The 143,854-nt window shown below is 43.6% G+C and overlaps 7 protein-coding genes across 7 annotated transcripts; 2 read left to right on the top strand and 5 right to left on the bottom strand.

Moving 5' to 3' along the window:
• The first annotated feature begins 9,532 nt into the window (after positions 1-9,532).
• LOC116575963 (olfactory receptor 10R2-like) lies at positions 9,533-12,225 on the top strand. The gene is made up of 3 exons (XM_032317580.1): positions 9,533-9,584; positions 9,791-9,876; positions 11,260-12,225. The coding sequence occupies exons 1-3, from the start codon at positions 9,533-9,535 to the stop codon at positions 12,223-12,225; spliced, it is 1,104 nt and encodes a 367-aa protein (XP_032173471.1).
• A 6,514-nt stretch (positions 12,226-18,739) lies between these two features.
• Positions 18,740-19,717, bottom strand: LOC116575803 (olfactory receptor 6Y1). The gene has a single exon (XM_032317352.1). The coding sequence runs from the start codon at positions 19,715-19,717 to the stop codon at positions 18,740-18,742; it is 978 nt and encodes a 325-aa protein (XP_032173243.1).
• A 9,186-nt stretch (positions 19,718-28,903) lies between these two features.
• LOC116575738 (olfactory receptor 6P1) lies at positions 28,904-29,857 on the bottom strand. Its single transcript, XM_032317170.1, has one exon. It carries the CDS (start codon positions 29,855-29,857, stop codon positions 28,904-28,906), a length of 954 nt encoding a protein of 317 aa, XP_032173061.1.
• Positions 29,858-46,808: 16,951 nt separating this feature from the next.
• LOC116575962 (olfactory receptor 10X1) lies at positions 46,809-47,816 on the bottom strand. The gene is given in 1 exon segment (XM_032317579.1): positions 46,809-47,816. A coding segment is annotated over 1 exon segment (1,008 nt).
• Positions 47,817-61,126: 13,310 nt separating this feature from the next.
• On the top strand, positions 61,127-62,068 carry LOC116576106 (olfactory receptor 10Z1). The gene has a single exon (XM_032317922.1). The coding sequence runs from the start codon at positions 61,127-61,129 to the stop codon at positions 62,066-62,068; it is 942 nt and encodes a 313-aa protein (XP_032173813.1).
• A 3,607-nt stretch (positions 62,069-65,675) lies between these two features.
• SPTA1 (spectrin alpha, erythrocytic 1) lies at positions 65,676-130,688 on the bottom strand. Its single transcript, XM_032318843.1, has 52 exons — positions 130,540-130,688; positions 129,154-129,514; positions 128,035-128,160; positions 126,241-126,381; positions 125,374-125,520; positions 123,312-123,445; positions 122,620-122,764; positions 120,196-120,350; positions 119,105-119,240; positions 118,897-118,998; positions 118,570-118,707; positions 117,826-117,936; positions 116,255-116,332; positions 115,953-116,108; positions 113,713-113,917; positions 111,693-111,874; positions 110,054-110,297; positions 108,695-108,817; positions 105,003-105,220; positions 104,075-104,167; positions 102,263-102,400; positions 101,164-101,315; positions 100,387-100,573; positions 98,768-98,869; positions 97,713-97,804; positions 96,818-96,962; positions 95,845-96,026; positions 92,745-92,844; positions 92,435-92,632; positions 91,529-91,672; positions 90,820-90,923; positions 90,171-90,333; positions 89,787-89,918; positions 89,141-89,278; positions 88,859-88,963; positions 87,586-87,794; positions 85,966-86,086; positions 85,312-85,433; positions 84,383-84,515; positions 80,465-80,563; positions 79,605-79,767; positions 78,946-79,022; positions 75,067-75,276; positions 73,096-73,392; positions 72,094-72,206; positions 70,970-70,987; positions 70,461-70,512; positions 68,708-68,895; positions 67,744-67,797; positions 67,216-67,362; positions 66,432-66,576; positions 65,676-65,916 (listed from the first exon to the last, which is right to left on the bottom strand). The coding sequence occupies exons 2-52, from the start codon at positions 129,388-129,390 to the stop codon at positions 65,767-65,769; spliced, it is 7,251 nt and encodes a 2,416-aa protein (XP_032174734.1). The 5' UTR covers positions 129,391-129,514; positions 130,540-130,688; the 3' UTR covers positions 65,676-65,766.
• Positions 130,689-140,213: 9,525 nt separating this feature from the next.
• LOC116576783 (olfactory receptor 6K2) lies at positions 140,214-141,179 on the bottom strand. Its single transcript, XM_032319331.1, has one exon. The coding sequence runs from the start codon at positions 141,177-141,179 to the stop codon at positions 140,214-140,216; it is 966 nt and encodes a 321-aa protein (XP_032175222.1).
• Positions 141,180-143,854: the final 2,675 nt, after the last annotated feature.

Raw genomic sequence — 143,854 nt, 5'->3', positions numbered from 1 at the left:
CACCCTACTTTGATCTATTTGTCCACATTTATACTAATTCCAAACTGTCTTTTCAGAGGTAGTTTTGGAATCAATGCAATTCCCTCTGGATTCCTTCCTGTAGGTTTCTCAGGGAAGCCATCTGTAGGAGCAGCTATACCTCAGAACTTGCTGGGAAGCCACCCTCTGAGGCACTGGAGATGCCATCCATGGGAAGTGCATCAGTATGGAAATTTGGAGGAGAATTGCCAATGGGGACAGTGTAGCCACTGGTTGTTCCTTGCACTGAGGCCCGCAGGTGGAGGAGAGTATAGATGAACCAGGAACAGGGGTCCCTTTCTAGCTCTGTTGTCCCTTCAGAATCTTCTATTGGCAAAGCTTTCTGTCATATCAGCTGGCAAGGGAGAAGTATTTCAGTATCACAAGAAGAACAATTATAAGAAGGTTTGGAACTGAAATAAAATTCCATGTATAGTTTTTACAATCTATGTAGGGTTAATGTTATGACTATACTTAAAAAGTAGAAGGCTTGGAATTGCATAGATCCATTTATCCCACTATCATTTATGCTAAAGTACATTACATCTTTGTGCATTAAAAATCCATAGGTCCTCTGCCCCACCCCTATCAATAAAAAAGAAAGAAATTTTAAAAAGGGGCACCTGGGTGGCTCAGTTGGTTAACAGGCAACTCCTGGTTTTGACTCAGGTCATGATCTCAGGGCCATGAGATCAAGCCATGTTAGGCTCTGTGCTGGGCATGGAATCTGCTTGAGATTCTCTCTCTCTCTAATTAATTAATTAATTAAAACCCCATAGGAAAATGTAGTTGTTTTTTTTTTTTTGCTTTATTCAAAGTATTCTATTTTTAACTTTTTGAGGAACCTCCATACTGTTTTCCAAAGTGGCTGTCTTATGACCCAGCAAAGGCACTACTGGGTATTTATACCAAAGATATGGATGAAGTAAAAAGAAGGGTCACATGCACCCCAGAGTTCATAGCAGCAATGTCCACAATAGCCAAGTTGTGGAAGAAGCTGAGATGCCCTTCAACAGATGAATGAATAAAGAAGATGTGGTCCATATATACACTGGAATATTGCTCAGCCATCAGAAAGGATGAATCTCCACCATTTGCATTGATATGGATGGGATTGGAGGGAATTATGCTAAGTGAAATAAGTCAAGCAGAGAAAGACAATTATCATATATTTCACTTATTTGTGGAACATAAGGAATAACATGGAGGACATTAGGAAAAGAAAGGGAAAAATGAAGGGGGGGAAATCAGAGAGGGAGATGAACCATAAGAGAATATGTTCTCTGGTTTCAGGGGGATGGGGAGTGGGGGTGGGTGGCTTAGCCAGGAGATGGGTATTAAGGAGGACACGTGTTGCAATAAGCACTGGGTGTTATATGCAAACAATGAATCATGGAACACTACATCAAAAACTAATGAAGTACTGTATGGTGACTAACATAACATAATTTTAAAAGTGGAGAAAAAAAGTAAGTATTCTAAAAAAAATAAGAAAAATAATTTTTATGTTTACTCAATATTTATAATTTTAATGCTCCTTTCATCTTGATGATAGCTTTTTTAATATCTGTATTTGTTCATATGATCATGAAAGTAAACATGAGGTTTTTGGAGGATGAGTCATTTTTTATTACTTACAGCAATGATTGATTAGGTTCCTAATGACCTAATTCTTCTGGGTTATTTGATGAGAGACAAATGTCACCATATACGCATGGAGGTCTGTACTGCATATGAACAACCTTGAAATTAGTAATCTGGGATCTTATATAGGAGAGAAATAGTTACCCTCCACTCCTGAGAGAGAGAGGGAAATGTGCTCTCTTGTTATTTGCAGTTCTTTCAAGATAAACACCCAGTTCCAAGGTCCTATGTTTCCTCCCCTTTGAATGGAAGCACATACTTCTGAGAAAGTCAATCTGCCACTAATTATTTAACATATTTTATGTTTCAAGCCTTGTCCTTCAAGCTAGGTTACATGTTTATTTACTCAGAAAGCCCTCATTATGAAGGAAAATGAAAACATGTACTTTCTGACACCTATCTACTTGACATCCCATCTGTTATAATTTTTCCTTAGCTTGAAAACCTTCCTCCAGTATTTAAGGTAGTTCAAGTCAATTAAGACAAACTTTCTTAGTTTCCTGTTACAAAACATGTCTTTTTTTTTTTTTTTTTACCTTCAATCATAAGGAGTATTTTCAGTAGAAATAGAATCCCAATTCAGTAGTTTTATTAATTTATTTTCTTTTCTCATTTTTAGGTTTCTGTTCACTGCTTTCTGGTACTGATTTTTTTTTCTTTTTCTTTTTTCCTTTCTTTCTTTTCTTTTTTTTGGGGGGGGTCTGCTTTCAAGATCTTTAATTCAATAAGCCAATATATAGTGCATTATTAGTTTCAGATGTAGAGTTCAGTAGTTCATCAATCGAACATAACACCCATTGCTCATCACATCAAGTTCTCTCTTGAATGCCAGTCACCCAGTTACCCCATCCCCCACCCAAATCCCCTCCAGCAACCTTAGTTTCTTTCCTATGGTTAGGAGCCTCTAATGGTTTGTCTTCCTCTCTGATTTCTTTCCATCTAGTTTTATCTTCCTTCCCCTATGATCCTCTGTGCTATTTCTTATATTCCACATATGAGTGAAACCATATGTTAATTGCCTTTCTTTGATTAACTTATTTCATTCAGGCTCCAGTTCCAGCTACACCTTTTTTGATGGCTGAGTAATATTCCATTATACATAGTATAAATAAATATTTTATATGTACACATATATCCATATATATATTTATCCATTCATCTGTCAATGGACCTCTACAATTTGACTATTGTGGATATTGCCGTGGTAAACATTGGGGTGCAGTTGCTCATTTGGATCTCTCCATTTGTATCTTTGGGGTAAATACCTCATAGTGCAATTGCTGTGTCGTAGGATAGCCCTATTTTTAACTTCATGAGGAACCACCATACTGATTTCCAGAGTGGCTATACCAGCTTGCATTCCTACCAACAGTGTAAGAGGGTTCCAGCAATAGACAACAAAAAAGAAATGAAAGGCATCCTAATAGGCAAAGAAGAAGTTAAACTCTCAGTTTTTACAGATAACATCATACTTTATGTGGAAAACCCAAAAAAACTACTCCCCAAATTGCTAGATCTCATACAGGAATTCAGCAACATGGTAGGATATAAAATAAATGCAAAGAAATCAGTTGCATTTCTATACACTATACACTAACAAGGAGGCAGATGAAAGAGAAATTAAGGAATCAATTCCATTTTCAATTGCACCAAAAACCACAAGATATCTATGAATAAACCTAACCAAAGATGTAAAGGATCTGTACTGTGAAAACTGTAGAACACTCCTGAAAGAAATTGAAGAGGACACAATGAAATGCAGAAACATTCCATGCTCATGGATTGGAAGAACAAATATTGTTAAAATACCTAAGCTACCTAGAGCAATCTACACATTCAATGCAATCCCTATCAAAATATAATTAACATTTTTCACAAGATGTTCTTTTTTTTTCTTCTTCAGTTTGGCTCTGAGGCACCAAGGTATGGATTTCTTCTTATTTATCCTGCTTGACATATGCTAGGATTCTTGAATTTGCAAATTCATGTCTTGAAGAACATTCATGAAGTTTCTGGCCATTATTTTTTCCAATAATGTTTCTGCCTTATTTTTTAGTTCATTCCTGTCTAGAGTTCTGATTACACATGTGTCCAGCTGATCAGTGTGTGGTTCCTCATGTGCTTAAGGTTCTGTGCATTGTTTTTCATCATTTTCCTGTCTTGTTCACACTGAATCATTTCTATCACTCTGTCTTCATGTTCACAGCTTCCTTCCTCTGTTACCTCCATTCTGATGCCTATCTCATCCATTGAAGTTTTGTGGTTTGTTTGTTTATTTGTTTGTTTTTCCAGATAATGTATTTCCCATTCTTTTTTTTTTTTTCTCTTTCTGTAGCTTCTATTTCTCATCTGAGACTTGTTATATGTTCACTCACTGCAAACACATTCTACTTTTTATCTTTGGACACAGTTGTCATAGCTGTTTTAAAATCTTGGCCTACTAATTTCAACACTGAATTACATCTCATTAGTTCTAAACTGACTGCCTGCTTTCCTGAGAATGGCCATATTCTTCTGGTTCTGTTTACATAAAATAATTTTGGATTCAAAGTGTGACTTGGTAAATATTTTGTTGTAAAGACTGTTATAATAATTTGACAATTGTTGGTGTTTTTAGTTTTAGTAGGCAAGTAACTTGGTTGGACTAAAACTGAAAATTTGTTCTCTTGTGTGGTGGTTCAAATGTCTGTTTAAGTCTGTCATACTCTGGGCTGCTTTGAGTCTTGCCCACACAGATGTGCTTCGGGGATCAGCAGACATTTGGACAGAACGTATGTGTAGAATGAATCTCTCTCTCTGGCCTTCCCATTTCCAGGATTCTATCCTTACCTCTCAGCATTCTGATTACCTTTTTGAGTTTTAATCTTTTTACAAACAATGCTGACTCTGGCCTTCATTAAAACTAAAAGCTATGTCAAAGAGAAGTTTATCCCTGTGTACTTACCTTCTTCCTGGTGTTGACTACATGGTGGATCTGCCTGCTGTAATCCTGTCTTAAGCACCTTCATGGAGTTGTGCTTTGTGGGTTTTTTCTCCCAGATTTTGTAGTAGGTATCTTCAGGAGGGTTGATCCAGTAGACACTTACTCCATGAGACCAGAAGCAGAATTTCTACTTCCCTTTACTTTTATAAAAGTTTTAACCCCTTGATTTAAATAGAATATTTTTATTTAATATTTTCCCTAATTCACTACTTAATCATTGATTCACTTGAAAATTAATGCAAGAAACAGGAAATTATGTAAGTTTTCTTCAAAGAAAATTTAATTCAAGTAACTATAAATTATTGGAAAGTTTGAAAGGATCAAGAAACTGTCACTGGAATTATTGATTAAAGAACACAGGACAATAGCTGAAATCTCTAACCAAGGAAATGCTGCTGCTGTCAAAATTTTACTGCTTTCTCTCAATACAACACTTAGGAGAAGAAACTAAGTCTAATTCTTCCAAAATACTCAAATTCTTACTATTTTGTTTCTCTGTACAAGCAATATTAAAAAAAAAAAAAAGATGACTTTAGTTTTGCTTCCCATTTTCAGTACCAAGAAGGAAACTGCAGGTAGAGGGTGAAACTGAAAGAAAGAAGAGAGGAGAGCTAGAGAAACAGACTGAGCTCTGATGATATGGTCCAATGACATCATGGTCTCATGACTTCACGGTCCAATGACATCATAGTCTGTGACTCACACTTTGCCAGCAGCTAATCTCTTGATGTGCTGATATATGTTCAGAGAAAGGGGCAATGGATTCCTCTTTTTATGTACTGAATCCAGTATAGGTAGGAATTTTATCACTTTTTGCAGTACAATAAGACATAATTTATCTAGGAATCATTTGGTGTTTCGGTTGAGATACAAACCCTACTCCCTCCATCCCTCAGTATAGGGTTGGGTAAAAAGGTTTGTGAAGTCAACCGCTCAGTGTTCCACCTTCTATTCTATCTAGGAGGAATTTTGATTAAATTCCATATATAGCTGTGTAGACTGACAGCTGTAGCCTTTTGAATTGTATCACTAAGAATGAAGTTTTAAGACTTTCATCTACATTTTTATCCTGTTATTCAGACAAAGCCAGCTTGTGGAGAAAGAAATCTAGCACAAAGAATGAACCTAGGTAGAGTAAAAGAGAGAAAGAGGAAAAGACTTATTCAATAAACACCCATTCACTCAACAAATAGTTATTGAATATCTGTTATGCATCGGGCAATATCCTAGAGATGGGGTTTATACATTTAGCAAAACAGAGAGGAAGATCCCCATGGAGTGGAAAACAGATATGTAGAGGAAAAAATAATCCTAACTGTACATAAAGTTGTGAGACATGTTAGAGAGAAGTAAATCATGGATGAAGACACTTCTCAGAGGTTAACCTCTGAGTCAAGACTCAGCATAATGATGTAATACACGTTCTTGAATTGAGCCGTATCTGGTCAGATTTGACCTGGACTTCCCAGTCGTTTAAGCTAAAAGTCCCTTTCTTATGCTAATTTGCACCATACTTCTTTCACTTGAAAACCAAAGGTGCTAACATAACACAGTCGTCTTTTACAATGTAACTTTAACCAGTAGAATATCTATTTATCTTATATAGGTAGGCTATACAGATGCATCAGGTAGATAGACACATGAAAGACAGATGATAGATGATAGATAGATAGATAGATAGATGATAGATAGATGATAGATAGATAATAGATAATTATAAGGATTTGGCTCAAGCAAGTATAGAGGCTGACAAGCCTCAAGATATTCAGCTGGCAGATTGGAAATCCAAGAGAACCAGTGGTATAATTCCAGTGCAAGACTGAACTCCTGAGAACCAGTGGTGTAAGTTGAAGTCCATTTGCAGATGCTAGGGCAGGAGAAGACAGATGCCCTAGCTCCAAGACAAACCTGTCCTACTCGGCCTTTTTGTTCTATTCAGATCCACATAGAGGAGTGCAATCTGCTTTTCTCAGTCTATTAATTCAAATATTAATCTCATCCAGAAAACCCTCACAGACACACCCAGAATAATATACAACCAAATACTTGGGCACCACATGGCCCAGTCAAGTTTATATGAAAAGAAAAATAACCATTATATCTTGTTAGTTTTTATACTAAACAGTAGTCTTAAAGTTTAATTATCCTCTAACAGCCATTTTCATTATATCAAATATAGAACTTTCTTTTTCACGTCAAAATTGTTTATATGTTATGTATTAAAAATTTTTGTTTTCATTTTTCTTCTCAGAGTTTCAATATTTTTAAAAGATTTTAAATTGTTCCTTTGATATATACTACCTTCTTTTTCTTCACCTAATATATCTTTCTTTTACTTTAATGCAAGGCAATATTGTTTATTTTTTCTTCTCTCTCTCCCTCTCTGGGGCAGAGAGAGGAGCAATGGAAATGAACATTCTTGAAAGCTTTTATTCATCTGATAGAATCCTAAAAATGTGTAAATATAGAAATTAGAATTCGTTTTCTATAGCAGTTGCTAGAAAATATAACTAGAACCTATGGTTCATGTGTTCGCATTGTCCATACGTGGGAGTGGTGCCTGATTACAATGTTTCCTGGGCAAGTCAGCCACTCACAGCTGTGTGGACTTGCCGTTTTGGGGGCCACACGTAGTATTTACAAACAAAACTTTACCAAGGTGAAGGGTCTCAATTTCAGTTTTGTTTACATACGTTTCTCTGAATGTGGAATTAAGGACATCCTGGGCTATTTCTTCACTTGCATGCATTAGCTACATTGAAATCTTTGAGATGGAATTAGATTTCATCTAAGTTTACTGGAAGCCTGAGTTTAACAAAAGAGAATGGTTATTTTTAACTTCCTAGAAAGCCGGTGCCTGAGAAGGAAATAAGAGGCAGGTCCTAAATCTGTAACTGTGTCAAAATGTGCTTCCAGAAATGTGACTAAGGGCAGTGTTTTTCAGATTTCTTCTTGCTCAGAAACCTTAGGGGTCTTTGAATGGGTGGTGGGCAGCAGCGAGGCTGAGGACAGGTCAGCCGCGCCCTGGGTGGAAATGTGAATTCAGGAAGATGCACTGAGGAGACCAGATGTCCCAGAAACCCCAGAATTCATGGCTTTTTGGAAGGACTCACGTGCACATATGACAATTGCTGGAAGCAGCAGTAGCTGTTGTCAGATCTCTGCTGGTCACCTCGGAAAGTGATATAATGGCAAAGAAAAAGACCTAGAGTCAGGATGAGCTCATCTGGGAGTTTCTTCTGCTCTGCTGGCATCTGCTAGGGATTGCAAGTAGGAACATCTCTGCCTGGAGCCCCTCCAGGACCTGCAGCAAACAGCCCTGTGGGGGTAGACCTTGCTGCCAAGTGCCTTCAGTCTTCTCTCACATCCTCGTGTGAGTCACTCATGATTCATGAGGGAAGGTACAGACGGTGGGATTTTTGTATTTTCCAGGGAACTTGCAGTTCTGGAAATTGTGTTGGCTGAATCCAGCAATAGAGGAGTGTGACTTTTACCCTCCTTTCCAGTGCAGGATAGGGAAGCGAGGCACACAAATGCAGAATGAGCACTTCAGTGATTTTTCTCCAGTGCCACGTTTTTCGTCTCTCTTGGGTCAGGCTGTCTGAGAATCGCTGGGATGAATGAGGATCACTGGGGGGCCCAGGGCCATGCCCTGGAGGGTGCTACCTACAGGTTTTAGTCCTAATCCCTTCTCTTGAGGCAGACATTGATTGGAGATTTGTCATCTCTAGGAAGCTAGCGAAAAGCAGAGAGTCAGGTCTGTGACCTGCATGCAAACTCTCCACCCTTCCCGTCAGCCCTCAAATCTGCTCTTTGCTGCTGTTCTTCCAGGTTTCAGTTCTGCCAGCTAAGACCTCACACTTTTCCCCTTCCCTCATAGCAGGCTCCCACGCCCTCTCCTCTGTGCAAAATTTGTGGGGTTCAGATGAACCCAGACTAACAGGGGGAACTCTGTTTCTTCTTTTGCATGATGGAACAAGACTGGATTTGTCCTGCAGGAGTCCAAGGAAAGAAAGGGCTTCTTCCTCACATGAAAGAGCTTGGAAGAAAGAGCCCCGTGTCACCCTACATTATGGGTTCTGACATTCATGTTTCTTTCCTTAATCTGCAACAGATTTCAGCTCCTAATGAGCTACCAAGCAACTTGGGACTAATTGCCAAATAATTGCCAACGCCAGTTTTTCTCCTGTTCCCTTTATATCCAGTTTGACCGAGGAGATTTGAGGTCCATGGTGTTTCCTGCATCCTCCTCATTGAAAGCACTGGAACTGCGCCAAAAATAATATTCCAACAATGGCTCCCTGGAGATTTGGGAAGTATAAATATAAACCAGCATATTGGCACCAGAGCTAATAAGAGACCAAAGAAAAGTTTCCAATGATGCGTTAGGGGATGTTGCTCAGAATTCTCAGCAGAGGAGGTAGGAATACACAGTTTTGGGCATTGGAGTGTCAGTCATGGAGAGGAATAGAATATATCCATTTCAAGATAGAAAGGGTTGTAGTAAAACTAATGTTTTAGTCTCATCTGGTTAGAATCTCTGGGTGTCACGGAATTCTAATAGCCATGTGCTAAGGGCACAAAGAGAAATAGGCCCTGTTGGGTTATTTTATCTGGAAAACTAAGTGAAGTCCACTGATAGACAAGTGCCAGTCACGAATGATAATTTTGGGAATGTTCTTATAATCCCATAAGCGTTAGTCTCGTTAGTGATGGTTACAAAGAGCATGTGAGGAGAGCAAGGCACACACGTGCATGGCAGCTTAAAAACATGGAGGATTGTATAGGGTTAGGGGAAGATAAAATAAAATAAGACATCACCAACTGAGCTGCAGAGGCGCAGAGAAGGCTTCAAACCAATTCCATAAACTGTATTTCCCAGAGCTCATGGCATGGACCCCTCCTCTCTCCACCATCCCTGAGAGCCTGGCTCCTCTGGGTAATTGAGTCCCCTGGATAATTGAAAAAGAAAGGGTAAATACGTATGACTCCTTGTCAAGAGTGAGTTTCCACATTTAGTTCGTTCAACCTCCACTGTTGACTGTCACATGAAACTATTCCCTGGTGACAGTGGTGTACCAGTAAAGTGTAACAGGGGACAAAAGGGTAAAAAGACTGTCTAACTGAGATGTTTTCCCCTTGCAGACCTTCCGCTGGCGTTAGACCTCACTACCAAATACTGTGTGGACAACAAATCCACAGCATCAGCTTCAGGGATGGAAGCTGCGGAGGTAAATGAATACATTGCTCAGGGAAGATCCTGGTGCTCTGCTACTGTAAGCCATCAAGAGAGGCAGAGAGGACTGTGAAGAGCCAGAGTCATAGTTAGAAAAATAGAACCAATATCCTGCTTCCAGCCTTCTCTTAAAAGCAAGGGAACCTACAGCGAAAGCACTCAGAGCTGGCGTGGATGAAAGTCTGTATGTCAAAGGTGTGGGGTCAGTAGTCAGTTGGTCTCTTGAACTGAGCCACCTTAGCTAAGGAATTTCATTGTGCAATCTACATGGTGTTTTTATTGTCTGCAATTATTTGGTTGTTTGGGATGTTCATTTATTACTTTATTAAACTCAAACTTGATTTTATTTGAGTTGAGGGGGAAGGATCTGCCCATCCTTTAGTGGGGAAAAATTGCAGGGGCTGGATCCCTCAAGATAAGGTGTGTCTAACACAGCAGCGAGCTCTGTTGGAAATCCAGGAAAAAGGTGCAGAGATATAACAGCTCATGCTCAGGAAAGGTCTGATGCATTGGACAGATTTCTGTCCTAGGTTTAAAACTACAATTATAGCAGAAATCTAAATCAGGTTTCTCTTCCTGGCAGAGGGGCATGCAAATGGTAAAAACCAATGACCAACCTGACCCTGAGAACCTGAACTCCTTCCAGAGCCACTTCAGGGCACTAAGGCTCCTTCCAACTCCCCTTTCTTCAGTGGGTCAAACAGGTTGTGGGATCGGATCAAAAGATAAACTGACATCAGCACATTATTATTATCATCACTGAAAATATGCAAAAATAAGAGTTGGGTCTGATGTCGGTTTTGTGATTTTGTAAAAATAAAATTATAGGGCCAAAAAGAAAATCTTAGGTGGAAATACACTTCAAGCACATCCAAAAGAAAACATCAGAAGAGCTAGCCACCAGTTCCTGAAGATTCAACAGCATCGGTAGCATGCTGACATCTACTAACAGTCTGCAGTGTGCATTTGCTGTGCTAAGTCCCCTAACTTCCATAAGGAACTGGGAAGAGAGGTGCTCTTAGCGTCTTTATGCTACAGATGGGAACACGGAGGCACAGAAGGCTACACAGATGAAAAACGGCAGAGCTGGGTTGTCACATGGGAACTCTTCAGATACTTACATCCCTAATTGCTATTTGAGATAGGCAGTGTGAAAATTTACTTTGACCTAAGCATTGTAAGAAAGGCAGAAATGTCGTGGAAACAGGTGTACTCTGAGTTTTGAAACAGCTCCATAAACTGACACGATGGACAGGCCATTTCCTGCCAGCATCTGCCTTTCCCCTTCTATCTGTTGTTCCTCCATCATAGTGGGATATGCTACCTGCATCTTTCAGGGTAAGTAAACAGTCTATTCCTTCATTCCTGTTCTTTGTAGGTCAATCTTGGGGACCGAGTCAACCAAGCTAACTTCTCCTCAGTCACAGAGTTTGTGTTGCTGGGGTTCTCCAACCTTGGAGAAATCCAGCTCATCCTCTTTGCTGTGTTTCTGTGCCTGTATCTGATTATTCTGAGTGGGAACCTCACCATTGTCACAGTCATACGCCTGGATCGCAGCCTCCATGTACCTATGTACTTCTTCCTGGGGATCCTCTCCATCTCTGAGACATGCTACACCTTCGTCATCCTGCCCAAGATGCTCCTAAATCTGTTGTCTCTGCTCAGAACAATCTCATTCATTAACTGTGCCATTCAGATGTTTTTCTTCCTTGGTTTTGCTGTCACTAATTGCATGTTGCTGGGGGTCATGGGCTATGACCGGTATGCTGCTATCTGCCATCCACTTCGGTACCCTATCCTAATGCGCTGGCAGGTATGTGGACAGCTGGCAGCCACCTGTGCTGTGATTGGCTTTTTGTTCTCACTGACAGGCTCATTCTTAGTCTTTGAACTCCCTTTTTGTGGTCCCAATAAAATCAACCACTACTTCTGTGACATTTCACCAGTTATCCAGCTTGCCTGTACAGAAACCTACATCAATGAGCTGGTCATCTTCGCTGGTGGAGTTCTAGCACTCATGGTCCCCCTGACTTTCATATGCATATCTTACGGTTTCATTGTCCGTACCATCCTGAAGATACCATCCATTGATGGCAAGCGGAAAGCCTTCTCAACCTGTGCGTCCCACCTCACTGTGGTCATTGTCCACTATGGCTGTGCCTCCTCTGTCTACCTTCGACCCTCAACCAAGTTCTCATCTAACAAAGATAGGCTTGTGACAGTGACCTACACAGTTGTGACTCCATTGTTGAACCCAATGGTGTATAGCCTCAGGAACAAAGATGTCCAGATGGCCATAAGAAAAGTGATTGCCAGAGGAAGGTTTTATCCTAAAGCTCTGTGATGAGAGTACTTGGCATCTATGAAAACCTCCTTTCTGAGGATGTAACAATAATTATACAGCTGATGATACTGTCACCTTTCATTTACATAGCATGGGATAGCCTCACAGTGCAAGCTTCCCCAGGATATTATTTTGATAAGCATTGTGGAGTGCAGCTGTGAAATTGAGTTGATTGTTAATCAGATACAAGTCTCAAATGCCTTTAAACTTGCACAAGTAAGTATTTTGATTTCCCAGAACTGGAAACAGGCGTCCTTGGATGCACAGACCAAGTTCATTCCATTTCAGGAAGGACAACACGTTGTGAAAGGTCATTCCGTCTAGAAGGTTCAACCATCACAAGTTCTCAGTGATTTAGAAAAATCTTCATAGGGTTTTTCACAAAAACCATGGGTAAAATGGAATACATCTAACTAAAAATTATTACTATAATCAGGAGCCATCCACACTGGAAAGGATCCAAAGCTATCACTTCCAATCACTCTCTCATCACGGAGTCCCACCTATAGTAGCCCAGCCTCTGACTGAAGGCTAACTAGGGGGCCAGACAATATTAAACGCCCCGAAGTGTTATCAAGTCCCACCTTTGTTTCTTCCTCCTTTTGGTCCTAGTTTTTAGCTCCGGATGTGCATATCTTCTATCTACTATTTCACTTATGTGGTGACAACTGAAACATTTTAACAGGAGGATGCACTGTCCTGTCTCAGCTGACGACTCCTTTGACCTTCATGACAACTCAGAGCCCACAGACCCCTCAAAATCCTGGTCATCCATCTCTTCATTATTTTCAAGAAATTTCCCATTTTGTTAAGAGTATTGTTCAAATGGGTCACCAGGAAATGGGGACGATATTCCAGGTGACAGGATAGTCATCTGCCTTGTGCTGGAAGTCAATTTTATATTAATACACCTTAGGGTTTTGTGTTTTGTTTTCTCTCCCATTTCCTGTTGATTCTGTCACAGGCATGCTCTTCCCTAACTCCTACGTCCCTTAGGCTACAGGATTTTATGTTGTATATCCCCAGTCCTATCTTTACGAAGCCTATTTTGGTTAGTTTAGTTTAGTTGTGTTATTCTCTAAGGCAATCTCATATCTGGTATTTTGCCCCTTAAATCTCTGCCTTTAGCTTGTGCCTAGAATATCCAGATCTTTTCACTTTACTTATAACCTCGAGGCTACTGGTCATCTCTCGTATAACTGCATTCTGTTCCTTCCAGAGCTGGAGGCTACACGGTACATGTATTGTACAGAAACACAATTAACAGTGGCTGCACGGAATCCCATGTTGATTATGCTCAGTGGCAAGGAGCCCTGTGCTAGATACACATGCCTGCCAAGCCCTCGTTCTGATGGTGCTCGTGCTCAGAGGCTTTGCACCCTCATCTTGGGTGCTCCACAAAACAGAGTCACTTTCTCTGTCTCCGGAAGGTTCCATTTAGGGTCACTTACACTTTGACTTCGGCTCCACATCACAGAATACGTGCTCTTCTCCAGCAACTGTGAGTTCTAAAAAGAAATAGTTCCTCCCTTTCACAAACTACACTCTGGGAAGGGATGTCAGATTGGTGGGCAAGAAGATGAGATGCTCTGTGGCACGGTAGGGACTCCCTGGGCCGCCCCGGGGCTCCGGCAGTCTTCCGGTAGTCTGATGACGGAAGCAGGAGCCTGAGGGAAACTGGGCATGGCTTTCTGAAGTACCATCAGAAAATCTTTTGAGGGGCTTGAAAAGTCCCCTCCATTGTCACAGAGACCAGTGCCACAGTCCTGCTTCCTGTCCAGTTCTCCACGTCCCCACCTCGTACCCCTTACAAGGCACGGTGGTGGCAACGATGCACCGTAACAATTATGCTATTTGTAACCCCTCTTAAAGCTCAAGTTCTACGCTTTATTACTGAGGGCTTCCCTTCTTTCTTCCTTCTTACAAAACCCCACTGCGATGAGGGTAAGTGGGCAGAAAAGGTGCAGAGCGTAAGGTTTCCGGATCCAGAGATGATCCTGAGAAGGCGGCCTCACCCCTGCAAGACTCATCACACTACTTTTCCTGACTCTCCAGTCAGAACCTCTAGCCAGCCCACCTGCTTACTGTCCTCCGTTTCACTTGTCCTTTTAAAATGTTTGTTTATGTAAGAAAAGAAGAGAGAAGTGTTGTATGGCAAGACCTCAACCTGAAACACCCAGAGATCTAATTTTTCCACCATTCCCTTTGACGTGAATGCGGCTGGAGAAAATTCTGTAATAAATCTGTTTATTACAATAAGCTGACAATCAACATCTAAAATGTACATTTTTTATATTTTTTTTTTCCTGAAAAATATCAGCCTATTCTTTGCTGAAGCTGCCGCACATAGGCTCCCTTCTACCTAAATCATTAACTCACGGCTCCCTTGCACAGCCCTCTCCCTCAGTCCTTCCAAACACAGTGCCACTCCAGGACCCCGCATCATTCTTTAGGGGAAAACTCCAAGGAGTGGACTGAAATGCCCTGTTCCTCTTGTCTCGGACTTTGCAAATGTACCTGCCCCACAATCATTCCTGTATCTTCTTCCATCCCTGCTGGATGTAGCACAAGCGTCCCCTTCAGTGTTCTCGGTTACACTTCCTTCTCCATGCCCGCGTTCTGTCCTCTCCCTGCTGACTGATGCCCTGAACCCTAAGCAACCCGGCCTCCCCCATCCTGGACGGCAGGGTTGACACTGGGGCGCAGACACGGAGCAGGCGTGTGTCCAGGTGTTTTCAGACTGTGGGTTTACGCCAGATCACACACGCCCTCCCGAAGCGGGTGTGCGAGAAGCCGCAGCCCAGCTCGAAGGAACCAGGCAACCGACGCCAGAGGTCGACCCATGGCCCCATGGTGGTGACCTTTTCAGGCAGAAGCGCGGAGGCTGGACGCTGGGAAAGGAGGAGGGAGCGGCCGGCTGATGCCGGGGCGACCACGGAGTGCACCAGCTTCAAAGGCCAGCCCTGACTTGCTCCTTCCGCGCACATTGACCGAGCACCTGCCCTGAGGGGAGATGCTGCTGCGAAGGGACCCGGGCTCCGGTTTCCAGCTCACCCCCGCGCTCCCTCCCGCAGGGTCCTCCGAGGAAGCCTCGTGGTTCTAGCTCATGACCTAAGGATGCTCAGAGCGACGTCCTCCACGTTGAAGGCGATGCTCCCCTCCCTTCCTACACTTTTAAAAATATTTTATTTACTCATTTGAGAGAGAGAGAGACAGAGCCCAAGCCGGGGCAGGTGCAGAGGCCGAGGGAGAAGCAGGCTCCCCGCTGAGCAGGGAGCCGGATGTGGGGCTCGATCCCAGACCCTGGGGTCATCACCTGAGCTGAAGGCAGACGCTTAATGGACTGAGCCACTCAGGCCTCCTTTTCTACACATTTTTAAATTAAAAAAATATATGTATATGTATATATATATATATATATATATATATATATATATATATAAAAATATATACACCAACATCCTCAAATTTTATTTATAGTAAGCACTGGGTGAGGTGCGTAAACAATGAATCTTGGAACACTGAAAAAATAAAATAAAAATTTAAAAAATCATTGCTGGGTCGCCTGGGTGGCTCAGTGGGTTAAAGCCTCTGCCTTCAGCTCAGGTCATGATCCCAGGGTCCTGGGATCGAGCCCGGCATCCGGCTCTCTGCTCAGCAGGGAGCCTGCTTCCCCCCTCTGCCTGCCTCTCTGCCTACTTGTGATCTCTGTCAAATAGATAAATAAAATCTTAAAAAAAAAATAAAAAAATAATAAAAAATAAAAAATCATTGCCAAGAGAAAATAAAATAAAAATGTATATACCAATGTCCTCAAATTTTATTATTTATTTATAATATTAAATAATATATTTATAATGTGTTAATCATATAAATGTATTAATAATTAATATTTATTGCATTAAATAATATATAACATGTTACATTATGCATGGTATATGTGTATATATAATGTATGTATATCACACATGTAATATATATTATGTATAATAATAAAGGTATAAAATATGTTATATATGTAGATTATACATATATTATTTAATAATAAATATGTGTTATGTTTATTATGTATTTACATTATATTTATTATAAAAATATGTATATATTTATATTCTTATATTATAATAATTAGTATATATTATATAATATTTACAAATATACAAATAATAAATATATATTTATTGAGTTAAGTTATAAATTTTTTAAGTTGCCTTGAGAACTTAATGAATATTAAAAAGGTAAGTAATGACTCTTGCTCTTACCAAGATGGGTTAATAGAAATTGGAGTTGAACTCCCATCTTAAAAAATTAAATTCTGGGAAAAATGAACATTTTCTGGACATTGTACAACAGGCAGCATAAGGCCCCCAAGAGAAGAGAAGGCACAGACCCGTAACACTTCCATCGTCACAGAGAGTTCCCCTAAAACAAACACCTATAAGGCAAAGGTGACATAAAATGGAGTTGCTCAAAACGGAATCTACTCAATTAATTTCAAAAGGCAGTAAAAAATGAGATTAAAATTTAACACCAGAGATTACTCAGTTGAATAAAAAAAAAAATCTACTTATATACAATCTCTAAGATGTCTACTTTAATTATGAACCACAGGTCACTTAAAGATTCAAAAATGGGAAAAATACATGCCATGACCCCCAAATTGAATCCAAGCTGTAGTGACTGTATTAATATCAGCTAATGTTAATTTTAGAACCAGGGACATTCTTTGAGATAAAGGGTGTAATTTCAGAATAGTAAAGTGTTCAATTTATCAAAAGAACATAAAAACCCCAAATATATATGTATACAATCATAAAAATTAAAAATTCATTAAAGAAAACACTGATAACTGACAAACCTGCCGTTATAATTGACTCAGTAACTGAAAGAACAAGGATACCTCAAATAAGGATATAAAAGGGCAAAGAGGGGCGCCTGGGTGGCTCAGTGGGTTGGGCCTCTGTCTTCCTCTTGGGCCATGATCTCAGAGTCCTGGAATCAAGCCCCGCATTGGGCTCTCTGCTCAGCAGGGAGCTTGCTTCCCCCACTCTCTCTGCCTGCCTCTCTGCCTACTTGTGATCTCTGTCTGTCAAATAAATAAATAAAATCTTTTTTTTTAAAGATTTTATTTATTTATTTGACAGAGAACACAAGTAGGCAGAGAGGCAGGCAGAGAGAGAGGAGGAAGCAGGCTCCCTGCTGAGCAGAGAGCCCGATGCGGGACTCGATCCCAGGACCCTGAGATCATGACCTGAGCCGAAGGCAGCGGCTTAACCCACTGAGCCACCCAGGCGCTCAAATAAATAAAATCTTTAAAAAAATCACAAAACCTGTTGAATAATTATATTGTATACCTGAAACTGACGATACTGCATGTTAATTATACTTCAATTAAAAAAATTTAAGAACCCTAAAGGCATTATGACAAATGAGCCTGACACAGAAGATTATAGATTGTATGATTCCATGTATATGAATTTCTAGAAAAGGGAAAGCTAAAGGGACAAAAAGCATGTCAGTTGCCAGTGGTAGGTCTAGCGGTATGAGTAAAAGACTTAGTGAGAAAGGCACAAAGAAATTTTGGGGGATGATGGAAATGTTCTGTGTAGTGATTGTTGTTGTTTGACAACTATATACTTTTCCAAAACTTAATGGACTTTAAAAAAGGTGAAATTTATTGAATGGAATTATACTTTACAAATTTGATTTTAAAAAGGCTGACTGCAGTATAAGAAGTGAAAAGTAATTGCTAATAAAATCTACAGTAAGCAGACATAGAAAATCTTCTTTTTAATGTTAATATTTTGAAAACACATGGTATACATTCTAAAATTTACCGAGGTTTTCACAAAGCTTGGGCCACTCATTGGCTTTGAACTTTTGGAATCCACAAATGATAAGATGATGACTTTATTTGGATGAACACATACCAGTGTCTCTAGAAAAAGAGAAAGGTGGGAGGAAGTGGGGAGGGAAGGAGAGAGGCAGGGAGAGAGGGAGCAAATCTTCAAGTCTGTAAGAGGGAAGATGGGACAGAGTTAGAAGGGAAGAAGAAAAAGAGGGAGAACGGAAAGAAAGATGGGAGAAAGGGAGGAACAGGAAGAGCCAAAATGTCAAAATGTTTTTACAATTCCCATTTTCATCTTCTGTGTTCAAATGTCTATTTATTCAATTATCCCTTCTACAAATATGTATTAAACACCTCCTATGTGACAGAGCTGAATGCACAGATGACACATTAGTAGACAGACAAATCCATGCTCTTATGGACTCCGCATGTTAGTGGAAGAACAAAATATGTCCTCATTTCAAATAATTCTTGGAAAATGTTTAAAACTTGTCTGCTGAGCTAGAAGAGGCTACCTCTCGGGGATCTGGCTCTTCAGCCATGTTCATGCATGCACAGACACGCAAACACAGGGGATCAGTGTTGAAGTACTGGAGGCTGATGGACAAGGTGTGGGGTGTGGATTCATGTGCTCCTGACTCAGGCCTTAAGGGATTCTGTACATTTTTAATTACTCAAAGCCACATCTTCCGTGGGCCCACTTCCTTTGCAAAGTATGGTCTTCTTGAGGGCTGCCTTTACTTCACGATTCCTCAGACAGTAGATGATAGGGTTGAGGAGGGGGACAATGACAGTGTAGAGCACAGACACCGCTTTGTTGGAATCATAGGCATACATGAGCTTGGGGCGGGCGTAGGTGAAGAGGGTTGTGGAATAGAAGAGGATTACAACTGTCAGGTGAGAGGCGCAGGTGGAAAATGCCTTTTGGCGGCCCTGTGCAGAAGGGATCCTGAGGATGGTGCTGAGAATGGAGGCGTAAGATGCCACCACTACACAAAGGGGGACGGCAATGACCATGAGGGCCAAGAAGAAGTCTACTAGCTCAGCCTGTGAGGAGTCCTCACAGCAGACATTGAGGAGCGGAGAAATATCACAAAAGTAGTGATTGATGTGGGGTGTGCCACAGTAGTAGAGTCGGGCTATGAACACCATCTTAATCATGGCAGTCACGAGCCCACAGAGCCAGCATCCCCCAGCCAATGTACCACACAGCTGGTTGGTCATGATAACTGAGTAGCGTAGTGGATTACAAATGGCAACATGGCGGTCAAAGGCCATGACAGCAAGAAGGATGTACTCCGTGCAGACAAAGGTCACAAAGAAGTAAAGTTGAGTCATGCAGCCATTGAAGGAGATGGTCTTATCATGGCTGAGGAAGTCTACCAGCATCTTGGGGCTGATGACTGTGACATACCACATCTCCAGGAAGGAAAGATTGCTCAAGAAGAAGTACATGGGCTTGTGCAACTTCCCATCGCTGCGAATGGCCAGGATAATGAGAGCGTTCTCTAGCAAGGTCAGCAGGTATGCTGCCAGGAACATGAGGAAGAGCAACATCTGGAAGGCCGGCCGTGTTGGAAATCCCAGAAGAATGAAATGTATGGTCGCTGTACGGTTATCTACTTCCAGAACTTTGCTGATCATACCTGGCTGGGGGCACACACAAAATCAGTTTTTCCCGTGTCCTGAGCACCAGCCTATGGTTTCTGACATTGACAGAGCCCAGCAAACTCATGTCAATAGAAGTCCTCCTGCCGTTACAACTTTACTTCCTCCTACGGCATGATCAAAACCAAAATTTGGGCAAAAATGTACTTTACAGAGCTTATATTTTATTTTTTTCTCAAATTGAGCCAAGAGTGGTAACTCACCCAAGGTCCCATAGAAGTGAAATTGGAAACTTCTGACCCCACTTAGTTCTATACCTTCCTAATACATCTCCATTGAGCATTGGAGGATGGCCTTCATAGCACCCCTTCACTATAAGCAAGAAATCCAATTTACTGCATACGGGAAGGAGATCGTAGACTCAAGTGCTTATCCCCCAGGTGTAATCTGTATGACTCTGGAGAAGTCTTATGGCCCCACTTACCTATAAGAAAAGATTTCTACTGTTTTGTTTTGTTTCCTATTTAACAAGGTCATAGAGCTTAAATGAAGCAATATTTGAGCAAACACACAGGGTTAATAGCAAATTTGATATGAATATTCACCAGCTTCCTGGAGAACAAAATCAAATAGATATTTTAAAAGGTAATGTTTTCTTTCATCCAATTCATTGTATGGAGTACTTGATTAGGAGTTTGGAAAAAGTAAATCAAATCCCACTTTTGTCTCCCTCCAGCTAAGTGAGCACGTGACTTCATTTTCAGAATACTAATTCTTTTATTTTCAAGGTGGATATAATATAATTTCATCACATCTGTAAACATCTAATGAGATTTAAGGTTTAATTAAATTCCCATGGAAATTCTTGTGACCTTTCCAGGATGCTCTGCTAATTCTCCCTGCCAAAAACTCAACACAGATCGACACAGCCATTGTTAATGAAAAAGGAAGGGATTGTAAGACCTTTCCAGGGGTATCAGGAAAAATGGAGAACCTGATGCTTTCTGCCATCAGTGAGCCTTCTGTATGGTTCCCCACCACCACCACCACCATGGATGCAGTCTCCTTCCAGGGGGGCTGAGAATCACTCCGAACCTGAACCTCAAACCTCCCACCTCCCATGTTGAGTGCCTCACCCTTCCCAGGCTTTCTCTGGGATCTACAGCCTGATTCCTCCCTCCCACACTCGCCCAGAGTCAGTCTCTCTCCTTCTCTTCTCCTCAACAACTCTGCTTGTGTGCAGGACGTATGACGCACGGCTGGGTAAGGCTGTCTGTTTTTCCTGAGCTGGAAAATGGCCGCCCACCCCATCCACCTTCCTCTCGCTAGCCAGGCCTCGCTTTAGGATCCTAAAGGGAGGCAGAACAGCCACCTCTTAGGGACCCACGTTAGAGAGGAACACAGACACGGATAAACAAACCAATATCTGATAGTGCAAATTCAACAAACAAGTTTGTTTTCTGTTGGAACTCAGTCTTTTAATTCACACACACACACACACACACACACAGGGCACAAAATGGCCCCTGCTTGCCAAGGCCTAGGATTCACAAGGTAGTGTAGGGATGGTGGAGCTTACAAACAAGGGACGGTCCCTGAACCCCAAACTCCCTCAGCTTCTTTCTACTCTTCTCTGAGGGTGAGGATCCAGCGGCAGGAAACTTATTAGTGAATAACTTAGGCCCACCCTCCAGCCAGGCTTTCGTTCAGCACACCTCTGTCCTGGCAGACGGATGCATGAGATCAACCTGTTTCCAGCTACTGAGGACCCATGAGATCAACCTGTTTCCTCCCTCCCAAATGGGGGGAGCATGTCCATTTGGGAGGCACATCCTTGATGCCCGGTAATAAGACACCAGTCTCTTGAGCTGTGTCCTTGGACTCACTCCCTCTTGCATTTCTCTATTCCAACAATGGGCAGGGAGGGCATTACACCTGGAAGTCCTTTCTTGCAGGCAGCCCCTGCAACTAGAGATGAAGACCTAGCACATGCGGGGGGGCGGGGGGGATGTTCTCACAGGCATCATGCATTGTTTCCTGTACTTCCCCCAGGAATGTCAGGGTCAGAGGCAGCGCCGCTGAGGAAATGAGCATGAGAGGAGGCTAGGACAAAATAAAGGAGGAAGAAGAAGGTATACAGAATTCTGGCAAAAACATCTGACTGAGCAATCTTATCATTTAAGCATAGGATTAGCTTTGTTTTCCAGTAGTCCACTAAAAGAGGAAAAGTCACATAAGAGAGAAAAAAATTGGAATTACAGTATGAGCACATCTGAGCCTTGAAACTCTCCATATATATAACATGTACATATTACAGAGAGATAGACAGATGATAGATAATAGATGGATGATGGGTAGGTAGATGGATAGACAGACTTGTATCTATATATATAATATGCTTTGCCAATAGTCCCATGCTATGTAAATGCAGGACGGGGTCTAGGTCTCAGATCTCCAGGGCTGGTCATCTTAGTTCCCACCAGTGGCTTCCAAGGTCACTTATCAACTCTGTCTGGCAGACAGAGGAGGAAGAGAACAAGACTCCGAGAGTGACAGCCTTTGTTCCCACACAAGATCGGCAGCAAGCAGGTCCCTGAACAGAATGGGCTGCCCCCGTGGCAGACGAGGCCTCACGTTTGCAAGATCTGACGGCACAGTACTTCATGTGAGCCTCACCGTCGGCAGTTAGCCCGGACAAACATCATAGTGCCTCGTTGAATCTTACCGTCTTCCTCTTACGGTATATACCGCACAATGAACAGTGAAATCTTCTAAAGGGTTAGAAATCATCCGAACTGCAACCACCATCCCCTTTGCCAGACCCGCCCTCACTTAACGGAGAAACAACACGCTCACTCACGTCCCTGTGTTGCACCTTCCCCCTCCCCCATGACCTCATTCTCCTTCTCTCCTACGGTCATTCCACTTTCTCTGCCACTTTCTCTCTGTTTCCCAGGGCGGAGCACTCCTGGACTCTGTATTTTGCGAGGCATACAGGTGGGCCGATGCAGTAAACTGAGGGATCTTCAGGAGCACAGATCACTGGGCAATCAGATTACAGCAGAGTCTTAAAACGACGTGACAGCCTACATTACCAGCACTTCTTCATCTGGCTCAATATGCACCCGTGAGAGGGAAATACCACTGAAGCAAAATGTACTAACCTCATTCCCCAACTGTACGGTGTACCTGCACTTAAGCTCACCACACAATAAGCTCACGGAAGACAACTAGTTTTAAAATACCAATAAAATGAAAGCTCCTAAGAACCAGTGATTGAAATAAAAATGATTTTAAATCATCCCCTGGGAATACCTAAGAGCCTTTTCTCAACCCACCATTTTCCCAGTCATGTAATTTAGGACTCTTCTCCCAGTGTTGTCAGGCATGACCACTGTGAATGGAGAAAAGAGGTGAGATCATGTAGACCAGGAGGAGGAAGGCAATGTCCCCAGGCTCAAGAGGTGCTAGGCAAGCCCAGTTGTGTCTGTTCAGCTTGAAGCAGGCATAGAATGAGCTATTTATGCTCTGCCAGCTTCTGAGCTACTAGAGGAGCAGACAACTCCCTCCTGCCCACAGGGGACCTCCCAGTAGACACAACCCTCAGGAAAGTGTTTGGCCTTTCCAGGGCCCAAGAGGACTCGGGGGAAGTACTAGAGAAGAGCTCAGTTAAATATTACAATTTAAATGGCACAAGAGAGACCTTAGGCTTGAGGCACATCATCTTCCTCCCACCAGACTCTGGAGCAGAGGAAGGTGAGGGAAAAGGGCATGTGTGTGTCCTCTTCTCTTTCTGGAGAATGGTCTCAAAAATCATAAGATCCTCTGGGGGAATATAGTGCTATAACTGAAGTCATTCAGCAGAAAATCAGAATGGCATCTACTCACTCTTATTTGGGGACCCAAGTACATGTACACGCACATCTACAAGCTCCAAACACCCTTAGATGTCACACACACGAGTGTCAGTTCTATACACCTACACGATTCTCATGTGTCAGTGACTCAGTAGATGAGCACATCCATATGTATTTCAAAGAGATTTACATACCCCCATGCTCACCACAGCATTATTAGCAGTAGCCAAGATATGGAAACCACCTAAATGCCCATCAGTGCATGATTGGATAAAAAGATGTGCCATGAGACTCTGGCCATGAGAAAGGAGGGAATCCCACCATGTGAGACAACATGGATGAACCCTATGAGCACAAGTGCTAAGTGAGGTAAGTCAGATAGAGAAAGACAAGTACTGTATGACATCACTTATATGTGGAATCCTTAAAAAAAAAAAGTCATACTCATAAAAAATGGTTGGTAAAATGGTGTTTATTAGGGAATGGGAGTGAGGAGATGAGACTCACGGAGTTTAAGGGTACACATTCGCAATGAATAGCAAATAAGCCATAATTTTCAATGCATAGTATAATAGATATAGACAACAATATGGGACTATAATCATGTAACGTGACAAATATGGCTACAAAGACAATCATATTACAATATATAAATGTATCAAAGTACCATGTTGTACACCTTCAATTTACCCAGTGTTTTGTGTCAAATACATTCAACTAAAACAAACAAACATAAAAACAAACAAACAATAACAACAACAACAAAAAAAACATGAGTTTTCATTGCTCTCTGTTAGCTCTGTGGGCAAATCCATGTCTCAGTTCTCTCCAAGTACTATGTTCTACATTTTTAAAAGGCAATGGCAACATTAACCCAGAAGTTAATAAAACAAAATACCATCCCTTCTTGTTACAACTATTTACAACCATTCCTTGCTACAAAGAAAAAAGCTATGGTTAAAACTCTGAGTGCTTGAAGGAAAAAAGGAATTCTAAGTTCATTCTATTGTTTCTTGTCACAGAAGAAAAAAAGAACAGTTAATTAAGGGATAATATTGAAAGATAGGCAGAGCCTATAGCTTTGAATTGAGTGAGAAAAAGCACAGAGCTTTTGTACTGTAATATGTCTGACTCTGAACCGTATTCAAGATCATTATGTTTTAGTATAATTATGTGCTTAGCTTTAGTAAAAAGAAATAGAGTAATTTTTAAATGTAAAGGTTGAAGTTTACTGGAGAAATTCACATTTTTCCTTGTATTTTATAGTTGTTTCTGAAAATTGTGCTTTCTATTTCCTCTCAATATAAAAATTTTGAGGCAGATAACCACATTGTGTGCTTTTATGCACTGTTTTATGAATAAAAAATCACACAATTTATGTTTTCTTTTTAAATGCAAGAACATTCTGAGTTATTGTGATGAAGAGTGCCCCTGTTTTAAAATAAATGAAGTTTATTTAAAGAATCATAATGAACACAGGCTCTTCTCTTATTCCCTTTCTGCTATCTCTCTCTGGTGAAAAGTTGGCTCCACTGAGTGGATGTTCATAACCTAAAGAAGAGGAAATAAAACAAAACGAAATAAAATAAAGTGTGGCAACATAAAAGAACGTAGAACTTACTTGCAGTAGCTACTGGAATCCTAGGTATAGTGTCTGGGAATTAACCCACCACTCTCCGGCTAGCCTGTGAATTACAACTTTAAAGAGACAATAAATCTCACACTTCCTGGAAAGACAAAATAGGAGGTGTGGAGGGAGATGTCACCATCTTAATCTGGCAACTTAGTTAAATATATGTCATTTGAAAAAATTTTAAAAATCTAAAACTAAAAATCATTTGAAAACTTCTCAAAGAATGCAAGGCAAAAAGCAGATAAATCTATTACATCAGGCATATAAAGTTGAAAATGAAAGAAAGCACAAATTACAATGACTCCAACAAATGGGGATTGATTTTTTATCGTTTGATTTTAAAAAATAAACAGAACTCGGGAGATCCCTGGGTGGCTTAGTCAGTTAAGCAGCCCACTCTAAGATTTCATCTCAGGCCATGATCTCAGGGTCCTGGGATCAAGCCCCGTGTTGGGCTTCATGCTCCCTGGGGAGTCTGCTTGAGGGTTCCGTCTTCCTCTCCCTCAGCCTTTCCCCCCACTCACCTACTCTCCCTCCCTCTAAAATAAACAAAATAAACATTAAAAAAAAAAACCAACTAGGATACAGGAATTAGCTGGTGCTGGTTCTGCTTCTCCACCATGGTATCAAAGACCCATGATTTTCATGTGTTTCTGCATCTCCAGGCTCAGTGAGCTGACCACCCTTCCTTGTGTCTGTTACCTCGTGGACTACTGGGTTGTCATAGCAAAGAAAAATGAGCCATCCACCCCAGTGAGTACACCTTGGGCACCTCTCACACTAGATGAAGAGCAAACAAGAAGGGCTTCCACCTCCTGCTGGGAAGAGATGACCAGACGAGAACCATACATGAAGGCCATCTGACCTTCTCTAGCTCTTCCTTCCAAGAAGGTTGGTATCAAGCACAAAATCCAAGACCAAAATGGCTAGGAAGAGATTAACGTTCTATGCTAATATTCTAATAAAGTTATGATCCATTCCGATCATCTTTGAAGGGAGTGCAAACCTTACCGAGTCAACTCAATGACGAGCTGTGATATTGAGTTGTGATATTGAGTGATTTGGTATTGGAAATGCTGAGTTTTCTAATCAATTTATCACCCTTTCCACATAATTACAAAGGGTGCTCTGAGCTTAGCTTTCCACGTAATGGTCTCGAGGACCTGCTCAGTCCTCCAATCTCCATTCATGGTTAGTAAAACAGACACATCTTTTAGAAGTGCATAATCATATGATTTATGACAAAATGATAATAAAGATGGGGCTTAGCATTTATTAAATAGTTACTGCACATTAGCTATTACATGCCGGAAGATGAGTCTTCACCAAATAATCAAAGGCCACCCTTGGCTTCAGTGTCACTTAGAGAAATAGAGGACAGAGACACAACACGCAGGCAGGCAGCTTCAGGAATTTCTCTCCCGTGGAAGGAGTACTGAAAACAGATGGGGCTTTGTCTCCGGGCTTCAAGTTCATAGGGCAAGGGAGAGGCCATGAGATTCACACACAGGAGCACATGGTCCGCCTCGATTTGGAACTCTCAAGCCCCAGAAGAGCTATCGTCTCTTCTAAAAGCTCTGTGGGGTCCATGGTTTCCAGGGTTCCCAGCAAAAGGCACGCCAAGTTACGAAAGCAGCCTGGAGCTGTAACTTACACCCAGTTACCTATAATACTTTTCATCGTTCTCCCAATCCAAAGGACTTTTGCTCATTGGACCTCATTTGTACCATATGCAGTGTTGCTTAGCAACATTTACCAGGCTTCCAAGAGCCCTGAGCTAGAAAGTTCACAGAAGGTGAATTCTTTCCCGGTGTATATGAATATCAAGTTGTCACATTATACGCTTTCAATACCTTACAGTTTTATTTGTCAGTTGTAGTTCAGGAAAGCTGGGGGAAGGAAAAAAAAAAAAAAGTGATCCAAGGTGAAATTTACCTACGAAGAGAAAAGATGTTAACACTTCACTCCCAGGTACACTAGTTGATATTCACAGCAAGCATATGAGGTAGGTGATAATATTTTCATTGTAACAGGGACAACGTAGAGGTAAAACTAAGATCCAAGTGAGATTTCTTGGTTTTAGGAGCAAAATTCTTAGCATAAAACACCAGGTCTTCCATAGCTCTATGAATGGAAAAGAGAGCATAGTGAGGCAAAGCTCCATGGAGCCAATCTCAGCAATGTTTCTTTAAAAGGCTATTTAGAAATTCCATGAAAATAAAGTAACTTATATTTTTAAAAGGGTCAGATTTCTTTGTTGCTTTTATTATTTCATTTTAGAACCTGGAAAACCCAAAATGATTATTGACCAAGTAGTTTTCTTTAATAAACAATCATCTTTTTCCCTCACAAATTGTTTTAAACACAATTTGTATTTACGAGTATTTGTTCACTACAATTTTTTATCATTATTATTATTCTACATATCCCACAACTAAAGAAACATCCAACGTGGTTCACATGCGCAAAACGTAACCTTGAGTCAGGGTGTGAAAATCTCCCTAAGCAATTCAAGCAAGTTTCCAAAACTCAAAGAAACTCGAAAGAATGTATATAGTTCAGGCTTTGAATCTGAGGCATCTCACTCACTCTAAGGGAGATACCTGCATCCCATATCTCATTCCTTCATTCCCTCTCTTATTAAGACATTTTCTACTCTTAGGGCGCCTGGGTGACTCAGGTTGTTAAGCATTTGCCTTCAGCTCAGGTCATGATCCCATAGTCCTGGGATCGAGCCCTGCATCAGGCCCCCCTGCTCAGCAGGAAGCCTGCTTCTCCCTCTCCCACTCCCCGTGTTTGTCTTTCCTCTCTCACTCTCTCTCTCTCTCTGTCAAATAAATAAATAAAATCTTTAAAAAAGAGAGAGAGAGACATTTTCTGCTCTTGTGCTCATTTGCTTCAGGAGCAAAACTTAAAAAATATTTAGCAACGGGTATAACCCAGGTACCAACTAATTAAAGCAGAAACTGTCCCGAGCGCTGGAGAAGATTCTGAGAGCAACCTATATACAAGATTTCGACTGCATTTTGTTGACTCCGAAATCAATACTCATTATGTCAATCATAGAAGGGAGAGTCAAAGACGGGAGAGGCCGGTGAATATGGGGCCGTGTTCAGATTGGTGCACATATAGCTGAGCATCGACGTGACAGTTTCCTCCTCCTTGCCTTGCAGAGGGTGTAAGACTTGTAGAGGTGCAGAGTATTGATTAGGTGACATGAGTGTCAGTTCTTGGGGTGCAATAATGGGATTTGAGAATTTGGATCTTTGAAACTGCTGCGATAAAGCGTATATCACCTTGACATATCCATCTGTAAGTCCCCTTTCTTTTATTTTCTCATTTGTAATATAAGAGGGTTGATCTAAAGTAGGGAATCTCCAACTAGCTATGAACCAAGAGTTGCTATGAAGTTGAAAACTGTGCACAGCAGAGTTGTAACCTAGACATACTCTATCAGACCCTCTACAGACTTTTTTTTTTTTTTCTGGGAATTTGCATCTTAACCAACCCCCAGGAGATTCGTATGCAGCTAACTCAACTTTAGTTCAGAAAACCTGTTCAAGATCAATGACTCATAAACGTTTGTTTGTGTCAAGAGATTCCCAGAGGCTATTTAGCAGAACCACCTACTAATTGATACTTATGTTCCCTCTGAGCCTATTTTATGATTCCTTGACGTGGCACTACTAAGACGCTGTTCCTGCCTGCCTGCCTGCTAGGTTCTGCTGCACATCAATCTGGAACATCCCTAGAATAGTGGCATCTGCCCAGGACCGACTTTCTGAGAGCATCCTTCACCTCCTTGTTCCTCAGGCAGTAGATGGCTGGATTGAGGAATGGCACAATGACGGTGTAGAGCACAGAGATGATCTTGTTGTGGTTGAAGGTGTACATGGCCCGGGGCCGCGCATAGGTGAAGAGGGTGGAGGAATAGTAGATGACAACCACTGCCAGGTGAGAGGCACAGGTGGAGAAGGCCTTGCGACGGCCCTGGGCAGTAGGAATTCTCACGATGGCGGCGATGATGGCAGCGTATGATGAAACCACAGCCAACAGAGGGAGAAGGATCATCACCAGGGCCAAGAGGAAGTCTACCAGTTCTGCTTGCTCCTTGTCAGAGCAGGTGAGGTTGAGTAGGGGAGAGATATCACAGAAGAAGTGGTTGATGATGTTGGGTCCACAGTAGGACAGTCGGGAAATGAAAAGAAGCTTCATCATGGAGCTGAAGAAACCACTACCCCACGAGGAAGCTGCAAGGCGAATCGCCAGGCTGGAAGGCATGAGAGTGGGGTACCGGAGGGGCTCACAGATGGCCAGGTAGCGGTCATAGGCCATGACCGCGAGCAAGACACATTCAGTGCAGGCCAGGGCAATGAAGAAGTAGAGCTGGGTCATGCAGCCTACATAGGACACTCTTCGGTCCTGGGTGAGAAATGCTCCCAGAAGACGGGGAACCGTGACATTGATGTACCACAGCTCCAAGAAGGAGAGGTGGGCGAGGAAAAAGTACATCGGGCGGTGGAGGCTTGGAGTGAGCCAGATTGTAGAAACGATGAGCGCGTTCTCCAACAGTGTCAGCAGGTAAATTGCGAGGAAGAGGACAAAGAGGAGTAGTTGGAAGGGTGGCGAGGTAGGGAAGCCCACCAAGACAAACTCCGCGACGTGGCCTCCACTCAAATTTCCCATCGTCTCCGTCCACCTGCCTACCTGAAAAACAACAGGAAGAGCAAGATGTTGAGAGACAGGAGGACCAAACTGCTACCCTCCCGCGCAACCCCAGGTAACAACCTTGCGAAGGCGCTCGGTAGTACGCTATCAATTACCGCGACATCTTTTAGTGCCTTCACCTCGCTGTTTCATCTCCCAGCTCAAGGGAAGAGTTCTCAGACTTGAGGATTGTACTTGATAATTCAGCAATCTAACGGCAGTGGATATTTGATAAATGCTTGTCATACCGGTCTTACTATTTCCATTTTTGTTTTCTTATCCATGACATGCTCTTCCTTCACTCCCTGCAAAACTGTAAGCCCCAGAGCATCTGGACTCAGTATTTGTTGAGTGAATGAATAAAAAAAAAGGAGGGATAGCTAGCTGGAGACTGAGGGCTTCTCTCTCCGGGGAAAGAGGAAGTGGTAGGTCGAGGACATCACTGAGCTGTAGGCTAGGCAGCCTGGATATTTCCCAAATATCCATGCACAGTTAGAGAAATAATTCAGTAGAGATGAGCTAAAAGAGTTCTTTTTTTAAAAAAAAAATTATTATTATTTTTTACAGAGAGAGAGTGCCAGTGGTGGAGGAGTGGGACAGAGGGAGAGAGAGAGAGAATCCTGAGTGGCCTCCACATTTGGCATGTAGCCCCCCCCCAACCATGGACTTGATTTCACAACCCTGAGATCGTGACCTGAGCAGAAATCAAGAGTCAGATGTTCCATCAACTGAGCTACCCAGGTGCCTCATTCTTTTAAAATTAATTAAATAACTAGTTAATTAATTAATCTGAGAGAGAGAGAGTGAGCCCAACAAAGAATTATTTTTCCATTCATTTTACAACTATTTTTGAGTACATTTTCTGTGCTAGAATTAGCTTGTCTCCTTGCAGGGCTGGTGTGGAGGTTGAAATATGGACCCCCCCAAAGTGCCCACACCCAAGCTCCGGAACCTGTACATATTACAGCCGCTGACAGTCTCTGCGGGTGTGACAACAGTAAGGGTATTGAGACGGTGGTCTATCCTGGACCATTCAGGTGCACCTTAAATGCAATGTCAAGGGTCCTTATGAGAGACAGGCAGAGAGAAACGTGAGCTGGACACACAGAGAAGGAACTGCGGAGGTGGAACGGAGCGAGATTTGGCGACGCTGGCCCGGAGGACTGGAAGCCCAGGGACTACGACCCGAGGCACGCCAGCGGCCACCAGAGGCAAGGGGTGGATTCTGCCCTGGAGCCCTCGGAGGGGGTGTGACTCGGCCGACACCTGGCACGTTGATTTCACACGGCTCACCAGCAAGGAGAGAAAGAATCAATCCCCATTATTTTGAGCCACCAAATGTGTGGAATTTGTTACAACAGTACAAAACGGATGCAGCCGTTGAAACCTCAGATTGGAAGAGACTATCATATGCCCCTGGCCTCCCCTCTGAGCCCGGCAGTGTCCTCTCCATACTGCCGGGGGAGGGCACCTGACAGACACAAACATCTGACCTGAGATTCCATCACGGGCTACATATCATCACGCTCTCTCATTTTTGGTGGGACTTCCCATTTTTTTCTGTAAGCAACATAAAAAACAATACATCATGGTCACAGCGCTGCTGAGCGGGGAGAGAAGGCAGCTGCAAGCAAGGGGAGCACAGAGGCACAGAGAAGCTGAATCCGGATGCTGTACTCCTCGACCCCTGTAACCCTCTGTGTCAACGAGACTCAAGTTAAAAAAAAAAAAAAAAAATTGAAAACAACAAAATCCCACTCCCAACCACAAAAGACAAACTAAAACAACAATACGTGGGCGTGCCAACTGTAAACTGGACATCACATTTTTTTTTATCAAACGTTTAAATAGTTGTGTGAAATCTAATGTCCACCGCATGTGAGCACTGACATTTTAAATGAGGTTATTATGTCACTCCTTATGTGCTCAGTGATACCTACATGTTGGTGAGGGGATATTGATGAATACCTCTTTCAAAAATTACGTGAGTGCATTTCAATTTTAAAAAATTGTAATTTTACGGGCGCCTGGGTGGCTCAGTGGGTTAAAGCCTCTGTCTCCGGCTCAGGTCATGATCCTAGGGTCCTGGGATCGAGCCCCACGTCAGGTTCTCTGCTCAGTGGGAAGCCTGCCTCCCCCTCTCTCTCTGCCTGCCTCTCTGCTACTTGTGATCTCTGTCAGTCCAATAAATAAATAAAATCTTTAAAAAAATTGAAATTTTACTTTAATTTTTCTCACTGAACTCATAATTCAAGGTATTATATTTTTATAATTACAAGTCTTTTATTGATTTCTCTATATCTGCATGTCTTTCTTGTCTCTTGTACTCTGGAGGCTATAAAAGTTTTGAAAAAATTTTCTATTAGATTTTATTCTGTAATCAGCATGCATTTCACCAAAACAATAAAAATACAGGACATATTTTAAAATATCTTATTTTTTATTGGCGTATCATTTTATAATAACGAGGACTGTGCTTCTTCTCAATTCTTGTGTGCATCCATGAAAACCACTTATCATCAGAATGAGAGCAGTTTCAGAATCCATTCCTTTCTTACTCTTCATTTTGGAGATATAAATACCGAGGAAACTAGTTCATGGAAATAAATGACATTGATACACCACAGTTCGGGGGATGAAAGTCGTTCGGTTATAGTAATAACACTAAATTATTTGAACTTTCTATTAGTTATATGCCAGAAATTACACAGTCATCTGTCATCAAAATGGTTTTTATTGATCTATTAACTGACAACTCAATCAGCTTCCATTCAGTTGTGTTGAAAGAAATAAATTGGAAAAGGCAGACTTGTAAAAGGACGTGCTGCCCAGAACGGTTCCTTCCCTCTCCCAGCACAGACGCTGCCCCCACACTACCTTCCCTCTGCCCGACGTGGTGGGTCAGTTATGCCCTCCTTTGTACCGAGGGAGAACGGGTTTTGAAACGCAGAGAGAGAAAGGTGAAGACGTTCTAGGAAAAGCTGATAAGATCTTTGAAGATCAGGGAATGTTTCCCTTGGAAGGAGTCATACCTGGATCTTCGAAAGCCTTTCTGCACCCTCCTGAGTGCATAAACCTGGGTTTGGAAAACTGATTTAATGCATCAGATACTTTTCTGAGAGCACGTTTGGAGAGGAGGACTGGGCAGCAAGTCGGGGGGCGGGAGGGCAACAAGGGGAGCAGGACAGGAAGGAGGCACAGCGCGCCCTGGGGTGAAATACAGTAGAGGATTGAAACGGCTCTAAAAGGCCGGCTGGAAATGCCAAAGCCAAGTTCAGGGCATTAGCTGGTGCCCTAGAGTGAGCAATGTCCCCACATCTGAAAAGGGACCTCACCTCACCTTTCCTCGGTGTACAGATCCGTGCCTAGAACATGGCAGGCAACGAACACATGAGCGGGGCTGAGTTTCAGCCTTGATTTGTATAATCGTGAATCATTTACTTCATTTGGTTACACATTTTGGAACGTACACACACGGAACACAAGCTAGAGTTCTTTCCAGCTGCGACACCGCATGAAAGTTGCTTGAAAGTCCTGAGGGTCGGGGTGTTAGAAAGCAGGTGGAGGGTGGAAAGAACAGACTGGAAAGTACACACCGTCTGGTTTCAGGTGTGTCTGGGGCCAGTCTTGCTCCGCAGCCCCTGGTGCCTTCAGTTGTCTGCTGGTTGCATTGCAAGCCAGCAGACGAGGTCCCCAAGACCCTAGCTCCCGCCCACTCTGCAGTGTCACTTCCCATCACCATCACCCTTGGTTTCCAGCTAAGTCATTGAAACCAAAATGGCTGACATTTGCTGCTCAGGCTGGCCTGCTGTTGCCAAGGTCTTTCTCCTCCAGCCGGAGCAATGCTGGCCCCTCGCCCCTGTGGCCCCATCTCTCCAGGCTCTAGACCTGCCCTTCCTTTCCGAGGAGGTCCTCCTAGACAGAGTGCTTCTGACTCACAGCCGTCAGATGCCTCAGGCTGCTCTGAGTTACCCATGCGCTGTGCACACTGATCTCTTGTGTTGTTCGTTCCTTGTTTTCCCTTGTTTAACCTCTGAGCCACGTCTGGTCCTCACGGTCGGGCTTAGCCCAACAGCCCTCCTCTCTGCCACCTCGACAGGAGGTCAGGGCAGCATTCTGCCATGAGGCCAACACGGGACAGACGAGCCTGAATCTCAACACTCTCAGTAATAAGCTCCTCTAAAACATCCTTCCCGTTTGACAACTCAGGTTCCAGAGAATAATTAACAAGGAAGGTCTCATTTAACGAGGAATAATCCATAGCGTTTGCCCTGAGACCCCGGAGCAGCTCGTTACCTGCACTCAGGACCGGATGACGCTGCAGGAGGCACCTTGCCTTCGCTCTCCTGCTCCCCTCCACGTCCCCTCCCCCATCCATTACCTGCCACCCCTGCAGGGGAGCCGCGGCTCTTTAAGACACCTCCATGCTATAGCTCGGGTCGTCTGCAGATGAACAGACACCATGAACATCAGTTCTGGGAAGACTTTGTCCAGGAGTCCCTCGCATCTGTACTGGGACGAGGACTCTATTAACAGATCTGCTAGCAGATCGGGAGTAGTTATGCATTGACCTGGATTTTCCCTCCTCCAGAGCAGAAACTCTCACTCATTTCTTGAGCCTCATTAATTCAGTGCTTTGCAAATAATAGATACAAATAAATGTCTCTTGAGTGAGGTAGTAGGTAAATAATGTCATAATTTAGAAGCTTCGCAAATCGATGCCCCTTCTCTATTTCAGAGGTGGAAGGCTGAACCCATTTCTTATCTTAGCAAACGGGCTGCTGCTCCTGCTGGTGACATGGGCCATTCTTCCTTGGTTAGGCCGTGTGACAAAGACAGGATCTATGTGAGCATGATCTGCCCACAGCGTGGAACGTACTCATGATTGCAAAACGCGTGAGACCATGTGGACATCCCTGGGGACACCCTGTGTCCTGACAGCAGCACGAGTGCCTGGCCTGCTGGCTGTTTCCCTCCCAGTGTGCCCCTCTTCCACGTCATAGAAATGGAGCCTGACCGGCACCTGCCTGGCCCCAGGGCCCCAGAAGAAGTCACATAAACTTTCCTCCAGAGACACCCTGTACCCAGCCGCCCCCCAAGCTCAGGGAAAACGCTTTGTTTTGTTTCCCTTGAATTCTTCACTGGATTATCACAAATTGAGTAATTGTAACTCAGTAAGCCACGTCACGAATCAAAAGCTGAGATCTGTCTGAAACGTAATTATCATCCCGGTCTGTGTCCACATGGCATATATGATGTGGGAAACAGAGGCCAAAGAAAAATTATTAAATTTCCTTACCCACTGACAAGCCCTTAAAAAAGGCAGAGTGACATTCCCTAGGGACTCAACTGCCTGTACCTTAACACTTTGCTAAGGGCAAGGGGCAATCCTAGCCTGACTGGCCCCTACACCCAGCAGGGATCCTGTAAGTGTACTTGAACAATTGTGTCCTTTGGGAACTTTATCTCCAAGCCCTCCAAGAGAGTGTTGACAGTCATTACCAGGCATATGGCCCACTGATGCACATCTAAAGGATCTCATGACTATGGTTTTATTAGACAGCGATAAATGACCTTTTCCCAACAACAGCTAGCCCCTCAAGGTCCTGGAAACCTTGCTTCCAAAATTCCTTACAGACTTACGCTATCCCTGCCCCCTCCCAACCTGCAAGTATATAATGGACCACTCCTCACAGCCTCGGGGCAGCAGCTCTTTCTGTCCACGGGTCCTGTCCCCGTGCTTTAATAAACCACCATTTTGCACCAAAGATGTCTCAAGAACTCTTTCTTGGTCACTGGCTCTGGACATTACCCCACCGAACCTCACTTACATTCTAAGACTTCATCACCAAGAGAAGACGTAACACAATTGATACGATGTGCAAGGTACGATGAGACCTTTTCCTGTGCTGGCTTAATCCCCCCAGCGGCCCTATGAGCCCAGCACGTGGTCCCTTTTTAGAGAGAATAAAGATAGGGAAGTGATTTTTTTTCACATGTAGGAAATTGTGGACTTGGGATATACCCAGAAAACTCTGGCCGTGGAGACCTGGCAGCAAACTGAGTCACCATCCTCTATGTGTTTCCGGACACAAGCAGCGGCTCACTGGTGCAGCTAGATGGACTCAGTCAGATAAAAACAGTTGTGTGTTGTTGGCTCATCTGTGTTCAGCGGTCAAATTCAATCAACCGTTTTCTAACGTTCTCATTTGAATTTGGGCTATGAAGCTCAGGACCAAATATGGTAGATATGGCTTTGGTCCTGCATTCAGGCGAAGACGGGGCTACTCTCCCAACATGGCAGGACGGGTCCCCGCCTGTCCTCCTATGAGCCTCTGCTCTCAGCAGTCCCCTCTCCCTACACAATGTCCTGTCCTCGGACACGGTCACAGACCCCGGCGCCCCGCTTCAGTGGAGCTGAGGATCACTCCTCATCCCCAGGGGCATTTCAGAGGCACCTCCCGGCATCAGCTCTGTAACTGCACACATTTGGATACTAGCAAAATAGCAGGGTTCTCAGTATGAGATATCTGCATGACTAAGCTTGTTCAGGTTTTAAGCCAATCAAATACCTGGAGAAATTCAAGAGATTTTCAAGATTTTGAGGGATTTGGAGGCCATAGGGAATGAATGAGGCAAAAGTTTCTCACAGGGGTTTGCCTAGTTCTGTGCTTGCCTGACCCCTGCATGTGCTCACATGCTCTGTCTTTGGAGGCTGGTCAGGAGGCTGGTTACCTGCTGCTTCTGGACAGCTGCCGTCGGCTCCAGCCGCTTGTCAGGAAAGCTGCTTTTTCCTGTTGGTCTCGGAATCGTCTGTGGCATGACAGGACAGAGGCTTGGCAGGTGAGCCCTGAAGCAGACAGGGGCAGCGGTAGCCAGGTCTTGTCACGTCATCCTTGGGGACAGAGTCCCTTAGGATGCATTGCCATGGTGACCTATTTCTCCCCAACAAGACTGGCGCCAAGACACCCAGAGGCCGTTCTGTCATGAAAGAGCAAACTCCGGTGGGACATAGCCCGTGAGGGAGCCAGGATAATGCTGTCGACTCCACCGCCTGAGCACTGGCCAGGTGGTGTCTGATGAAGTTCTAGAACCTAGGTGAGATTCGGTGGGGTGAGGTCCAAAGCTGATGACCAAGAAAGAATTCTTGAGACATCTTTGGTGCAGAATGGTGGTTTATTAAAGCATGGGGACAGGACCCGTGGGCAGGAGGAGCCGCTGCCCCGGGTTGTGAGGGATGGCAGGTTCTGTACCCTGCAGTTGGGGGAAGGTGAGGGGAAGAGTGGTTTCAACGGAGCTTTCATATGCTAAACAGGGCCTACAAGGAGCCTGGATACCAGAAGCCTTGCAGCTGGATCATGTTGTCCTTTGGCCAGCCATTCACATCAAGATAGTTGGGAGATTCCTGTCCTGCAGGATGGTGATCTCTGCAAGTTAACTATTTGTTTCTCGTTTACAGCGGTCAGGGGTCACACATATTACCGAGGGCAGCGGGTGGGGAGGGCGTGCAAGGTGCCAGCTTTTGCTTTGTCCTCAGTCGGCGTCCTGCTCCCTCATCAGCGTCCACATCCTTAGACAGACTTAACAACGATTCGAGTTAAAGTCCATCTGGCTTCCTCAAGACTGAGGAAGTAGAACAACGAAGTGAGAAAGTTCCAGATACATTGATTGACTGGTATTTTAGATCATTACTTCTTTTTTGAGAAAATATCTGTCAAACTCGGACTGCCTTCGTCAGTGTCGCCTGCCCATGAGTGAGGAGGAGATGCTTCCTCCCCACATCTGCGATGCAACGGGGTTAGCATCTTTCCCTGCTCTCCCCTATTCATGTCCCTTCATGGATAGCACAGGGCTAGGAGGGGGCCTGCACGGCACAGGGGCTGAGGCTGGCCAGGGGACTCATTTCAGGCACCGGATTCCTGGCTTAAATCTGAATCTGTTCCTCACCATGAGGGCTTTTCCTTGTCCCAAAACCCTGGGTCCCCGCCTGCTCCTCATGCCCAGGCAGCTTCAGTGTGTCTCTGTCTACCTGGGCTGTCAGGAAAGGGACAGTTACCTCCTGCGGTTTGTGCTGATCTCCCCATCACTGGAATTATTCAACCAGAGGTCGAATTGATGTGGGAAACAAAGGCAGAAGGAAATGTAGATACAATTAAATGCCCTTCTCAACCTGTGGCCCATTGACAAATACCTGAAGCCCACAGAGGACCGCCTTCCTCCAGGAACTCCAGCTGTCCTAATGTTAATGCTTTGCTAGAGGGGAAACAACCTTAGCCCCACAATAGCGAGGCCTGTGGGTCCTGTGAGTCTCCTTTCCTTTGGGAACCCATCCCCACTTTGTCTTTACTTCCTCCGTCTGGCAAGTACATCACCCGCCATTCCTCCCTGCCTCTCACCACCCCAGGGTGGCAGCTCTTTCTGCTCTTGGGTCCTGTTCCTATGCTTTAATAAAGCCACCATTTTTGCACTAAAGACGCCTCAAGAATTCTTTCTTGGCCACTGGCTCTGGACTCCAACTGCCCAAAACACATCAAAATGCCCTCCTGTTTAGGATGCAATATTGGGAGGAGAGAGAAGGGGAGAGAGTGCCCAGCTCTAGAATTCCCCACGCCTCTCTGCAAAACAATAGGCCTACAAACCATAGTACTTTGCAAAACATTAGATGATGCTATAAGGATTGGGAGAATTATAGTTATCTCCCTTTTCGGCTTGAGGGGTGAGGAGTGAGAACTCAGGGAGGAATTCGCTCTTGACCTATGAAGCCCAAAGAAAGGCAGCGATGTTAGAATTGTTGGCCTGGATCTTAGGTCTGTCTTCCTATTACAAGCCTGGAAATAATAAAAAGTAATCACGAATATGACAGAAATCGATGGGATAGATGTAAGCGGAGAAACAGACTCTAGAGAGAGACAGGAAGGTGAACAGACATGCTGGAGGAATGGCCTGTGGCCGACCAAAGAAGGAAAAAGACCAACAATGAGCCAAGAAAGGAATCACAGTACAGTCAGATAGTTTCGGGAAGCGGAGGGTGGTGACAATCAGGAGTGAAGTGAAGCAGAATGGGCTGTGCTTACGCTCCTTCCAAGGGAGCCCCAACAAAACAGCTGACATGTAGGGAGCACTTTGACATGGTGGACACGTTAGGAATTTTATAAATATTGCATCGAATTATATTAATACGGTGCAGCGACAATTTCAACCACCCAAACCCCCAAATTAAAGTGGCCTAAATAAAAGAACTCTATTTCTCTATCACAGGACAGTACAGCGACAAGCCGCTGTGATTGGCAAGGGGCGCTGGGCAGGTTTACAAGGATGCACGAGGCTCCGGTGGGTGGCCAGCTCTGCCATCCTCAAAAAACGCTTCTGGGTCCAAGATCCTCGGTTTTCTTCCTTTGTCTTTTCCTGACCATGCCCAGCGCTCTGGGCTGGAACGTAGGCTGCTCACAATAATAACAAATGCAGGCTCCTTCGAAAGGACAGCTCCCAGGGTCAGTATCCGAGATTTGTTCTGAACCCCCAAGCTTCTCCTGGTTGTCTCTTTCTTGTTTGTTCTGGGCTTCTTCAGGGAGGCTGATACTCTGGGGCAAAGCAGTCTTTTCTGGGGACCATGGCCCTCAGTATGGCTGAAACCATCTCGTCGTCTTATCTCATGTGGTCTGTGGCCCGAGTGTTGGGTCCCCCAGTAATGGGTCCATGGTCAAAGGAGCGAGACTGAAACAAAGCTAAGGTCAAGCAAAGCTCCAAGCATCAAAAATCAAACCGACCGTCAAACAGACCGGTCGGGGCCACCCCTTACAGAAAGGGTGACCTCTCTCTTCTTTATAGACTAGCTTTTAAGGTCAAAGGCCATGTGGTTGGGCCTGGCCACATACAGGTGACCAATGAGATTGTAATACAGGGAAAGCTGCACAGTCCTGCTAGGTCACACATAAGTGACCGACTGAATTACAGCTTACCCTATAGTAGAAATTTAAACTAGCCTATCACCTCGGTCAGAATTGGTGCCCAAAGGACACCCAAAGGGCAGGGCCCATACTCCTTAGTAGCTAGGGAGACAGTAAGCGCCCCCACTGGTAGGATACCTCCATCTGGCCTGATCCACCATTGTATTTGGGCTTTGTTACCTGGGACTGGTTTCCCAGACTTGTTTTTAAGTAAGTTCCCTGAAGCCGTGGGGGGAGGAGGGGGAGGAGGGCAGGGTCAGGATGGAGCTGCTCTGGCTAAATAGGCCCGTACACCGAGCACTCCCACAGATCTCTGTGAAAGCTCCAGTCCACCTTACACCACCACTTCCTGGCCTTTCCACAAGGAGAATGGGAGTCTCTTAGAAGAAAAACTTTCCTTTGTGGTTTTGTTTTTCCCCATAGCCAGTGCAGTGTCTTGAACAGGGTAAATTCTTAAAATATGTAGAAGAAACAAAATGACCACTTTGCACATTTACGTTGGGAACAGAAGTGACTTGATGTGCGAAAGACGTCAGAATTCGGAGCTGATGGCCAAGAAAGAATTCTTGAGATGTCTTTGATGCAAAAGGGTGGTTTTATTAGAGCGCGGGGACAGGACGTGGGGGCAGAAAGAACGGCACAGGGTTCGTAGCCCATTATATCCTTTCAAGTTGGGAGGGGGTCAGGGATCGTGTAAATCTAAGGAATTTGGCAGCAAGGCTTCCAGGGCTTTGAGGGGGCAAGCTGTTGTTAGGAAAACTTCATCCATCACTGTCTGATAAAACTTGAGTCACGAGACCCTTCAGATGTGTATCGGTGGGCCATGTGCTTGGGGGTTTAGAGATAAAGGAAGTTTCCAAAGGAATTTGTGTGTGTTAAAGTTGACTTACAGGATCTTAGAGGATTGGGATAATGCTAAGCTAAAATTGCCTTTTGCCCTCAGTGAAGTATGAACATCAAGACAGCTGGGCTCTTACAGGAATGTCACTTTGCTGTTTCAGGAGTCATCAATGGGCTGCAAGTAGGAAGGGAGTTTAATTTAATTTTGCTTCCGTTTCCCACATCGCATTGATCTCTGATTTTATTTCTTCGGATTTATTTTATTATTATTATTATATTTCTTATTGACAAGACAGAATATCTTACTGCTTTGTATCAGGGACATTTATAGAACAAACATTTAGCAAAATCTAATGAGAAAATAGACCAGAGGCAAAGGTCTTGGGTTACAGCTTGTGGTTTAGATTGTCTGAGAAAGTGACAGTGTAGAGGAGAAAGCGCTATGCGCACTTCGTGCGGGTGGGAGTCTGTAGCTGTGGTTAACGCTTCTGCGGACAGAACGCTCGCTGCCTGCTAATCCTCTGTGTGGACATGGACAAGTTATTGGTCTGTTCTGCTGTTGGGGAATAGTTGAGTAATTCCCATACCTAAGAGTAGAGAAGTAGATCCCCGGACCATAGGTTTCTCCAAGGTCAGTGTGTATTACAGGCTGCTCTCTGCAGTGACTGAGCCCATGAGCACTCTTGGGGGAACACCGGAGAGTCTGTGGCCCCCTCTTTACCCCACCCTGCCAATGCTCACCGCCCACGTGGGGGAGTGAATGTCCATGACCATGCTTACCAACAAGATGAAGCATCTTTCTGTATTTATTGGACATTTGGATCTTTTCTTTTAGGATGGATCTCTTCATGGCTCTAGAACATTTTTTCTATTGATTGGAATGTTCTATGTATGATATTTTTGTTTATTGTTTGGTTTTTGGTAGGGATTGTATATATACTGCGTAAGAGCCTTTTGCCAATTGTATCCGTTGTATATATTTTCTCTCTGTTGGGTCCCCCAAAATTGGGTATGCCAATAATGGGTCCGTGATTAAAGGAGCGGGACTGATACAAAGCGAAGGTCAAGCAAAGCTTTATTTCGCGCCAAGCATCAGGAATCATACTGACCGTCAAACAGACTGGTTGAAGCCACCCTTCCAGAGAGGACGACCCTGCCCTGCTTTTCAGACTAACTTTTATAGAGCAAAGGCCATGTGGTTGGGCCTGGCCACACAACAGGTGGCCAGTTAGATTATAACACACACAGGAAGCTCCACAGTGATTCTAGGTGACCAATTGAATTACAATTTACCGTAATAGACATTTGAACCAGCCTATCACATCTTGGTTAGGATTGGCGCCAAAAGGCTCCTTAAGGGCGGGGGCCCATACTCTTTGGTAACTAGGAGACAGTATGCATCCCCCCACTGATTGAATACCTCCACCTGGCCTGACTCACCCTTGTATTTGGACTTTGTTACGTGGAACTGGTTTCCAGGACTTGCTTTTAAATAAGTTGGGGGGGGTGGTGCGGCAAGGTCAATTTAAGCTTTACAACAAAATGGCAGTTCAGCTGGGGTGGGGCTGCTCTGACTGAATAGGCCCTTACACTCTCATTCTGTGGAATTCCTTGCTTAGCCTTTATATTTTAAATAAAATAAAATACTTTATATTTTAAAATAAAACACAGATTCAGAAAATCACCCAAACGAATAGAAAGCTTAGTGAAATTTTTATTATGCAAACACCTTTCTAATCACTGCCCAGATCAAGAAAAGAATTTTACCAGCTAAGAATCCCTCTGTGTGCCCCTCCCTCAGAAAGTAATCTCTATCCTAAATTTTACATTAATCTTTTCTTTAAATTTCATTTCAGTTTTATGTGGCTCGCCTATCCATCTGCTGAATAATGCTGTGTTTTAATGAACACAATTTCTCAATTTCAATTTAATCAATCTTTTCAGTTTTAGTTAATGCTTTAATGCCCACTTTAAACAATCTTCTCATGCCCTAAGAATATTGTAAAGGTAATTTTTTTATAACAGCAATAATTTTAATATATTTAAAAGTTTTCTTGTTTAGTCTTTCAAATTCAGGTTTTGATACTCAGAAATTGATTTTCTTGATGTAGTTATTTATGGAGACAGGTTTCCTCCATATAAATATGTGTATATAGAAATCCAATATTTCTAGCATGAGTTTTCGAAAAGTCTGTTGTTTTCTAAGCCATATTTATCATAAAGCCAACGCCTGTGTGTGCATGGGTCTTTGGGGGCTCTCTGCTCATCCTCTGTTGGCCTGTTTGTCACTTGGGCCAATTCCACATGGTAGCTGCATGAGTCTTGATGTTTGGTTAAAAAAATATATATATATGTGTATATATATATACATATATATATGTGTATATATATATGTGTGTATATATATATACATATATGTGTATATATATATATGTATATATACACACACACATATGTATTATACTATATATAATAAATATGAATTTATATAAGTAATATATAAATATACATTTTAAAATAGAACCTTTATGAATATATAAATTTACTTAAATATATTAAGTATGTTTATATATTATATTGGATATATTTATATTTGTAAATAAATATGAATATATAAATAAAATATAAATATGAATCATATAAATATATAATAAATATAAATAAAAATATATCATAATATATATATATGACATATATATGTTATTCTTTAAGAATGTCTTGGCTATTTGTAAATCAATTTTAGCCCCCCGTATAGCTTTCATACCCAGAAAAGGACACTATGAGGATTTTCCCTGGGATTTCTTTGAAGCATAGGTTAGCATGGGGAGACGGACATCTGTACCACACTGAGTCTTCTAATCCGTGACATAGTACATCTCACCATTACATAGGTCTTTTAGTTTTCTGTGCAGAGGCCTTGCATGTCTTTTGTTAAATTTATTCCAAGGGCTTTGATATTTTCAAAGCTTCAAAATGCGATATATTTTTTAAAGCCAGATTCTAAGTTTTGCTAATGATAGGGATGTAGCTGGTGCATATATGTACTGAGTCCTCAGCCCTGTAATAATTGATCTGCAGATTACTTCTGGATTTTTCTAACATACGAAATTTTGTAATTCATGAGAAATGACCATTTTTCTTCCTTTATAATCCTTCTGCCTTTTGCTTCTTTCTTACTGCACTGTCTGGAATGAGATCCCAGAGATGGGAGACGCCGTTCTTGCTTGTTCCTGATTCAGCACCGTGGTGTTTACCTGTGTCACCGCCCAGTGAGAAGCTGATTGCCGAGTCCCCATTCTGGACCCCTGAAACCAGTGTAACGTGTGGCGACTACACTCAGATACAAACGGAATTCGACAGCCTCATGAGTTTAAGGAACCTTCTTTTAATTCCTACAATGCTAACAGGTTTTATCCTTTCCCTGAGAGGATGTTAAATTTTGCCAAAAATTTTTTCTTCATCAGTTAATTACATATAATTACATAATTACATAATACATAATTAATTAATATCCTTTATGTTGATAACATGCTAAATTATATTGATTGATTTCAAATGTGCCAATCTTGCATTTCTGGACTAAATGAAGCTTGAGTTTTACCCAAGAGTTCTGTGTCTATGCTCCTGAGTGAGATTTCAAGATCTAGTTTCTACATTCTACTGGCCCAAAAGATGAGTTGGGGATTTTACTCTTTTCTCTCCCATGGGAGGTTTGGGGCAAGTTTGGCAAAACTTCCCCTTTAAAATTTTGGCAGAATCTACTAGTAAAGCTAACGAAGCAACCCAGAGGTGGGTGGGTGGGTGGGTGGCTTGGTTGGTTGGTTGGTTGGTTTTTTAATGTGGTACATATGAATTAAAATTCTATTTCTTGAGAATCAAATAACCGTTCTCCCTATATGAGCTTTAATATGTGTTCTACGGGAACTTTCCCACTTTACATAAGTTCTCAAATTTATGTCCATGAAGTCAGTCACAACATTCTCTGATCGTTTCTGTGGTGTGACCTGAGAAATGCTCCCCTTCCATTCCCATCAGAGTTGACTCGTACATCCTGTCTGCATTGTTCCATCAGCCTCGCCAGAAAAGAATAAGATTTATTGATATTTTCAATATTCCAACTTTTGACTTTTTGAGTCACTGTACTGGATACTTATTTAATTGATTTCTGCTCTCGTTTATTCATTTTTTTATTCATAATCTTTTTGTGTTCATTTATTCTTTTCCCAAATTCTTGAGATGAATGCTCAAGTTATTGCTCTCCAGCCTGTGAACTTTTTTAATATGCATTTTAAAGAGCCTCTGTTTCCATCTGAATACCAAAAAGCTATATCCCAAAAGCTTTGACTTGTAGTATTTCTATTTTCTCCAATTCAAATCATTTCTCTAGTATTCATAAATTTTTTAATTTGATTCATGATGCATTTAGAAATGTGTTTCTTGATTTTTAAACACGCAGATATTTTCCAGCTCCCGGTTACTTACTTATTTCTATGTCAACAATGAATATTAAATCGGTGACTAGTAGAGTCCACCCCAGTTACTGTATCAGGTATATGCAAGCTAATTGGTCCAAATTCAAGTTCAGAAACTTGTATCTAGGCTTCATCATGTTTTCTACACCCACCTTGAGTGAGTAAATTCTTAGCATCTATTCCCAAGATTTTATGGCTTCCCTCGATTGGATAATCCATTCTCGGGGTGGAACAGGAGTCGAGGAAACACTTGTCATTGAGGCAGTGACCATGACTGAAGTGGGTACAGGCTCTGCCTGCACACCCACCACAAGAATGGTCCCAAGGAAGAAAATAGAGTCGTGGCAAGAGGAAACTGTAATCAGTGTGTGCTCATAATATTTTTCACCCATTATCTCATTTATCTTTATAACATCCCTGTAAATAATGGAGTTCAGACCTTGCCCCTATACTTTTCATGTGTTCGATGTACATCAAGCCTTAATACAAAGGTTATGTCCATCATGAGAAGGCACAGACCTGGTTAACAGCAGAACTGAGCAACGTACTCGGAAAAGTCTCGAGGCTTGTGTGTTCAGCTAGTCCATAAGATCCCTTGTTAGTCCTGTGTGGTATAACCTCCACCATGTTTCTAATTCTAAGTCTTCTGGGTGATATCAAGGTGTAATGCTGTGTTCATGTGGTTTCCTTCATTACATGTTATATGTCTGCCAAAATAATTCCAGAATGCCTGCCACTGTGGGCCCCTTCAGTACCATGATGTGTGTGTGCGTGTGTGTGTGTGTAACATTCGCTTTTGAATATGGTCATCTTAAAGAAAATGGGGATTATTTCCAGCCCTCATCCATTTCACGGGACATGCAGGCTCTGCTGTCCTGTCTGTTTGACGGATCAATGTTCCAAGATATCCTGCATAGTCAGAAGTGAGCGTCTGTCAGTGGAAGGACACAGTCATGAACAGTGTTTTTAAAAACCTTCAGTAATCAAGGGTGCTTGGGTGGCTCAGTCGGTTAAGCATCCAACTCTTCATTCTACCTCAGGTCATGATCTCAGGGTCATGGGATCGAGCCCCGAGTCAGGCTCTGTGCTCAGTTTGGAGTCCGCTTGGGATGCCCTCTCCCTCTCTCTCTACCTCTCCTCCCCTTCATGCTCACTCTCTCTCTAATAAATAAATAAAATGTTAAAAAAAAATCCTTCAGTCATCAGTATGGCAGTGGACTTAACAAATGGAGGTATCAATCCAGATATGCACAAGGAGACAGTTGATGATTTCTACATAGTGTGTCACCTACTAGAAATGGCTTATCTCCTAGGAGGCACAGTCCAATGTCTCACAGTGTTTCCAAGAAAAATTCCTCATCTCTTGAATCTTTAGATATTTTTAAGCATCTCTTAGTGTTGTGGTCATAAAGGTTGTTTTTCCCTTCTACAATCTTGCTTTTCCCCTTCCATCAGTGGAAGGCTGACTGGCAGAAGCCAAGGGTCTTTACAAGAGCCAGTAGAAGTAGAAGTAGTTGAACAACTTTCTTAACAAACTAAGTAAAAATTTGTGATGCTTAAGTTCCCGCACTCAGTCTATGGATTCCTCCATGACAACTCGAAAAAGGCAAATGGCACAGGCTTCTCCTGATGTCACAGGATAAATGCGTACTGACATCAGGGGACAGTCACTCACGTAGCATTAATCCAAAATTGCTTTTTCAAGAATCTCCTCTTTCCAAGCACCTTTCTTAGGGCATTCTTCATGTCCTTATTCCTGAGGCTGAAAATTAGAGGACTGAGGAAAGGGGTAATGACCGTGTAAGGGACGGCCATGAGCGTGTCGTCCCCTCCTGAAGCTTCTGGCTTCAGATAGACAATGGCTGCAAACCCAAAGTGGACAAGGACCACTGTGAGATGCGAGGCACAGGTAGAGAAGGCCTTCTGCTTGCCCTCGGCTGACGGGATCCTGAAGACAGTGGAAAGAATGAACACGTAAGTGATAATGATGAGCAGGAACGTGCCCATCAGGCCAGACACGGAGATCACTGTCACAACGGACCCCGTGAGGTCGCTGTCTAGACAGGACAGCCTCACCACTGCTCGCATGTGGCAGAAGAAATGTCTGACAAGGTTGGGGCTGCAGAAGGAGCCCCTGAATATCAGCGCAGTCTCTATCAGAGAGATAAGGAAGCCTCCAGCCCAAGCTGAGGCCACAAGTCGTCCACACCCCACGTTGGTCATAAGCAGTGGATATCTGAGAGGGTTGCAGATGGCCAGAAAGCGATCATATCCCATCAAGGTCAGGATGATGCAATTGGTGCCACCAAGTCCCAAGAAGAAACACATCTGCAAGCCACACCCCGTGACGGAGATGCCTCTGTTCCCAGTCAGCAGATCTGCCAGCATCTTGGGGATGATGGTCAGAGTGTAGCAGGTCTCGGAGAAAGAGAGGGCACCAAGGAAGAGGTACATGGGGATGTGGAGAGATCTGTCCACCCAAGTGAGACCCATGATGGCCAGGTTACCTGTGAGGGTGAGAAGGTAGAGGCCAAGAAAGACCAGGAAGAGGAACATCTGCACATGTGGGTACACGGAGAAGCCAATAAGAATGAATTCTCCCACGACTGTCTGGTTGACCTTCATTGTTTCCGTGTCTGAAATCTAAAAGAAAGAACAAATAAATACTCCATTCTCCATGATTCTTTGAAAATTATGTTGTGAATAAGACAGATGATCAGCGTTATAATTACTAACTGATTTTTCATTTAGTTCAGCAAAATACCCTGTGTATATAGGTTATGTGTTTTCCTAATTTTTAACCCACTTGTTACATCTTTGTTCAGTGATCAATCCTTGATCACTTATTGGGTGACAGACACACCTTCAGGCTTATTTTTTAAAATGACTTTACTGACTGGTAATATAATGAGGGGAAAAATATTCTGATTGATATCCAGATAAAGGAAATTCAGGTGCATTAGGTAAGCCAGATTTGATCAGATTCTGAATAAAAAAAAAAAAAAAAAAAAGAAAACAAAACTCTACCAAGTAGTTAATACGCAGTCAGAGTCTGACAGAGCAACTTCCACAATATCTAATGAGTGAAGGTTGATAATTGTTTGTTAGGAAATTGGGGACCTGTTTTGGACAACAGCTTATAATTGTAAGGAGCCCAAAGTCATTATCTCTTCTTGGAGAAGAATTTAGGTCCTGAAAGTGAAGAACACGTTCCCTCCCCTTGCTCTGAGGAGAGGGAAGATAGTGATACTCCAGGACCCTTCAGATGAAAAGTGACCAATAGAGTACGTGGATGCTATTGATAAATAGACCCTTTACACAAGCACAGTGCAGGTAGCAGCTGAAAATTTGCCCACTTCTTCAATGTCAACCCTGGCATCTGAAAAAGATAAATTCTAGAGATTCTGTGAATTCGTCAATAATTCTGCATCTGATTTAATCTCAGATTAAACTTCTACAACATGCCGTCTTTCCTTATATTTAATGCTATACTGAGCTACTGATTTTCCTTTCCTACATGTCAACATATTTAATAACTAGCATCGGTAGGGTCTGCATTTTGTCAAATTCCTTGTAATGTTTATTGGTTTTATTCTTGACAATGAAAATGTGAAGCCCATGGCACGGCTGTGACGTGTGTATGGCAGCTGTGGTTTTTGTGTTTTAGAAAGAAGATAGTTGTGCCTATGAAGTGGCATGTTTGGAGCTGGAATCCACCTGTTTTGAGTTTAATTGTGTATTCTTTCCATTTATCAATGTCTCTTCCTTGAGGAAAGAGGCTATCAGTCACAGATTTCTGTATTTCTCACAGCACTAACAAAATGCATTAAGAAAGTAATGATTCCCAGTATGTGTTGTATGGATAGGCTAGTTATCCAAAAAAGTGTGGAATCTATAAACAGTTTCTCTTTTACTTTGTTATTCAGCACTGCGGAGCGTGAGGAGCACACAGCTAGACAGACTTCCCACTCTTAATTAGATTTTGTTCAGGCAAAGATTAAGTCTTCTGTCAGCAGCATCGAGCTTGGTCACTGACAGTCAAAACAGGCAATAAGGAAATGGTCTAAGTTATAATTATACACTTTAACAAGCACAAATAAATATAAATAGAATAAATACGTAATTATAAATTTTATCATCAAAGGCTATAAAAACAACTCGTGGCCCGATGGACTCTCCTCAGAGATCTGCTGCTTCTGGCTTCTTAGACCTGATGAGGCTTGACTTCGTTCTTGGCCACGCGAGAGTCATGGGTCTAATCTTTCTCACCACGCTTTCTCCTTTCCTGTTTCCCACTTTCTCTCACTGTATGCACACCTGCTGTCTATGGGCAATTATCTTCCAAAAGGAAACTAGAGCTTTTTTTTTTTTTTTTTGTCTTCCTGCCTTAGGCAATTATATTAGAAGGGGACAGTGTCTAAACGATCCGTGGGCTTCCTTCGCATGAGGTACGTTAAGCAAGACTTAGGCCTCCTTAGCATCCAAATTTAGGATCTCCACACCCACACTTGAAGCTCCTTGTTCTATTTTCCCCTGCAAACGGCCTTCTCACGCCCTTCGGACTGTCTCAGACGACTTTGTCCTCTCCCAGAAGTACTAGGTCCTCCTCACCCTTCTGCCCTCGGCTGAGACCTTGCGAACAATCCCTCCCTCAGGAGAGCACGGACGTCTCCCAGTTCTCTCGACTCTCCACGGGAATTCTGAAGAAGAGCGATCAGATTGTGGAATGAAAAGATGAATTACTAAGTGCCCCAAAGTGGCGTGAGGGGCAGAAGAGAAGAGCAAAACAAGTGGTTTTTCGTAGCTGGCATCCTCAGTGCAGACCTCACGGCTCTTTTTTCCTTTCTTTTCTTTTCTTTCTTTCTTTTTTCTGTCTTTCTTTCTCTCTCTCTCTTTCCTTCTTTTTTTTTAAAGATTGATTTATTTACTTGAAGAGAGAGAGAACAGGATGGGGGGGAGCAGTGCAGGGAGAGGCAGAGGGAGAGAGTCTTAAGCAGTCTCTGTGAGGAGCACGGAGCCTGATGTGGGGCTTGATCTCACAACCCCGAGATCGTGACCTTGAGATCATGACCTGAGCCCAAACCGAGAGTCAGATGCTTAATCGACTATGAGACCCAGGTGTCCTTCAAGCTCTTTCTAACATACCGATTGCAGAACAGCCTGATTCCCACGATATGCCACATCCCCTCCTCAACAGCCCAAAGGGCTTGGGTTCAAATCCATCATTAAATTTGGAAGCATTTTGAACATGCAAAGAATCAGCAATGCATGTCCCAAGACTGATGGTCCCTTACCTAGTTCTTACCTAATGGTGCGCTCAGTGCCTACGTGGTGAAGCTCCAGTGTTGGAGGGTGACTTCCGGAATCTCCACTACTCTGATGTATTCTGAATGCCTGTGTGTGTAGGGTGAGGGAGTCATACACCCCACCCTCACCTGTTTCTGAAGTTATCCCCAAATCGACTTGTGACAAATTTAGTTTGGAATATGGATCCACTGACAAAAGAAATTCACACCCTTTCCTAAGTCCCAGAGAAACGCAATTTGAAGAAAATGCAGGGACAATTAATTGTGGGGAAATCAGAGTCCAAGAGTCTCCTACCTCGTGTGCTTTATCAGGGCCCCAGGGCTAGCTCAGTGCTGGGCTTATCCTCCTCCACGATGGTCTTCACGTGGCTGGAAACCTGCTTTATTCTTTGCTCAGAAGAGACAGAGATCTGCTTCCTACACAATCATCGATTGAACAGGCTACATTTTTCACCTCGTCACTGTTAGTTTAGTGACCTTGGAAGTCCATGAAGCTTCTGGGTCTAAGGTTGGGGAGTGAGGAAAAGGCCCCGATTCTGTGCAAGCGTTGGTGTCCTGTGGCCCAGAGCCTCCGACATGAGTTGTGAGGCTGGGCGGCATGACCTCTGCTCTGTGTCTACCATTCGCCCAATCCCAGTGGTTAAGAACCTTCTCTTCCACCAGTTTAGGATGTTGCCTGATCATTACGAGGACCCGAGGCTCCTCCGCTCTGGAGGTTTGGCTCTGGTTAGGAGACCCTCGGGGATTCCTTTCTCCTTTCATCAGAGGAAGCAGGAGAACTTTCTCACTTGACTTTGTAATTTTCTCTCATTAGTTACAGGGCTTTGTGGAACACGTGCTAGTAAAACTCTGCTGGGAGTCTCTGGGGATTTAAAACTTGCAGAGTTCACGTTCTGTCCTTGTTAATTCGCAAGTTTTGTTTTGGCATAGAAGGGAGGGAGACCCATCACTGACGTCTCCCCGCCCGACGCTCTCACCCTCTCATCACCAGCCCCCGTCCAGGCAATTGGGAAGCGCTCCCAGTGTTTGAAGATGAGTCTGAGAAGGAATGGGCTCTTCTTACAAGGAATTTGCACCTTGAGGGAGGAAAGAAGATGGAGGCACACTGTGTGTACTGAGGGCTGAAAGTGCTCAGACAAGACGGGACATATTGGAGCCGAGTGGTCCCAGGAGGGAAAGACCACGAAATAAGAAGGCTGGTATCATGTATTGTCGTAGTCCAGCCCTTGCAACTATGTAACGACACAAAATTGACCAATAAATATATTTCAAAAGAAAAATTTGCATATATGTGTATTGTGTATATATATAATGGCAATGAGATTTATTTTAAAAAAAAAGCTTATTTATTTCAGGGCCCCTGGGTGGCTCAGTGGTTAAGCCTCTGCCTTCAGCTCAGGTCATGATCTCAGGGTCCCTGGATCTAGCCCCACATCAGGCTCTTTGCTCAGCGGGGAGCCTGCTTTCTCCTCTCTCTCTGCCTGCCTCTCTGCCTACTTGTGATCTCTGTCTGTCAAATAAATAAATAAATAAATAAATAAATATCTTAATTTATAAAAAAAAGAAGATTAGCCATGTTAGTGTTGGTGAGGATTGGAAGAAGTGTAACATGTATGCTATTGTTGCAAATGTAAAAGCTAGAAAATAGTTCACAATTTTGGAAAGTAGTTTACAGATTCCCTAAATGTTTGATCTATTTGAGTTCCAGGCAAACGGTCTACATTCATGTTTCTCAGCACTCCCCTCTAAATACACCTACAAAGCCTGGAAATAACAATCCTAAGCATGACTCGGAAAGGTGAGGCAGACTCGATGGACTGGCCCAGGCAAAGGCAAAATGAAAACATAAATAAATACATTAATAAATACATAAAAAATAAATAATAAACGCAAGCTAAGACTGTTCTCTCTGGCAAAGAACCAAGAAAGGGGAAGTCCAGCAGGGACGTAGTAGGGAGACCTATAACCAGTGACAGTGGGCGCCCTGATCTGCCTGGTCCTGCAGTGTCAGCCCCCTCCCCTCCCCCACACCATGCACCCACAGCAGCATTGCCAGCAGAGCCTGGGGGGCGACCTGCCGTCCGCCTCACACCAGGAAAAGCCATATCCTGAGCCACAAGACAAAGACAAACCACAAGAATTTTTTTAAGCGTTTCATTCCAGTTAGCTAGCATACGGTTTTCTTCGAGTTGCAGGTGTCGACTGCGGTAATTGTACGCTTGCAGACACTACCCCATGGTCCCCACAAGGGCACGCCTCCGTCCCCATCCCCTCTTCAACTGCCGGAAGTTTCAAGGGACGGGAACCCTACAGAGGACATGTGGTTCTCTTACCACCGTGGAATCAAGCTAGAAGTCAAGGACAGAAAGTCTATAAACACGTGGAAAGGAAACAATATTAACCAGTCCACCCGCGATTACAACATGCCCGTGTGTGGGATGCGGCCGAAGCGTCTGAGAGGAGGGCAGTCCCTAATAGGGAATTGAATTCCTGTCTTGAGAACCCAGAAAAACATAACAAAATTCATCCCCAAGTTCATCTATAGGCTTGACGCAGTCCTTTCCAAATCCCAGAAAGATATATATAAAGATAGAAAGATATATAGAGATAGATAGATCTACATAGATATGGATATACATATCTACATAGATATCTATCTATCTATAGATAAACCTCTAAATCTATAGATACACATCTGTAGATATACATCTATATCTATAGATAGATAGATAGATAGATCGATCTAGATATATCTATCTTCTCTACAAATACAAATCTTCTCTATATATCTAGATAGATCTATCTAGATCTAGATATCTATCTGGGATTTGGAAAGGACTGCATCAATAGATAGAGATAGAGATAGATATCTATCTATCTCTATCTATCTCTATTTTATTTTATTTATTTTTGTAGAGAAGGACAAACATTTTAATTTACACGGAAAATAACAAGTACAGGAACACCTGTAACTCTCTTCAAAAAGAAGAGTCGAGTGGAAATCACTCCATGCAGCGGTAACACCCACCGCAGACCGGCGTTAATCAAGACGCCGTGATACGGGCCGAAGCCACGGAGGAGCCCGTCTCCGCTTCGTGGTGTTCTGGCGGCCGTGAAACCTTTCCACTCCCACCTCCTGCCCTCATGGTACACAGCTGGGCAAGCTGATGGACAAGCCTGCCGCTCTGTCCTGGGGCGCCTGCGGGAGGTGCAAACCAGGCCCCTTCTGTGTGGGGTCCCACCCCGAGCACTCGCTCCCTAGCCCTCAGGGAGGGGACCGGCCAGGTTCCTTCCGCCCTTGCAGTCCGCCTGGTCAGTGCCCGTTGGGTGCAGAGCTGCGTCCCTGTTTCTTTACGGGGGGAGACAGACGGACACGTGTACCCACGTCTGTAAAATGTCCCTCTCCATAAAATCCCATATTGCATGTACTGGTGTTTTAATGCCGCTCCTATGGTTCATTTTAAAAAATGTAGTCAATGGAATTTAGATGCAAAAGTAATTTGCTCTCTTAGATCTTCCATTTTAAAATATATTTTGTATTTTTCTCTGTGAACTTCTCGGATATATGTGTCCCTAAATATTTGTTTATGAGTTTTTGATGGGTCACTTTACCATACTTTTTGGTAACAAAAATGTCTATAGGTTGATTCTTTTAAAGTGTTTTTATCGTCCATTCTGAATGACAGCCTTGCTGGATCAAGTGGGCTTGGCTGCATGTGCTTCTCACTGAATTCCTGAATACATCTTGCGAGACTGTGGACTCTGGGAAACAAACCGAGGCTTTCAGAGGGGAGGGGTGTGGGGGTTGGGTGAGCTCAGTGATGGGGATTCAGGAGGGCATGGACTGCTTGGAGCACTGGGTGTTATGCGCAATGAATCACGGAACCCTACGTCAAAAATAATGATGTGCTGAATGATGACTAAGACAATATAATAAAAAAAAATCTTATTAAATGTGAAAATTAGAATTTTAATGTAAAATTATCTCTGAGTAACAGTAGTGCTTTAAAAATTACCTTATATATCAATGAATAATATTTCTTTTTGCTAAAATGAGCTCAGGATCACCTTTACTCCAAAAAAAGTTTGCTTTTTTGTTTGTTTGTTTTTAAGCAAAGCAGAGCTACTCAAGCTTTTAAAATTCCTTTTAAGTTATAGTTCATTAGTAGCCGAATGGTCTATCATCAAAAGGTATTTTTAATAATTTAATGGAGAATGAATTTATCAGTTCTTTTTTTCTACTTTCTCAAAAACAGTGATACAGAATCTATTCCATGGAAAGGACTTGAAAAAATATTCTTTGTCTATCACGAGCATGCAATTTTTCAGTTTCTGAGAAGTTTATCGTAATAGGATTTTCTAGTTGTCACAAAATGATGGCCAACTATGATCATTTATCTGTTATTTATAAACACATTGCCTAAGTTTATCTATTCGGAAGTATGGGGGAAATAAAAACACTCTGGATTTCAGTCACCTGGTCAATAGATTTTCATTAAAATCCTCTTAGCCTCTCACATGCTTTGGCTGTCTATCTTTTTTTTTTTTAATTTTTTATTTTTTATAAACATATATTTTTATCCCCAGGGGTACAGGTCTGTGAATCGCCAGGTTTACACACTTCACAGCACTCACCAAAGCACATACCCTCCCCAATGTCCATAACACCACCCCCCTCCCCCCAGCAACCCTCAGTTTGTTTTGTGAGATTAAGAGTCACTTATGGGGGGCGCCTGGGTGGCTCAGTGGGTTAAAACCTCTGCCTTTGGCTCAGGTCATGATCCCAGGGTCCTGGGATCGAGCCCCGCGTCGGGCTCTCTGCTCGGCGGGGAGCCTGCTTCCTCCTCTCTCTCTGCCTGCCTCTCTGCCTACCGGTGATCTCTGTCTGTCAAATAAATGGATAAAATCTTAAAAAAAAAAAAAAGAGTCACTTATGGTTTGTATTCCTCCCAATCCCATCTTGTTTCATTGATTTTTCTCCTACCCACTTTTTTTATCCCTCAATTTACCTAACTTTGAAAAGGCGGGAGTTAAGATTTCATTCCTTGGATTTACTTATTTTATTTAAATTCAGTGAGTTAACTTATCATGCACCGTTGGTTTTAGAGGTAGAGCTCAATGGCGCGTCAGCTGCAAACAACACCCAGTATCAGACACCACTGCCCTCCTTAATGCCCATCCCGCAGTCACCCCATCCCCCCACGTCCCTTCCAGCCTCCCTCAGTGTGTCTCCTACAGTTGGGAGTCTCTCAGGGTTTGTCTCCCTCTCTGATTTCGTCATATTTTTTTTCATTCATTCGATTTAGGAAACTTTGTGATACAACCTAACTGACTATAGGACTTTCACTTCCAGATGCCAGAGTAGAAGGACCTTCCCGTGCCTCCTGCCTCCTGTAACTGAAAACGCTGGACCTTATGCATAAAGCACACCGAAGTATCCGAACGCTGGGAAGGACAAGAATAACTGTGACTTTGGGGCCCAAGGAACAGTACGGTGACCAGTTCTCTGGGTTTTCTTGTTGCCTTGTACTTCCCAGTCCTGGAGCTGCTGAAGTGGACAGCCTGGAAACACCAATCAGACCCCCCCCAACCCCCAAAAAAGAAACAAACAAGCAACCAACACCCGTACTGCTGATTTTGTTGACCTTTTCTATTGTTTTTCTAGTCTTTATTTGTTTCTGCTCCCATCTTTGTATTTCCTTCTCCCTGCTCTCTTTGGGTTTTGCGTGTTCTCCATCTTCTAGTTCTGTCGGGTGTGAAGTTAGGTCGTCTGTTCAAGATCTTTCTTTTCCCTTAGTGTGGGTTATTTACATTATCAACCTTCCTCTTAGAAGTGCTCTTGCTGCACCTCCTCAGTTTTGTCATGGCGTCTGTGGCAAGATAGGTTTTTATTTCTCTTTTGAGTTCCTTTCTGACCACTTGGTTGTTCAGGAGTGTGTTTTAAATTGGTATTTCCATAATTAGTCAAGTCTGAGTTCGAGACCTGAAACATCTCCATCACTTCAAGAAGTTCGTTCGTGCCCTTATCCAGTCAGGGCTGAGGGGACCACGAGCGAGGTGATTTCCTCAAACGTTATACAACGTCCCTGTTCTTTAAATTCACAAACGGAAACACATTCTAAGAGCTGTGTTGCTTGTGGCTTCTTTTACTCAAGGGAATGCTTTTGAGAATTTCCATGGGGTTACACGTTTATTCCTTTTTGTTTCAGGATATTGTTTAGTATTCCCATGGTCATGGTCATTGGGGCTGTTTCTAAGTTTTTCATAATAACAGATTAAACGGCTAAAACATTTATCCAAGTCTCCGTGTGGCCACATGCCGACTCTCTCTCTGTTCAGCTTTGTACAAATTGGCTTTTCTTTCAAAGTTGCTCTGCCATTTCGCTCTGCCATCTGCTCTTTGATAAGCACATGTTTAATTTTTATGGTTTGATTGATCAATTTTTTATGCCTATGCATTTTTGTCTCCTGCCTAAAAAAATATTTTGCCTTCCCCAAGGTAATGAAGATATTTTCTGTGTATTCTTTTAGTTGTTTTGTCCTTTCAGACATTCAGGTCTACACCTCATCTGGGATAATTTCTGTATACGGAATGCAGTGAGGACCACGTTTTTATTTTGGTTTTGCTCTTTTCTCTTACCCTGAAATTCAGTCATTCCCGTACCATCGGTTGGAAAGATTTTCCTTTCCTCAGTAATTTGCAAGGCAACCTTACAGAAATTGATGGTACTGGATACAGATGTGACTGTTTCTGGACTTTATATTTTTTATTGGTCTATATACCTACCATTTTGCTGGTAGCAGTTTTTTTCATTATTGTTATTTTATAGTAATTTTGAGTTCAGGTGTTTAATTCGTATGATTGTTTAGATCTTTTCATTTCCAAATGATGTCTAGAATTAGCTTCCCAATTTCTACACACATCCTATTGGAGTTTTTTTATAAAGGTATATTGAATCTATAGATAAATTTGGGAAATCAAAATTACAATATTGAATCGTTTTATCCATGAAATTTAATGTATTAAATTTACTTAGATTTATTTTAATCTTATCTCTTAATGTTTAGAATTTTAAAGTATAGGGTACTTCCTCATCTTTTTAAAAATTTAATTCTAAGTGTTGATTTTAAGCATCTGTGTTTTGATACTATTAAAATAAAATGTAATTTCTTATTTTTTGCAACTAATATGAAGAAAAACAGGGGCGCCTGTGTGGCTCAGTGGGTTAAAGCCTCGGGTCTTGATCTCAGGGTCCTGGGATCGAGCCCCACATAGGACTCTCTGCTCCGCGGGAAGCCTGCTTCCTCCTCTCTCTCTCTGCCTGCCTCTCTGCCTACTTGTGATCTCTGTCTGTCAAATAAATAAATAAAATCTTAAAAAAAGAAAAGAAAAACAATTAACTTGAGAACTTGCTAAATGTACTTATTAGGTTTGTAGACCTTCTGTAGATTTAGTAAGATTTTCTCAGTACACCGTCATGTCATTTCCAAATGAAGAATTTCATCATCCTTTTCAAATCATTAGATCTTTTATATATTTTTCTCACATTATTACACTGGTTTGGACCTCCAGTACAATGTTGTATAGAGTAGCCAGAGTGCTTATTCTAGGGAAAAGAGTTCAATATTTCACAAAGAGGTATGATAGTGGCTTTAATTTTAAATAGAAACAGAATTTTTTAAAAAAATCAATGGATATTGATTTTTACCAATAATTTTTACACAAATATTGAGATGAGTAGATTACATTTCTTCACTTATTTGACTGATTTGGTGAATTATGTTAACATTTTCAAACAGTAAATTAGTTCTGCATTCTTGGAATAAATCCCTTTTGTTATGAAATATTATTATTATTATTTACATACTGCTGGTATATAGATTTTTCATGAAATAGGCTCAAGAACATGTTGGAGATGATAGAAGAAAGGACTGATGATGGGAAATAAATCCATAGAAATAAGTTGATCTGAAGAAGAAAAAAAGTTAAAATGAATCAATTCTGTGAGATTTTCAAGACAATATCAAGTAGTGCAATGATTAGAATATCAGAAGGAAATGAAGAGATAAAGAGAAAAATAAAGAAGAAAATATTTTAAGAAATAATAGCTGGAAATTTCCCGTACATGGTGGAAGACAATAATGTACAAACTCAAGACGTTCAACAAATCACAAGGAGGAAACGTACAAAAGCATGTGCCAACCCACCGTCCTCCAACTGATGCCAGCCGCAGGCGACGCGAACGCATGGAAACAGGAGGAAGCCGACCCGGCACGTGGAGCAGCGCGACAGCATTAACGGCAGCTCGGGCATCAGAAAGTAGGAGGACAGAGACTCAGTAAGCGGCACGAGGGAAGATGAAGAGACGTACTTTTTATTCCGGAAAACTACATTCCGCCAATAAAGGCAAAGTGAAGGCATTTTCAGGTAAAGAAGCACGAAGATAGTGGCCGCAAGCACGTGCTTTGAGGCGCACTGAGGGAAGGCGCACGGGAAGCGCGACCCGCGGGGACCTGGACGCACAGGAGGGGACGAAGGGCATGGTGCGGGCACGGGAAGACTGCGCTGAGCGCGGCGAGCGTGAGGTCAGGTAGAGAAGAGCGTATGCTCCTACACTAGTGTCCTCTCAATTTCCCTAAAAAAGGCACATATGCTTGTTTGAAAATTATCACGACGTTGTTAGTGAACTCCAGGAAACGCAGCTCTGTCGCTGCAACTTTCCTGCGTTTTACAGGAAACCCTTCAGAATTACGTTGCAGGAGAGCGGGTGACGTTAACCAAGCGTGCTGTGACCCGAGACCAGCAGGTGAAACCGAGCGCCGGGGACACCTCGGAAGCCGGCGGCCGCGCTGCGGTGAGACCAGCTTCCCGGGCTCCGCTGCTCTTCGGACGGTCGCGGGTCCCCACGCGCGGCGCGGCAGTTCGGAGACGCGGTGCTGAGTCCCCGTCTTCTCTCCTTCTCCCCACCCCCGTGTTTGCTCTCTCTCTCCCCAAAATAAATAATCTTAAAAAAATAAAATACAAACATGCGTCTGAAAGAAGTGCAGTGCACAGACGAGGACGTGGGCAGGGGGCGAGGCTGAGGGAGGAGCGCGCAGGGGTGGGGCAGAGGGAGGAGCGCGCAGGGGCGAGGCTGAGGGAGGAGCGCGCAGGGGTGGGGCAGAGGGAGGAGCGCGCTCTCGGGTGTGGACGTGACCGCGTGGGCCTTCGAAACCGGGCGCGCCCTGGAAAGGGTCGTCTCCGCTCTTGGGAAGGCGAATCCCTGTGTTCCTACTGTACATCTCACCGGGAGACTTTAAAACCATGAATCTGAGCTCTGTGATCTGGGGAGGGTGTGTGTGTGTGGGGGGGGGGGTTCAGGTCGCTTAGACTCCATGAGCCTCGGTTTCCTCTTCCATAAAATGCAATGGTTCACCCTTTTTAACCAGGTTATTTGAAGTTCTCAAGGAGATTTAACATGTGAGAAGAGCGAATATAATACTTAGTACATAATGGGATTATTGTTTACATCAGATCGCAGCATCTCTTTCCCCGCAGGAGTTCTCACCCTAACGACATCGGAAGTGCGTCCTGAGACAGCGCCCCGGGGACTGGGGCCCCTCAGAGACAGAGGCTGCTCCACGGAAGCCGAGAGGACTCGCCCCGTGGGGCCACACGTGCAGAGGCTGTCTCGGGCTCACCTGGGAGCATCCCTTGAGCTCAGAGAAGCCTCTGAGACGGGTCTCGGGCTCTTCCCCTGCAGGCAGGGCGGCGGCGAGGCGTCTGGGGCCTGGCTGCTGAGAAGCAGGGCTCTGCTCTCCTCCCCGTGAGCCTCGTCGGGTGCTGGAGGCTCCCTGGCCGGGTCTCCCCTTGCCGCCGGGTCTCCCAGCCGCCGCAGGGCCTCGCCGCGGATCTGAGCGCCGAGCGGTCGGCCAGTTCCCCGAGTCTGACGCTTCCCTCCGCGCTCGGCCTGGACTCGCACAGAAGAGGCTCCGGGGAGGGCGGCAGATACGGGACTGTGACAGAGCTCCGTGTTCACGGGTACCGAGTCCCACGGTGTCAGAGGGTGGTCGTTGTTTGGGGGCTGGAATGTTGCATTAGGAGTCGGCACTTTCTCTCTGGTCCCGTCTCTGTCCCCTGACCCAGAAAATAATATCCCACAGGCTGCCCCGCGTCCTGTTCCAACAGGGTGCGTCCGTGCCCACGGGTGTATTCTTACGTGGGCGGCTGTAGGATGTCGGTATGAACGGGAGTCCGGCGCACCTTCTGCGTGTTGATGTGCTGTCTCGGAAGGCAGGTGTTGGTAACGCGCCTGATGGACTTGTGGATGATGGACACGGTCACTGGGAAAATACGGCTGCACAGGGTTTTGGACCTGTGAACTGGGCGTGGTTGGGGATGAGTGCTTTACCTGTGGCATGTGTGTCTCTCTGTGTAGTGTGTGTGCGTGGGCGTGTGTGTGCACACTGTGTGTCCTCGCACACGGACACGTACCTGCACGCAAGTGAGAGCGGTCCGTACATCTATCTGTCTGGTGCTGTCAATCCCTTCCTGACTGGTTGCTGTCCCAATGAGAGGTTCCTTTCTGAGTTACAACAGGCACAAAGAAAGGAGAACCCGCCTCATCCTGCCCTCTAAGGAAACGAGGCACCTGCGGGCCAGGCGGAAGGTGTCAGCACACAGTTGACCAGGGCCCCCTCAGGATGGGCCAGGCCAATGCAACCGCCTGGAAGGGTTTTGTGTTCCTGGGCTTCTCCAGCTTTGGGGAGCTGCAGTTCCTGCTCTTTGCCCTCTTCCTACTTCTGTATCTTGCTACCCTGACCGCCAATGTCTTCATTATCGTGGTCATCAGGCTGGACAGCCACCTGCACACCCCCATGTACCTCTTCCTCTCCTTCCTGTCTTTCTCCGAGACCTGCTACACGTTGGGCATCATTCCTCGGATGCTGTCCAGCCTGGTCATGGGGGGCCAGGCCATCTCCTATGTGGGCTGTGCCGCCCAGATGTTCTTCTCTGCTTCCTGGGCCTGCACCGACTGCTTCCTTCTGGCGGTCATGGGCTTCGACAGGTATGTGGCCATCTGTGTCCCGCTGCACTACGCCAGCCGCATGAGCCCTGCCTTCTGCTCCCAGCTGGTCGGCACCTCCTTCCTCAGCGGGTACCTCTTCGGGCTGGGAATGACACTAGTCATTTTCCGCCTCCCGTTCTGCGGCTCCCATGAGATCCAGCATTTTTTCTGTGACACGCCTCCGGTGCTGAGCCTGGCCTGCGGGGACACGGGCCCGAGTGAACTGGGCATCCTTATCCTCAGCCTGTTGGTCCTCCTCGTGTCTTTCTCCCTCATCACCGTCTCCTACGCCCACATTCTGACGGCCATCCTGCGGATCTCGTCGGCCGAGGGCCGGAAGAAGGCCTTCTCCACCTGCGTCTCACACCTCACGGTGGTCATCGTCCACTACGGCTGCGCCTCCTTCATGTACTTGAGGCCCAAAGCCAGCTACTCCCTGGAGCGGGACCAGCTCATCGCGGTCACCTACACCGTGGTGACCCCCCTCCTCAACCCGATCGTTTACAGTCTGAGGAATCGGGCCGTGCAGACGGCCCTGAGAAGCGCCTTCCGAGGGACACTGCTTCGTAGAGGATGAAGGCTCCCCCAGCGGCACCGTCTCTTCTGCGCAGGCTGGACTGAGACCAGGAACCCAGGAAAATGGGCCAGATGCTCAGGGTCTCCGATCAAAGCCGTCGTCCCCCTGCAACCCTCTGGGAGAGCCCTGTCCTGCTGCCTGCACTTGCCCAGGGCTGCTGGGGAATATGGAGCAGGGAACCCCCTCAGTTCACTGTGTTTAACTCCCACTGAGCTCGGAATCGGAACTCGCACTTTCTCACCATCACTGCGGAAGTCCAGCTCCTTAAGAATTTCCCAGCTCTGCTGAACGAGTGGAGAGCAGTTTGGCCTGCTCGAGTTCAGAGCCGCTCTGGCTGGGGTCCAATCCAGGGGTATGGTACAGAGTTTTAAATTACTGCATAATTAGACCAACCCACCTCTGATGCTCTTCCAAGATCTGAAACTCGGTGGGAATCCGTTTGAATGATTAGCTTGAATGCTCTGTTAAATGAAAAGGTGGGCTGTTTTCTCTCCCCGTGGGGTTCTTTCCCCTTTATTATTATTTTTGTATCACTGTCCTCTGACTCATTGTCACTTTGTGCTCTTCCTTGTCATTGGCTTTCCCAGTTGGTAGATTGTATCTCAGAGAAGACATAGATCTCCTGTTTTCTTTGATACTCGTCAATGCTCCGTGACGGCCTCATAATCTTGGGTGTTGAGGACCTCCTTGCTTGTCTCCCTCCCTAGCATGGATACCGTCCTGTGGGATCTGCTGTGGACGTGTTCACTTCCCACCTGCAATATACAGTGCTCAGCCCCAGTGTGCTTAGGGACCAATGAAAGGGTAATGAAGCCACACGGCTGTCAGGCCCCATAACTTATGGTGTGATGCTAGGTCTCTGCCCCCATGTCCTCGTCTGTAAAATGGCTGTAACCTTGCAGTTTTGCATTGATTACTGAACAGGACTATGCATGCAAAGAATTTAGCACCAGACCTGGATCATAATGATCTTCCAATAGATGTCAGCTGAGTTTACTGTGAATGTGCTAAGCAGAGTGATATTGGCTTTTAGTTTAGGGAGAGGTTAATTGCATGGAGAATCAGAGGCTTCATGTCTAAGGTAGTACTCGAATGTGTTCCTAACAGGTGGGTAAGTCTTGACTGCAAGTAAGTGGGAAGAGAGTATATTCCAAAAGAGGGAATAGAGTAACTGAAGCTTTGTGGCAAGAGGCAGTCTAGGCCTGCTTCAGAGTGTAGTGAGCTCTCCAGAGGGACTGAAACTGTGTCCCAAATGATGCGAAGTTAGTTTGGGTGAAGACTTCTTTGCAGACAGGAGGTTTAATACCTTGCCTCAGACTTGATCCCTTCATCAGGGAGAGTAAGCCTCTGAGCAGAGATTAGAGTGGCATCTGGGAACCGATTTCCGAAGATTAATCCAGCTGCAGAGAGGATGACAGAGCCCGGCAGAGAGGGAACAGAGGCAGGGATCAGTAAGGAATCCACTGCCGTCATCCTAAGCAAAGACCTGGGGACCAGAACATGGAGAGTGGGGCAGGAAGATGAAGAAAATGACAAACAGAAGAGATTTTGAAAATGCAGGATTCGCATAATTCAGCAATGGGGGAGCACTGGGGTACGATTTGAGAGAGAGAACTTACATTAAGGGGTATTTTTCTCAAGTAGGAATCCATCTTTTTTCCATGCCCTCAGGGAAGAATCATAGCCTCTAGTTAGAACTTCATGGAAACTGAATTTGGGAGGAAGGAAGCCAGAGCCCAGAGAAGAGAACAGGTTGAAAAGAGGTAGGAGAGTCAGTCAGATGGCAGAAAGGGCTTGGGTCTCAAGCAGTAGGGATCACGAAAAAACTCAGGGATGTAGCTCTAGGGCGGGGGCTTAAACACAGGTTCCAGTCTATAGATTGTAAAGGAAAAGAATTAGTAAGAATAAGTCAGGGGTTCCAGTTTAAAGTAAGTGAACAGAAGGTCAAGGGAAGGTGAGTACCGGGAGGAGCTTAATCACAAATCACAAGGAACATTTGATAAAAGTGCTAATTGTTAGAAGTTGAGTATTTATAGACCTAACCAAGTTACATGTGCTGCTTCTGCACTTCCATTTCTGCTTGCGTGCCTAGGTGGTCAGGATCTGACTTCAGAGGGAGCTGTATTTGACGCCAACAGTGTCATCTTCTTATGGCATTTCGTTGGTTCTTCAGACAAATATTATCTTCTCTGGACTTTATACTATTCAATCTCTTTCATAAGATGTTAACAGCCCTTAGCCATAAAGAGCATTTCTTCACCTATCACATGCTTAATAATCTGATTTAGGTCTTGCAGATACTTGGTGGGGGTTGGGAGGAGAACACAACCATATTCACCTTGCCTTGGTTATTACAAGTGCAAATTTGTTGGAGTCCCCATACTTCTTGGTAAGTGTGATATCAATGACACTGATTTTTGATGTGGTTTTTTTTTTTTTTTTTCAAATGCAACCATTCTTGGTAATTCATAACCAAGTTTAAAAAAAATACTTTCAATGGTCATGTTCGATAGGATCCAACTGTTCAAGCAAAAATCAGTAAAAGGCACTTATACATTATTAGCAACAGAGACAGCATTTTAGATTTAACCAAAATTCGTTTGAATGGTTCCTGAAAGAATTTGTCCCTGACTGAGGAAGGACTACCTTTTGTGCAAAGGATGAGATTGAGACAAAGTGGTAGTCAGGTGGCAGTATTTATGGGCTGGTGGTGAAGGCAGTGCAGGATACCAGTAGTCTCACACAAGGCAGAGATGTGATGGAAGGATTCTCACTGGCAAACAACACTGTCGACTTTTACAAATCCAGACAGAATGTTGGCATTGGCCTGAACACTCTTTGGAGACAGCATTCCCTTTTCTTGTTTGTTTTTTTCTTAATTCCTCATTTTGTAAATCTAACTCTTAGTCTAATAGGAGACAGAAGTCAATCAAAACCTTCTTTTCATCACATTAAAATGTAAGCATGAGTGTGGGGCCACGGAGGGCAAAGGAATCTGTGCCCAGCCACAGCCTCGTCGTTCTGAGATTAATGATGTCCTCTCTAATGCAGAAGTATGGAGAAAGGGCAGGTTGAGAAGAACACAAGCGTTGGTCTTCTTCCTCTTCCACAGATAAAATACTGGGGTTCTCCAGATCATCAGATATCTTTTCAAATGATATATTTTCAAATGTAAGAATTTATATGCATTCCAAACCTCAAGAGAAACCATTTGTGAGTTACAGATGTGAGTCCTAGACTTTATCCATTCCGCCATGACCCTTGTTTGTGGTGTGACTAGCTGTCTACCTCTAGAGAACAATTATTTCTCAGAAATACAGATGCTCACATGTGTCAGTAACATTTGATTTCACAGTACCCTATTAAAAAGAAATGCTTTAAAAAATGAACTTTTTTTTTAAAGGAAATGTTTTATTTCAAAATCAAAACAAAACAAAGGAATACAGATGTGTAGAATCCAACGAAGAAAAAATGGAGAGCTTGTCCCCAGAGTAGTGACAGGTTGCATACAAAATGAGCCTGTGATGCTTCCTCTCCCCCAGCTCTGGGAATGCCTTCTATCCCCCAAGCCTGATATGTGTCCAGGTGTTCTAATAAGTGTAATAAATACACACACCCACACACACAAGACGGTCTCCCTCCTCCCCCATACCTGCTGTCCCTTCCTCCCCCAGTACTTCCCACCACACCAAGATTTGCTATGATTCAGGAAAAGCTGCTTCTCCGTTTCCAAAGAAGGAATTGGTGAAACCCACATAGTCATAGCCGGCAAGATGGCTTTTGCCTCTTGGGTCCACATACTGCTGCATATGTGAGGCACAAAACTGCACTTGTTCTGGGGTTAGGGCCTGAAAAAAAGCAGAAAGAGATACAGCCATAGGGATTAAAAACAGCTGGCTCCTTGGAGCTGGCAACATACCCCGAACCTGGGACCCAGGGGACAGAGAGACAGGGGAGCAGCAGCCTGCCCTGTTCCCATCACAGACCTTCTCAGAAGTCTATAATTTCTATTATGTACATCCAGCTCGTCTTCTCAACTTAGCCCTTACCTGAGGAGTCCTATCTCACTTGGTCTACACACTTCACCCCATTCCCTAAATTTAGGTTATTCAAGAAGTGGGAAAAGAAATAGCCTTAAAAATTGAGTTTCAGAATTGGAATTGACCCTTACGGTCATTAGAGAATGACTTTAATTTTCAAGCTGGGACAAAGCAAAATGAAATGGTGAGAGAAGCAAATAAATGGTCACTTGTGCAGGACAATGTTCGAGCAACAACAAGATATGTGGGGGAGGGTAGTTGCCAACGGTGGGCCGCCAGGCCCAAGACAAGTTCAGTGACAGTGGACGCAACTGGGATCTGACCTGCTTCATGTCCTCTTTGGTGATATAGGCCTTGCCTTCTGCCAGGGCTTGGAAAGCATTCTCGATTTCATCACTGGACTTGATGTTCTCGGACTCCTTGTCGATCAGGAATGAGGTGTAGTCCTCCAGGGAGACATAGCCCTTCCTGTGGGAGAAATGGTCTCCCCACTCTGAGACTGTGGGCTGCCACTTCTACTTTGACCCCACTCCTCATGCCCTTGTAGGAAAGTAAATGCCGCTTCCCAAGCCCCAGCCTCCGTGCCCACAAGAGCCCTCTGACTGGACCCTCTACACAGTCTGGGGGTCTCCATCAGCACCCATTCCCAGGCACTTCAAGTTTTTCAAGATTCTGTCATCTTTGGCGTTAGAAAGAATTCATCCCTAACAGTGGTGCGATCTCTCCATGACTGTACTCCACCCCCACAGGCACACAACCCCACTCTTGTCAGTCGACCTCCAAACCATGCAGGTCTCCTTACAACCTTACACACATGGAAGGATTCTTCTCTCAAGGTCCATTCTCAGAACCAGGTAAGATTCATAAATTAAGCAGAAAACAGGGACTGAGGAAATGACAGAGGCTGTGCCTGAGTTGGAGTCAGTGCCATGAACTTCTGAGCTAATCCTGCAAGGCATCAAAACCTGCCCAACTCACATAGGATAGTCTGTGTCTTCCTATTCTCGTGATGAGTTGGTACGCTGTTTCTTGGATCATTTTACCCTCTGTACTTGTCCCTCCAAACCCCAACCCCTACGATGGTCTGGCTGTTGGTCTTCTTCTTACCTCCCAGGATCGACGACATCCAAGAACTTCTCAAACTTGGGCTCAGGTTCATCCTCCTCCACCATGGGCAGGTAGTAATTGAGCCCTCTCAAGCAGGACCGGAAATCTTTGTGGCTCAGGCGCCCGGTCAGATTCTCATCAAAATGTCTGAAGAACAAAAACATTTTATCAAGTTCAATAGAGAACCAGGTTAGAACAGAAAAGAACAGTTCTTATTGGGTCAGCTGAGGCTTTAACTCATCACAGGTCATCAGAGAATGGAGTGAGGAGCTTGCCCCTGTTTCTGAATTATTTTTAACCCAAGGAATGGAACAAAGACAGTGAAATGTTGAGCATGGGAGAAATGTATTTTCTGAAGTCCAGGAATCTCATAGACCTATTGAAAACCATGACTTGAAGGTAATTAAGACATCTAGGCTTTCATTTAAGATCCTACACCAGCACTGAGGGGAAAAATTTACTTATTTGGAGATTCACTTGGAATGGGTTGGAAAATAAAGAACTGACCAGCTATGAAGTTATACTCACTTATATGTTGTGCTAAACTCCTTTAGTGTCTCCTCACTCACGCCTATGGTGTCTCTGAAAGGAAAAACATGCATTAACCCAAGAAATAAAACAGAAAAGTAGCAAAAGACATGCCATGTGGAACAGAGAGGGATGCTAGTGGGTATTAGGCTACTCGGTCATCTAATTCAGGGGTTGGCAAACTATAGCCTATGGGCCAAATCTAGTCTGCCACTTGCTTTTGTACAGTTTAGTGAGTTATGAATGGGTTTTTACCTCTTTACATGGTTGGAAATGATCAAAAGAGGAAGTGTTCCATTAAACATAAAAATTGCATGAAATTCAAATTTCAGTGTCCATAAATAGAATTTTACTGAAACATGGACATGCTCATGAATTTGTGGGCTGTCAATAGCTTATTCTCTCTACGACAGTGAGTGAGTAGTCACAGCAGAGACCACAGGACTCACCACAGTTGACACACTTATGATCAGTCAGTCTCTCTACAGGAAAAGTTTGCCAATCTCCGATCTAGACAATAATGCTGCCATTATTACCAAGACCTAAAGCTGCTTTGATGTAATTAATTTATTTAGAAAACAAAACAAAACATGTGAATTCTGCTCTTCTGGCTCTACACCTTGGATATTTCTTGCATTCTAGGCATTTGAGAGGGACTTTACAAAATGGATGGTCTCCTGAAGGGACTACCTAAGATGGAGAAGGGACTCTAAGAACTGGATGATGAGTAGCTTCAGGGGGATAGGAACATGGTCTCCTGTTTCATAATAGACTCCCAAATAAAAAGAAATAGTCATTCTGTGGGACAGAAAAGAGAGAAAGAGAATTTTGATTCTGGAGATAGTTCGTGTCCTATCTCTGAAGCAGCTCTTTCATTCAGCACCCTGATCTCTAGATCCTGGGGCTAAGTTCCAACACCTAAGCCCACCCACACCCTGCAACCCCGGTCATGGGTCTGCAGTACTTGGCTTGGATCTGCTGTTCCAGGTTGTGCTGCATCCTCATCCCCAGCTGGTGGAGCTGGTCCCACTGTTGGGCCAGCCCGATGGTGCTGTACTTGATGTCCAGGACCAGTGCCTCCTCCAGGCTGTCTCCCAGATCCTCAATCTTGGTCAGCTGGCGCTTCATGGCCTGGATCTCCTTCTGCTTCCGCTAGAAAAGCCAAGAAGGAGAGACCAGTCATGCAGGGTACTGGCTTCAAACCAAGGGATGGTAGAGAAGAAGCCTATGAGCTTGAGTTTCCTCTAATTATTTTCTCTTTCTTTCTTTCTTTCTTTCTTTCTTTCTTTCTTTCTTTCTTTCTTTCTTTCTTTCTTTCTTTTTTTAATTATTCTCGGAACTCTTCCTGTCCTCTGTGAAAAATGAACCGCTCAGGAAATCCACTTCTTTGTTCCTTGCTTATGCAATGGGGGAAGGTTGGGAGATGTGACCTCAGTCATTCTGGTCATGTGTAATATATAAATCCAAGGGTTAGTAGCTACATCTTGCAGCAGAGAGGAGGTGTACTCGCAGGACACCTGCATGGCTGGCTCCTAGCAATCTGCACCTCAAGTTATCTGCACTGGGGACTGGCTAGCTCCAGCCGGCTCCCCTGCCACCACGTGGACAGACTTCCACAGGACGTACCTGTCCTCCAGGCACATCTGATGCCAACTGCCTGCATCCAGGCCATGCTTTCTCCTGAGCAGGGGAGGAGGGAAGGGTTCTGAGGATGAGGGAGGATGGAGATACTGAGTGTACTGATGAGGGAGCAGGAGGCTGGCTGAGGACAAAGCAAAAGCTGGCGCCTTGCACCCCCTCTTCACCCTTTCCCACACCCCACCAAAAAGTCTCCCAACTATCTTAATGTTAATGGCTGGTCTAAAGACAACATTGATCCAGCAGCAAGGGCAAGGCCTCCTGCAGGCCTGGAACATCCTGGCACCTTGTAGGCCCTCTTTAGCATATGAAAACTCCACTGAAACCTCCCTTCCCCGCACCTTCCCCCAACAGCAGGGTATATAACATGCCTACCCTCACAACCCAGGGCAGCCGCATCTCTGCCTGCCCACGGGTCCTGTCCCCGTGCTCTAATAAACCACCTTTTTGCACCAGAGACGTCTTAAGAATTCTTTCTTTAGCCGTCGGCTCCGAACCTCACCCCACCAAACCCCACCTAGGTTCAAGAACTTCATCAGTACTACATGGTGCAAAGGCTTGTGACCTTCCAGGGATCAGTCCTACCTGATGGCATCTTACTCTTCATTATCCAAGGCCTTTCATATGGGAGCAATTAGATTTAATTAATTAAATGTTCTCCTTGAGGTGGAGCAGAAATGAAAATACGGTTAAGAAACACTGTTCTAGCCCGTTGCTTCACTCAGCTGTTGAGAGACCATCTGGATTTAATTATATTATCAAGTGATTGTCAATGATGACAGCTTCTGCACCTGTTTTCTTTCTTAATTATCACAGTGACTGTGACGCCTGTATTATGAACTCCATTGTACAGACACAGAAGTCGAGGTTACTGAGGTAAACCAAAGGCCATGCCCATGGAGCGGCAGTGAGAGGCTAGAACACAAGCTACTGGCAGCGCTGGAACTAGACCCTGAGGCCCTTGACCTTCTGCCTGGGGAGTTTACCTAAAAAGTACTACGGGGGTTGCCTTTAAAGCGTTTCCCTTGCACTCCTCCTAATTCTGGCCATATCTCAGCTAATCAGCAAATGTTACTTACTTTATTTGCTTCCAGCTGGGATTCCAGAGTTCCTGTTTCTTGGAGCAAAGACCTAGTTATGAACCAGATATCAGAAGTCAGTATTTCACCCAGACAGACCTATTCCAACACCCGACGTTTCTCTACTCCTGTGTCTATTATACGGCTCCTCTGAACTGAATCGTCACACCAGATTTTCAGGAAACAACTGTTCTGCCGACCGGCAAGCTGCCCGATGGAGGAGAAGAGAAGGGAGGTCTGCTCTTGTTCTTCGGGTCTGCGAGGCTTCCGTCCCTTCCTCACGGCTCTTACTCGACACATGCCCCGAACCGAATGAGGTTCAGACGCCCCCGAGTCGGATGCAGACAGGCGGACACGCAGCGCTCTCTCTCCACCCCACCCTGTCAGTCAGGCACCCTCTGGGTCTGATGGTGACGGAGGTGATGACGGAGATGCCTGGGCGCTAAGTCCTCCTCATTATTAGTTTTACAGAATAGAACAAAACAGACATAATAACATAAGATACTGACCCGTCCAGAAAATAAGCCCTGGGCATGGAGGTCCGGACAGGAATCAAATGAGAGAAAAGAGAAATCACACATTAACACAAATTACTTCAATGATCTTCTTTCCCTAGATGAATGAAATATTCTAAATCTAATAGGAGCCTGTTTCGCACTGCTCCCGGAGTCTCTCCATCTTGGAGGAACTCAGAGCCTCTGTGCAGCTGCTGTGTTAGGATGAAGAGCTCTGGTTTCAGGTGATGTGCTCAGTGCTGGGCACATGCTGCCAGGGGATGGATGAGGGACCAAACCAGAGGGAGAGGAGGATGAGCTGTGCTTCCTCTGCTTCTGCCCCATGACTTTTAGCTGTGACACAGGTTTTCCTTTTGCTCACCATCTGGTTTTTCTTTGTTGGGTTTGTAGGAACAGGATATATCACGGATTGTCTAAACCACCCCTTCAACTCTCAGAAGTCCCCATTTCTGACCCAGCTACTGGATAGGGTCCACCAACTTTGACGTTTATTCTAATGTATTACAACCTTCCAAGTCTCCTCTTTTCCAGGTCATTTGCCCCGGAGCATGTGACAAATGCTATTTTCGTGTAGAAGACATTCTGCCTCTAATAAAAGCAATTAGCGTAGAGTATCTCACTGATTCTCACCAGGGCTCCGTGATCAGGCAGCATGATAGCTTCACTGCAGGTGCTCACAGTAGGCTCATGCCCATAAATACATATGTGACCTTGAGCGAGTCCATTTGTCTAGGGAACTTCTTACCACACTTGGAGGCAGAGGTAATCACATCTGCTCTATACAATTTTCAAGTTTGCATGGAGGCCATGGGTATAGAGGCACTTTGTAAAGTGCAGACATAAGGGCCTATGTTATTTCAGACTTAATCACAGGCAACAGGAATAAAAAATGAGAGTATCTAGGTGAGAATAGGGACATGTGGACAATGGGCAGTGACATGACATTCTCTTTTCTTGGTTTTGCAAGGATTGCTTTAGAAAACCATCAGTTCCAGACTTGAGAAGCACTCACAGGACATGGTGAATTTAGGACCACGTAAGTGCTGTAGGACCCCTTTCCGCCCGCTCCCTTCAGGCATGTATTCCATCCCCGCACTGATGCGGGGGTCACTGTGCACCTGGTGTCCAAGATCCACTGAAGGAAGGCGCTGGCGTTCTGCTCAAACTCCTGGCGCATCTCAAAGTTCTTGACCTGTCTTGCTTCTTCCCTTTGAAGCTCCTGCTCCCGTTCCTAAAACCCCGAATCACAAATAGTGGCGTGAACATTGAAGACCTTTCTTTGTAGTGAAATAGCTAGTTCCTACACGCGCCCCTCCCCCCCATCTAACACTTCTTCCGGAAGCATGTGCTACCTACGCGCTTGTATTTCCTCCTGCCCACCTCTCCTTGCAAAGGGGCGGGAAGCTCCCCTCACACCCCAAAGTGGTTGCAGGTGTCACTAAGACCAAGCCCAGCAACAAATAAGCTAGTAATAAAGGCAAATCTTCCTCTTCTCATTTTTTTTTTTCTAGGTGAAATCTTCATTTAAATGAACATAAACACAGCCCTAAAGGGAAAAGTAGCAACAAGCTGCTGCCCCCCACACCCCACCACTGTGGTCTCTCTCTGACAAATAAATAAATAAAATCTTTTAAAAACTAAAATAAAATTGGTGGTAGTTGGGTGACATTTTTCTTTGTGAAACTTTTTAAATGTTTTCCATAGTTTCTATGATCAATAATATTATACACATAAAATTATACATAAACACATTAAAAAGGCACTTTGGAGGTAGGTATAAAATAAGGTTGTAGGGAATCTATAGACTGTGAACTTATACACGAACCTCATGAACTTTCATACGCCGTGTTTAGAGCCACCTCCTGGAGCTCGTGTTTGCTTCCTTGAATCACTGCTCAACAGCCAGAGGCATGAGAGTGTCTGAATGCTGGGGCGTAGGGTTGTACCCACCATGAGCACATTTCTGACATTTCCTTAGACAGTTCCTATTCGTGACTGCTGACCCAGCATACTTATTAACTGTGTCCTTTCTTTCTCAAAAGATCCCCCCACAACTTGTATAATACATTGGGTTGTCATGCTCACCACCGTGAAAGAAAGCCTCTGTTGTGTGCCGTTACCTTGATGATGTCAGACAGGTTCTTCCAGAACTTCTCTAGCACCTCCATCGTTAACCACGTGTAAGGGCTGGAGGGCACATTTAAGGCCTTAATCTGCTGGTCCAGCTCCAGCAGATTGTTGAAGTCAGATTGGGCCCCGGCCAAGGAGGCCAAAAAGGCCTCATGATCCTTCTGCAGCTGCCGGACCGCGTTCAGGGAGACACAGTGCACAGGCTCCGACAGGTCCTCCTCAGCATTCTCACACCAGTGGTTGAAAGCGGAAGCCTTGTGTGCAAATTCCATGAACAGCTCCTCAGCCTGCAGAGAAAAAAGTCATCTCCATCTTTCCTGATAAAGGCCGTCAGCAAGAGAAAAGACTGAGGATTAAAAAGACCATATTCAAGTATTTTCAGGGTCAGCTCTCCAAGAGGGCAGAACTGAAACTACAGAGGACATGAAATCAGTGGGTGCACGGGTGCATCTGGGGCACCACCCAGGTCCTGGTCCCCTGATGTGAAACTAGTCAAGTCTTCAACATCTACAAATAAAGAGGCTGAAGGACTCCTAGAGTTGTTTTAGCGCCAAGAGTCCAAACGAAGCAAGGTCCATTTCCAGTGATGAGATTTCACGGTTTCTTATTCTGAAGTGTGTGCCCTCCTTCTTCCTGGCACATGGCAAACATGCAGAAGTAGGCATTAAATGAATGAATGGGTGAATCATTCAATCTGAGATCACTGATGGGCTAGGCCAGTCTCTCCCACTCTGCTGGCTTCTTCTTTCTCTCTTCTGAAGACAACGCCTCTCTGGTGTCTTTTTGTCTGTACCAAGTCCTTTTCTTGCTTTCTTTCCAAAATTTATTCAGGGCTCAACCCAGTTCCTACCCTCTAAACTGTATCCTTATCCCTCTGTTACGGTCTGGAGTTATCCAGATGCTCTGAATGACTGAACTGTCTGAATTTCTGAACAAAAGAAATAGTATGGATTGTTCCAAACATTAGGTGACCAAAAATGGTTTTAGATTAAAATATGCCATAGACTTAGGGTCAGCAGTTTGTATTTCCCAAGAGATTTATCTAAGGTAAATGTGAAAATGAGTTTTCATTCCCAAATATGGAGGTTAAGGAGGAGAAAATTGGTCCAAATGGAAGAGGGAGGTCAAAGGTGTTAGACCATTACGTCTTACCCTGTACTCCCTTCGGCACTCTCTTTGTAAAATGGGCCCATACAGAAAAAGAGTCTTTCCCTACACGGGAAAGACGCAAAAACCTATAAGGTACCTAGTATCACTTCCTTAATATTATGCATTGTCTCTGTATTTTACAAAGATTCTATAAGCAGGAAATCAAATGACAAACCTCTTTGCAGAGGTTGAAAGTTAAGCAAAATAGAATGAATATGTAAAACATCCTTCTATGTAGAACGCATATATGTGTGTAAAGTTGCCCATAAATTTATTTAGTTTTTCACTTAGGACTTATTTCTGTAAGTACCAAGCCCTTCGATAATTAGTTAGGGGTCCAGACTGACTGATTTTTATCTGTGTGCTTGTTTCTTAATTCCCTTTCCGGCCTACCCAGACTTGCTGCCTGGTACAAGACTTCTTATGGTCTAGGAATGCTCGGTAATTTCACCGAGTATCTTGACTTTCTTTTATTATTGATTATTTTTTTATGATCAGCATTGAACCTTAGCAACCACCAGTAGACAGAACATTGTCATCACATAAGCCTATAGAGAGCTTAGTGCCTTGCACTGCATTCTCAGGTCCATGATCTCTCTCAATGGTTGTAACACAGACCAGCAGGAGACAGTGGTAATATAGTCATATTTCACAAATGGAGGAATCAAGGCTCAGATATGTGAAGTGACATATACAAGGTGTCCCAGCTCAGGGCAACACAAGATAAGAACTCAGGTTTCCCTTGCTGAGTGCTCCTTTCATTTGGTTAGAGGACAATGTAAGGAAAGCCCTTTTTTTTTTTTTTTTTTTACCTGCTGTAGGGGCAGCTGCTTCTCTAGCAACTTCTCTTTGTGGGCTGCTGAGGCTTCCAGCAGCTGTTCCCAGCGCCTCAGCAGAGCGTCATGGCGCTGCTCAATAGCTTTGGTCTGACTGTGCTGAGCAGCCACCAGTTGGTCCTTTAGGTCAGTTATCTCTGACAGTCTGTCTCGTTGGAAACTCTGCAGGCTGGCATCCAGAGTGTCCTGGGAAAGACCCAAAGAGGAGCTGTGAACAGAGAAACAATGTAGGTTCCCAGGGACCATTCAAACCTGGGTTCCACCAGATGTTCATCATGGACCAGAGAAGGTCTAGGAAAGAATTAGAGAGAGGGCCAAGCAAAAGGAAACATAACTTTGAGACCTACATGAACATTTGTGGCTGGAGTTATGGCTAAGTTCTGGTGGATGCATGTTTTATAATCAGAGCTTAGGTTAGCTATATAATCAATAATAAAGGAATGTTGCAGCATGATATGATCTTCATTTTTGGAATCCAAACTAAATGCTCCCCATAGCTCACATCCTTCCTCAGTCTCTTACAACCCCTGTTAGATTTTGTGTTCTGAGAAGTAGCGGTGCACTGCTAGAGATCTTGGAAGTATGCACACTAACAACAGATTCCCTAGAGAGGCCAGTTACACATTTAGTGTGGTGTTGATATCAAAATCACAAAATTCTAGACACTATACTTCCAGCTTTTACACGGTGGCTTGTATTTAAATAATTCTTCCTTTGAGAACAACTTTAATTGTTGGATAAAAGTACAACACATCAGCTGTTTGAACGAGATTGGTACACAGCTAAGGTCACTAGACTTCCAGGAATCAAAACTCTAGAAAGGCAAAATAGTAGTAAAATCAGAGTAATAGTCTCTGTCACCCTTCCCTGTGACACGTGAGCTACATAGGTCAAGAGACTGAGGGAAAGCAGCTGCTCAGAGTTCTTGATAATCTCATGGGACTAAACAGACAGTTTCTGGGGAACCAGGCAGCCAGGACTGGAGCAGTGGTGGAAAAAATTTGGTTCAATATTCTGCCTGTTTTCCCCTCGAGGCATCCATGGGTTCCTAAACTCTATAGGATAGGAGTCCCAGAAGCCAAGCAGAAAACAGTCGCAAAGAGTCAAAGATGCTAAGTAGAGTCTTCAATGGCATCACAGCACTGAACTGAGGACACAGAGGAGCAGCACCAATAAAAGGGATTTAGTTGAACCTTTAAGAGGCCCTAGAAGTAAGAGCTACCTGAAAAGGTCAAGTCCTAAGGGAAAAAAAAAAGTCTCTCTCTCTACCTCTCTCTCTATATATGTATATATAGGTATATATATATATATACATATATATATGTGTATATATATATGTATATATATATATATATATCTCTTGAATCATTTCAGTCCCTGACCAAAACGTAGGGGGGGAGGAACAGGGGAGGGGGAGGGTACAAATGCTTTAAATCAAAATTCACAAGTTACATGACTTTGAATGTAAATGAACTCACTATTCCAATAAAATGATCAAAGTAGACAAACAACACTCAACCCTGAAATTTTAGGAAGCACATGTAAAATATGAAGGCACTCCATGTTTTCGTGTTTATTGCAACATCATTCATATTAGCCGTGATATGGAAACAATCTGTGTGTCCATCAACAAATAAACAGAAGAAGATGTGTTGTGTGTGTGTTTGTGTATGTGTGAAATGGAATACTATTCTGCCATGAAATGGAAGGAAATCCTGCCATTTGTGACAATTTGCATGAAACTTGAGAGCATATGTTAAATGAAACAAGTCAGAGAAGCACAATTGCTGTTGATATCACTCACCAGTGGAATCTAGAAAGGTCAAATGTAGAGAAACAGTAGGCTGGTGGTTGCCAAGGGTTGGAAAGAGGGGGAAATGAGGAGATATTGGTCAAAGAATACAAACTTTCAACTAAAAGAATCACTAATTCTGGGAATCTAATGTATAACATGATTACAGCTCAGAGTCCTGTATGATATACTTGAAACTTGGTAAGAGAGTAGATCTGAAATGTTCTCAAAACAAAAAAGAAGTGGTAATTACATAGTGGAATAGACGTGTCAGCTAATGCTACAATGGCAATCATTTAACAGTGTATAAATGTATCAAACCAACAACAAAAATATAGGATATAAAGACATAAATGTAAAGAAATAAAAGAAAACAACCAAAGGATGGAAATTGATATATACTTCAGAAACAAAATAAAATAAAACAAACAAACAAACAAAAAAAACCCCTGGTACTCTAGTATGTGAAGAAGAAAACTTTAAATCAAGAAATGTTATTAGAGGGGCACCTGGGTGGCTCAGTAGGTTAAACCCTCTGTCTTTGGCTCAGGTCATGATCCCAGGGTCCTGGGATAGAGACTCGCATTGGCCTCTCTGCTCAGCAGGGAGCCTGCTTCCCACCCCCCCCACCTGCCTCTCTGCCTACTTGTGATTTATGTCTGTCAAATAAATAAAGAAAATCTTTTAAAAATATTAAAGACTTCACAGCAGTGCTGTGAAGTGTGTAAACCTGGTGATTCACAGACCTGTACCCCTGGGGATAGAGTATTATGCCTCCATCAGAAAGGATGAATACCCAACTTTTGTAGCAACATGGACGGGACTGGAAGAGATTATGCTGAGTGAAATAAGTCAAGCAGAGAGAGTTAATTATCATATGGTTTCACTTATTTGTGGAGCATAACAAATAGCATGGAGGACATGGGGACTTAGAGTGGAGAAGGGAGTTGGGGGAAATTGGAAGGGGAGGTGAACCATGAGAGAATATGGACTCTGAAAAACAATCTGAGGGTTTTGAAGGGACGGGGGGTGGGAGGTTGGGGTACCAGGTGGTGGGTATTATAGAGGGCACGGATTGCATGGAGCACGGGGTGTGGTGCAAAAATAATGAATACTGTTATGCTGGAAAAAAAAAATAAAGTAACTGCTATAGGACCAGTAAAAAAAAAAAAAAAAATATTAAAGAAATGTTATTAGAAAGAACATTTCATAATTAAAAGTATCAATTCATTAAGATGCTTTATAATTTGAAATGTCAACACAACTGCGAAACTAGCTTCAAAATATATAAAAATAACAAAGTATTTAAACAACATGATTGGCCACCAAAATCTGACAGGTAATATAAACCACTGTAAAACACACACATTATTTTCAACTATACATAGACTATTCACAAACAGGCCATTTGCTGGATGTAACTCAAGCTTCCAGAACAATATAGAATGTGTTTTTAAAATAAAGGGGAATTAAGCTAGCCATATATGTCAAAAAAGAGAAAATTCCCAAATGTTTGGAATTTCAGTGAAATAAACTGTGGAATAGCCAACGACTTAAATAATTAATTAGAAACAACAAAAATATCTAATCTGAGTGATTATAACGGAAATAACATATGAAATTGTGAGGTGCAGCCAAAGCAATGTTAGAGGGAAATTTATAACCTTACATCAAAATGCTAAAAAAGGAGAATGCCTACATATTTGATGTTCTAAATGTTTACCTCAACAGATTTTTTTTAAAATAAGTTAATCTTAAAGAAAGTAAAATAAAATGATAAAAATGTAAAAAGATATTAATGGAAAATAATAAAAAAAGAAAAATTTTTAAACTTGGTTATTTAATAAAAATCATCTACTCTTAGCAACAGCAAGACTGGTAGGAGGGAGAGGGAGGAAAAACCGCAAGTGACCAACATTGGGAAAGGAAAAGGTAACAATATCTCATATCCTACAGATAAGAAAACCACAGACTTGGGGAACAAGATAATCCTAGTGTTTAACTTCCATGTATGTGGGCCATGGACGTGCCTGGCACCTGCCCCGGTGCTGCCCTTTCCTCACCTGCTTTGCCAGGAGAGTGAGGGAGGCAGCGAGGTCTGTCCCATTGCCATTGGTCTTCAGACTTGCTTCCTTCTCAGCTAGAGAGCAAAGATGATTGATTAGAGGGGAAAGGTAGCTGCTCTTGAATCAGCCTTGGTAAGGAGAGAAGAAATATTTACTCTAGGTCACAAGACCCCTAACTTGGGAGTAGATCATTTACTGGAAGATGGGAGTAGTAGAGGCTGATGGATGGGTTGTTCGGACATGTGCAACATAGAACTGACTGAACAGAGCTAGAGCTAAGGGAACTTCTGAGTATCTTGAGAAAAAAAAAGAAAAGAAAAGAAAAGAAAATTGCAGATTAAACATAAGTTGGGAGTAATCAAACACACTGCTTTTTAAAGAATGTTTTGCCACAGCTCTATCATTTTGAATATCACAGATAAAATCACCAACTTCCCAAAAACGTGTTTTCTGGAATTCTGGTCTGCAGTCAGCCATCAGCATGTTTTCTGAGGTGTGTGTGTGCACACACAAGCACACAAATGTGAGTGTAATTATGTCCAGAAAGCGTAGGAGTCGGTGAGGAGGGAGGATCTCTCTTCCCATGGGAAGTGAAAACATCCCAGGACCTATCAGTGGAACCCACCAGCACTTCTTCTGTCCCTCTCACGTCATACCTATCCAGGCCTCCACCACGTCAGCCTTCCAGTTAAACTGCTGAAAGGCGTGATCGTCTTCCAGTTGCAACTTCCAAGCTTTTATTGCCATGGACAGAGAAGGGATCTTTTCTTTGAGAGACTCGATCTTGGCAGAAATCTTCTCCTTTTGCTGACTTTTCTCCTGGGACACCAAGGTGGAAGGGAGAAGAAGAGACAGATACATGGGTGGATGTCCGGAGATAAAAGTTGGAATTCTTTACTATGATAAAAAAGGTGTCATTTCCCCCACTCCAAATATGCAACTACTCTCTTCTGGGTCTAATGCATTTATTTTATTTTTCATCCATGCCTGGGATGGTTATTTCCACTCTAGCATTTGGGAGAGCTTCGCATGTTTGTCTACCCGAGTGTGGCCTTCTTAGCTGGAATGCCCTCTGTCTAAGGTTCTTTATGTAGCACTTAATCAGTGAGGATTTGTAAAAACAAGCATTTAAACAAAAGAATGATTTTCAAGTCACAAGGAGGTTTCAGTCTGGTCCTCCTCCCTAGTGGCGTACAAAGAAACCTCTTTATATTTTTACAATACTCTATAACCAAATCCTGCCATGAGATCTTTATAAATGCCATGTTCTGCACACAGTGAGTAAAAGGGTCAGCCAAGGACTGAAGGGCATCTGCAGGATATACTTGAAAACTTGAAAAAAGAATTTATTAAAAGCAGCAACCAAAGAGATAACTATTTGCTCAGAACAAAAACAAGGTAGCTAGGCAGAGAGTATTAAAATTTGATGTGTGAGTTTTAGCGCTGCTCAGGATACTATATTCGAAGCAATCCCTTTTGGAAAATGAGCTTGGCCTGGAACCCCCGAGTTGCTCACCTTATTCAAGATGTCTTCTCCTTGAGCACATATATCTTGCACTCGGGTCTCATGGACCGCAAAGTCACTTTCCAGGGTTTCGTGCTTCTTTAGCAAGCTCTACATAAATGAGTCCGTGAGAATCAATACTTCCAAGCCTGGACAATCTAACCCACCCCCATTCTGACTCCCACTGACGCTCCCCACAGGGACGACTGAGCTACATGGACAGAACAGGGGCGTGTCCACTTCTCCCTTCATGCCGGTGAATGCTTCTCCTGAAGCTCTTCACTTGCCAAAAGGGGTAATCTTACCAGAAAAGAAAGAGAGAAAGGACTACAGTGATATTCTTTCTAACTTACTGTGTGAACTTCAGCTTTTTTTTCTGAACTTCGGAATGAAAGTGTGGGTCAAGGTAAAATGTAAGAATTCCACCATCTTGAAATTTATATAATTCCATGAAAAGTTGTATCTAACATATAGATAATAAGTATCATCTTATACCTAGAACAGACCTAGGAGTACCTGGGTGGCTCAGTGGGTTAGGCATCTGCCTCTGGCTCAGGTTATGATCCCAGGGTCCCGGGATGGAGCGCCGCACCAGGCTCCCTGTCCGGTGGGGAGTCTGAGTTTCCCTCTTCCCACTGCTCACGCTCTCTCCTGCTCTCCTGCTCACTCACTCTCTCCCTCTCTCTCTCAAATAAATAAATAAAATTTAAAAAATTTGAAAAAGAAAAACTGACCTAAAGGTAGCTAAAGGAACTCTGAGCTGTTTTGAACCTCAGCATTAAACTTCTCTATGTCTACCTGCTGCTGCAAGGATGGAGAATGGAGTTAGGACAAAGCCCAGGAACACTGTGTCTCCTCCTTCTCAGTGTTCTTCTGCGTGTTACCCAGTCCAGCCTGCTCTGCCCACTGCTAATCCCATCCTGAAAGGCCTGGGCTGCCTCTGCTGCCTTTGCCTCATCTTGTCACAAAGACACCTGTCCACTTTTCCTTCTACATTGCATACTAACCTGGGCCAAAGGAAGAAACAGATTTCGTGTGACTCTCATACTTTTAACTACCACATTTTGAAAATAAAAGGATTTCTGTTGTATGGTGTTTTTAGGCATAAAATAAGATGGTTATTTCTTTAAGTACAAGATGGGCTAATGATCTTGTATGATTGTATTATATGTCAACTTGATGCAGAAACCATATATGGAGATTGGACACATGATCCACTGTATAAAATAGACTGATTCAGCTAAGTTTTCATATACACATAATGCATGAAATAAAGTCTCTTCAATACCACCACCTTCTGTTTCCAGTGTCTTTTCTGTGCTTACCCTTGGACACCTCAGAAGCTCAGGTACCCCACATCAAACATAAATTTCCTTTAATTAAAATTGGATAGGTGTCCCTCTTTCAAATATATTCCTAGGTAGCCTCCTTAATATTGTGTTAAAAGTTGATAAAGCCAAAGCTTAAAACATATTTTAAATATATCTATTATGTGTCTCATGATTGCAAGAAGTAGATCAGAAACCTATTCTCTTCTCCTGACATGTTAAACAAAAGGAGAAGATGAGATCCCTGGAAAGAAATTGAAATTCAACAGCAGGTAAACAACTCTCTTTTCTCTTATTAGCCAGTGCATATGAGCTCAGGAAACCAAACACTCAGAAGGTCAGTGTTTTCTTCATGAAAGATGACATAGAAGGGCTAGGTAGACAGATAGCTTAAGGTAATAGAGGGATTAGCAAAAAAGCTTCATAAAATCTTTTCCTGGAATTCATACATTAGTGCAAAACCTTTTCATTAAAATGAGTTTCTGAATGTGATGGTATAGAAATTCCTATTGAAAGATCAGGATTGGCAGAATGGGTTCAAACATCTGATCCAACCCTACATTGTCTACAAAACCACGCATCATCTACAGTGGTGTGGGCAGTTGTGAAAGTGGCACGCTGGCCGTAGGGGATGCTGTGGAACAAAGCCCTGGAGCCACTGGACGTTCCTGCGCAAACAGATGAAGCGTGCCTTAGCTCTCATCTCAGACAACAGTGAGCTCTACATGGATTACTAAAATTAAAATTCAACGCTCTAAACTTTTGGAAGAAGACATAGGAAAAGATCTTCAAGATCTTTCAAGGACTAGGCAATTTTTTTTTTTTTTTAGATTTGACACAAAGCACAGAAGGTCAACAGTTAGAGCAAACAATCATTTGGACCAGAAAATGGGCAACAGAGAAGAGGAGACATATCGCTGAAGAAAATATAGAGATGGCAAATAAGCACATAAAAAGTCTGCCATAAAGGAAATTCACATTCAAACCACAATGAGCTACCCTGCGCTCCTAGCAGACTGCCCAAGATAAAGATGATGACGGCCTCAGATCCTGCAAGGGTAGGAAGGAAGCCAGGGTCACGCACACCCAGCCAGCCAGTGTACAACATGGTACAGCCTCTCCAGAAAGATTTTTTATGTATTTTTTAAATTTTTTATATTTATTATGTATTTTTATGTATGTATGTTTTTTTCTGTATCTATTAACTGCTTTTACAAAACCAAACACGCTGCTAATCTATGACCCAGCTGTTGGACTCCTGGACATTTATTCCCGAGAAATGAAATCCATGTTTATGAGGAATCTTCTGCATGAATATTAAAGGCAGCTCTACTCCTAACAGCTCAAACGGGGAAACCGATACCCTTCAACAGATGAGCAGATTGAACTGGTAGGTCCATCCCATGAAATACCACCCAGCAGTCACGACAAAGGCACTGAGGCTGCACACAACTGAATCAATTCAATCAGCAGATGATTATGCTGCATGAGAAGCCGACCCTCCAAAGGGACATATCATGTGAGCTTATTTACACCACGTTCTCGAGATGTCAAAAATTGTGGAGGCGTAGAACAGAATGGTGGTTGCCCAGGGCTAAGGATGGGGTGGGGGCTGGAGGGAAGGCATGCTCTGTAAACGGGGAGAGGATGATGTGCTGCGTCCTGACTGCATCGGGGTCAGGGTCCCAGCAGATGCTGCCATTGGAGGAACCTGGGTAGATGGTAGCATGGGGCCTCCCTTTATTCTTACAACTGCAATGTCTGTCCCCAATTCTCAAGACCAAAGGTTTCATTTAGAAAGGGGAAGCCTTTGGGAATATTTGAGGTGAAACCTTAAACCATTTAAATGTGTCCCATGGGTGCACATGTCCCAAAAGTCTTTTCAGAAGAAAGGGGTCGGTAGTGTGACTTGTACGCTATGCAGGTTTTAACCTTTCTCTTGCCAGTGTGAGCCTTTCCTTATGTCATCACATAAAAGCGAATTAATTCTCACAGAGAATTCTTGGTAAATCCCTAAGTTGTAAGGCCAGTAGACACAGAAGTCAAGGTCCTAAAAACATTATTTTCTTATGACCACTCTCAGAAGCTTTAAAAATCCATATTAACTTGAGATCATGTGGACCATTTGTTCTTGTCTTTATTGGAAACTCTACACTGTATTTACAAGGATGTCTCTAAATTGTGGAACTGGTGCACCTGCCAGGTAGCTCTGCTAAAACTGTATTTTCTAGAAACCACCACCAATGTCCCGGCATAAGAATCTCTCCTATTCGGTGTAATATTAGTAATAAAGGGAATCTTTAGAGAACCTACCCCTAGGAGGGAAGGTCTGTAACAATGATGACTTGAAGTCACAGAAAGACCCTAAGTCATGGGACTGAGCTTTGAGTCCCGCCTTCACACCTGACTGATTCCACGATCTTGGGCACGTTACTTAGATCACTGCACCTTGATTTTTCATATTTAAAGCTGGCAGGAGTATCCATATTTCCATCGTCTTTTTCTCCCACCAGAGAGTGATTCTTTTCATAGATGAAGTGTTGACTACTTAAGAAAAGATTCAAACAAAAGGAAAATACTGGCCGCTCAGCCTCCGGCTCACCTGGGTCATGGCCAGTGTGTCTCCAGAGCCCCCTCGGGTAACCATAGCTTCCTTCTCACTGATCCAAGCTTCCTCCTCCTCCGCATTCTGCAGGAATTCCAAGTACTCCAGAGATTCCTCCAGCCGACGCCCTCTGCAACAGGGCAGGGAGCCTCAGTGAGGACGAGAAGACAGCAGGACTCGGGGAAGTACCGCGAGTAGAATGGCTACACGAGGCAGCTGCAGTGGGCCTGAGCCTCAGAACAGTCTGGCCTGAGCTCCTGTGAATGGGGGAGGCTCTGGCCCCAAGAGTTCTGTTTTCTGGCATCATCTGCTCTCTGGGAATCTTTTTTAGGGGAAGGAAGACTTATCCAAACACGAGGGCCCCGTATCAGAGTTAGAGGACAGCATCAGTGAAGTAGTGTCTCTTTCCACTCAGAGCACTGTGGTTCCTCTTACACGGTGAAGGCAGCTCACAGTGCTAGAAGATTCCTTGTATTTCCCAGAAAGACATGTCTTCCTGCCACCAGTAGGTATGGAATCCTAGACAGAAACTGTTCTCTTTGGCTTTGTGGCTTCAGGGTTCTCAATGGCTATGTGGCTCTCCAGAAGAAAATATATCCCCTTGGTCTTTAGTTCCGAGGGGCACACAGTGCTAAACTTGGGACGGGGGGGGGGGGTGTACAAAGTAAGACAGACCCAAGGGTGTGACCTGGTGTGAAGGATTGGCACGTGAGGCCCATAATGATAAAGGACAAAAGCAAGTATGCGTGGGAGCAGACGTGTGTTCGGACCATGGACACCAGGGTCCTCCATGCCTCTCCCTGGGGTTGTGGGGGCAAGCTTCTTGACAGACTGGCATCTGAGCAGGGTCTTTGATGATAAACAGAGAAGGGGAGCTGGGGACCAGCAACCCAGGAACACAGCTTGACCCCCTAACCCCCACTCACCGAGCAGCAGCCAACTCTTTGAGCTCCTCCCAGTGTTGAAAAAGTTGAGTCAGCCGCTCCTGGATCTCCTCTTGCCCCACAGCAGCCTTATCTCCCAGTCTGTCTGCTGCATCCAGCACACTCTGAAGGACACACACACCCACGTCACCTTACCCCGAAGACCTTCCCCATTTAGTTAGAGTGCCCTGGCAAGGCAGTCCGCCCCTCCTGGCCTCTATGTTATTTATAAACTCTATGGTACTTGGGGTGGTCATGAAAATCTTGGGAGAATGAAGTCACCTGCCATCAGGTTCACCATGCTAAACAGCCCCTCGTGCAACTTCAGTGTCCGTGCTAGGCTACATTCCGTGACCTGCTTTCTGCATTGTTCATGGTCACAGGGCACTGCAGAGCTGTCTTCTTCCCCTGGGGCTCGGCTCAAGTACAACTTTCCCAGATGTCCCAGCCTGCACCAGAGTCAACTGTGCCTGCAGTGTTGAAAGTGTCCCTTCCAGGGAAAAGCACAGAACCTGGGCAGAATCCTGCTCACAGGAGACAAGGTGCAGAGGTGGGGAGAACGGCTGTGAGCTCGATGCCGAGCTCCCGTGGCCCTGCATGCCTCCACCCCCTCGTGCAGCATCACCCTACGGATCCACAGGCCTCGACCCTTCCTACCTGGATGGTGGGCTCGTGGACAACCAGCTCCCCCTCAAGGCGCTTCTGCTTCTTCAGCAAGTTCTGAACCCCCTGAAGGTCCCTCCCGTAGTCCTGGGAGCTCACACGTAACAACTTCTCCCTGGGACCAAGGAAGGCAATGGATAGCGCTTTAGACACGCGAGGTCATGCTAGAACACGGGTTTTCTAAGAGTGGGTGTGTGGCTAGGGGTGGGAAGGTAGTAAATTCTGGAACACTCAGGTGTCCATAACCACAAAGATAATTAGCACCAGAGGTCTTCTGCGAAACTTCTGACAACACAAATGAAAATGATATGCTGGTCCCCACGTCCCGTCCGTTCCCTCGCCTGTCTACCTGTGTGTCTTGTCTTCTTTGCTCAAGAACACACATTTCTCTTTGGAAAGAGAAATGATTCTCTTTCCAAACGTGTGAAAATCATACACACACACATATAAACGACCCTATGTGCATACGTGGTCTTCATGGCCTTCATTATTTTGCCTATGAATATCAATAATGAATTTAGGTAGAATGGATATAAAGATCTGATATGGTAGGAGCCACGGCTGTTGAGTAGTTTCCGAGTGTAAAGCGTTTGACCACCGCCACAAAGCACGACAAGATTCTGTCATCTCACTGTTTCTGAGGTTCCTGAGATGTTCTCCTTGCTGCCCTAAGCACAAGGCTCCACTAATTCATTGGTTACCAGAAAGAATCATCAGGCTTATAGAAGGGGAACACAATGAGGCAGGTTAAATGGGAAGTCGGGAAAATAATAGGATCTACTAAGATTTTCCCAATCACACGTTTGACCACAAGAGCGAAATTAGTAATGAAACCATGGCAGGTACTGGGTGATGTCCTGTGTGCAGTCTGGTGGCCTCTCAGATCCCCAGGATGGAGCTAGATGGTCTTGTGCTGAGCAAAATAAGTCAGAGAAAGGCAAACACCCTATGATTTCGCTCAGATGTGGAATCCAAGAAACAAAACAGATCAACATGGCAGAAGGGGGAAAAAAGAGAAAGAGGGAGGCAGACTCTTAAAGACAGAAAACTCACTGAGGATTGATGGAGGGAGGTGTGCGGGAGCTGGGCTAGGTGGGTGATGGAGGCTAAGGAGGGTACCTGTTGTGATGAGCGCTGGGTATTATGTGGAAGGCAAGAATCACTGAATTCTGGAAACCAGTGTTGCACAGTTTGTTTGGTTGGTTTTTTTTTTTTTTTTTGCATGTTAACCAACTACTGTTTCAATATTTTTTTTTAAATGACAAGGATCTCATCAGTTGAGTACGTTATAAAGGCCCAGCTGTCTCATTCAGACATTACACATTCTATGAACTGTTTAGAACAAGGGAGCATACACGGTTACTTAATTTTGTTCCCAGAGTGTACGTGAATTGCTCTCCACTTCTCTAAGCCTGTCTCCTTCTGCCTGCATACAGCAAGGTAATTTGAGAAGAATAAAACCCATGTTAACTTTAGGCTAAGGCAAGCGTGGTTAGAGGTAATACCAACTGTAAGAAACAATTACATATTTCAATTCAGCACCAAATGGGAATGTGTTTGGCAGATCATCTGTTCTCTTTGGTTATTGGTGCAGTGTGGGTCAGCCGTACATACTCTATCCATGATTCCTCATCATCTAGGTCCTGGAAGAACTGGAACAAGGCATAGGCCTCCTTGAGTTTCTCATGGTGTGCAGCTGCCAAATCCTGGACATTCAGGAAGCGCTCATTGACATTATCCCTTTCCTCCACGATCTGGTCAACATTGAAAGTCCCGCTGGAGAGCAGTTCAGCAGCCAACTCATTCAGATCCTTGAGTGCATCCTAGAAATTCCAGGTATGCTCAGTGAACAGAACAATGCAGGTATGAAAAACAGCCCTGGACTTTAACCACACTGGTGCAGGTTCAAAGACTATGTCAAATAGACTCTTTTTGAAGATAGTCAATTGGATGATATGCTCTTTTATCTCAGCTCGGATGGGGACAAGATCAGAGAGCACGACGCGTAACGTGACTGTAATCCTCAACCTGTCCATTCACCTCCTGACATTCTCCCTTGCTTTTTCCTCCTCTTCCCAGCTAGAAAATGAGTGTAAGTGCGTGTCTCCAAACAGGACTCTGTTCCTCACAGTACTGAGTCTGGCACAGATTGATGGATAGAAGTATTCAAGAAGACCTATTCTACCATAACATTTCTAGGGTGGCCACGTCCAGAGCACACCCAGGCTCTTCTGTCTGTTTTTATTCTAAGTCTGCCCTTCTAGTGTTGTCTTGGGAAATGTCATCAAGTCCTAAAGCTCTGGAACTTAGAAAGCCTTTGACTTCTTGTCCTTTCTGTGTCTACCTCTGCCACCAAGTAAAACTGATAATATAAAATTCTCCAGGATGAAATCAATACCTGCCAACATGTTTATCACTGCTCCCAAGACACACTTTTGCTTGATGTTGGAAGGCAAATGGAATTCTCCAGCGAATTTCCAGAGTGTATGTATAGTTCAACATCATTGTACATGACATCACACTCCAATTATTTTTTTTTTGCTCTCTATAATTATGTAAAATAAACGTTCTTTCAAAGGCCAGATCAAATATGAGCTTTGGAGGATAGTGAGTTTATGCGAATGCATCACTAAGAGGTAGACAAGATAGCTTTAGGATCCCCTTCCTGGATCCTCTTCCTTAGAACTGTAGTTTCACGGTAAGTGGCTAACAGTGAAATGTCACAGCTCTGCAGCTCACAGATTTGATCTGGTTATAATGACTGCTGGCTAAGAATGCTAAGGTCAGTTTTGCAAGAAAATATTTTCAAATGGCCTCCTAAGATGAGAGAGGGCAGTCGGAACCATTTCCATCCTGCCCAGAGGAGTGAGATTCCAACACCGCTTACCTTTCGGGCCAACATCTCTGTTTCCAACAGCTGATGTTTCTTGAGCAAGTTTCCTGCTGAAGCTAAGTCCCTGGCCTGGTCTTTCATGGCCAGCAGTGTCTCTGCCTGCAAATAAAGGAAAATGCAATGAAGCTTCCAGATGAAAACTGCCTTTAAGGAGAACATTAGCAATCATGTCCCCCAACTTTTCCCAAGAAAGTCAAGGAAATTGTTCATGCATAATCCATTTACTGGCACGTATTTATTAAGCTCACATGCCCCCATCATTCTGAGTATAATTACCTCTGAGAGCCAGAACTTAAAGTCTTGGATGCCCGTGTTGAACCTCTGTTGGCGACTTGCCTCTTCGAGCTTCTGTCCTTTGTCAATTGTCTTCTCAAGCAGGTGGTTCCAGTGGTCTTCCAGGTCTTTCAGTTGATCCTAACCCAAAGAAATTGGGGGATCACTATGGTCTTTAGGATCCTGAGTCCTGTGACAACTTCAAAGGATACTGGAGGGGGCTAGGAGCTAGGGACTAGCCAAAACCCGCCAACCGTTGAATGACATACATTTTTAACCAGTTAGTTAGTTAGTCTGGGAAACAATAGGAGGTGTTGGAAGGAAGTTTGAGGAAAGGGTCCTGGGCTGCATAGAGAGACTGGTGCCGGCCTAAGTGCCAAAACTCTTGGCAGTAGGGATAGAAAACATCAAACAAGCATGATAACACTTAGGATTTAGGTCTAAAACGTTCTCAGAGTTCTAGGTACTGAGTTTGACAGAAGTGATAAGCTCTGAGCATCATGGTTTCCTGCCTTCTTTATGTGGCAGCCAGAGGGAAGATCGCTAACCAAAGAACACACTCCACATGCCCACCCACGGAAACGTTAAAGGAAGAAGAGGATTCTCCTCACGTGCCTTTAGCCCAAACCACCCTGAACAGAATCCCTACCTTCATGGTCTCTTCACTGATGTCACATGCCTTCTGGTCAATCAGAGATTCCCCCAGTCTGAGGACTCCCTCTACCTCATCAGCTCGGCCCAGGACCTCTTTTTCAAAAGCCTGGTGCTTCACGAATTTTCTCTGAAGGGAAAGCAGAAACTAAATTAGCCTGTAATCTAGGGAAGCAAGATAGATAAATTCTGTTTCAAAGAAAAATTAATGTTCTGCCATAACAGTGGCTTCCGAAGGACCCACCCCTTCACGTTAGACTCAGAAGCCCCTGAGGGCTGGCAGTGGTCTCAACAGTGAGCAAGAGTTTTGTGTAGGGAGGCAACCCTTCATCCAACAATCTGGATATGCTGGAGTTTTCCAAGATTTCTATTTCGAACTTGCCTGAATGTTGGTGGGATCTTTGTAGGATTCATCGCAGGCTACGGGTAGCATCTCACTGATCCATTCCTCCAGGTCCTCAAGGTCATGGTGGAATTTTTTGAGGTCAGCATAGGCACCAAGTCTTTTCAGCTCAGCAGTTAGCAGTTCTTTGAGAGCATTCCATCTGGAGGAAGAGACTAGATCGCTCTCTGCCCTCGACCCTTCCAGCAAGCTTTGATGCCATATCTGCAGTCTTCTCATTTGCCAACCTGTCCCTTCTCTCATTCTTTACAGATTTGCATGCTATATATAACGTAGCTATATATTATTTAGTTATATACTATATATTATAATATCATGTAGAGTGTACATAAACATATTATATAACATATATATTGCATCTAATATTACATATTATGCACATAGGTTTAGTTGTTGCATAGTCTTATTATTTTCAAATACAAAAAACACTGGTTAAGTCAGTAATTTTTAAGTTGTATTCCATGCCTTTCATTCTGTGAGTCTAGATCAGGAATGTTTCCAAGTGTCAAGAGAGTTTTAGGCATTTAGAAATGAAAAGAACTGAGAACGTGACCTCCATCCTCCATGCTAGCAAAGAGCCACTCTGCTACATCTTCCTTAGCTCACAGAACACCTGCTCAGGCCTGACCTGTCTTGCACCCGTTGGAACCGAGCAGCAATCTCCTCCTTGGCATAGTGGTCATCTGCTATGAGCCGCTCTACAACATGGTCTAGCTCAGTGATCTTTTTTTCCTAGATAGAGGAAAAGAAAAAAGCCCAGATGTCTGGAGGTTAGGCCTTCAGCGGAATCCCAGACTCTCTCCTAGAAAAGGACAAAGACACCCTTTGTGGCTTCACAAAGGGGAACAAAACAAGGGCCTGAGAATAAATGCCATGAAACTGGCTTTTAACTCAACAGGAGTAGAAACATTAGTAGTGACACTAAGATGGGCTCCTATGGTATGTACTCTTCTGTTAGGGACTCCTACGATACTGAGCTCCTGTGGTACTGAGTTCCTATGGTACTGACCTCCCTAAAGAACAGACTCCTCCCATGACCATGGCAAAGGGTGACTCCTGTATTGGGTGGGATGTTAGCATAAGCAGTATATAAAGTCACTTCCAATTCTAAAAGTTAACTTGTAAAAGGCTGGGATGGCGGTAAGTTGGTCCGAGACCATGAGTGACTTGAGTTAAGACTAAGCCACCATGTGAACTGCCCTGTCTACCTCAGAGTTTTCTCTAAGAAGCAAATAGGAATTAAGATACTTGTAAATCACAAAACCACATACACGTATAGAATCTTTGTTATCATCACTAATATTTGTTATTGGAACGCTTGCATTGGTCGTTATTACCTGGGAAGCGATTGCTTCGTCCAAATCATCCCGTTTCTTCTGCAAGGCCGCTAGAGTGTCTAAGGAACTATGGCCTTCTGACCTCAGGAAATTCTCGCGCGCCAGCATCCAGCTCTCAGCCTGATCACAGTTCCCGTGGAACAACTATGGGAAATGAAGGTAGAAGTTATATCCAATCCAGGGGACAGAGGAAAGGATCTATTTTTCTCCTACAACACGAATATAAGAGATCCTATATGGGTTGCTTATGTTCTTCCAAGAAACATTCATACGGTTGATCTTAGCTATTCTGTACCTTTTACTCTTCCCTGAAAACACATTGCTTCTGTTTAAGATACACTCCATTCCCCTAGTGCATTTCCCATATGCTGCACCTAGTGGATGCTGGCTGGTTATTGCTTTAGGACCATCATAACCACTACCCTCAGGGCCACCAGTAATCTGCTCATCTCTTCCATCACTGGCACTAATCACTCAGACTTCTTTAGCCTCAAAATGTTCATCATTTTGTTTTATTAATAATCACTTTCTGTTCCTGAATGGTCTGTCTACACATCTAATTTCACTACTTCAGAAAAAGGATGTTATGTTACTAATCTTTGTGTTTCCAGAACTCCACACCCAGCTGGTTCTCAACAAGAATCAATCAACCAAACTCTCAATCAATAAATACATTTGAATCACCCTCTCTTGTGCCAAAAGCAGATCCCTACTTTGGTCCTTCTAACAGGGATACGAGCAGAGAACACCACGATGTTGAGAGCAGAATGGCAGAGAGCCAAGAAACGCCCTTGTGCCTCCAGGACGGCAAGCCCGGTGACACGAGCACCTGTAGGAACTGTGCAAACTTGCCTAGAAGGAAAAGACTGAGCTTTATCCTTCTTAACGGGGTCAAGTGTGCTTCACCTGCAACTCCAGACACTGATCCAATATCCTCTTGCGTTGATTCCAGGCTTTCTCCAAGTTGTCCTTCTTCAGCCTGACCTCCTCAAGCTTTTCTTCTATTTCAGGACTGGAACGGTGCCCACTGCTTATAAGTTCTGCACCGAAGTCTTCTAAGGCCTGAAAGGTGGGCGCTTCAGCCTCCATGTCAGCACGACGCTCCTGTGTTGGAAAAAGGAAGAGGCTGGTGGCACCAGGGACATCTCAACAATGTTGCAAAGTGAGGGAAGGGTGGGGGTCATGTGATCAGTGGCTGTGGATTTTGTAGCCAGACCTGGTGTCGCTCCAGCAGGATCTCCGTGCCAATTAAATCTTCAGCCAGCTCCTCTGAGGACACCAAGCCACCAATGTTACTGATCCAGTTCTCCAGGTCCCTAGAGAAATAGATGTACTTGGATTGACAAAAATCCGTGCAGCTTGCAACAAGGCTATCTGTCCTTGGCATTTTCCTCCCTAGAGAATATTTCTGGATTCACACCTTCCATCTGGCTTTATATGCTTCACGGACCTTAGGTTTGTTGTTCACACTGGCTTTTGTTTGCTTGTTTTAAAAAGCGAATTTACTATTGTAAATTCATTGCACATGAATCTTCTTGTGTATAAGGAATGAAAATAATCTTTAAAATGAAATAGATAAAAATATAAAATTATAGAGATGAAGACAGACAGACACTTTCTCGAATTTGATAATGATGCCTAAGAAAAATTCCAAGTAAAAGGAAAATCAGGAAGAAGACAAGTGTGATAAAGATGATTTACTAGAAACCAATTGGAAATGTTTGCTTTTTTTTTATTTTGACAAGCTGTTATTTTTTCTTTCAAAGCTTTACATAAATTCTAGTTATGTGGAGCATAACAAATAGCATGGAGGACATGGGGAGTTAGAGAGAAGGGGGTTGGGGTAAATTGAAAGGGGAAGTGAATCATGAGAGACTATGGACTCTGAAAAACAATCTGAGGGGTTTGAAGTGGCGGGGGGGGGTGGGAGGTCGGGGTACCAGGTGGTGGGTATTATAGAGGGCACGGATTGCATGAAGCACTGGGTGTGGTGAAAAAATAATGATACTGTTATGCTGAAAATAAATAAATGAAAAAAATTAAATAAATACATTAGATTTCAAAAAAAAATCCTAGTTAGTTAATATTAGAAGGGGTACCTGCACCCCAATGTTTTCAACAGCATTATCAACAATAGCCAAACTAAGTAGACAGCCCAAATGTCCATTTACTGATAAACGGATAAAGAAGATGTGGTGTTTATATACAATGGAATATTACTCAGCCATCAAAAAGAATGAAATCTTCCCATTTGCAATGACATGACTGGAGCTAGAGTGTATTATGCTAAGCAAATAAGTCAGAGAAAAACATATACCATATGATTTCACTCATATGTGGAATTTAAGAAAGAAAACAGATGAGCATTGCAGGGGGAGGAAAGAAAGAAAGAGAGAAGAAAGCTGTGAACGACTCGCAACTATAAAGAACAAACTGAGGGTTGACAGAGGGAGGTGGGTGGGGGGTGGCTAGATGGAGGGTGGGCGGTTGTGATGAGCCCTGGGTGTTGTGTGTAACTGATGCATCACTGAGTTCTGTTGTTTACACTCTTTGACTTAATAATGGGAATCCCTTATGTTTGAAAATGTCTTCACACGTATTGTCTCTTTCCATTCTTGTAATAATCCAGTAGAGAATTCCGGGAACTCTTCTGTTTTCAGTTTGGAGATGAGGAGGTCAGCCTGGAGAATGTAAGTGATTTGTCCACGTAATAGAAATAAAAACAGACGTCTGGGAAGAACCCGGACACTCAAATCCTCGACCAATACATACTTCATTACTCTAAATGATTCTTGTACATAAGGAGTAAATTCTTGGGTTTAAGGATGAATTCTCTATGGAATCTCAGGAAGGTATGTCTTTATTCTTACTTTGATTCCCAGCATGCGTGCACACATACACAAACACACACGCACACACACTCATGCATGTGCACACACATTTATGTAAACTCTCTCTCTCTCTCCATGCTGTCGATGAGACCAGGGCCCACTTCTTACCGTCAGCAGTCAAGGGGAAAGGCAAGGAAAGCTAAGGTCCATGACCCAGAGGATAAACATCAGGTAACAATGCACTCATTTGTAATTCTGTGTGACGCCCATATTAGCATCACATACAGAGACTCTTTCCTCTTGCTGAAGAAAAAACAAACATCTACTCTAGGGCAGAAGGGTCTTTTCTTTTATAAACTCATGTATTCACTTAAACAACTAAGTTTCACTGGGTACTTACTAAGTACCAAACATCGCAGAAGAGGAATTCACCCTTTAGAGTAAAGAAAAAAAAAGAAAGCAAAAAAACACAAAAGGCTAAAACAGCCTGGAAAGCAGAGGGTCATAAAGAGATAAAAGCCAGTGTCAGAGTTGCTCGGATGGAGGGAATGTTACCGCTGCGTACCAAAGAGTAGAGTTCACAAAGGGAAGGAGGCAGCATCTGACTTGAGTCTGAAGTCAGAGCAGAATCTGTATGTCCAGAGAGCTGTGAGCAGGTATGATTTGGGGTGGGGGGTGGCTGTGGACGCTATTTATTTATATTGTATGAAAAACTACAGCGTCCCAGAGATGCCAAAGTGGGGAGGGAGGAGGTTCCCAAGAGGAACTGCAATTATTTACCAAAAATAAATAATTTTTTTTCCCAAAAGTATAACATTGTGAGGAGCTACTTCTTGGATCCTTGATTCCAAATGCTCCTCCCAGCAGATGATGGTGATGGGGCAGAACATGGAAGCTGTTCCACAGATAAAGTGTCTGTTTGCTCCACTGTGATAATGTCTAGGGTCTCTAGCAAGGCAGCAGAAGTTCTCAGGATTTTATCTTAACATGTCTAAGCTTATGCCCCAACAGTTGTCTTGAGCCCCCTGATATGCAAACTTGTGCTCCGGCTGCCCCCACTTCCTGAACATACTATACCATTCTTAACCTCCTACCTTTCCATGCTAGTTCTGTGCGTTTGTTAGGATGCGCGTTTGGACTGTATTGCGTTCGACCGTGGGTATCTGTGCTCTGCTCTGTCTTTCCAGTAGGAAGAAAACGCCCGTCGTCTATACCACTCCACACAGCACCCTATGTAGCATATGTGCTCTAGGCTGACTTGACTGGCCTCAGTGGTGTCACGTTTGTTCAAACTTGGGTATTCTGTGGCTTGAACTACTGGGGCTATGCTTTCTGTGCCTCCACCAAGGTATGATCTGGATGTGGACATACCCTCCAAACCAGGAGTAAAGAGCACCTATATCCAGACTGCTCCTAGAAGGTCTGCACGGGGCCAGATGTGACATCGCCCACCCCACCTGGCGGAGCCTGCCTTTGGAGCTTTACCTGGCTCGCATAAGGAAGGTGTAGAATTTCTGGGCCTCATTTAAGTTCTCCTTCCGCTCCTCTGAGTCCTGCAGCAGGCTGTCCCACGCCTCCTTCAGCTCCGTCCCCTGCCTCCGCAGGTCATCAGCAGCATCTGGGTGGGACTCACTGAGCCGCTCTGCTGTCTCCACCAGCATGGTCACCTGAGGAAATGCAAGAGCTCTGAAAATCAGCAGTTAGAGCCATACCTAATCTTAGCGAAATACCACTTCTGAGCCCTGGAGATGCTCACTCTCAAGTAGATGTCAGGGAGGTAAGAGAACATTTGCCACTTCATAAAATAGTGCCAATCCTTTCAGTACACACGGTAACTCCCTCTAGTAGTCAAACTGGACATTACCAAACTTCCTTTTAAGATGAGAGGGTGTTGGGCAGATGGTTAAGTGAACCTGTTGGTAGAGGCAAGGTCATCTTTGCACCCAAGAGTCCTGACTTTTAATGTGAAGACCGTTTCAATACAGATATTTTCTGTGCCCTTTCTGCTCTGCAAGATAACGCCAGGCTGCAGGATGCCCCTGATTTATCCCAGAGTGCATCTGGCAAGTTCCAGAGCTTTCTTGTAAGTCAAGTAGGATTAAGCTCTGTCAGTTCCTTATTAAGAAAACTGCAACACGTCCAGCCCAGGCCATCCTGGGGGTGGCCAGTAGCTCCTGGTCTGAGGCTGCGGGCCTTCTATATGGTTTAGGCACTTGGAAGCCACTAAGAGGTGCTTGGACAGTAGAGGTCATTTCAGGGTGTTTTCCCTCCGTGTTCTGAGGTCCTGGCCATGTCCTTTGGGTGCCCTCATCTTAGGGACAGGTACAAGATCAAGTACGGAGTAAGACAAGGAGAAACTTGAGAGGAGGGATTGGGGAATAGAAACACAGAGGAGGCCACACAGAGGCATCGATGTGAAGAGGGATGTGTTGGAGCAGCTTGGGAGCAAATGTCCCACCTTTTCTCCCAGAGGCATGAAGTCTCTCTCAAAGATCTCATGCTGCCGCTGAAGGGCCTGAACGCTGAACAGGTCTGAACCGGGATCGGCCACCTGGAGGGCCTGGCGCTTCTTCTCGATCTGCTCCTTCATATCATCTGCTTCTCTGGCTCACGAGAGTGAAGGACTGAGGGTGACAGTGTGTTCCACAGGCAACCCAGCTGACTCCAGGGACATCCTTTCTACTCATCCGCACCCCCTTCCTGATGTGCTAGAACATAGGCTCACCTCATCCTCCCAGCTACGACGTGAGGAGTAGCTACTGTGACCACTTTCCACAGGCAAGACCAGAGCCTTAAGGAGGCTATCTGCTCAAGGTTAGACCACTACTAACTGGTGCAGGCTGTCCAGGCCAGAGGACCTGACTGCCCAGCCAAACTCTGCATCTCTGTTTTCCTGCTCCAAACACTCAACACTACATTTAGACCTAGTGACAGTGTTTGGTTACCATTTGCCTGCTTGCTTGCTTGCTTAGCTAGGTGTATGCAGACACAGATTTGGAATCAGACATAAAAAAATCAACCGTTGAAACCAATGTGGTATCTGTGGCTGGCTGCTGTCTATAGCTAGTTCTGAAACAAATTGCATAAACCTCTTATCTCTACTCTGAGTTTCATTACCTATCATGAAAACGGCTACTTACACATCAGGATCCAAGACCAGGCACTAGAATATTAGAGCTGGTTGCCTGGGAGGACCCCATGTGCTGAGTAACAAATTGGCTACAGAATCACCTGACCTCTGCCGATCTAGTATCTGCATGTTCTAGTAATAGCGATGAGTCTCCTGCAGCAATCAGACTTGGGTTTTCGAGTAGGATCTAGAGCAGCACTGCCTCTCAGGGTTGCCCTCTCACCTTTGAAACACCTGGACAGCGTGAGCGCTGCCCAGCAGCTGGCGCTGCTCCTCCGCGAGGCTCTGCAAGGAGTTCCAGCGAGTATTCAACTCCTAGAAGAGGCAGACACAATGGGTGTTGGCTGGAAAGCTAACTCAGGTGGCTCAGTGTTGTCCAAAGACCCAATGATGTTTGAATGCTCATTGTTGTTGTGTGATCTACTTCGGAAACTTCAGTAGGTTTCTTTCCTCTCTGGAGTACTTGGCCCTCATTCACACAGTTGACAAAGGGATGTTTCCCTCCCCAAATGATGTTCCGGAATGGAAACCCAACCCTAGAGCAGCAACCGACATGGACTGCTACAGCGACGACATACCAACCTCCAGAAGATGGGTACAGCATGTTGCCTTGGTCGTTAGCAGTATTATATTTATGGATCCTGAATGGACCAAACCAAGCCACCACTTAGAGCTCTACTTTCCGCAGAGAGCACATGCATTATTCCTGCGCACATCTCTTCTCCCTCCTACTCCACCTCAACCACCTGAGAAGAGGCAGAGAACTCCTCTTCGCTGGTTATGACCACTCAGAGAGCTGGACTAGACATCCCACTCATGCTCCTTCTATCTTCCGTGGAACGAAGGGTCCCAGTCTAAATCAGGTCTAGAACGTCCCACCTCTCCTCCGTACTGACCTGTGTTTTTCTTCTTCTTTCATCAGATTTTATCAGCGCCTGTCTCTTCTAGTCAGCTTTCCTGACCAGCCCCTTTCCACTGCTACAGCTTCTTACCTACATTTTCTTTATATTCGTGTGTATGAGCATGAATTTTCTGTGTCTGTAAGTGAAGATGTGGGGAGGAGGGAGATATGTGTTGCAATTTATAGATTTCAGATCAGTTTAAATACATACATGGGTGGACTGCTTGAGCTATCGTCTTTGACCTTTCCTGAAGCCGGCTCTCTATCTTCCGCCTGTCTAGCTGATCTGTGGAACATGAAGTTGAGTGTATCAAAGCACAATGTGGCCCCTGAGCTCAGGCGGGCAGTGAGGAAACCATGGAAGGAGTTCTACTTACCTGCCGTATTTGAGCTCCTTCTGGTGTTAGAAGCTTTACAAATAGAAGATCATCGGCCACCTTATTGATATCCCTCAGCCGAGGCTCATTGGTCTTCAAATCCTGGGTGGGAAAATTTGTCCAAAGTAGCATAAATTCCCTTCTCAGGAGTCTTCATACCTGCCTGCACCTCCTGCCCTAAATATTAATAACATTAACCTCACATGCAATGCACAAGAAGCCGCCCTCCAATCTGCCACTAAGAAGAGGAGCTTTAAACTCCCTGACCCCAGTGGCTATTGAGAACTTGGCAAGAGAGCTGCCATTTTTCTGGAGTGTGGAGCACATCCAATTTCCGAGATATCTGAAAAATCTCTTCTGATTTACTTAAGCTGCAGCCTGTGCTTTCCTACCAACAGAAACTCCTCTGCCCTCTATAGAACTTCATGGACTAAGTTGTAATCTGTTTGTGTTAAGGCGTGTTATAAGAAATAGCTCTGAGGAGCTCATCACGATGCTTATGGGGTTGAGATTACCCATTATATTTTACAAAGGCCTCTAAATGAGCTTCCTCATGGGAGTGTCATTCCTGGTGTTCTTTTATAATTTTGTCCTTGCTTCCCTTTATTTCACTTTCCTCTTGCTTTATATATTCTATATGTGTATATAAAATCCCTATTTACCTATCTCTGTCCATCCATCCATCATCTATCTAAGTATCCATCATCTATCTAAGTATCTGTCATCTATCTATCCATCCATCCATCTGTCCATCCATCCATCCATCATCTAATTATCCATCATCTGTCCATCCATCCATCCATCTGTCCATCCATCCATCTGTCCATCCATCCATCCATCTGTCCATCCATCCATTCATCTGTCCATCCATCCATCCATCCATCTGTCCATCCATCCATCCATCTATCCATCCATCCATCTGTCCATCCATCCATTCATCTGTCCATCCATCCATCCATCCATCTGTCCATCCATCCATCCATCTGTCCATCCATCCATCTATCCATATATCAATCATCTACCATCTCTCTGTCCATTCGTTTATCTATCTATCTATCTATCTATCTATTTATGTATCATCTACCCATGTGGGTCTTTGAATTCTATGTAGAAAATGTCATAAGGAAAAGAAAGAAAGGAAGAGGTTTATATTCACTGCTAGCTAACGTATGCTATGAGTCTGTGAGAATGGAGGATGGATGGTTTCAGGCTGGTAGAAACTTAGAAACTAGCTATAAGTTCTTCCCACCTTCCCATCTCAGCTTCTGTCCCATAATTAAGAGCTTCTGAAGAGTCCCATAGCCTCCCACCTCAACCTGGGATCCCAGAACGAAGCATGGTGTGGGATGAGTGCTAAAGAGCTCAGGGAGACCACCACTTCCAGGAGGGCCTGGGAGTGGCAGGGACTGTAGGCTGCAGAGCCAAGGCCACTAACCCCTCTGTATTTCCCTTCCACGTCTCATACCCAGAGGGAGATCTGAAATGTGGGACTCTCAGCAGCTCTGGGAAGCATATTTAGCAGATGTGGAGTTGAGGAACCACGTAGGAGAACATGTGGGATAAACGCAAGCAGGGTCACTGTCCGAAGCCATCTGGAGGAGAAGGTTGCTCGTTCTCACCGTTTGGAACTCGTCGAACTTCTTCTGCAGCTCCCAGACATCCTCTAGCTCCACCCCGGTGTTCTCTGCCTTCTTCTCTTGGATCCACTCCAGCATGTCGCCCGCCTCATAGGCCAGCAAAAACTCGTTGTAGCGTTGCAGCAGACGACGCCTGCGCTCCTCTGCCCTATCAAGGAGGGAGCGGTACCTGCGTGCAGAAACAGAGAGACCGGGAATGGTGTTGTGAAACATGGAAGAAACACTGAGGAGTGGAAGCAGGGAGAGTCAAAGGAACAAGAAGAAGAGAGAGGGAAAATCAAACGAAGAACGGAGGAGAGGAGGAAATAAAGTTGGGAGGAAACAGCATTGAGAGCAGAGAGACAAACGCACAGGGTTCCATTAAAAATAATACAAATGTCAGTGTTCCAACAGTGTGACTGGCACCACACCTCCCCTATTCTATAGACGTGAGATGTTCACATGCCAGCCAACACCTGGGTGAGAAGCTGGTGGAGTGACTCAGTTCACGTGGAAGTCAGAAGACTTCGATAACCTCAGAACGCTGCGCAGGCAACCAGAAGGAGTCACTCCATGAAGTGCCTGAGCTCAGGCACTTCCCTTAATCATTCTCATACAAAAACTGAAGTTTTTCAAGGACACAAAGTTGACTTTCAGCTCATAAAATCTGAGAATTTACAAATGGCATCGTTAATCTAACAGCAGAGTCGTGAGAAGTGTCTTTGCCAATAAGAAATACTTAGCCAAGTGCTGTCCAGTTCTCCTGCTTCTAAAACGTACTGGTTCTCAATCTGTTCCTGGCGCTGGGCGATGCTGCTCGGGTCTTCTCGCTGCCGCTGCGGGGGCGCGGGCAGTTCATCCTGAGCCAGTTTCCTGACGTAGACAGCAGGCACGAAGCCTTGGTGGTCACCAGATTCCACCTTCCACCAGTCCTGGAGAGAGAGAGAGATCCCCACTCCTTCTGTGGTTCTTGAAAAACCGCAAATAGGAGAGGCTTCAACTCTTAGAACTAAGTCTGCAGGCACCGGCCGGACTATGGTGGGCATGGGCCTCTCCTCCCCACCGCTCCCAGAGCACCTAAAAATTGTGCACGGCCTTAAAATTCCCTTGTGGATGTTTTGTGTTCCAGTATCACCCTGGGCCCCGCAGAGCCATCAGGGGTGTCACTGAACGAACACTCCGGATTCAGTGTCCTTGGGGCGCGACGTGACGGCAGGGAGAAGGCTGAGCAGAGAGAAGATGCGGACCGGCATGTAGCTTATTTGCTCACGGACTGTCCTTCCTGCCTCTCAAACATTCGCTCGCCTTAGGACAACCATATCCTGGACGCTCTTCTTTTCTTCCCAATAATTTTTGGAAATTATTGCAATGAAAAAAAAAATCATCTGAGCGCTTATGAAGAGAGCCGATATTTTGTCCCTGTTCTCACAGGCTCTTTCACAGACCTGTTCCTCAGACGTTAAAGAAAACCGAGTTAACAAAAAACTTCTCTTTTTTCCAGGTTCCTCCTCACCCTGGCCATTGTCATTCCAGCACTGGGACCAAGGGCACGAAGGAGGGACAAGCAGAGATGAGGAGAAAGGGACCAATTAGGATCACGGAATTGCATTCATAGCTTCTATGTCTTTGGGCAACTTACTTAGGCTTCATGAGTCTTCATTTTTTTTCGCTGTAATTAACAGTAAAACCCCAAAGGACATACACAAGACCTTACAGAATACCCGAAGGAAAGATGCTACTTAATAAATTATGGTGATTGAAGAGAGACAGCCATAGAAAAATGTTCTTTGGGCAAAATCTGGATATCTGGCAGGGCGGGGAGGGTTGGCCATGGAGGCGCTGTCTTGCTGATGGGAAGAAGGTTAGAAGGGAAGGTCACCTTGTTGATGGAACTGAGCAGAGTTAAGACGTCGCCTTTCTTCATGGTGACTTCGCGGTTGCTGCGGGCCTGGAAGTCGTATAAAGCCACCACCCTCTGTTCTCGAGCGGCTCCCTCCACGGGCGCGGCCTGCTGCTGCTGAACGAGAGCAGGAAGCAGAACCCGTCAGTCACCGGCTGGAAACACGTCTCTCTCCAGCCGCTTGGTGGGGAGCCGTGCTCGGCTGCCGGGAGAGGAGAGCCTCGGGCTGGGCCGTCCCACACGGCCACCAGCCAGAGGGAGATTGCAATGAACCGTTCTCAGACAACGGTGCCGCCCTGACCCTTGAGGGGACAGGGGGCCGGGAAGCGTGAACACAGAATGAGTCACTGAGTGTGTAGTTTGTCAGAAACATAGCGAGTGCTCCGAGCCTCTAGGGTGTAAAGCAGGTAATAAGATTGCTACGCCCCAACATTTCAGAAGATTCTTCGAGAAAGTGAAAAACCCACTATCTCTCATGGCCTTCTGCCTTTCCCAGGCCTTCACTGACAACCCTTCCAACCCCTTCACCCTTAAATTATTACATCAGTGAAAAATGGACTTTTTTTTTGTTTTTTAAGAGAGGGATGACGTAAAGCACAGGAAAGCCCACAGAACTGCAAAAACTGACACTGTAAACTGAGATCAGAGATCTTGGACCTCTCTTTAGCAAGCAACATGCTCTCCAAGGTGTAGCCTTCTCTGATTTATACTTTATGCAAATGTCAGACCTCTGAGAGAATGAACGGAGTACGACACGTCTTTGTAAGCCATGGCCCACGCCAGCTTCCCCTCAGAGTGGAAGATGTGTGCCTCCCTTACAGACCCTCCTGATTTTATATCCTTGGAGCACCGTGTTTCCTCACCAGGCACAATGCACTCTCCCACCTGTCCCTGAGGAAGGCATGGCACACAGGCTCCGTGCCCGCACGATGACCTGGCATGTCCTGCCCACGTCTGCTGTCTACTCGCAGAGTACGAGCCCAGAGCCTCTCTCTTTCCTTCCGCTGCTGCACGGAGGCGCCCCGTCACTCAGTGGGTCCCAGCCTCGCTGCTGTGCGGGACAAGCCCTGAGCGCGGGCTCGCTCCTGGCCGTCTTCACATTCTCCAGCACTCGCAGGACCCATTTCCCCAACGCACCTGAGTATTCGGGGCTTTCGTGTCTTCGCACTCAAATCGTATTGACTAGAAAAGCCCTTCTCATCTACGCAGTAAACCATCTTAAAAAATAACCCAGATAAACTGGTTCACCTCAGCCGTGAGGATCCTCCTACTTTGCAACGGTTTTATTTCTGGTGAGAGGAGCTCCATTCCCTGAGACCCTTCCACCCGTCCGTATGTCTGTCATGGGCTCTTATTTGAAGCACTTCCTGATCTCCTAATAGACTGGAGTCTTCCTGCAGTCGGGATTCTGCTTCATTCGAGGTTGTGCACGGTTGACATGTTACAAGTTACACAAACAACCAGGAAGGGAGACGAGGAATCAGGAGGGACTGTGAGAAGGAGAGGTGTGCGTAGGGGGTGGGCAGGAAAGAAGCAGGAATGGAAATATCCAAGGAAGGACGGTGGAGAGCAAGAACACATCCATGAGCGTGTGACGGCGCTCTCCGAGAGCCCGTTGTGAACTAGGTCTGTGGACGCTACCGAGAGGCCACCATTCCTGCTTAGAAGGCCCAGAGAACTTAGGATTTCCTTTGCAGTTGCTTCCTGGGTTATTGGACGTACACGCCAGTAAGAAAGAGAATCCTCTCTCGTCGGGCAGGGAGAGTGGTTCCCGGCATCTCCGCGTCTTACCTGGCAAGCCACCGCCTGGTCCCGCAGGGCTTGCATGCTGTTCCCGAAGGCGCTCAGGTCCACCAGGAAGGCCTCGTGCTTCTTCAGAAGAGCCTGGATTTGTTGATGAGGGGCCATTAGAAGTGAGCACGGGAAGAGCCCTAAGCATTCTGGGGAGTCGTTCGGGTATTATTTGGATTGTATCAATTCTCCTAATTCCTGGTAAGAGACACTCTCCATCTATAATAAAGAGAGGTTTTTGTTTGTTTCTTTAACTCTAAATTTGCAAGTATTGGGAAGCTAGGAATTAAATGATCGACAATTTCAATATATTCACCACTTTTGCTTTAATGAAAATGAAGTCAAAATTGCGCAAGTGTTTTATTGACCCACACCACAGCTAGAAGAGGTGCAGCGAATGGTGTTAGTTTTTGGTATTAAATACTAGCATGACTTTAGACGCCCACCACAATTACTTCTAGTGCTGAAGGTTTGTTAAACACGAGGCCGGCTTATGAGACAATGAACAAAACAAGAAGCAGACATAGAGGGTAATTATGACCTTTCAGGTTCTTGTCCCAACATGTCTGCCTGATTTTATGTCAATAAAGTAATGAAACTGTATATATCTTAGAACCATGGTTGGTTTGTGAAAGCCCAAGGTTATTCTGGGAAATTTAGGATGGACCAAGATAGGCATGGATCTCTAGCCATGCCCTTTGGGGTTTAGATAATCTTTAAGGAAACTATAAACCTCTGTGGGATCAGGAAAATGTAGTGTACATTTTAGGATTTGTGTCAACTCCGAAGTTATCCCAACCAAAGCAAGGCCAAAGATTATCATTCTGGAAACACCCAAATAATCTCACAAGAACCTATAGCCATCCCACAGTCTAATTCGGTACCATTTGGTGAGAACTAGGCAATGTCTACCTCCATGCCCCCTTACCCCAGCTGCTTCTTCATCAGCCCCATAGTTAGTGTTGTCTACGATAGGTTCCTTCTCTTGAATCCATGCTTCTGCTTCATTCAGGTCAGCCAGATACTGCTGGAACTGGACATTGGCCTCAAGATCATTCCGCCGTCTGCTGGCCCGAGCCTGGAGAGACTCCATATTGTCATTCAAACTCTTGACCCTGGAGGCCACATCTTCTGCAGCAAAGTGCCCTGTGGAAGAGTTAGAGAAAGGATGAGTATTGCCCTCAGTAACATCACTTTCCTGGGGGAGAGAAAAGAAGGCATGAGACTGCTGCTTTACGTTGTCAGTGTAGCAATTCACCTAAATTCCTGGGTGTTAGAATGTTCCGAGATGGAACGTCGGTAGGTGGTCAGGGAGGATGGGTGTGTCTGTGCGGTGGAGAAGGGTGTGGCATAGTCTGTGGTACATAGACTTGAAAACAGAAGACTTCGTGTGGGTCCTGCCCAGGGTTCCAAAAACATGTATTTTCTGGAATAAACAGAAAATCCAACAGATTGCCAGTTCTGCCCAGAAGGGATTTATCATCACACGACCAGTTCTCTCACCCTAACAACTAGAAAACAAGACAGACTGCAACATATGACGACGCCCAGACCACAGGCAGAAGACTGTGACTCTTCAGAGAAGGGAAGGAAATGAGATGTGCCCCCACGTGCAGGGCAGTCTCTGGGCTATAGGGCCGGGGTGACACCACACAAAACCAGCTGGCACACTGAGCTGAGCAGGCAGAGTGAGCAGGGCAGGCAAGACCCCCAAGCTTGAGGAGCAGGGGCCAAGGAGGACACCACACACAGACAGAGCCCTGGAGATGTACAGGGGGGTTTCCCTGCATGTTTGAGACTTACAGGCTCATGTCAGGAGACTCCTCAAGGTTAGGACAAGGGGGTGAAAAAACAGGAGGCCCAAATCCCTAAGGCTCAACATAGGGCTGCAAGGAGTTCCCACCAAAGTGGACCAGAAGAAGGACGCCTCAGTATTAGCCCCATCGTTAAATCAGTTCCCCCTTAAGAGTGCTCCCTGGAGGTTCCAAGAGCTTCAGTGATCACAAGCTTAACAAACAAAGACAAGCACATCAAGTTATACTGTAATCAAATTTCTGAAAGCCAGTGATAAAAAGCTTAAAAGAGTAATAGGGGAAAGAGGTATTTTACACAGGGAGGAGCAGAGATAGTAGTGAGAGTGGACTCCGCATCAGAAGCCCCACAAGTCGACAGACAAAGCAGCAGCATCATTAATTCCAGAAAGAAACTGCCAAACAAAAATTTGTATCAGCTAAAAATGTGCTTCAAAATGAAGTCGTTCAGACCAACAAAAGCTTAGAGGATGTGGGGTTAGCAGACCTGCACTACAAGAGCTACTAGGGAAAGATCTCCATGTAGAAGAAAAATTATGAGGTAAAAATATCAGTGTAGTCAAAGGAACAAAGAACAAAATATGTGAATGTATGTGAATACATATAGAATAAATATAAAAAGGGTTTTTTACTCCATTCTTCCTCTTAAAGCTGATTGACTGGTAAGACAAAATTAGCAACAAGCTACAGTGAGATTTATAACATATGTAAAATTAAAATGTGTGACATCAATATACAAAGGAGAAAATAGGAGAAATGGAAACATACTGCTTACGGATCTTATTCTACACATGAAATAGTATGCTTTTATGATGTTTGGATGTGATACATTAGAGATCTATATATTTAAATCCCAGAACAGTGGCTCTTAAATTTTTGCTCCCAGAATCCTGTTATATTTTGTTAAATTCATTTCGAGCTTTTATTTAAATTCTAGTTAGTTAACATACATGGTAAAATTGGGTTCTAAAATTAGTTTCTTGTGTAGAGTTCAGTGGTTCATCACGTATATATAACACCTAGGGCTCGTCACAAGCGGCCTCCTTAATCCGCATCATCCATCTAGCCCATCTCCTGCCCACTTCTCTCCAACAAGTCTTAGCTCGTTCCCTATAGTTAAGAATCCCCTTATAATTTCAAAAATTATTGAGGACCCCTAAGAGCTTTTGCTCATATGGCGATATCTATTAATAGTCACCATATCAGAAATTGAAACAAAAATTTTTAAAACAAAAGAATATCCAATTCTATTAGCCACTAGAGCAAAGGCATTATCAAACATCATGTAGAAAATTTCACTGTGCACTTACAAAAGAATGAATAGAAAAAAGGCATATAATGTCTTAGCATTATCAAAACCATAATTGGAGAATCACTACTCTAGAATAAACACATATGCACACATCTCCCATAGACATGTACCCCACAGAACTATATCTAACAAATAGGGAGATAAAATGGAATTGTAGTAAATGCATCATTAATCCAAAGAAAGTGGAAACTGATGGACAAAGAAAAATGAATAGCAAGATGTTAGATTTAAGCTTAACCATATTAATAATTGCCTTAAAATTAAATGATCTAAACAATCCCATAAAAGAGAGAGATTACCGGATTGCATAACATAAAAGTGAAGCCTAACTCTATGCTTTCTGTAAGAAATCTGCTTTAAACATAAAGAAATAGAGTACAACCAAAAAGATGGAGAAACATATATTGTGCAAACATGAATCAAAGACAGCTGGCGTGGCTGTACTGATGTAGCACCAAGTAGCCTTCAGGGTATGGCCAGGGACAAAGAGGGCTATCTCTCGTAATGTGAAAGATTTTAATTCATTAAGAAGACACAACAAGCCTAAATATGTACGCACACAAAAATATAGTTTCAAAATACATGAAACAAAAACTGATAGAACTGAATGAAATAGATGAAATCCACAATTACAATTCAAGGAGAGAAATAAGAGGAGTCACTATAGTAAAATAGGAACTGCAAATAAATATTTTTAGTTTGAATCCCTCAGTTGAGATCGGAATTTTTGGTCAGCAATGTGAATTTTAAACTATACTTTTGATAGCCGGATGCTGGCTAGCAACACTTTACGCTTCTCCTTCTTTTCCTCCTACCCTCCCCCTCCTCCTCCTCCTTCTTCTTTTGTTGGCAACAAATTATTCTTGAATCAAAGGAGAGATGATCCAATGTAATCTGTGTTGCTTATAGTACAGCCAGAACTTGAGGTTTTGATGTTCAGTTTCAAACATCATCTTTAAGCAGTAGGGGGTTTTTAAAGACAAGAAGCCAGGTGGAGGAGAGATACTGAGAGTATACAAATAAGGAGTTTAAAGAAATGGTACTAGTAACTATCCAGACTATACCTGCTTTAAATGTAAATGATCAAAATAAATAAATGCAAATGATCTGAGGCAAGTCTTCACAGATCCAGAAATTCCCATGTGGGAAACGGACCTGATTTGTTTTCTGGGGCTTTGTAACTTAAATTCTAAATTCTAAAACTTCTACAGAAGGTCATATTGATTATTAGCATAAAAATATTTTATTTAATAATTTTGGCTTAACTGAAGAATACAAATGGTTGATTTATGAGGTAGGGAGTTTCCTGCTATTGGATTATATAAGCAATAGTGTATCATCATTGTGTTTGTCAGAAATGCCCAAGGGGAATTTCTGCATTAAAAGGGAATGTGAATCAGATATCTTTAAATTCCCTTAAAGCCCTAAAATTGAGCAAACTTCTTCCTTTAAGTTTAGCATGTGATTATTGACCAGTTCAACCTGAACCATACATACCTTCGTCTACCATTTTGTTTCCCTTCTCTGTTATCGCTTGGATACTTGGCTCATGGCTGGCAATGTTATCCTGGATGACTTGGTGTCTGTTCAGAAGCTTCTTGGAGACAATCAGGTCCTTGCCTACAGAGAAAAATAAATCTAAGGTCAGGTATTTTTCTAGTGCATGAGAAGAGGCTACTCTAATTTTTATTACTCTTGGACCTACAAGTTTTTCCCTTTGAGGCGCTAGTCTCTGTCTGGACTTCCTGAAATTTATATCATTTGTCTGAATGAACTCTGCTCACTGTTGTTCCCCTTGTCTCTTTGTACTGAGAAAGTTCAACTCATTATTTTACAAAAGATAATAAATAAGTCACTATATAGGCAGAAAGGCAAGTAACTCTTCAACCAGAAATTTCAATAGCATGCAACCAATTTTGTTTTAGCATATTACGGTGTAAAAAGCAGACTCTTCCACTTACTAATTCCTATGGATGTCAGAAAGTTATCAAATCCTTGAACTTAGGTGTTTTTCACCATGAAAATGACGTGTTATATGTTTTAAAGTTTTCTTTGTAAAGATTAGAAATAACTTATAAAAATATGCCTCCCTTGCTGCTAGCATTAGCAAGCACCAACTAAATGCTATACATCGTTAATTCCCTCCAGTTTCTCAGCACTCCAGTTCCAGATGTCAACTACCTATCTCCCATCCACCGGTTCCCCCTCTTCCCTTCAAAAATCCTTCCCTGTACTTCCCACTAAATGACTTTCCAGAAGCTCTCCATGCCTGTCCACCCTTCAAAATGTCTTTTCTCTTCTAGAAGTTCTCCCAGGCTGGCCCCTCCACTGTCACCGTCATCAACACCTCATAGATGCTCCCACTATTGGGTTTGAAGTTTGCATTCTGCTTGTACCCCAGCACTGGCAATGATGGACAGCTCCCAAAGGAAAGGAAGGTATGTACTTTTCTCTACTGTCCCACCACTTTTCTCTTTCCCATAGCTCAGATCTTCACCGAAGGGAGGCACTGACACTATGGACAAAATTATTTGGGACCTCGAGCACCATCCATGATGGCTCAGCCAAGGGCCTTGGCAGTAACTTAAGTTAGAGCAAGTAGCAAACGGTTGAGCCCTCCAGCTATTCTCAGAGGCCTTCAATTCATGGCATTGTTCATGGTTTAATTTAGGAAGTAATCTGTTTGGTATGAATTTTAACAAAATCTTCTATGGAAGATGGAAAAATTGTTCCTGAGTGTGAGAGGGAAGAGCTGAAAGCAAACTCTGCATCCCCCACAACTGTGTCTCAGGCTGTCCCAGATCTCTCTGAGCCTTGGTCTTCTATGGCTCAGCCCGCGCATGCTCAGGAACTAACCGAGGTAGGTGGAAGCCACTGAGGGCTCAGTCTCCTGGATCCAGGCTTCCTCGTCCTCCGTGTCCCTGCAGATCTGGTGCAGGAGGAGATGGTCAATAAGCGTCTTTTTCCGGGCGCTCAGTGGTTCCTTCAGAGCTTCAAACCGGGACACTAGGGACTCCTGCCTTGCTTTTATGTCTCCAGCATCGGGATGGTCTATTTTTTCAAAATATACTGCCAGGTCTGTGAGGGTGTCCACCTGATCCTGAGGGAGAGACAGAATAGGTGTCAGGAAATGCCATCGTTTAGTAGAAAGAGGGGGTTGGGGTTCAGCATGAGGAGGCTTTGGGGAGAATCAGCTCCCCCCAGTACTGTGTGATGACTTCTAACCGGATCCATGAGACAGAGTGACAGGGGATGCTGAGCCGAGGGCCACAGCATCACCCAAGAGCTATTTATAGGAAAGTAATTCCTAAACATTTCAGAAAACCAGAATATACCGAGAGTGTGCCAAGGAAATCAGGGAAACCACAGACACAGCACCTTAACTATCAGGAGTATTAATAAAGCACAAGTAACTGTCAGAGAGTGTTAATAAACCATGGCCTGGAGGAAAACGGGGGGGGGGGGGCACTTTCTGTCCGATTCCCTCCCACACTCCTCCTGCATATGAGCGCAGGTGTGACTAACACAGAAACTCCCCAGGCTGAAGTTTGTGGCATCCCAGAAACAATGCCCAGGAGATGAAATGGGGTGTTTCCAAAAAGAAACTCATTATTTTGTTACCTTGTTTGCACCCTCATCAAGCCATCCCTGTAGTTATCTAAGGGACTTGTCCTGTTTCCTGTTTTCTGTTTCCTGTAGATTATTCTGTCTTTCCCATTTAACCCAAGGAGCAGGCATCATAAAAGTGGATTTTAACAAGATAGATCAGTAGGACTTTCTAGGAAACAACAGAGTCATCCTTAAGTACAAGCTAGGAGCCCTTGGATGAGAAAGTGAGTCAGCTGGAAGCGTGTTCTCCAGAAAATCACCCAGTGTCCACAGTCTCACAACTGACTAGATAAACTCAAGTGACAATCTGGTGGGTTGCTGGGGGAATAACCCTGCACTCCAGAGTGCACATCCTACACATCCACATCCTAGTCCTCGCCCTGCTGCCAGTTCTCTCTGTGACCTCATGGAAGTCACTTCACAACTATGGGCTTCAATGTTCTTAACCAAAAAATAAAGCAGTAGGATTAAAGATAATTGCAAGCTTTGACCCATGGAATGCCAGGACAGGAAGAGGCACAACATGTGCAAACCTTGCAGTACAGATGAGCGTATAGAGATGTGAGAAGGTGAAAAGATGCATCAAAGGTCACATCAGCAGCAGGTGACGAGCAGGAATACGAAGTCCAAGTTTCTGGAGTCAGAGTGCAACACCAGATACAGGGGAGCCCACAAAGATCCCCTGGCCATGGGGTTCCGACAACCACACCCAGGACAATGACTGCACCACACAAGGTCTTAGGAAGGGACAGCTGACCAACTAAAATTCTGGAAGTTTTGCCTTCAATCCTTTGCTCTCTTTCTCTGTCAATAGTTACTTATTACAAGTGTGCTCAGCGCATGGACGGGAGCTTGGTCTACCATGTCCAGAGAGCTGGCAACTGACCTGATGGGCGCCCACAGCAGACTCCAGGAAGCCGTGTTTCCTGAGTAGGTTCTGTACATCAGACAGGCCTTTCCCATAATCCTCGGAGGCCACCTGCTGCTCCACGTCCCCCAGCCAGCGCTCCAGGTCTTCTGCAGTGTTCTTGAACTGTAGCTCCTGGTTGGCTTCGTGCAGCTGGTTCCCTGGAGTGAGGCAGTAAGAATGTGATAGACACCGTGACCCTTCCTTACTACACAGTAATACACCTTCCGTAAGACTTAAGGGGAAATACAATATTTTGATATCCAAATAAGAAAAAATATCCAGGGGCGCCTGGGTGGCTCAGTGGGTTAAGCCGCTGCCTTCGGCTCAGGTCATGATCTCAGCGTCCTGGGATCGAGTCCCGCATCGGGCTCTCTGCTCAGCGGGAGCCTGCTTCCTTCTCTCTCTCTCTCTGCCTGCCTCTCAGTGTACTTGTAATTTCTCTCTGTCAAATAAATAAATAAAATCTTAAAAAAAAAAAAGAAAAAAAAAAGAAAAAATATCCATTCCATATGTGATTATACAAAAAAAATCTTAAATTTGTGCAATTTAGATGGTATCTGTTTTTAAATATAGTAACTTTCATTCCCAAAACAAAGATAAATAATGTTTATTCTCTGCTGAGGAGGTACAGTCCATCTTGGGTGTTTCTTGGGTGAGATCTGACCATCTTGGGTCTTTAATATGTCAACCGTAACTCTCTATCAAGACCTCCTTTTCAAAGGGATTCAAACCCAAACTCTGCATTTCCCAATAGAAGTATAAAAATCGGGATGGGTTTCCATTTGAAATTTTGAACTACCTTTTTATAAATGTCTTTCTCAGAACATTACCAGCCCTTCCTGGTACCTCCTTCATCAGCAGCCCTGCCTCACAATTTTCCACCATTCTCAGCTAAATTCTTTATTCTTTGAACGATCATTTATATTATTTCTGCTAAGTAATTGCTATATCTCCTGATACTGGGGAGTAGCAGTACCACCTTATTGTTACTGTAAATTTGGATTTTTTTTTTCCTAAACCCCAAATTGGGTTGATATCTAAAGGAATCAGCATGGTATATCTATTCTATAACCAGGGCAAAGTTGTGTCTATAAATGGAGTCTCTGTCTCACAAGAAGAATATTGACAGGAAGACCTCATTATTTGTGTTAATTACCACAACTAACTGATTTTCCAGAGAGGGGAGGTTACATGTAAGTAGAGGTTATTCAAGCAGACATGTGGGAATTTTTTTAAGAGCTTACACAGGGCCGGAACACTTTCAGATATGTGAAAAAAAGCATCATCAAACTCCATTTATAAGAATAAAAGTTTTTTTTTTTTTTTAATGGGATTGGGAGAGGGTAAACCACAAGAGACTCTTAATCTCACAAAACAAACTGAGGGTTGCGGGGGGTGAGGGGGTAGGGTTAGGGTGGCTGGGTGATGGACAGTGGGGAGGGTATGTGCTATGGTGAGTGCTGTGAAATGTGTAAGCCTGATGATTCACAGACCTGTACCCTTGGGGCAAATAATACATTATATGTTAATAAAAATAATTTTTAAAAAGAATAAACTATTGTAAGAACATCACATGTGGTGCTGACAATCTTGTGATGTCTACTTTAATAACCTGGGGCAAAATATCTTGTCTCATCTATAGAACCCAAGTAGGGAAAATCTAACTTAAGAACACCAGTTTCAGGTGCATAGCCAATACTGGATTCATGGCTCTGGAATATTTGTTAAGGAGACAGAAAAAAAAAAAAAAAGTGGGAGCAAAGTGAAGAAAACAGAAATAATTTCATTTAAACCTATGTGCCTGAAGAAAACATAAAATTGTATGTGTATAATGTGGTAAACTTATGTTAAGTTATAAAAACTCTGTTCAATACAGGAAGAAATGAGTAGCCTCCCTTTTTATGGAGGTCACCAGGAAAATTCAAAGTGGTAGAGATTAAAATGCTAGGTTTCAGAACTTAGGAGGTAGACGTTCACCAAAACCTCTGCTTCTCACCTTTCTGCTCTGTAGCTGCCAGCAGCTCCTTCCAGAGGCTGACCACCTCGTCCATACGCTCGGCCACCTTGTCCGAGGCATAGTGATCAGCCTCAATCATCTCCTGGCCAGTTTTCTCCAGTGTGTCGAGCAGGCGTTGATAATCTTCCAATTCATTTTTAAACTCCTCCTGCTTTTGAACGCGGCTCTTCAAGTTCTGTATGTCCTAAATCCAAACGATAAAGGAAACTTATCCGAAGAATGAGGAGCGGAAATTTTGAGGATTGGGGTTACTTCTCACTATAAATACAACTGCATTAAGGAGAGGAAACAAGGGAACTGTCCTAGTTCAACTACTGAGCCAGGGAACGTGAACAAACTCATGTGGCCAACCCCTCCTTCTAGCCACACGTCACACATGGCTAATGGATTCGTGCAGCCTAGACAGCTCCTAAAGATCATTTCGAATATGGCACGCCATGCAAGAATTAACAATCTGACATGATCAACAATAGCCAAACTACGGGGAGAACCCAATATCCATTGTCCGATGAATGGATAAGTAACAGGTGGTATATATAAGCAATGGAATATTACTCAGCCATCAAAAAGAATGACAGCTTGCCATTGGCAATGACATGGATGGATCTAGAGTGTAGTATGCTAAAAGGAATAAATCTGTCAGAGAAAGACAAGTACCATACGATCTCATTCATATATATGGAATTTAGGAAACAAAAACAGATACACATGGAGGGGGGCAGGAAGAGGAAGGCAAACCATAAGGAGACCCTTAATGATGGAGAACAAACTGAGGGATGATGAAGGGAGGTGGGCGGGGGGATGGGCAGGAAGGGGGATGGGGATAAAGGAGGGCACTTGCGATGAGCAGTAGGTGTTTAGGAAAGCGATGGACCGCTGCACTCTACGCCTGGAACCCATTTTACCACATAGGTTCATTAATTAAATTTTAAATAAAAATTTGAAATTTAAAAAAAAGAAGGAAATCAAACACAGGGAGCTGTCATGAATGATGAAAAAATTTTTCCCATTTCTGTCCTGATGCATAATCTCTTCCTCTAGAGAAGATCTATATACCTTCTGTACCCAGGAACCACACGTCCTCCCAAGAGCACAAACAAGTTTAACAAGATGAAAGGTACAGATAAGGTGCCCATAGCTCTATAAAGATATGAAACAAAAGTAAATATTGTGAATAGGTATTGGCCTCGAAATTAGGAGACTCATTCTAGCCTCAACTAAGTGTGAAAGTGTATGAGTGTATATATGTGAGTATAATAGTTTGTAGGACGTAACGCTTGTGAATGAAAAATCCATGTTTTACACAACCCCAAGGTGGAGAAATCTATGACTTAGCAAGGGTCTCCTAAAGTCACATAAATAAGACAGAACTAAGAGAATTGAAGCCCAGGTTCACCTTCTCCAGAATTCATGCTCTAACACTTATGTTAAACTGCCTTGCAAATAACTGGGTAACTGCACAAGTCACTTCCCAATTCAAATCCTTGGTCTCCTCATCAATAAAATGAGGGGTTGTTCCCTTCTAGCTACAAAACTGTGTAACTCTGCATTATGCCAAACCTTGAGGTTACCTTTGGGTTCCGAGGAGCTTTGAGTAAATTTGAACCTACAAGGGGATCAGACATAATGTTTTCCTATTACGCGGCACAGAGGGAAGCAGCAGAGGTGGCGGAGGGACAAGAAGCAGCTAAATAAGGCGCCGCGCCTCCCTTCCCCCACTCCGTTATAAAACGTTAGAAGTCGTGCTGGAGAAGGGTGTCTGGATGCACTCGTCAGCTAAGAGTCTGTCTTCGGTTTAGGTCCTGATCCCAGCATCCGGGATCAAGCCCCTGTGCCAGGCTCCCTGCTCAGTGCGGAGTCTGCTTCTCCTTCTCCCACTGCCCACCCCCTCGTTTTCTCTCTCTTTCAAATAAATAAATAAAATTTAAAAAAACAAAAAGAAAAGGGATAAAGGAAAAAAAGGGAAAAGAAAAAAAAGAAAGGAAAGGAAAAAGGGAAAAAAGAATTTGTGCTGAAGAAAAATGAATGAGAGGCTGTGGGACACAGAAATCCGGAAACCAGATTCTTTGCTTTTAACTGAGTATGGTGCCTTGAGGGGCTCAGGGCAAGAGGTTCACCAGGCTTTTCTGTAAAGAGGTTCACCAGTCCTTTCAGCTCTTGGACTCCGGTCCCCTGACACAGTCCTGATGAGTGTGCCCAGGGTCCGAAAACCCACTTACCTTGTAATCTTCATCGTCGGCCAACTTCTTTTTCTTATTGATCCAGTTCTTCAGGTCATCTGAATCCTCATAGAGTTTCTGCAGAAGCCAGGAATCCTCCAGGAGTTTGCGCCGAGTGGCCGCCTTCTTACGTAGGGCATCCCGCCGGGCCAAGAGCTGCAAAAACCAAGATGAGACTCACAGTCATCAAAGCCAAGTAGGAACACATGAGATTCACTGCCCAGCTCAGTCCCTGGGCCCCACCTCCTCCCCGGGCCCCAGGGCACAGACGGGCAGACATGCATTCGGGGCTTCCGACGTACGCTATCCCGCAGAGCAGCAATGTTCTCAGAGTCGTAATGGCCGCCATTGATCAGCTTCGTTGCATTGTTGTCTACGGTCTGAAAAACAAAACAACAAAAACTGGAGTGGGTTTCCCTCAGTGTCCCCTGAGTAAGTGGCCACCACTGGGTTAGCTGTTGAAAGAGAAAGCATGGCAATGTGGGAAGTGAACAACTCTCAGGTCAGACATCTGGGACCTCGTTCTGATTTCTATTACAAACTCCGTTTCAGAATGTATCATTAATTACTCTCTTTGATGCCATAATATTTTTAATATCGAGGTTATAGTAAATGAATTTTGATGTCACTTGAAGGTGAATATTTGATTTATTCTTAATTCTTTTTTAAGACTGTATTTATTTATTTATTAGAGAGAGTGAGAGAGAGTGAGCATGTGTTCAAGTTGGGGGAGAGAATCCCAAGCCGACTCCATGCTGAACGCAGAGCCCTGCTCAGGGCTTGATCTCACGACCAGGAGATCAAGTCCTGAGCTGAAACTTAGAGTCAAAGGCTTAACAGACTGAGCCCCCCAGGTGCTCCTGTTCTTAAGTTTTCGAGAGGAAGCACTGTGGATATCGTCTTGTGCAGTGGCCAGCCTCTCGCTCTCACTCTCTCACTCTCTTGCTCTCCCCCCCCTTCTGCCCGATTACATGTATTCATATCTCTAGCCTCACAGGAAGAAGGGCTAGAAATTTTTACTCACATTCTTACATGAACTTCTCAAATTGTTAGAACTCAGGGTGCATTAAGTGATAGAGAATGGGAAAATAATCTAAAACACATGATAACATTTTATAAACAACAACTTATTTTATACTGTTCGTTAGTTTTTACCAATAAAAATCAACAGAACAAGCATATGGATGGATAAGGACCATATTAATCCCTGTATTGACTTGGAATTCTATTGTTCTGGTTGCTGCTGTTGCCAGTGGTAGGATGTATGGGTTAAAAGCCAGAACCGGCCGAGGGGACCGCCAAAGACATATAGTACATTGGATCAATAAAATCCTCCCACACTTGTCTGAGCCCGGCTTATACATTGACCAGTTTCTGGGGCATCGTAGTATAGGGTTCACAGGAAAGCTGTGGTCACTTTGGAGAACACAAAGCTGAAGATGTACGGGAAAAGAAGAGTGTTGCTTAGACATCTAGATTTTACTAGAGATAACTAAATGGAGACATTACTGGAGAGGAAAAAAAAAACCTGAAAAAGTAAATAATACACTTTAAACTTCCAAGTCATGATTCTGTGTCAGATATGGATCCAATAGTATCTATTTATGCTGCAGAAAAAATAAAACAATCATCAGGTCATTGGGAAAACATAAGTGGCTAAAAAATTCCTCTTTAAAATTTTCTAAATATGCTTTGTGGAATAAAAAAAGGGATGGTAAAAATTGGTATGATTACTTTTCTCAATGTTTTCTCTTTTGAAAAGAACCCTCATGTTATGTCTAAAAGTGACGAGTGGTTCTCTCTAAGACGGGTGTTGTATGAAGTGACACAAACAAACACAGAGCAGGTGCCCACGCCAGAGCCCGCATCTCACTGTGATCTTCTCCTCCTGGGCGGTGAAGGCCTCTTCAAAGTCATCATGCTTCTCAAGAAGGGCTTCCACACTGCCCAGGGAGTTCCCCAAGTCCTCATTCTCCAGGAAGGCCTGTAGAAGACAGAGACACATCTCAGCTCTTCCTCATTGGTGAGAAACATTGCTTTTGGAGCATCTCTGAGACAAGGACTAAGGATGGAGAGGAGACAGTGGGAGAGCAAGGTGGGCTATGGTGGGATGGTGGGTAGGGACCAACCTTGAACAGCAGGAACTTCAGACTCCTCCCCAATCCTCTCACACAACTTGATCACCTTTGTTTCTGGTTCTGTCCACATAGAGTTGTCCTGGCCAATCCCTGCTCCATTCTGACTTCCCAACACTCCCCCAAGAGGACCAGTCACCTCCTCCAGGAAATCTCTGGTTGACGTTCCCTGACTCGTCACAACTTTCTATTCCTGATCCCTCAGCAATGTGATATTCATCTGGCCTTATGTTCAGTGGAGGTTAACGCTCCTCTGCTGTGTATGTAGGTATTCTTCTAGTCGTCTGTTCATGAGGGAATTGTAAGAGCCTCAAAGAAGGGGCCAATCTCATCTTCTTCCTGTACATCACCCTCTACTTCCTAAGACAATCTCCAGCCCACAGAAGTGGTTGTGAGGGAGCTGACAGTAGTCATGGGATAAATGAGGGGTGGGGGAAATGGCTTCTGGACACTCGCTTGGCCCCTCTCCCCCCCCCCATTACCTCTTGTCTGCTCATCCAGCTGTCCACCTGCTCGCTGTCGCGATAGAAGAGGTGCAGGTACAGGCACTGCAGGTACTGAAGCTGCCGCTGGTCCCACAGCCCCAGCAGGGCCGCCCAGCTGTTGGCAAGTGCTGTCATCTTTGGAAAGGAAGAGACAACATGAGCATCTAGTAAGTGTGAGGCCTTTGGAAGGATGCACACATGGACAAGAGGTGGGCTTTTCTCTCACGACTTCAAGGTCTGAGTGGGTAGCATGCTTCATATTATGATGAGATTAAGTGGGGCTAAACATGTATCAAAATTCCACCCACTGTTCAACTGGGTTACCTTTTCCCGAACTTCTTCAGAGGCTTCATGACCAGCATCTAGCAGAGCCTGACCAGTCTCATCGACAGATTGGAATCGCTCGTCATAAGAGTCAATCTCGTGCTGTGGCCACAAGACAAAATGTCTTAAAATGCAGCAAGAAACCTTCTGGCACTCCTGGCCCCTCCCTCTTCCTCCCCCTGGGTGGCGGGGGGCTCTTCCTGTCTACCTTGTGTTGTCGATGCCTGTCCAGCAAGGCCTCCCCGCTAGCCACGTCTGTGGGCAGCTCATCAGCACTGATCAGAGCGGCCTTCTCCTTCTCCCAGCCTGAGAGCTCCTCATAGTCCGATAAGAACCTCTGGTACCTGCGGGAAAGGCAAGGTAAAGGACAGGAAGGAGAAACCAGGCGCACGTGGACCGAGTCAAGAGTGAAGGCTGGGTTGAGCGGAGACATGCAGTCCTAATCCTGCCCCTTCCTCCCCCTTCCCTCCCCCTGATGGGCTTCCTGTTCCTTCAGTGGGGCACGTCGGGCAGGTTGTCCTTCACCCCAGGTTGCTGACTCCTGGGATGGGTGTGTCATTGTGTGATGACACATCTGCGCCTTGCTTCTCCAACATCACAAGGTCACACCACCCCAGAGGCCCATGAAGTGAAGTCAAGTCCTCCCAGTGAGGCCAATAAATACGACAAGACACATGAATAACAAGGGGCACCTGGCAGGAAAGGGGACCAGTGTTAAGGTCAGGAGCCCTTGCGCGCCTTAGCTCACCCTTAACCCTATGACTAAAAACAAGACACTAAAACGTTTACCTATTCAAATAATTAAATGCTCACCAGTTAATTTAGAATTGTAAAAGTAAGATCAACACTGCTCTCTGGTGTTTTAATGACTAACTATGAACATTAACTACTGAAATGATGCCCAACATTTTGGCAAGCTAACCTACATTCAGGAAATAATTCTAGATTTATTTTTACACTGTTCAGCTTGGAAATATACTTCAGTTCCTGAGCTAGGGCTGGGGATTTTGATGCTTCTTCAGCTGCTTCTCCAGGTGCGTGGGCCATTTGATAGCATTCTGCAGTTTCTAAGTAGAGGAAGACCAATGGGGTACAGTGCGGGGAGGAGTCGCTCTGGGTGTTACGTCTGCCAGCAGAGGGCTTCCCTTAACAAATAAAGCTTCCTTTGCCTCCACCACCAGCAGGCAGGAGGGCTGGGTCCCTCATTATTCGATTCTTTTCACTCTTTATTTCTGCTTTTGATGTCATATCTGAACCCTGTAGAGATAGTCAGAGCAACAGAGAGGAGGGATTTCTGACCCATAAGAAGCCTCCAGCTTCGCATATCTGTTGGTAGCCAAGGCTCGAATGTGCCCCCAGTTGGAGACTAGGTCCTCTTTCATCTGCTGGATCTGAGATGCCTCTGGAGGATGGGAAAGCATCAGCTTGTCTGCTCTGGCACATAACTCCTTCACCTTTGGGATGAAAAAGAAACCTAATGGGAAATCCAAGCATTCTGATTCATCCTGACAAAGTCTTATGGGAGGGAGCTGACAAAACAACTAATAACTATTGATAACAGTAACATACTTATTAAATTAAAATAAATAAAGATATTAAATAAAATACATAATAATATAAAAATAACAAATAGTAAATTAAAATGTTAAAATAATTTTATTTATTTTTTATTGTGTTATGTTAGTCACCATGAAATACATCGTTAGTTTTTGATGCAGTGTTCCAAGATTCGTTGTTGATGCACCACACCCAGTGCTCCATGCAATACGTGCCCTCCATAATACCCACCACCAGGCTCACCCCAACCCCTTCCCCTCCAAAACCCTCAGTTTGTTTCTCAGAGTCCACAGTCTCTCCTGTTTCATCTCTCCTTCCAATTTTGCCCAATTCACTTTTCCTTTCCTTCTCCTAATGTCCTCCATGTTATTCCTAATGCTCCACAAGTAAGTGAAACCATATGATACTTGACTCTCTCTGCTTGGTTTATTTCACTCAGCATAATCTCCTCCAGTCCCGTCCATGTTGATACAAAAGCTGGGTGCTCATCCTTTCTGATGGAGGCATAATGCTCCATAGTGTATATGGACCATATCTTCCATATGCATTCGTCTATTGAAGGGCATCTTGGTTCTTTCCACTGTTTGGTGACTGTGGCCATTGCGGCTATGAACATTGGGGCCTTCTTTTCACTACATCTGTATCTTTGGGATAAATACCCAATAGTGCAATGGCAGGGCCATAGGGAAGCTCTGTTTTTAATTTTTTGAGGAATCTCCACACTGTTTTCCAAGGATAGTTCTGTATGAATACGCTAACATACTGCATCAGCAACAATAATGTACTGACCACTTCTGTCTCTTATCGAGTGCTTACTGCTCAGCACTGAACATGCACTCACTTATTGTCTTTTTAAAATAACACTCAGAAGCAGAAACTATTTTTATTTCCTCCTTCACATGAAAACTGAGAGGTGAAGAATTTTATTTGGTCAAGGTCATTCAGCTACGAAGTGTCAGAAGCAGGGTTGGACCTCAGACTGTTCTTCACCACACTCTATACTGTCTCATAAATACTGTTGTGAGAATCAGAGAGACACGTTTGCCCAGGAGAATTTCTGCCAAGAATTCTAGCAGTGCCAGACCATTCTGTGAACAATTCCTAAGGAGCAGGGTCATTGTGTCAACAATGTGGGTATGCGTGACTTTCCCACATGCTACCATTAGTGCTTACATTATATTTAACTACAATCAGGTGTTGTCTAGGACTTAAAATTTCATTATCATTATGCATCAAATCATGGGATTTTATTATTCATTATTAGGGGAAAAAGTCAAAATACAAAAATGGAGAAAGAATGAAAGAAATAGAATAATGGAATAGTTTTCAGAAACTGGTTCTAGAGACAAAGCTATGGTCGGGGGCAGCACATGGGGACCTTCAGGGCTGACTCCACTGCACACACTCTGGAGGAGTTGGTTGAGGTTATGGGTAATGTTGTAAGGGGAAGAAGCAAGGATGGGAGCCTGTGAGGGGCGGGGCTTACTCCAAGTTCAAACCTGCCTCTGTCTCCTCCTCTAGAGATAGGGACTAGGTCTTCCAGCTTTCAGAAGAGAACAGAAAAGTGGATCTAGTAACATGCTCTAGGTGTCCCTGAGTTTATCTGAAGGGAGAAGATAGGAAAGAAGAAGGAAGGAAGGAAGAAGAAGAGGAGGAGGAGGAGGAGGAGGAGGGAAGGAGGGAAGGAAGGAAGGAAGGAAGGAAGGAAAAAAGAAGGAGGAGGAGGCAGATGGGGAGGAGGAGGAGGAGGGTGAGAAGGTGAAGAAGAAGGAGAAATTTCTTCCCTTATCTACTGAGAGAAGGACAAAAAGAAACAGGATTCGGCTGGAACTGACAGAAATGTGGTTTGACAAAAGGAAAGATTCTCTGACTGCAGGTCCTGAATAAGATTAGGAAGCCATTCCTGGAGGTAGCTTTGTTGTTTTTAAGTCATGAAGTACATTACAGAACACACACACACACACACACACACACACACACACACACACGAGTATATAAAACACGTACATATATTTAAATAAAACTCCATGGGAAAGTTATGAACTAGAACAAGGAAGTGTATTCAGGGATAAGGAATTTCTCTTTATCAAAATAGTGAGTTTACTGTGTCCTCTGGAGGCAAGGTATCCACCAAATGCCTCTCCCAGGCTTCCAACAGGGGCTTACCTTGTCCTCCATGACTGCAAGGCTCCTCTCAAGGCCCTTGTGACTATGAAACAGGGCCTCAGAGGTCACAAGGTCTTTGCCGTAGTCCTCAGAGGTGACTTGAGGCTCCCTCTCCTTGATCCACTGAATGGCCTCAGTCACATCCCTGCCAGAGAGCCACAGGAGTCCCAACAACGTCAATGGCAGGCGTTCCGGGGCAAGCAACATACACGGCAAGGACCACCCTGGTTCACTCAGTTAGCAATTACCTTGAGTTCCTACTCACTAGCAAAAAGTAATGTAAGAGTTCCTGCTTGTAATGGTTTCCTTTGAGATGAGAGGCCTGAGTGTTACCTGGTCCTTGGGCCTCTACATACACTTCCCATATCTGGGTCAGCTCTTACTGTCTTTTTTCTCCCCACTCAACCTTCCACTCCCACCCAGGTCCTGCTACACGTTCCTTATCTCACAGCACTTCCATCACTAATTCACCTGTGTCAGATTTATTGCTCTGGGCTCCAGTCACCACACACTTCGCTGTGGTAACTACAGTTGTCGTAACTACACTCTCCCTTGCTGCCTCAGGTGCAAGCACATGGTTTACTCTGGTTTGAGGTACTGACCACTAATTGCTAACTGTAGCCAGAAGCTAGCACAAGCACAAAGACGGTGCTGTTGCAGAGTTTCCCATAATGTGTTGGCCAGATTCATACCTTCTGAACCGCTGGAGGTCTGCAGCACTGGACAATGTTTCCTGCCGCTGCAGAGCCAGATTGAGGAGACGTTCCCAGGCTTTGTTCACCTCATCCTGCTTCAGCTTGATCAAGGGCAGCTCAGGATGGTTCTCCTGGAAGGAAGCCAGGGCCGGGGATAGGCAAAGGTGAGCCTATTCCAAAAATCAATGAACACGTCTCATTCCACACTGGTTCCTACTTTGCCAGGAATAGAGAAAGATCGTCTAGCCAGATGCCAGTCTTCACCATAGCCCTGTGCCCTAGTTTTACCAAGATCCAGAAGCCAACCCACCAGATACTCTATCTTTGCCCGCGACCCTGGGAAAGACGATTAACCGATCGCCCGGCCGTGAAGTTATTCTCAGAATTCCACCTTGTTGATGCCTGCCACGTCCCCAGGAAACCCAGGAAGAAAAAATTCCCTCTGTGAACTAGGACTTTATTTTCCAAAACTCTACTACTGTGGTTCTTAACTCCTTTGGGGTCCCAACACCTTTGAGAATCTAATGAGAGATGTTTCCCTCTTCCCAGAATTACATGCACACACATTTAATTTTGCCGAAAATCTCATACGTCATTGCAAAACATCTGAAGCACTGAGATGTGTGTATACTAGATCAAGTTAACGGTATCAGCCTATTTGGACACTTGGCAATCTGGAGCAGTTCCTACGCATCCAAACCTTCCTACTCCCTCTGCCCCTGCCTCTTGGAATTCCCATCCCCATTCTGAATCCTCTCCAGATGGAATTGTCTGCCTTCCCCTTCCTGAATGTATGGCCTTTGTGTTTGTAGCTGTGTGCGGGTCTCACTCCACAAGAGCAGAGGCCACACTCTCTAAGAATCCATGCATCCTATGGTCAACTAGACAAAACGGCCATGTTATTTTGCCATGAAGCCCTCCTTGCAAGAAGGGAAGTCCATTTCCTCAGGCTTTGGGTCTGGGTTGGCCTCGGCCTGGGTTACCATAGAATGTGTCTGGCATGATCCAAGCTCCTGCCCCTTGGTCTCAAGAGACCCTTCAGCTTCTGTTCTTACCTTCGGGCCACTGACACATACACAAAGCATGCACTCCTGGAAAGTGATAGCCAAGGCCCCAGACATGGGGGCAAGGCCATTTTAGACCCTCCACCCCAACTGTTGCCCTTGAGGTGGGGTCAGAAGAATTGCCTAGCCAGGCAGCCGAATCACCAAATTGGGGAAAAAGAACATGTTTGTTGTTTGAAGTTTGGGGACAGTGTTTTAGATAGCACTGAACAACCAAGAAACTTCCACAATGAGACAAAGCTGGCGGAGAGAGAAAGTTTAGAGAGATTAGAAACGTGACCTGAAAAAAAAAAAAAAAATTTGAGATGCATTTTACTTCCTGTACTCCAATACCCATTCAGCCTGAAGTCTCGGTTGTTACTACAGAAGGAGTGTCCCAGTACAAGAGCTGAGACAATGGACAGACACAGCAGCCGACGGTCAGAGTTTCTAGTTCCCTCACAGCACATGGAAATCAGACGGGCTCCCCAGTCTTCCCGCATATCCTAATATTATTTATGCCCACACCAAATTGTTTGCTCAGATGCTGAAAATCTGTTTAAACACTGTCTTGAGTGAATGAAGGTAAAACTGCCTCCCTTCTTGCCCCTCTCACAAAAACATCATGTATAATGACATCGTATACATTAGGAGAGCTCACTGTTACTTTATATCCTTTGCTACTTTGTTCTGGTTCTTCTTCATGAGGAAAAGGTACAGCAGGAACATGGGTGATGGGCCTTCTGCCCAGGAGTGACCTCGCTGGGGTCTAGGACCTCCACATGCATACGTGTGCGCACACATATGCTGGCTCACCCGCTCACGCCTCTATTTCCGTGGACGGGCAAGAGATGGACCCAGACAGGAGAGGAAATTGCCCTGGCATGTTGCCACAGGGCCATGCGTCCCTGTTTCCTCACAACGTCCCACGTCCTTCTTAGCCCATCTACTGATGGCGGGAAGGTTTTGGACCCCAGAACCTTTCCCCCACACTGACGCTTTGCTCCCCACCTCACCTCGGCGGACTCTCCGGCATACTTGTTTATTTCTTCCACTTTCTCCCGTCGACCTTCCAGGTCTGCCTGGAACTCCTCAAACTTCTTATGCAGAGCCTCGGTGCGCTCCCAGTCCTCACCCAGCTCCACGGACGTCACTATTGTCTCCTGTGGGTAAAGGCAGGCTGTTGAGTCACTAGCAAGTAGTTTTTGCAGTTCAAATGCCCAAAACCATTGCGCACACTCCCAGGAGAGCTCAGAAGGAGTGGCTAGTGGAGCCTGGGAGAGGCCCTTCAGGAGAGAGCCGGAGGCAGGAGTATATTTCCTGAGGGAGTATCCTGGTCCCAGGGACATTGCTGTTTGGGGTAATCCTTCAGAAAGATCAGGAACATTGTTGGTCAAGGCTCCTGGAAGTGCCCTTGTGTGTTCTGGAACATGAAAAATAAGTTCATCTTGATTCTACTCAGTTCAACCCATTGGTATCTGCAAAAGCCCTGGACTGAGCCCTCACGTGAGTGCCTCTTCAGTCCTAACTATAGGCCTATCCATCAGGTACTCGGAAAATAGAAACCTCCTTAGTTATATGTACTGAGAGGCAGCCCTTAGGAGAGGAGCTAGCAACACCCTCAGCCTGAACCCAGAGTAAGAGCAAAACTTAGGAGGAGGAGCGAAGGTTGGTGGGAGGGAGACAGGGCACTTTTCCCCACACACAAGGTCACTGATCTCCGGGATACCCCTAAATCTTTGCCAGAATGGCTTCTTTCAAGGAACAAAATCCAGAAACAGACACCCAGACTGCTTTCCCAGCAGCCTGCATTAGATTGCCAGGGGAGGGGGGTGCCTTGGACAGGGATGGAAAGTCCTGCTTGTGTCCTGTGGGTCCCATACCTTGTCTCCGATCCACTCCAGGATGTCAGCGCACTCCTGCAGGTACTGCTGAAGCTTCAGGGCCCGCAGCAGCAGGACGCCCCTCTCCTGAGTCAGCTCTAGCAGCAGGTCCCATAGTCTGTGCAGTTCTTCCAGATGGGCCTTTGGGAGGAGACACAAAACTGCTCAGGCACCGCACCTACTGAGGAGCGGCAAGACATGGAGATATGTGCAGAGAGGGCCCTGGATAAAAATTGCATTCTCTCGTGCATTAATTGCTCAACAGATATTTAAAGGAGGAAATCGATGTGCCTCGGAGTAGATGTTAAATCAAGCCACACGTGATCTGCCACACGAGAAAAAAAATGTAAAAATGCTTTGAGGTTTTAGAGGATGAAAGGGTCGTAAATAATGAGGCAGGACGGAATAAGGATTCACATAACAGTGCTCGGTTTGAATTGAAGCTTGAGAAGCAGAGAGGATTTGGACAGGTAGGGGACAGGCAGAGGATGTTCTAAGTACGGGCAAGTCATGGAAGAAATTTAGCACGAGCTGTTTGCCAGGAACAGTAAGAGCTACAATGTTGCTAATTTATAATGGAAATTACTGGCACCAAAGCAGTGAGAGAATTTAAGACTGTGTAATTGCAGGCTTTGATGCCAGGTTAGCTTAGAAGATCACAGATTATATAATTTATCAAATTCAAGGTACTGTCTATGTCATGTCCTCAGGAATCTGGAATTTTTCAACTACACCATTGTTTACGGTAGCCAGGAGATCACATTTCTCCCTGAATTCTCCAGTGCTGTGGTCTGATGGAGCTCAGTGAGTCTGATAGTTGTGAAGATGTCTCAAACATGTCTTAACTATTTTAATTAATGTAGGTGATTAGTGGCACACAAAGCTGTGAGTAATATAGAAAAAAATCTATTTTATATCAATACATAATTTTTGAGATTTTTCTTGTTACAAACTATCCTTTTCAATAAGGATACTTCTTTAACTTCTGTTAAGTCCGTGTTCTCCGACCATATTTTGTTGACAGTAAAATGGACTAGAATTTGTATGAAGTGTAGAAAGACCATGTCACATAAATTCGGTGTGACAATTTCAAACAAACTTCAACAGTAAAAACAAACAAGTCCACTTGTGCACGAGAGATCCTGAATTGACTCTATCAACACAAATGTGTTGGAAGAGCATGCGAATTGTCAGGAAAGAATTGCTAGATTAGTAATGAATATGGTGGTCTTCAGTCCTCAGGGTTCAGGGAAGATTTTCTGAAGAGAAGGGACTTTAGAAGCTTTTCAAAATGAGCAGAAGAGTGGAATTTGAGAACTATAACATTAGTCTCAGCATGTGGGCTGTGAAGGGAGGGAGGTATCACAGACTAGGGAGAGGTATTCCAGAGAAGACTCACATGACACCGCATCGCTTGTTTGGAGAGTGTCAGGGACAAGGACTCTGAGGTCAGAAGAAATCGTTAGAAATAGCATTGGGGAAAGCCAGTTCATCAGAGACACATGCAACCAGGTTAAAGAGGGCTTGATCTTAAGCGAAGTTTTCTTCCGGAGGCCAAGGAGGAATGCGATGCCGTCCCGGGATCAGTTTTGTATCATTGCTCTCTTCTTCCTGCCTCAGGGGACGTGAAGACGTCCACCGTGTTTCCTGCCCCTCCCCAGTGGAAGAGAAGAGGCAGGAACCCTGGTTCCAAACCCCCTATAGCAAGCTTTAGACCTGGCATAGTCACTTAAAACTCTGCTAACATAACCAACAATTGGAAACATCTCTTACAGAGCCCTACCATACATTTACCTTGGTGTCCTCGTGGGCAAAATGCCCCTCAGCAAATCGGGTTTCCCTGATTTCTTCCAGTTCAGGAATGACCCCTGATTTTGCTTGTACTTCTGCCTCGAAGGACTCGTGCTTCAGATACTTGGCCTGAAGTTTAGAAATCAGAAGTTAAGGCTAATGAACCCTAGTATGCCTAGAGTATAAAGTTCCTTTTCTTACTTTTGGGCAGAACAACTTGTTTCACAACCTAGATAAAGAGATGACTGATGACCAGAGCTGGAGAGGTCACATCCTAAAAGAAATGACCACTTGAGGCCAATCCAGGCACAAGGTCAGGGGACCCAGGAAAATGTTCTGTCCTGTCCCCATTGACTCTGGGGAGTTTCCAGTAATTACCCTGTTATTTTTAAGTCTCACTTGCCTTTAGTGAGAATGAAAAGAGGCCCCATATTTGTTCCTCTTCAGAATAGAGGAAGTAAGTGCTATGGAAAGCTGAACACAATGATGAAAATAATCATTAATATAATGGCTTTTTTTTAATTGAATGATTTTTGCTTATCAGTTAATACTCTTGTTGTCAGATGTATATCAATCTTTTTAATAAATATTACTCTGTTCTTGAACCAGGTGCTTCCTCCCCAACATCAACTACCCCTTTTGGGTAGGTAACCCTTTCTTCTGGTCATGACTCTGTCACATGCTGTGATAGAAGGAGGGAGGGAGCCTCCTCCTGACACCTGTCACGTAGACTGAGCAAGGGCACGGATAGCTCAGTTCCTCCTTGGGAGGAACCTGGGCAAAATCTCCCAGCAGAGTGGAAGCCCTGACATTTCATAACCTTGAAATATTAAAGTTGCCTGATACGTCATAACTTCCTCGAACTCCCAGTCACTGTTATGCCCATAACAGAACTTCAGACCAGAATTACTTCCATAGGGTGAGTTTCCTCTGTACATAAGACACGGGCTTAAGAAGTTAAGGACACAGGCCATTTAGTGACAGAATTATGGTCCCTAACAGGAAGTCTGAACTTTCTATGACATCATGCCCTTATAGTTAAATACCCACTTACATTACAAGAATGTTTCCCTCCCTGGTGATCTTAGAGTCTGCTCTGAAGAAGTCACAAGAACGGAGTACCTGTATGTTCGTCGGGTCTTCATAGCTCTTATCATCTGCAATCTTGAGTTTCTCCAAGATCCACTTCTCCAGGTCTTCTGCATCCCGTCTGAAAACCTGGTATTGATAGGAATCTTCAAGCTTCTGACCCCTCTCAGCAACCAGATCCTTGAACCTTTTGTAGCGAGTTAACACCTCCTGACGCCGTTCCTGGATCTGCTCTGCTGTTTCCAGCACCTTTGGTCCACCACTCTCCATAGCCTGAAAGTTAGAAATTTTCTATCTCTTGCTGGTTCTCAAATCTCTGTGATGTCCCTTTCTGTGTTCCAAGGTGTTTTCACAGGTTGAACTTACATTCAGATGTCTTGAAGCCTGTAAAAACCTGTTGTCACAAGACACTAGAATATTTACATAATTTCAACCATATGCAGCTACCCTTTAGGATAGTAATTCTTTATCAGTGATTACATTTTCCCAACTTTTCACATAAATATGTGCCACCATTTATTAAGTCCTATAAATAGAATTAATTTGGATTAATGATGGAGACAAGTTTAAATTAGCAAAATCACACATCTCAGAGGGATGAAAAGAGTTGTAGTTTTATTTTCTTTACAGAGGCTAGAAAAGTGTTGACTTGTACTGATCATTCTGAATTTAATCTAATGAATAATTAAACATGGTTTGCAATAAACTTGATGAATGACATACACAAACGTTTGGAAATGTTTGTTTTTTCACATAAACTATAGCCCATATATGTTTATCTTTTTTATTTGCTTTATTCACAAACACTACAGATAAAAAGTTCAGCACATCCTTTAGCAATTATCATAAATTTCAAGTTATTAACCTCTTGGTAATTGGCTTTTGCAATGTAAAATGTCACACTGTTAAACAACATAAGTGGGATCCAACCTATTTGAGATAATAGCCGGCAAAATCTCCGTAGGGTTTACCTTCTTTCGTCTGGATATGGGCACAGTTTTCCCTGGCTTACCTCAGCCAGAACACTGAACACTAATTTCAAATTATTAATCTTCTTCCTCCCAAAATATAATTGCTACTTGGTGGGTGTTCTTTAGTAGTTTGGCTACAGAATCCAATGATTCTATGGAGACCCCAATCTTTCTTGTGTATTATTTTGCTCCAAGTTACCTACTTGTTTTCTCTATGACCCCATGTAATCAGGTCATTGCTAGATTTTGATACTGTGTAGCTACGAGCTCAAGATCATTGTTTAAAGTGATATATTCACAGAAAGAGTTAAAATTAAGCTTCTCTACTTCTTAAAAGCCAGGAAACAATTCTTAAAGATTCTATCAAACACAGTGCAGAAAGTTCAAAAGAGACAGCTTTCCTGATTATATTGGTGACAAATTGTACTAGGAAGAATTCTGTACTCACGGTTTCCTTTGGAAAGTGTTTCACTTTTCTGGAAGGTCAAGAACCTGGCAAGATAAATTGTATCCAAAAGAGAGAGGAAGAAGACAAAGACAATTCTCAAAAAGTTGTCTAGTCTTCTTCAGATAAAGATGAAAGAAACGTTACATATGTGGAAGAGTAAAAGAAAAAAAAAAAGCAACCTTGGGCCCCAAATCCCGCCAGCTGTAGTCCACGTTATCTTCAGGAGACAGGTTCAGCTGAGGGAGCTGCTAACTTGAGCAGATGCTGGGTGACTCAGCGCTTCAGAGACACTGTGGCTCCAGAAGTTTCTCAGTAGTACTTTGTAAAACATAAATGTGTTATGAACATAAAGTCAGGTTTCTGAGTGAAAAATTAAAAAGAAAATAACAGTTAATAGATGTAAGATAAAACGATCATATTAAAATTTTGTTGTGTATCTTTGATTAGTCTTAGATTCCATGTAAGTCAGGATGGAATTCTGGACCATCCAATCTTTGGACTCCAGAATGACAGGAACACAGGACATGCATAGGTTTTTTTTGTGTGTTTGTTTGTTTGTTTATTTTTTTTGTTTGTTTGTTTGTTTTCTCCCCAATGTATCTCTAGAAAATATAACTCAACAACTTCATGAAAACCCAGGTGCAGATTTCCAACAGTCTTGAAATTAACAAGATAGCCTAATTCTCTCTGTAGAGTCTTGTCAAAATAGGAAGAAAATTTTATTCCTAGCTTCATAGATTGGGTTTTTAAAAATCTGATTTAGCTGTACTCTCAGTCATTTAAATGGAAGGGATGAAGGAAGTGAGATGTATGTGTGTTTACTTTTATTTCATGAAGCAAAAATTAGGATACCTCATTGAACAAACTAATGAAATCACTTTTTTTTTTTTTAATGGTTTATAGTTCTAAAATGTGGGACAAAAGTCAACCTGTATTTTTGGTGGAGAGAAAGAGAAACAGAAATTCTTCTCCAAAGGCATACTTCTTTTTGGCAACTTTACAAAAATGAAACAAACAAAAGGAAAATGGTAGAATGGCTTCAGACCCTTCCACAAAGCAGGGAACTCCCTGAGCTAGATATGCTGCCCACACTTCATTCTAGTGTGATTCCAACCTAAATATCCTAGCTTCAAGTTCTACTGGAGTAGAGCTAGGTTCTACACTTCTGGTTTCCCCTCTTTCCTCTCCTTCAACTGAGAGAGGTTAAAATTATCTTCTTGAAAGTCTAGTATTGTTTTACTTTTCCATATCATTTCATTATATTCAAATATATAACAGTATTAAAGGCAGAAACACAACTCAGGCAATGAATTATATCACACACACCAAGGAACCTCTGATGGAGTTGGAGTGGGGAGAAAACACTCTAAAATCTTTATCTAGGAGAGGGGAACCTGGGTGGCCCAGTTGGTTGTGCATCTGCCTTCAGCTCTGGTCATGATCCCAGAGTCCTGGGGTCAAGCTCTCTTTTCAGCAGGGAGCCTACTTCTCCCTCTCCCTCTGCCCCTCTCCTCAAATAAATAAATAGAGACCTTAAAAAAAATCTTTAAGATTTTTAAGATTTTTAATCTTTAAGAGTTAAGAACCACCATCAATTATCTTAATGTACATATAACTTACGTGTTGACATGATTAATTCACATTGCTTTCTGATCTTTAGACAATTCTGTGAAGCAGGTATTATTACCATCCTATTTTTATTTGAGAACAGAAGTAGTGTCTGAGAGGTGTCCCATCCGATGGCTTTTGGTTGTACGTGTGCAGAGTCAAGTCCCTGTGAGGGTCGCCACCATTCCTCCTGCCCTTTTTCTATTGTAGCTAAGCTTCTCTTAATCCATCAACATTTCTGGTTGTCCAGAAACTTCTCACCAGTGGTGCCAACCCTGGGATAAGCTTATGACCCAAGAAATAATAGGGCAGGATTGGTCACAATGAAATAATAAAATAAAAGGGGGTAAGAGCAATAGTCTTGGGGCTCCTCGGGGCTCAGTGTGTGAAGCATCTGCCTTCGGCTCAGGTCATGATCTCAAGGTCCTGGAATGGAATCCTGCATTGGGCTCCCTGCTCAGTGGGGAGCCTGCTTCTTTTCCTCTCTCTCAAGTAAATAAATTTAAAAAGTCTTTTAAAAATATGATTATTTAAAAATAAAAAAAAGAACTCTTTAGAGCAGGGAGCAATGTGGAAGTGTGCAAGACTTGGGGACGAGGTTTCATGTGTCATAACCAGTGTTCTTTGGGTTTTCAGCCTTTGCAGCCAGGAGAGGCTCATAGGACAAGCTTCTCTTACTGCTCTGACCCCTGCCTGCGAGGCTCAGCCCTGCCCCATCTTCTCAGCCCATCTAGACTGACCGAGTCGCTGCAGTCCCCGTAGCACCACCATTGTTGGGGCGAGGATCAGGGTGACTTGAAGATTAATGGAGGGACAGGATGAGAACATCTTAAATCTTGGTGGTTTAACACTTGGACCCCTGACTCTCTCGCTACTTTTACAGTTTTCTGAGAATGCTCATTGGCTCTGAGGCCATCGAGACTGACTAGAACACAGAGGAGGTTTAGAGCCCCGTACTGTCTTTCAGTTGGCATGCTGCTCTTAGGTGAGTGAGCGCTGGTGGCTGCGGAGGAGGCTGGAGTGCATCCCAGACAGCTTCATGAGAGAGGAGTCTTACCTTCCATTTTGCAAGGGCAAAAGTAATTTGCAGGGTTCTTGTATGGGTCAAGGTTATCGGCACTAGGCAGATCTGTGCTTCCCATACCCATTTAATCAGCTCTGTCCAGCTTGCCTGCGGCCTCCCCTCAGTTATCAGATCTTTTCCTGGGCCCAGAAGCTCCAAGAGATGCTCTCTACCTCAAATTCTGGAGTACCCCCAACTTGCAGCACGAACATTGATATCACACTTACTGGGTATATTCTGGAGTCCCACTTTCTTGGCTCATAAACCAACAAGGAAATGATGTTAATTTTAACATAAAACCATTTCTTTCCCATGGGATAAAGGTCATAATTATTTTATTATTTTAAAGTTTTTAATTTTTGCTTCTCCAGAATTAGTTCTTGTTTTAAAATGTCTCCAATTTTTGTCTCTTAAGTGGGTTAGAAGATTACGTAACATAATTCAAAAACATGAAGTGATCTTTTTACAGTTAAATATGTTGATGTTAATTCTTAACACTTCAGGTCCTTTAAAGTTATTTGTGCCTTAACTCTATTCAGAATATATATTATTCAAGTTTGCAATCCTATCATTAAAAAATATAGCTCTTTTGCTCCCTACTATAATCTTCTCTCAGTCTCTCTTACTTTTTTTTTTAATTTTTTAAATATTTTTTAATATTTTTTTATTTAGTATCAATGCACTAAAAGAAAAAGCAAAACCCATGATATTTGCTTTATACAACGAACCAAGTGATTGAGGCGGAAGGAAAGGCGGGGCTAATGGCAAGTACACTGGACTGTCAGTTAAAAGGCTTGATTCCTCCATTTTACAACCACATGAGCATTAGAAATTTGCTTTAATTTCGTTAAGTACCTAATGGGGGTAGTAATGACCAATCTACCTGTTTCATAGAATTGTTATATGGCTCACTTTATATTTTAGTTACAAGCCATACATTTTATTCTGAATCATTAATTTTGAAAATCAAAATGAAAAGGTCTGGGATCTGCTCTGGAATAATTCCTCGTAAAGCTAAGGCTATATTTTTTAAAGAATGATTTGCAGCACATCATTTAAAAATCTCACATTAAATTGCTTGATGTTCCCATCCGCTAATAATTTTCTTTGAGTACAGCAGTGCTGAAGGAAACTATATAAGCCTAAGTCCTCATAAACCTTATAAAAATAGCAAGTTTGGTGCCATGGCCCCACTCAGGGAAAAAAGACTTCAACTAAAAAATATTATTTCTCATTAAAATAAAGGAAAGGAGGAGCCAAGGGCCAGGACTGAACATATTATCTCCTTCATAGCCATGATTAAACTATGAAGTTTAGTTCTTGTATTTAAGGGACTAGAGTCCCACAATGTCAATGAAAGTTCTATTTAACATCTATGCCAGTCATAGAAATTTACGTGGATTATCTGTGACGTGGCTGCATTCCACTGTTACAACGGCTGCAAGTGCAACTGCAAACAGACCAGATATGGCGCCTTTCCCATTATCTCCCTCCCCTGTCCTTCTCTGGAGATGTGGGAAAAGTCTGAGTTTTTCTACAGCTTAATTTTTTATCACTTGTAATTTGTCAAGAAACATAGACTACCTCTATTCTAAAACTTTATTCTTTCAGCAAACTATTATTGAGCATTTCTAGGGACAAAGAATTCTCACAGACATTGGGAACATAGAGGTGAACAAGGCAAGATGCCTATTCTCGAGGAGTTTACAAAATAGAGGGCCCACTTTCCACATCACGCACATAATAAGAGTATGCTAACGGTCCCCGTGCTTACAGTTGGCTCCATGCAAACTGTACATATATGTATGTATATGTATACATACGTACACATATATGTGCACCACGCAAACTGACATCAGTAACAATTGATTTTTCTCATGAAAACAATGGTTTCTAACAAAAAGGTGGAGAAATGGTTTGTTATTTGCAAATATAAGTCACTTGAACCAGGACATTTGTCAATCCGTCACTAGAACACGAGACATTTTCAAGTCTACGTCGAAAGTTCCGTTATATCATCTTCTCTGCTTTCCAAACAGGAGAAGGTCCCGCTGCACTTTGATGAATTAGTGTTGTAGGATTCGGAGGAATATCAGTGAAGAGAATTTTTGAAGAAAATTAGTACTGCTTTATGGTCTTTCAAAAACTGTCCAGAGATGAGACTTCTCACTGCAAATGTCATGTGGGTGTACACAAGAGGAAGTGACCCGGGGCATTAGGAGAAAGGTGAGGGGAGACGAAGCATGAGAATGTGGCCTCTGAGAAACAAACCGAGGGTTTCGGAGGGGACGGGATGAGGCGATGGGTGAGCCCGGTGGTGGGTTTTATGAAGGGTACATAATGCGTGGAGCACTGGGTGTGGTGCAGAAACAATGAATCTTAAAACACTGAAACAATAAAAATAAATTAAAATAAAATTTTAAAAAAGAGAGAGAGAACGGTAGGGATAGCCAGAGTCCTCAAAACAAAATAAAATGATTTTCTGGGCATCTTATTCTATCTTACTATCAAGAGGAAAACACCTTATAAGACCTGTGATAAATGTCTACCTCAAGGTGCAAGAACCAATCTTTATTTAGTAGACAGTTGGGCTCCTGGGTGGCTCAGTCTGTTCAGCATTGGACTTTGGCAAAGGTCATGATCTTAGGATCCTGGGATCAAGTCCCACATGGGGTTTCCTGCTCAGCAGGGAACCTGCTTCTCCCTCTCTCTCTGCCCCACCCCCACTCATGCTCTCTCTCTCTTTTAAATAAATAAATAAACAAACAAACAAATAAATAAAATCTTTTAAAAATAGATAATAGACATATAATAAATCTTTTCTAAAGTAAAGAATGAATGACGGAAAAACAATCAGGGTTTTGAAGGGGCGGGGGGTGGGAGGTTCGGGGAACCAGGTGGTGGGTATTAGAGAGGGTGCGGATTGCATGGAGCACTGGGTGTGGTGCAAAAACAATGACTACTGTTACATTGAAAAGAAATAAAAAATTTAAAAAAAAAAGAATGAATGAATGAGCAAAAATAACTTTAAATGTCACAAGTTTAATTGCAAACAAATTTTTAAAGCTCATTTACCTCAAATTACTTTCTGAATGTGTCAGCTCTTGGTTTTACTTGGAATAAATACTTCCACTACATAGGAAGAATCTTTTAGTCCTCCCAGCAAAAATTCTATCTCGCCATTATCGAGGATGAAAGGAGTAAGGTATTCCTTAAAAGCAGTCTACTGTCTGTCCTTAGTTTGTGTCAAGAAATCTCCTAAATTAAATCAAGGTGGAGATCTATGGGTAAACAACCAATGCAAAGAAACAGTAAAGGTTCTTCATGTCTCAGAAGAAATAAATTTCTCTTTGAAGTTTTTCTTGACTTGCCAAGAATAGATACTAAGTCTGCTATGATTTTATGAGTTTTGTTATTACTTTTTGCATAGTACTTTCATAGATTTCTCTCCAGTTCTCCTGTGGAAACTCTTTTCCAGAACCTATCAGTGCCTGATACATAGAAATTATTGGGCCACAATGTGACTGGTTGGCTCACAATTGTGGAAGAAATATCCACAGGTCCACAGAAGCAGCAGCCACATAATGGAACTATGAAGCCATGAACATTGCCCAGGATGGGGGACATGGCCTTCATGCCTAGTGTGGCCTACTCTGAGATTCCAAGTATTTGGGGAAAAAAAAAAAAAAGCATTTTCAGGATAAATTCTACAGCATCCTTTTGTTGGTTTACAAGCTCTTCTGAATCTTTCCAGGTGTAATCTGAAACCAGTGTCCATATTTGGAGGGCAGTGAGAGACCCAAAAAAAGGCAGGTCACTCCAGATTGGTAGATGGCAGGTTTAATAAGCAAAGGGAACTTGCATACAAGGTTGTCTTGGGTGACCACAGGATGCGTGGGTCCTCACACCCAGTCACCAGAGTCTTAAAAGTTTATATAGGGGTATTAATGGGGTTCAGTCGTGTATGCTGCCCAGATTCTGTGAGCACCTCAACAACACGTCAAGACTCTGTCCTTGGAGCAGCTCCTGAAGGGGGGAAGACAAGCAGAACCAATGTTCCAAGGACAACGGCAGAGGTGTAGACCTCTCGTCACCCGGATCCAGCTCATGGGTCAACTGATGTCAACTCTGGTCCCAGACTGTGAGTTTCTGCACATCAGAGAATGGGCCTTATAGCACTATCATTCCAACACCTAGCACTTTCCTCTGTATATAGTGATACATTTTTGAAGTTTCTTGAAGAAATAGCTGAGCTATTTTAATAGAATTAACAAGAACCCCAGGAATGACCCATGCTGTTGCCTCTGAGAAGAGAGTCCTCCTCACCTCTCTGTTTTCTCAAGAATATCAGCACAATGTTAGGAATGTAGCATGGTGGTTAAGTGCAAGGCTTTCGGAGTAAAAGCGAATGGAGTTCGAATCACAGCCCAGCCTCTTCCTAAATGCATGGCCTCAGACAAGTCATTTAACCCTTAGAAGTCACAGTTTTCTCAATTACACAATAAGAATGATAATAATACCCATTTCTTAGGATTGTTATCAAGTAACATATATACAGGAGATATTTATTACAATATCTTCTATACAGTCCATGCCCAATAAGGAGAAAATTATATATTTGTTATCAATAAATATAATTGCACTTGTGAATATAAAAATGTTATTTTATTACAAGAAGCAAAAATATGATTAATAAATGCCCCAGAGTTGTTAATAAAATACGTCTAAAATTAAGAAGAATGGGTTAGGTGCTCCCGTGCTCACCAAGTCAGAGGCCACACATTTCCTTAAATCCTATGCATTTACCAAGGGCATAGTAAGAAAGTCATTCATGGATGTCAACACACCACGAACTTTCTTTTATTTTCTGCTTCCTTTGTGTTTCTTTTCTTTCTTTTCTGTTTCCTTTGATTTTGTTTTTCCTCAGCTTGGAATTGTTTTTGCTCAAAATACACACACACACACACACACACACACACACACACGTTATCTAGTAAAATTCCATTCACAGAGTAGGGTAGGTTTAATCATAGGTTTTTAAGCAAAGTAACAAAGTGATCAGATCTAAGTTTTAAGAAATAATTTAGCCTCAGTTAGGAAAACAGCTTGAAGGTGGAAGTGTATGGATGTAAGAGAGATAGTTTTAGCTCTATGAAGTTCTAGGGACACTGATAATTTCTAGGAAAGGATTATATAATACAGAAAGTGGAGAGAAGAGATAAGAAAAGTATGAACCCTTTCCCCTGCTGGAGGTTCATGCATATCAGTTCTCTAACGATATTACCCTTGGGGCAAGTACAGTTAAAATAACTAGTCAGTCAATGAGTGAAGTAATTCGTTCCTCATTTCTCCGGAAGAACACGAGACATGGCCGCACTACTCAAACCCAGCAACACGACTGGTCTCCCTGCTCCTCTCTTCCCTGTTTTCCCTTGTTTTCTCCTACCAAGTAGATGCTGAAGACTTTCTTCGTTAGGGCATCTCCACCCACAGCCTATGGGTTTTCTCTCATTTACCTTCCCTTCTCTATCTAAGATTTTTATTAGATCATATTAGCTTCTTCTTATCAGCCTTTCCCCCTTACTCCTGTCTTTCCGTCTGGTGTCATAACATTAAGGAGTGAGGATGAGGGCCTGGCTGTGGCACAGTCATGGGAAAATGAGACTGACAATCACAGGAGTTGTGTGGGCGGGCTACGGAGGAGGGGAAATCTCCTAGCATTTACCTTGTAGTAAATGTAAATTTACTAAATGTAAATGTACCCTTTATTACATCTTAATTGGGGTATGAGCCCTGGAGAAAATCACCCTTTATGAAGCATGTTTAAGAAGACTCAGTAAGAGAAAGAGCCCTCAAACAAAATAGGACAAGGCGAGTTCAGCATCTTCAAAGCCAAGGGAAAAGGGAAGAGTCATTCAGTACTGTTGGATGCCAGCTGGAACAGTCAGAACGCAGCGTGGCTGTGCTGGCTTACTCATTCAATGGGGATTTACTGATGTCATCACTTAATTCACAATATCTTTAATTGCATTGAACACAAAGATTAAGATTTTGGACTCATTATGAAAAAAAAAAAGCACTGATTCCTTGATGGTTATATTGCTTTATTTTTTTTAAGACTAAGTTTTAAATTTTGTTTTTGCGCTTATAGTATTATTCAGTGATCTTCTTGACCTAAGATTCTTTGCCATAGTCTTTAACTACTGCACAATTGCAGCTAATAGCCTTGTCAAGCTTCTTCCCTTGTCACTATTACAGAGGCCTACCCATGGTCCTAGCTTCTTACAGTCACCAGCAATAACGAAATGGATTGAGTCTTGAGCAAAACGGCCTCCACTCACTTCACACATTATAGTTGTGATGGCCTTGGCTCGTTACCGATCCAGACATGGGACTCATGTTGTACAGTACTGCTAAGGTGTGAATGGAACAGGTGAGGCATAGGAGAACCTGCTGAAACATGTCTATACAGATATTCGTCAATAATGAATACTGGGTGTTATTCACAACCAATAAGTTATTGCAAACTACCTCAGAAACTAAGTATGTACTGTATGCCGGCTAATTAAATTTAAATTAAGAAAACAGTGAATACTTAATTTAGGAATTAGGGTTATTTTTCAACTATATCCATTAGTGATACCACAGAGGGAACTTTGTCTTATGAAGATGAGTTTTCAATTACCATATCTGACAAACATTTGACTATGTTAAAATTAAATATTGACCCAGATCATTTCCATAATATGAATTTATCTTGACTGAATTGAGTGGCAGGAAGCTGATTTAACAAAGTCAGATCCAACCATATGTAGGTTGGATAAAGACTGAAAGAAACTATTACATACACTAAATTCACTAAAACTATTACATATCTAGTTTTAGTGAATTTTGTTCTTGGTGACCTCCAGAAGACCAGTTTCAGTAACAGCTGGTGGGAAAAGATCACAGAGCTGAGAATGAGAAGTCACCAACAACTATGTAGACTTCCAATAATTAGATCTTACTTGAGGTCCTTGGTCTTATGAAAAAAGATTTTAGCTTGACCCCAGTGTTTTTTTATAGCTTCCTTTATTTCTTTATTCCTCAGACTATAGATTATGGGGTTAAAGAAGGGGGACAAAACTGCAAAGGCCAGAGCAATGACTGTATCCCAGAATAAGGAGTAGGTGGCAGAGAAGCGTAGGTACATGAGGGCCACACTGCCAAAGAAGAGCAGAAAGACAGTGAGGTGAGAAACACATGTGGAAAATGCCTTGCGTCGGCCATCAGCTGACTGAATGCGTAGAATTACAGGCACAATACCAACATAGGACAAGAAAATGAGCATCACGGCTATAATAATCTCCACTGCATGGACAATATCCACTACCTGAATCATGACAATGGCTTGTGGGTCTGTGCAAGCCAAGCGTAGCACAGGGAGGAAGTCACAGAAGATATGCTGAAGGTGATTAGAGCCACAAAACGGCAGTGTGGAGATCCAGGCAATCTCAGGGAGGGGTGTGATAAAGCCACAAACGCAGCAACTCAAAGTCAGTTGGACACACAGCCTGGGGGTCATGATAGTGGGATAATGGAGAGGGCTACAGATGGCCAGGTAGCGGTCAAAGGCCATAGCTGTCAAGAGACAAACCTCACTGATGCCAGTGGAGTGGAAGAAATACATCTGCAGGAGACAGCCATTCAAGGAAATGCTCTTCTTCTCACTCAGCAGGCTGGTGAGCATCTTCGGTATGGTCGATGTGGTGTACCAGATCTCCAGGAAAGAAAGGGCGCTGATGAAGAAGTACATGGGAGTGTGGAGGTGAGCGTTCAGCTGGACCACTGTGATGATGACCAGGTTTCCAAAGACAATGAAAGTGTAAATGAAGAGCAGTGGAACAAAACAGATGACAGAACCTTCCCAGGAATAAGGGAAGGCAGAGAAGATGAATTCCTGATTGATGCTTTGATTGGGGCTCTCCATTTTCTAGTAGAAAACAAGGACTTCCAACTCCCAGTGCACTCAACCTTGTAGGAGATGTCTACTATTGGTCAGAGAGTAAATATGCTTACCAAATGCCAACTCTGTGTAGATCCCTGTACTGGGGATGTGGAGGAAGACAAAGAAAGAAGGAAATAGTCCATACCCCACGATGCTCACAACTATAGTATGGGACAATCTCCAGTCACAAAGTGTAGTCAATATTTTAAACCCATGATTCCCTAATTTTCACATCTTCAGAACCATATGGAGGCATTGTTAAAACTCAAATTGCTGGTCCCTATCCTGAGAGTTTCTAATTCAGTAGATCTGGGGTAAGGCCAAACAATTTGCATACCTAACACATTTCTAAATGATTCTAATCCTACTGGTTAAGGGAACCCCATTTTAAAACCATGTGTTTAGACAAAGAAAGAACTAGACAAGGCAGTGAAAGAACAGTAGGTGAGTTTTTTCCCCTCGTTCAAGTCTTACTGACACCCTAACGATCTCCCCACAATGATTTCAGAATTCTTTCCTCAGGCTTCCAGTCCCTCATCTGATTCCTGGCATGTGATTTAATTGAATATTTTAATGGCAAAGACAAACCATCACTGGCGAATTTCACCCTCTTCCTTCCCTGTCTCTGACATATCCTCTATCTCCATATATACATATAATATACATAACATATATAAGCAATAATTATTCAGAGAATGTTCAGAGGAGACCAATGATAGCAATGTTTATGTGTTATTTTTCTTAAAAAAAAAAAAAAAAGATGGGCCATTCTAATGTCTCCAGTTCCTTCTCTCCTCCCTCTTGTAGGAAAATGGATCTCAAATATGTTTTGTGCCCAAAGGCTTTGGTCAAATGCCATAATTAATAGGAAGTTACTACGTGGAGCCATAAATGCAGAGCCGCTCTAGTGGGAGCTGGGGTGGAGAGAGAGTCTGTAGGCTCCATGGAATGCAATGGAAACATCACATTGCAGGATATGCTCCTATTAATTCATTCCCTTTTCAGAATCATTTATTTGGTTCTTTCTTTTCTGTTATCAAATAGGCACAAATCTTATCTTATGAGAGAAGTACTGTCTCTAAACAGATGATTTCTCTCCTCTTTACCAACATCATTTTTCCCTAATGCGTGAATATGTATTTATTGTCTTCATTCTCTCCTGAATCCCTTTGAATCAATGATCTGCTCTCAACGCTCCATATGAGTTTTCTTAAAAGTATATCAGTGGCTTTCTGATTAAAATTTCAATAGCCTCCCTCTGTCCTCATTTCTGCTAACCTCCAAAGCTCAATCACCTCATCCTACGAAGTCCTTCCCTTTCTGCCTTTTGACACCACAGTACCCTGGTTCCCCTCATTGGCTATTCTGTGTTCCACCTCCCAAATTTCTTTCTTTGTTCTTTGTTTCTAACTCCATATTTTTTTATGAAAAGATCTTATTTATTCAAGACTTTTTATCAGTTTCTATAGGCCTCCTACTCTCATTAACTAATGTGACTCCAGAATTCTTATTTTGCATCTCTTTCTTGAGCCCCACATTTTCTTCAGAACCCTCCCACTTAGAGGTCTCACCTTCACCCAAACGTGTTGTCTCCACCTGTTACAAGCTGAAATCTGTCCTCCCAAAGTTCACATGTTGAAGTTCTAACCCCTGGAACCTCCGAATGTGACTCTGCTTGAAGAAAGGGTCCTTAAGGAGATAATGAAATCAAAATGAGGACACTAGGGTAGACCTTAATCGGATATGACCGGTGGACTTCTAAGAAGAAGAAATGTGGACACAGCTTCAGAGGGAGGACCTTAGGAAGACTCAGGGAGAAGGCAGTCACATACAAACCATGGAGAAAGGCCTCAGAAGAAAGCAATTCTGTCCAAACGTGGATCAGAGACACCTAGCTCCTAGAATTGAAAGAAAATAAATTCTTGTCGTTGAAGCTGAAGACTCCGGTGGTGATACTTTTTTATTGTGCCCCCATCCTCATCCACAGCACACCACCAGAGCCCCTTAGTGAATTCCTTACTTTTGTTCATCTAGATACCAACATTAGTCATTTTATACCCATCGTGGCCTCACTTCTCAAACCCAATGAACCATCCGGTTATGCTTAACTTCCCATTTTTCTTGCTCTATCATCAGTATCTTTTATCTTCATTGCCTTCACCGAATTTGATGCCTACTCATAAGCCTTACACCACTGTCAAAGCTCCCAGAGGTCTTACTTTTCGATACAAGCTTCCACTCCCTCAAAGTCTGTCTTGCTAGATTATCAGTTTACACACGTGACCTCCTTCCACCCTCTACAAGAGTTTCACATTCTCTCCATTCTCTTCTTCTGAGGTGTCTCTGCTTTGAAAAGGGAACAGCTCAAGTCCTCTAGGATAACACTCTCTTAATCACTGGAACAGGAAGTCGTAAACCCCCTTTGTTTTCTGTCATTCATTAGGTTCTAGCCTTGTGTATGAATTAGAAAATGGCATTTAATTACCGTTTCTTACTTATACTAGCTACAGATGTGTTTGTCCACTGATTATGTAATTAAGACCCATCCAATTCCTATACCATCTACTACATCATCTTCCTTTAATGTACAGAATTTTTTTTTATTTATACAAAAAAGTATAACCGTATCTCCTGTTGTTATGGCAAATTACTAATCA

This window comes from Mustela erminea, chromosome 17, assembly GCF_009829155.1.
Source record: "Mustela erminea isolate mMusErm1 chromosome 17, mMusErm1.Pri, whole genome shotgun sequence".
In the NCBI taxonomy this organism is placed as follows: Eukaryota; Metazoa; Chordata; class Mammalia; order Carnivora; family Mustelidae; genus Mustela; species Mustela erminea.
This window is presented reverse-complemented; position numbering and strand designations above follow the sequence as displayed.

Excerpts from the sequence above, each read along its gene's own strand:
- LOC116575738 (XM_032317170.1), bottom strand. The coding sequence starts at position 29,857 with ATGGGAAATTTGAGTGGAGGCCACGTCGCGGAGTTTGTCTTGGTGGGC.
- LOC116575963 (XM_032317580.1), top strand. The coding sequence starts at position 9,533 with ATGGCATGGACCCCTCCTCTCTCCACCATCCCTGAGAGCCTGGCTCCT. Across the intron at positions 9,585-9,790 it reads TGAGAGCCTGGCTCCTCTGG|ACCTTCCGCTGGCGTTAGAC; the intron begins GTAATTGAGTCC and ends TTCCCCTTGCAG. Across the intron at positions 9,877-11,259 it reads CAGGGATGGAAGCTGCGGAG|GTCAATCTTGGGGACCGAGT; the intron begins GTAAATGAATAC and ends TGTTCTTTGTAG.
- LOC116576106 (XM_032317922.1), top strand. The coding sequence starts at position 61,127 with ATGGGCCAGGCCAATGCAACCGCCTGGAAGGGTTTTGTGTTCCTGGGC.
- LOC116576783 (XM_032319331.1), bottom strand. The coding sequence starts at position 141,179 with ATGGAGAGCCCCAATCAAAGCATCAATCAGGAATTCATCTTCTCTGCC.
- LOC116575803 (XM_032317352.1), bottom strand. The coding sequence starts at position 19,717 with ATGATCAGCAAAGTTCTGGAAGTAGATAACCGTACAGCGACCATACAT.
- SPTA1 (XM_032318843.1), bottom strand. The coding sequence starts at position 129,390 with ATGGAGAGTGGTGGACCAAAGGTGCTGGAAACAGCAGAGCAGATCCAG. Across the intron at positions 122,765-123,311 it reads GACCTCCAGCGGTTCAGAAG|GGATGTGACTGAGGCCATTC; the intron begins GTATGAATCTGG and ends GCTCTCTGGCAG. Across the intron at positions 73,393-75,066 it reads AGCAGCTGCCCCTACAGCAG|GCTGAGGAGCTGTTCATGGA; the intron begins GTAAAAAAAAAA and ends TTTTCTCTGCAG.